This window comes from Coffea arabica, chromosome 9e, assembly GCF_036785885.1.
Source record: "Coffea arabica cultivar ET-39 chromosome 9e, Coffea Arabica ET-39 HiFi, whole genome shotgun sequence".
NCBI lineage: Eukaryota > Viridiplantae > Streptophyta > Magnoliopsida > Gentianales > Rubiaceae > Coffea > Coffea arabica.
Window position 1 is genome coordinate 36,959,921 of NC_092327.1, and position 108,603 is coordinate 37,068,523.

The following is a 108,603-nucleotide window of genomic DNA, read 5'->3' on the forward strand; positions in this document are numbered from 1 at the left end:
CCTTTTTGGACTTTTAATAAATTTGAGTTATTTTTCTTTTGATTTCTCACTTTTCTAACAACTTTTATCTAACCTACTAAATTTGAATTATTAAAATTGATTTTAGTTGTTAAATTAGTAAAATATTAACATTTGTGAAAACTGGGTTCGTGGGAAGACAGATTAATGCCTGTTTCACATTTAATTGAATACAAATATTTCTATTTTACATAAAGCGTCCAAGGTTGAGGAACAGTGAATTCCAATTGATTCTCCCGATTATGGGCATTACATCAACAAATTACTATCTATTTATGGGTATTTTATTCTGAATCATTACATTTATGTAAAATACATAAATATTTATAACTAAAATTGAAAAACTGTTATACTAATATTTTTATGAAAGGAAAATTGGATGTCCTGTATTTAACATAAACTGATTTTTGTGAAAGTAAAAAACATATTGCCCATAACATACCTCCTCTTTATGATTTTTTTGCATTACATCAACAAAATACTAGTTATTTATGGGCATTTTACTATGAATCATTACATTTATGTAAAATACATAAATGTTTGTAACTAAAATTGAAAATGTGTTACACTAATATTTTTATGAAAGGGAAACAAGTAAATTTTGTATTTAACAAATTTTAAATATGTGAAAGGAAAAAAGTTTTGCCCATAACATACCAGCTCTTTATGAGTTTTTTGCATTACATAAACAAAATACTAACTATTTATGGGTATTTTACTCTGAATCATTACATTTATGTAAAATACATAAATGTTTGTAACTAAAATTGAAAAAGTATTATACTTATATTTTTACGAAAGGAAAACTAGTAGATTTTGTATTTAACAAATTTTAAATATGTGAAAGTAAAAAAGATTGCGCCGATAACATACCAGCTTTTTATGAATTTTTTTGCATTACATCAACAAAATACTAGCTATTTATGGGCATTTTACTTTGAATCACTACATTTATGTAAATGTTTGTAACTAAAATTGAAAAAGTTATACACTTATATTTTTACAAAAGAGAAATTGGTAAAATTTGTATTTACCATAAATTAAATATGTTAAAGCAATATTAAAGGTGATTTTATTAGTTACTTAATTTGTTGGTAAGAAACAAGGTTTCTTTTGCAAAATTTGTTCATTGGATTTTTCCAAATAATTAGGATATAAAGGTAAATTTTCACAATCTTTTGTTTAGCAATAGAGCCCAATTTCCTTATTGGCAGTGACGAAGCCAAGATTTTTTCCTTGGAGGGAGGGCCAAAATGATTGACAAATAAAATTATTTTAATATATTATGTTCAAAATAATTTTCATCTATTTAAATATATGGCATCCTAAAATATCAAATATTAACTTTAATTATAAAGGTATGTCTATTTAATAAATATGTAATATAGTCATAACTAAAATTAAGACAAAAAATACCATTTGCTTAAATATCTTATCGGAAAAATACACTTTTCATCCTCAAAGTTTGGGTGGTTGGCCAATTTTATCCTCAGAGTTTCACCCCAAACATATTGCATCCTCAAAATTTCGTAATTTTGGCCAATTAAGGACAATTGACGAGAAATGAAGAATTGATCGTTAGAACCAATGATTTTATCCAACAAAAAATGGGTAAAATCGAATGGAGCCATTTTTAACGGAATAATTGCAACGGACAAAAACCTCAATTCTTCGCCTTCTTCTCTCCGCCTTTCTGCAACCCCAAAATATTTTTGCCAATCTCTAAAGTTTTAACGACCGTTATACAACTTTCAAAACAAATAAATTCATTCTAAATTTTTATTTGGAATTATTTCATAAACCAAATCGTGGTCACTTTCCGTAAAGTATCACTTTTCCATAAAAGACTAACTCTTTATGGCTTTTCTCCATTATAAGAACAGAGTACCCATTTTTTCATAATTAAATTTATTTATCGAATAAAATAAAAACAAATCCGTTTTCTAATAAAAGACCAGCTCTTTATGGCTTTCCTCCATAATAAGAACAGAGTACCCATTTTCTCATAAATAAATTTATTTATTAGATAAAATAAAAATAAATCTATTTTTCAATAAAAGACCAACTCTTTATGATTTTCCTCTATTATAAGAATAGAGTAACCATTTTTTCATAAATAAATTTATTTATCGGATAAAATAAAAATAAACCCGTTTTTTAATAAAAGAAATAAGCTTTTTATAACTTTCCTCCATTTTAAGAACAGAGTACTCATTTTTTCATAAACAAATTTATTTATCAGATAAAATAAAAATAAACCCGTTTTTCAATAAAACACTGGTTCTTTATGACTTTCCTCCATTATAAGAACAGAGTACTCATTTTGAAGGCAAAAAGGAATTTGTTTATCGGATAAAATAAAAATAAACTCATTTTTCAATAAAACACCAGCTCTTTATGGCTTTTCTCCATTATAAGAAAAGAGTACCCATTTTGTTATAAACAAATTTATTTATCGAATAAAATAAAAATATACCCGTTTTTCAATAAAACAACAGTTTTTTATGGCTTTCCTTCATTTTAAGAAAAAAAAAACATGGTTCTATGGGCATACAAGAGAGAAGGTTATTGTGTAAAGTTCTTATAGGAGAGGCTATGGTGCATGAACATACAACAAATGGAGGAGCCGACGGTGCAAGGATTCAGTGATTTGAATTAGCTGCTGCTGGATTAATTTAGATTATCGTTAACAAACTCAATTATTTAGTCCGTCTAACTTAGAGAGAAAATGGGTGACAGTTGGATGGTGTTCCGATAATGATAAGACTGGCGCCAGTGATTCTTGTTGGAGAAGATGCATCACTTGTACCTGTCTGTTCAGTCGGACGCTACTTCCACAGGTATTGAACGGTGTTGCTTCGATGGTGGCCCACCTCTCAATGTGATTTTCAATGGTATAAGATTTGCACAGTACATGTAGAAAATTGTCATGGCCCCTATTCCTTCACATGTGTGTAGGGGCGGTAATTGTCATGGATTGCTTACAACTTATTCCCTCCAAACCTTTTCTTATAATGGAGTTCCTGATTTTATCCAAGTAATAAATTACTTCGGTGAAAAAAGGAAAAATAAAAAATTTATAAAGGAAAGTCACAAAGAGCTGGTGTTTTATTGGAAACCATCGACCCCTTACCAAAGACGATCAAATGCAGCTAAATGATTTTCTTGCAAGAAAGTTGCCGAAAGCAGATTTGTGACTGTAGTTGCTACTTTTTTTCAACCATTTTTTTAGCAAGAGGTATCATTAATGTCAATATTGAGATATAGCAAAATTTGTATACGAAATAACAAACCAATTTGTCATTACAAATACAAAACGAGCAACAATATATTACAACCAATACTATCAACAGTACAAAGCACAAAGATACTCAAATCAAATCCTAATTAGGCTTTAATATGTACAACCAAAATTGCTAGGGATAACAAATGCTAAGATAGACCCTGTGCCGATATACAATGAGTATCATGTTTGCATTAATTGGCAAAGTCCACAATCGAAGTAGCTTGTAAGAGCTTCATAGCCAGGTTTACTACAATCCACCATCAACCTACAGAGTCCAATGGAAAAAAAAATTATTAAACAGAAATTTACATTCGTAGTTAGATAAATTAAACCTGCATTAGCCTACATAAATCAACTAAGACATTAATCCTCATATTGTTGTATGAAAAGAAATGAAAATGAGGGACTTTAAAAGAAATGCTAAGGATCACTTTTATTAACCACAAGTACAAAATATGAACTGAATTTCAAACTACAAGTTGATAGCGTGTACTTAAGATGAATAAATCATTATGACCCCAATTGACATGAAACCAATTGTAAAGTCCAAAGATAATGATGAACCACCACAAACCAGTCCAAAGACAAGCACAATCACCTATACCATCAATCCTAATCACCAACCGGAGTAGAAAATCATCCAAAATTTCAGTTAAGTCACCAAATAAATAAGGCTTAAATCTTAGAACATGTCATAATTAGTGTTTAGCATTCAAAAATTGTGTAAGATACAGGGGGTTTGGAACAACAAAAGGGGACAACTAGGGCTGGGCAACGAGAGGTACAGAGGAATGGGAGCGAGAGTGGTAAAGAGAAAAGATTGAACAATACGACAAAGCAGGGGAAAAATCAAATCGTGGAAGGAAGAATTCTAGTATGAAAATATGTTGGAGATCACCTGAAATCTTAGATCTGAAATTTTGAAGGGCCGTTTTCATTTTGCCTTCCTATAAGACCCCTTTCTCTACTCCAACTGAGATGCCCATTCACTCTAATCCACTGAAGAAGAAGTCTACAATTTCAAAAAGTTTATCTTGTGATTGTTAAATTGACCAAAAATGCAAGAAAAAGGCAATTGACAAAACAGAGATGAAAATAACATATTAAAAAACCTACACCATCGCTTTTCCTTGAAATCTGCCATTGCATCGGAAGGGTCTTTAAAGTGTGTCCATGATTGTATAAATTCAGATCTGGATGCTAGAGAGGAAGAGGGGAACCATATGTCTACGGGAAACTGAAAATTGATAGAAAGGGAAAGAGAGATAGAAGGAGAAAGGTGCAGGGGAGGTTGCGATTGAACTTTCGAGGGCTCTGATCTGAGAACAATATTTGGGAAAGTAGCCTTGCAAGTATGGAAGGCTTGGAATTCATGTGGTGCTAGGCTTGACAAGTGTTGTGCCAGGCTTGACAAGTGCTGTGCCAGGCTTGACAAGTGCTGTGCCGGGAATGGTTAAAAAATTTTCAATGCGTGGCTCTGCTAAAAATTGATAGGGAGCCAAATTTTGAAATTTTTACAAAAAAGCACCCATGATTTCTCACCAATAACATAGAAACTTTGGCTCACTAGAATCAGTATTTGGAGGGAAGCTTTCCCGCGCTCCTTTTGGCGAGAATTTTAAGCGAGAAAAGTCCTTGCCCTCGCAGAGTATATATTGGCTCCAATATTTGGTGAGGCATTGTCCTTTTCCATGCTATAAGCCTCTTAAGAGCGTCAAACTTTCTACTTTTTGCTAAAGTTGTTGTCGCTAATACCCTTTTTTGTTGTAGTGAACGGAGGAAAATCATAAAGAACTGGTATTTTATTGAAAAATATATTTATTTTTTCATGCGATAAATAAATTTATTTATGAAAAATGGGTACTCTGTCTTATAATAGAGGAAAGGGCAAATTATCCAATTGGCCCTTGAACTCTTTGTCTAAGTAAAAATAACCCCCTCATCTATTTTTTGCTGACTTTAAGCCCTCGAACTTGTAAAATTGGGTATCCGTGACCCTTTTAGCCAGTTTCTCCGGTTTTGCAACCGGAAGAGGAATTCACACGAATGGCAGTATGCTTTTAAGAAGGGCATTTTTGTCCGCATATTCTGAGCAAAAAAGGAACAACTCCTCTCTCTTCCCTCCATGGACTACTCCTACGCCTACGACGACCTCATCTTCCTCCTCTACTTCATTGACTTCTCCACCGATGCCGTCTCCCTCTCCTCTCCTCTCTCCTGCAACCTCTCCCTCACCCTCCCATTCGTTTCCTCCCCCATGGACACCATCTCCGAGTCCTCCATGGCTTCAGCCATGGCCTACCTCGGCGAAGTCACAGTGAAGCCCTCCATCTCTGAGATCAAAATCTCCTCGCTCAGCTTCGCCCTTAGCAGCCCATACAGCAGGCACGCGAAGTCACAGTGAAGCCCCTCGTCCCGCGAGATCAGCTCTTTGGAGAAGGTCAAGCCCGGCATCAGCCCCCAATTCTTCACCCAGAATATGGCGCAAAAGCTCCCTGAGAAGAATATCCCCTCCACGCAGGCGAAGGCCACCAGGCGCTCCGCGAAGGACTCGAAGTCGTCGATCCAATGGAGGGCCCACTTGGTGCCATCAGGTTTTCGTCTAGTCTGCACGAGCTGAAGAATGAGAGGTCGGCGAGTACAAATATCCGAACCTCTGGGCAAGAAATCTCTTCTGACTAGTGCCTCCAGAACATTGGATTTTCCACTGCTCTGGCTTCCGACGACCGCCACTTGCGGCAATTCAATTGTAGACTGACTGGAGAGCTACGCGAATATGTCTTGGAGCTTGTTGACGATCGGAATGACCGAGCTCCCCAACGGCACAACACTACTATTGGATTGACTGGCCAGAGACGGAGAAGCAACGGTGTCGTTTACTAGTTCCTCAGCCATAGATGGACTGTCGTCGGCTGAGAATTGAGACCAATCAAATCAACTGTGCGTTAGCTACCGTGTTCTACTGTGTGTGGAAGAGATCGAAAGAGGGGAGTACTGAAACCCTAGCGTCGCGCGAGTTTTGAATCTTTTGACAAAAATGCCATTTTTCAAAGCATACTGCCATTCGTGTGAATTCCACTTCCGGTTGCAAAACCGGAGAAACTGGCTAAAAGGGTCACGGATACCCAATTTTACAAGTTCGAGGGCTTAAAGTCAGCAAAAAATAGATGAGGGGCTTATTTTTACTTAGACAAAGAGTTCAAGGGCCAATTAGATAATTTGCGCTAGAGGAAAACTATAAAGAGCTTGTGTTTTATTGAAAAACTGGTTCATTTTTATTTTATTCGATAAATAATATTTTTTTTAGAAAAATGGGTACTATATTCTTATAATGGAGGAAAGTCATAAAAAACTGGTTTTTTATTGAAAAAAAGTTTATTTTTATTTTATTCGATAAACAAATTTGTTTATGGCAAAATGGATACTCTTTTCTTATAAGGGAGGAGAGCCATAAAGAGCTGATGTTTTATTGAGAAACGGGTTCATTTTTATTTTTTCGATAAATAAATTTGTTTATGGGAAAATGGGTACACGGTTCTTATAATAGAGAAAAGGCATAAAGAGTTAGGATTTTATTGAAAATGAGTTTATTTTTATTTTATCTGATAAATAATTTTTTTTAGGAAAATGGGTATTCTATTCGTATAATAGAGAAAAGTCATAAAGAGTTTATTTTTTTTTATTGAAAAATGGGTTTATTACAATTTTATTCCAGCCAACTGTGACCCATTTTCCCACTAACCTGAGTTAGACGGACTAAATCATTGAGTTTGTTAACCACAGTCAAAATTAACACAGAAGCAGCTGATTCAAATCACTCAATCCTTTATGGCTTATACCAAATGAATACTAGGAAGCTTATTTGAAATAACAATAAAATATTTTATAAATGATTAAAATTTAGTACATTAGTTAGTAAGTACTCGTAACATAATTATATAATGCATGATTATATGTATAATTTAATATTCTTTTGTACTTATATATTTTAAAATATTTTGTGAAAAATATTTTGACCTTTCACATAACCTTAGAAAATAATAAAATTTTATCGTATTATAAAATAATATTTTTATCTTATTATATTCATAGGTGTTAAGTTATAAAAATTGTGATATAGAAACAAGTGATATTCTACATGTAACTAGGAAGATTTGTTGTTATTGTTATCTAAACTTTCAAACTTTTCAAAAATTGAAAATGATTACAAACTTACTTTTCTACAATTAGTATAATTTGTTAATTAGCCAAAATTCTAGCAAAAGGCAAGCAAATGCAACTTGTAATCAATCCATTCTGATGCATGTAAAAATAAGGTAGCATTGTGCAAATAAATAAAAAAAATCCACTTTATATAGTTCGTTGTGACAACCAGGCTTATCCCCACTTTTGTTTGAGTTTTGATTACAATGGATATAACATATTCCCTCCAAACCCCAAATTTTGAATTATAACATTCAACCAAAACATGCTCAAACTCTCAAGCTCGGTCATACAAGGACAACTAATGTGAATATCCGTGCTACGCACGGTATTTACATTATTAAAATAAATTAAAAAATTATACCATTTTAATTTGAAAAAAGTTAAAAAAAATTATACCAACATAATTAAAATTTAAGATTTGTCTAACAATAGTTCAAAGTATGACAAAAACTATAAATCATTCAAGAATTGTGTTTTTGCGGAAGATGGATCTTAAAATAATAATAATAATTTATATTAGAAAATGAATAATATATGGATAGAAATAAATGTAATTGCATGTTTTATTTGATTTTAAAATGAAATACTTACCAACATTATGCATTCGATTTGATAATCTTGTATAAAGGTGTGAACATTTTTTACACCAATCAACTTTTAGTATGAAAACTAATATTGATGGTTTAATTAATTCTATTGAATTTTGAAGAATTCGTACTACAAAAAAAGTTCAGCAAGACCTGTATTTTTTTTTGAAGTGAACTTGCTGAATCTTTTTAAAATATTTCATTGGGATCACTATGGTGTGAGATTCGCTTTGTGATTAGTTATTTTTTTTCTTTGTAATCTTGTAGGTTTGAAATTAAGATACCATTGAAATCAATAATGGAACCAATGAGGGCTAATGGAGGTCATAACCCTTCTCCCCAAGTTTTAAAAATTTTAATTCATATTATATAAATATTTGTGTAAAATAAAACAGGTCCTCCAAATTTATTATAATTTTAGTTTATATTATGAGAATATATATAAGTATATATGTGTGCGTGTGGGCATGAAATAACTACATTTGGGTGGGATCATCATAGTGTAAAATTCATTTTGTGATCAGCTATTTTCTCTTTTGTAATCTTGCAGGTTTGGAACTCTTCAATTTGTTTGGATAGAGTGTTATTTACAATATTATTTGAAATAATTATGATAGTACTTTTTGTGATATGATGTATGTGAGATAAAAAGGTGGGTTGAAAAATGTGTTTATGATGTAAGCAAAATATTATTTGAAAAAATCTGCTATCCAAACACTCCCAAACTAATAGGGGCTAATTGGGGTCATAGGTCCCTTCTTCCCAAAGTTTCAAAAATTTTAATTCATATTGTGTAAATATTTGTGTAAAAAAAAGTTAGCCCTCCTAATTTTTTTATAATTTTAGTTTATATTATGATAATATATATATATATATGGATATATGTATGCGTGTGTGTGTGAATTAACTACCTTTGAATTAATTTTTTATTAAAAAATTATTTATTTTTTAATCCCTTTATAATTTGTGAATGATTTTGAGAGTAAACTATATTATGACAATAAGATACGTTGAATTGTGAAAATTGTAATTTAAACAAGCTACTAAATTTTGGATATTTGACTTTTGTAGTTGCGAATTTCTTAAATTAACGATTAGTTATTACTATCAGTGATATGATAAGTGTCAGTAATAAATGTGAGATTTGAATTAAAATTTGCAGATATCATTTTACAGGGGTGGTTATTATCAGTCAGTTAAAGTTTAGGAGTTTGAATTTCATAGGGTAGTGGAAAAAACGTGAGGGAAATGTGGGAAAAATATGAGCATGATTATAGGATTTGTAGGAGCAGTTATATGATTAGTTAAGAGATAAACATTTTTTAATTCTAAAAATGTAAAATTCTATTAAAATAGCATTCAAACTTTTGACAATTTTGGAAGCTCTTTATCCAAAACCCCCCTCAGCAATACATATAGATATATACTAAACGATAGTTATGGTAGCGAAATAGTTTTACCTAATATAACATGTTGTTGCACTTTTAGCGATCATTTGATTTATTGTTGAACCTATTCACCTAAATAGAATAACACCTAAAATTATGGAAGTAAGTTTCCTATCTAAAATAGTAAGTTAAGCCTAATAAATTAGTAACTTTTATACCTCAAAAGGTAAATTGGAATAAATATTAAACTTAATTTTTAAATAAATAGATTACTACTTTATATCCCAAACTTACTTTTAAAAGAGTAAGTTTAGTTCAAATAACAGTAAGTTTTTATACATAAATAGTAATTCTTACTAATAACATGGTAATAAAAATGATTAAGGATCAAAATTTACCATTTTTTGGAATACATGTACAATTTTTACATTAAAACCTTATCTCAAAGTAGTATTAGGAAGTTTATTTGAAATAAAGATAAGATGTTTTATTAATGATTAAAATTTAGTACCTTAGTTAGTAAGTACTCATAATATACCTGTATAATAAATAACTATGGGTATAATTTAACAAACAAGATTTACGGGTCTTATTTAAAATAAAGGAATAGTTTATTCATTATAAATTTAATGCTTAAATTTATTAAATTTTTCATTTTATATGCTTACAGTGTTTAAGTTCTCTGCCAAGTTTCGCGCCTTTTTTGCTGCTCTTACTTTCACTTACGACTCTCTCACTTTGACAGTTGCTTATTTTAGATACTTCACATTTCACATTTACACTTTGGAATCCCCTCAACTTTTCCTATCCCTTTTCCACTTAACTTCAATGCCCAACAAGTCTTCAGATTTCAGGTCACAAAAGACCTTTATACGTGTCTATCCAACACACTTTCCCTACCATTTGTGGCCACAATCATACCGCAGCAACTTTCCATTCCTCTTCTCTGACTCCTAAACATATCGCAGCAACATCCACATTAGTTCATTCTTGTGCTTCCCTATTTGTTATTGGTGTCATTCTTTATCTTGGCACTTCTGTTTTATTATGTTGCTATCTACGTTTAGTCATTTTGTGGGACATGACTCTTTGACTTGAGCATTTTAATAAATTTGGCTACTAGGTGGAACTTGAGTCATAGGTAGGGGTGAGCAGATTCAGTTCGTACCGAATTCATAATCGATTTCAAATTCAATTCGGTAATTTGAAATCGGGTATTTGGTAATTCGGTATCAATTCGATACATACCGAATTCACCGAATTCTAATATGGTATAAAATAGGTAACGAGATTATGAATTTGGTAATAACTGATTTCGAATTCAAAATTCGGTAATTGAAATCGGGTACCGCATTACCGCATTCGAATACCAAATTGATATATAAAATTATATAATATATAGATAAATGCTATATAGTATTAGTATATACTACTAATACTTTATTATATTATATAGGTAAATGCTATTAATAATAATTAGTAAATGATAATTATCATCATTTAGGTAAAATAATAAGTACCTGGGTTTGGTGAAGCCAAGAAATAATGAGAAAGTAACTAGCTGGTCCACGCACGTTGTTTGTATTGGCGGTAGGGTCGTGCAGTACGGTTTGAGTTTTGGAAATTGTGTATTCGGATGAAAAATTGGTTTTGACTTATTTATTGATATTTTCCCCTACAACTACGGACTACCCCACCATGATGGGCTTTTTTTTTACGCTGAGTCTACGGGCTTAACCACTGGGCCAATGGCTCAGTGGCCACCAGGGAGGGACTTAAGTCCCTCCTTGGGCTGTTGGTGAGGGTTCAAACCTCACCAGCATCGAAAAAAATCTAAGGGTTGTGTCATAGCACTCCCTTGGTTTAGTTGGGTCTGTATACCCACTAGCCCCTACAATAGCCTCCTTAGGCTCCCCCTCCTCCTAGATTAGGATAGAGTATATTATACAAATATATCGTTGCTGACAAAAAAAAAAAAAAAAAGAGTCTACGGGCTTGTTTGGAAGGCCTGTTTTTTACCAAGTTTTTATTATACTAGTTTTTTAACAACTTGTGCTACAGGAACCCCAAAAATTTATCAAAGTTTTTAACCTACACACTTAAAATATCCAAAACACAAAAAAAAAAAAAAAAAAATTCCCTTCCCCTTTTCTTCTTCTTCCTCCCCCACCACAACCTCCATCGCCGGCTCCGGCGCCAATTTCCGGTGCCGGTGCCGGTCTTCTTTTTTTTTTCCCCTTTTTTTCCCTCTCTCCCTTGCCATCCTCCCCTCTTGTCTTTTTTTTTTCTCTCTGCGTCTCCCCCATTTCCTCCCCGAACTCTCTGTGAAAAAAAAATAAAGAAAAGAAAGATGGTGAGAAGTGGGAAGGGGAACAGGGGAGTAACGGGGAAGGGGGAGGGGGAAGAAGAAGAAGAAGAAAAGAAAAAGGAAAGAAAGAAAAAGAAAGAGAAAGAGAAAAAGAAATAAAAAAAAAGGAAAAAAAAGTTTTTCACTTTACAAAACTTCTACAAAATTTTTTCAAAAACTTCTACAATGCACTACAGTAAAGTTTTAGACAAACTCCAAAAAAACTCAGGTTCCAAACAGGCCCTGCGTGTTACAAACGCGTGAGACGAACAATGGAGGACTATTTTCCCTTAAAATGGAGGACCATGAAAGTGACAAGGCTAAACAATTAAACAAATGGTCACATGCCGTAGACCCCAAATAATAATAATTCATTCGTACAATCCAGGAGTGGACCACTTTGTCTTAAAACATGGGACCAGGAGTCTTAGGACAACGAAAGCAGCATCGCTAAACAATAAGACAAATACTTTCATCCCGTGGGCCACAAACAATAATTCATATTTCACACAGCCCAATATGAATAGTCACCTGCATCGTACGGACCCAGACCAATAATCATAAACGTCGCACCAAACCTCTGACTATCAACGTGGCTGAAACTTGAAGAGCTACCATCGCCTTGAGTCTTGTTCAGGCGCAGAGATTTGAAAATGTACATTTCATTTATTTTCATGGACCCGCCAGTGGGCATGAAAGTTGCCATGAAACTTGGATGCTATTCTATTAATTGCCATGGAATGGAAGTTGCTTGGGATTTTGACTTGGGACCTTTCTTAATTCAATGCTTTGCTGAGGCCTACAGACCTGTTTCCGATCTGACTCATAGGGAACTTGGATCAATTGGTGCTGGAACAACTCCAGGACGGGTATACAAGGGAAAGAAAATGCCCAAGAGAAAGATTAGGAAGCTGAAAATTATCATAACTCGAAATCGTTTGGATGGTTGGTGATAGGCTCCAAATATAGATTGGGGGGTGGAAGGAATTCAACCACTGATCTGCCAGTTTTGTTTCCCTTGCTTGCATGAACGAGTATCTAGTCCGTCCGAAAGTTACCTTCAACAAATATTCAAATATTTCTACCCAAAATCTATTTTTGGGCCTGCGGCAATAGAGAAGATTAGCATAGAAATAGGTAGGAATTCATTTTTTGGGGTTAGTAAATAGGTAGGAATTCATTCATGTTTCTACATTTTATTTGTTTAGCACATGTCTATTAGTATTTTGTTTTAAGATTCTAGTTTAAATTGGTACCATGAATAGGTGAGGGTTATTTTCTTTTAGTTTATTGTTTGGATTGTTATTTTTAGAAATTTTTATATTAAAAAAAAGTATATCATAATGATTTGATATATACGAGATAAAAAATGATTGAAAAAAGGCAAAATAACGTGTATGGAACCTAAGTTTTTTGGAAGTTTGTCTAAAACTTTACTGTAGTACACTGTAGAAGTTTTTGAAAAAATTGTAGAAGTTTTTGTAAAGTGAAAAATTTGTTTGTAGAAGTTTTTTTAAGATGAAAAACTTTCTTTCCTTTTTTTTTCTTTCTCTTTCTTTTTCTTTTTCTTTCTTTCCTTTTTCTTTTCTTTTTTCTCTTCTTCTTCTTCCTTCTCCCTCCCCCTTCCCTCCCCCGTTACCTCTGCCTTCCCAGTCCCAGCAGCCATGGCCCTTCCATTTTTTTTCTTTTCTTTTTTTTTCTCTCTCTTTTTCTTTTTCTTTCTTTCTTTCCTTTTTCTTTTCTCTCCTCTCCTCTTCTTCTTCTTCTTCCTTCCTTCCCCCTCCCTCTTCCCTCGCGGTACCAGACGACCAGCAGCCCCTCTCCCCAATTTTTTTTTTTCATTTTTTCTTCCCCTCTTCTCCTTCTCTGCTCCCCTATCCCCCTCTACTCCCCTTCACCATCCCCCTCTCCCTCCCGAAGCAGAGAACCAGCAGCCATGGCAGAATACAATTTTTTTTTTTGCTTTTTCTCTCCCCCTCTCCTCCATCTCCCCCTCCCCCTCTCCTCCCCTCCCCTTCCCCCCTCCCCTTTTGCCCAATTCGATCGTTCGACCAGATCGCATAGCGTGCGACCAGAGAGGAAGCGGAAGCCTTTTGCCCAATTCGGTCTTTCCTGATAGCGTGCGACCAGAGAGGAAGCGGGAGGGTGGCCAGGGAGGGGAGGGGAGGGAAAGAGAGGGGGAGGGGGAGAGGGAGAGGGAGAAGGAAAAAAAAGGGGTAGGCCGGCGCCGGAAACAGCGGTGGAGGTGGTGGTGGCCGGCGGCGGAGGTGTGGTGAATAGGGGTGGGGGAGAAAGAAGAAGAAAATGGAAAGTTTTTTGTGTATTAGATGGGCCTGTTTGGCACCCTAGTTTTTTACCAAGTTTTTTAGCTACTAGTTTTTTAACAACTTTTGCTACAGGAATCCCAAAAAACTTTTCAAAGTTTTTTACCTACACACTTCAAAAATCTATACACAAAAAATTTCTCAAAAACTTTTCTTCCTCCCTCACCCAACCCACCACACCAGACACCGCCTCCACCACCTCTCCCGGCGCCGGTCACTTATTCCGGCGCCGCCGGTAACCTCAAAAAAATATTTTGAATTTTTGAGTCCCTCACCCTCAAAAATTTATTATATATATTATATATTTATATATTTATTTCAACATATTATAAATATTTTATTTTATTTAAAATATATTTTTATATATTTATATAAATATTATATACCATATAAATTAATATTAATATAAATATGTAATTATACATTTATATAAATATTATATATTATATATTTAATATATATAATACATATTATATATATTACACATTTACGTATATATATTTATGTATATTTATATACAATTATATTATGTATTATGTATAATATAATACATTTATACATAATATTAACACACAATATTAATTATACATTTATACATAATACTAATACATTTATACATTTATATTAATTATATTAATACATAATATTATATATTTATATATTTATAATATATTAATTTATATATTTATATAATATTCATTTATAATAATATACAATTATTACATTTGTAAATATATTTATATTATGTATTATATGTAATATAATACATTTATATATTTTTATATACCTATATAAATATATTTATTTATAAATGTATTATAAATGCATAAATATATATAAATATTTAAACAATAAAAATTATAAATTATAAACAATATAAATTATACATTTATACATAATATTAATTATATTAATACAGTTATACATAATCATCATATATATATTTATAAGTTACAATTTATAAATTTATATAATATTTATTTATAATATATACATTTAAATTAATTATACATATATACATTTATAAATATATGTATATTATGTATTATATATAATATAATACATTTATATATTTTTATATAAATATATAAATATATTTATTAATAAATATTTATAAATGCATAAATGCATATAAATATTTAAACAATAAAAATTATAAATTATAAACAATATTAATTATACATTTATACATAATATTAATACATTTATACATTTATATTAATTATATTTATACATTTATACATAATCATCATATACATTTATAATTTATAATTTATACATTTATATAATATTCATTTATAATTTATACATTTATATTAATTATACATTTATAAATATATGTATATTACGTATTACATATAATATAATACATTTATATATTTTTAAATAAATATATAAATATATTTATTTCTAAATATTTATAAATGTATTATAAATGCATAAATGTTTAAAAATATAAAAATTATAAATTATAAAATACTCAAAAATATGTTTTAAAAATACCTCTAAAAATAATCCAAAAAACGTCTACAGTAACATTTCAAAAACTTCTACAAAAAAGTTTTTCACCTTACAAAAACTTCTACAAAATTTTTTCAAAAACTTCTACAGTGCACTACAGTAAAGTTTTAGACAAACTCCCAAAAAACTCAGGTTCCAAACAGGCCCGATATTTTAAAGTGTGTAGGTTAAAAAATTTGATAAGTTTTTTTGGGTTCCTGTAGCTAAAGTTGTTAAAAAACTAGTAGCTAAAAAACTTGGCCAAAAAACTTGGTTCCAAACAGGCCCTATAAGCAAGTATTTGAGGTGGTTTACATGAATGGAAAAATACTGCAAGTCCAAATAACGTGTAGTGTACTTGGTACGTTATACATTTTAAAGTCATAAATCATTTCCTTTTTGACAAGTCTTGTCGAAAATGTCCGTGACAGATAGGATAGGAGGGCCCTCGACATTTTTTAGCAATCATTGAAGGTCCAAGAAGAAAACAATCAAAAGAAAGAGAAACACGTGGTGCTTGTCTTTCTACGAATCTTTTCCAATCTCTTCAGCTTTCCAGTGGACAAGAAAGAAATTCAATTATATAACCATTGGCATTTCTAGTTTCAGCTCATCCTCTTCAACAGAGCAGAGAGCACAGTCCACCTCTCTTTCAGCTACGTTACCAGCAGCATAGCCACATTTATCGTAGCTTCAAAAGATTTGAGAAAGTAGTCTATGGAAACCAACATGAGATATCCCGAGATCATATCAGCTCTTCCCAAAAGAGAAGGCATAGATCCCTCCTTGGACTTCTATGAATACCAAGGTTTTTGGTTCCCTTTAGTCTACTTAGAAGCAACCATCACTCTCCAGGAACATTTCAAGGCTAATCCCGAGGACATCTTTTTGTGCAGCTTTGTCAAAACAGGTACCACATGGCTCAAGGCCTTGGCTTTTTCCATCTTAACGAGAGATCGTTTTATGCAATCCCCAAACCCTCTGCTTAATACCGTTCCGCATGAATGCTTTCCACATATGGAAGTTGATCTTGGCGACGATCCTTCTTACAGAACACCCCAGCTCCCCCTTCTAGCCACCCATATCCCTTATACATCCTTGCCAAAATCTATACTAGAATCAGGATGTAAGATTATTTACATATGTAGGGAACCAAAGGACACGTTCACTTCATATTGGCACATGTTACAAACATTGAAACATCTCTCTACGGGACCAGATGCAAGGGAACCGGCCCCTTCCCTGGAGGAGGAATTAGAGCTGTTCTGCCAGGGCAAGTCTGCATTTGGACCTTACTGGGACCATGTCTTGGGGTTCTGGAGAGCTAGCATTGAAAGGCCCGAGACTATGCTGTTCTTGAAGTATGAAGAGCTGAAGAAAGATGAACTTTTTTACGTGAAGAAATTGGCTGAGTTCATGGGGAAGCCATTTTCCCAGGAGGAAGAGATTGAAGGTGTCCCCGAGAAAATAATAGGAATGTGCAGCTTCAGAAATTTGAGCAATTTGGAGGTGAATAAGAGTGGTTTTTATCAGAAAGGTCGGGTGTATAACAATTCATTTTTCAGGAAAGGAGATGTTGGCGATTGGAAGAATCTTTTAACTGAAGATATGAAAGTGATGATAGATTACACCACAGAACAAAAGCTGCAGTTTTCAGGCTTCACATTTGGTTCATCTTCAGAACAGGAAACCGAAGGCAAAAGCATGGTTCAAGGACTCGGCCGAGACCGAGACTGAGACGACTCGTCGTCACTGGAACGAGCTTCCTGATTCGATACTGGAACGATATGATTTTGATATAATGAATCGCCGAAAACTCGATCAAGACGTTTCCGAAACGGATAGAAATGCCCGACTGGCCTCGAGTCATCTTGAGTCGGGTCAAAATTTTATTATTTTTGCTAATTTTTAAATTTTTTTTTATTTTTAAAATATTAAATATTTCAAAAATTTGTATTTCGTCGAAATCGCGACTGATATGTCGAGATCGATATGAAATAATCTGAGCCGCCACCGCAACCGCGATTACAACTTTGAACCATGGGCAAAAGTGATGGCATGGAATATTGTTCTTGATTTTTATTTCCTATAATAATACTACTTCTTTATATTTGAATATATAAATAGCATCATCATCTTTTTCATTTTGGAACTCATACTCACTGTCACTAAATCTATCATAGTCACCTGACTCCTTGCCATCTTCATCTTGTTCCTCAATCTCTTGATTTCTCCATCCATTTGACCAGTGACTGTACCTAGGGATGGCAACGGGTGTGAATGCTCGCGGGGTCTATTGGGACAGGTTTGGGGCAGGGAAGTATACTCGTTTGGAAAAAAAAGATATATATATAATGATATTATCAATTATACTACTAATTATACATGTCTATTAATAAAAATTATTAATTATTTACACTAAATTTATTAATCCATTTATATTAAATTTCTAACTACGCTTAATACAATAACACTTTTTTCTAAAAAAACACAATAATAATTTAGTATTTGTATTTGTATCAAAAGTAAAAACTTGATTATTTTGGTTATATTTGTTTTATCATATTAGATTGTATTCAAATAACTTTTGTTTAATTATTTTTATGAGTTTCAATTGTGAAGTTACAATGAATAATAATTTGGTAATATGTTAATATTTTAGTACTTGATTATTTGCTCAAATTTAATTATAATGAAATTATATAATAAATTTTTTTTAATCCCACGGGGGAAACGGGGCGGGGCAGGGCAAACGGAGGGCGGGTGACTGGGCGGGGGCAGGAGGAATTAATAGGCAATGGGATGGGGGTGGGGGAGGGATCCCCCGCCCCATTGCCACCCCTAATTGTACCAACAATTGTTCAGTCAAGAGGTCGATGACGGAATTTGATACCATTTAAAAGGATCTTGAGATAGTGTCTTGTTTGAAAAAGAAGTTTTTTGTCAAGTTTATCTGCTACAAGTTTTTTAAAAACTTTAACTATCGTAATCTCAAAAAAAATTTTAAAATTTTTAAACTATAAATTTCAAAATATTAAAAAAAACACATTTCAAAAATTTTTTTAAAAACTTCTACAATAAAATATAGTAAAGTTTTAGACAAACATCCAAAAAATTCACTTGCCAAATGGGGTTCTAGTCTTGTGAATGGAGAAAACAACCTTGAAGAGTTCAAAAGTGCTTGATTCTGGATTAATCATCAAGACATTCAAAGGTTTCCACCCAAAAAAAAAATAAAAGGGAAAAAGTGAGCATCAGACCAAACATCTTGGAACCACGTCAAAGGGACCACAAGGTTGCCCAAAAGTTGCAGGAAAGTTTCCTTCGACAAGAGAGAATGACGTCCTCTATAAATATTAAATACTGGCGGGCGCCGTTTACCCGTTAACTATCGAAGTTTCGTCGCCCGTCGCTTGACCATTTTGTTGTGGCGGCGGCGGTAACGAGCTTCTTTGCTTGCTGAATTCAGTGTTGCCAAGTCCTTTTTAGCGCTCAAGTCCTTCTAGTTTTTTTTTTTTTTTTTGGCTGATGGAAGGCTTCAATTTGTACGTTTTTCATTTAGCTATGCTTTTTCAGCTTACATTCTTCATTCGCCCGTGAGATCTCCAACCTACCAAAATTACCATCTCCTACCGTTTTGTTGAGATCATTAATAGAGCCTTTAAATTGAATAGCACCTTCAACACTTAACAAGAAGGAAAAACACGAGAAAACAGCACTATGACAAAACAAGAGCGTCAAACACAATTCTTTGTATTAATCCAAACAACTAAAACCAAATTTGTATCATATAATCGCCTCAATTTGTACATATTAAAGGAATGTTAAATTTGTTTACACAAGTAGATTCTAAAATATGCAACGCAACAATTTTAAAGTTTTTACTATCTTTTCCATACATATTGCATGCATTTAGACCCCCAATATAATTCGACATACGACCGTGTAATTTTCACAACACAAAATTTTTCTATCACAATGTCCAAATGTCCATGACTTGCGTATGAGAGATGTTTTTGTCACATTTGAATCTCACATCCACTTATTGATGTTAATTTGAGGAAATACATTTTTAACAACAACAAAGTTTCGAATTTAATCAACATGGTGAGATTTTTGTTTTAATCAACATGTTCTAAGGGTGCGTTTGATAAAACTGAAATTTGAAATTTGAATCCATTAAGTTATTCAATCGTTACTGTCGCGCCCCATTTTTAAAAATGAAAAATAACGAGTGTTATAAAAATGAATCTTGATTGATTTTTGAATGAAAATGAGAGTTTGATTTATAGAAAATAAATAAAGAAAATGGGCCTATATGGGACTTAAAAGTGCGACGATTTTGGCCCAAAATATAGTTGAAAAAGGGTTTTTAATAAAAAAATAGAAGTCAACACTTGGTATTGAGTTAAGGTGTACCAAAATCACCTAAAATGAATTTTGAATAAAAAAAAGTAGAAAACCCCTTTTTAAACGACTCCAAGTTTTCGAAAATCAGAGAAAAGTGTTTGGGAGTCACATTTGAAGAAAGGGAAGGCAAGGATAAAATCTAAGGCACCCTTTCAATCTAGTCAAGGCTAGTTGCGTGATTTAGTCAAAAATTTTCTTATTTTTAACCTAAAAAGTTATCACATTTGGACGTACTATATAAATGCAAACCCTAGACCTAATGTATCAGGGTCAACATGTCTCTTCGAATTTTAATTAGTGCAAATCACATTAATTACGATACCCAAAAGTAATTATTTGAAGAGGTCACGAATGTGCAAAAATATGAGACTCTAAGAAAAGAAAAGAAAATAATAATATACAAATATATATGATCTAAAGGAATGCATCATAATGAGAGCGGGGAGTTAAGATTCGTGACTTCAATTTTCCCTTTTATAGAGGGAATACGAGCATGCTAAGGCTAGAAAGCCAAACTTGTCCATATCCCATATTCGAGAGGTATTTTTCCTATCTAATCATGCAAATGTACTAACCTAGTTCTAATTCTTAAATGGAATGCAAGGCTAACGTCATGTCTCACATGTAGGGATAAAAGATATACATATATGGAAAATATGGGATAAGAGATATACATATAGGGGAATAAGGGATAAGGAATGTACATATAAGGGAAATGTCATGCAAAATGATAAAAACCCTAAAAGATAGAAAATATGCATGCAAATGTAGTGATTGTCATACAAACATGATCTAGCACGTGAACGGTCCCTAAGGCTCTAGCGTTGGATTAACCCATATCTATAAGTTCTCACTAGCATTGGACTAGCGAGAAATTTGAAACAAAGAATCACAACTAGCGTTGGACTAGTGTGGAATCGGAAAAGAGGTACCACAACTAGCGTTGGACTAGTGTGGTGACATCATGCATTTATTACAATCAAATAAATCATATAAAACATAAAATAAACAACCCATATTCGACAAATTAAAACAAACAAAGATCCAATTGAAAGAATTAAAGAAATTTAAGTGGTCAAATTATTATTATTACAAATATTAGGGGTCTAAATTAAAATAAAAATGAAATTGAGGGCTTAAGATGAGGCCTACCAAAATCAAATGTTAAACTTCACAAAATGAATGAAAACCCATTTGTTTCAATTAAACAACAAAATACCCAAAATCTCACTAAAAAGTTCAAATCATAAATCTCTCAAAAGCTATTAAAACCTCAAAATTCATCCTAAAATTTACAAGTTGTTTACTCAAAAAATCATATTAAATCATATCAAAGGAGATTAACATTTTAAAGGGACAAAATTGATTAGATTTTTCAATTTACTGGGCTATAGTAGTATTAAGCAAGAATCTGGGGGTCAAAAAGATTTGAGTATAGGATAGGGGTAGCTGTTGCGGTTCAAGTTGACCAGCAGGTAAGGGATCATGTTGTACACCACCAGATCGGCTGATGGTGTTGTTTGCAGACCCATCAGACGATTCAGGATGTGTACTCATGTTTACACTATTTCTCAAAACTTGGCTACGCGATCGTGTAATGATGGGGTTTCTTTGTGTAGCTATGTTTGCAATTATTTGAAAATCTAGGAAAAGTCCTATTTAAATTCTCTTCTTGATTAACTGCTGACAAAATTAAAAGAAAAGGAGACGAGTTAGTAAAAATCAAAGTAATTCGGATGCATGTCCTATTGAGGAGCCCTTTTCTACCAAGGGTTGGCCTAGAATGAGAATGCAATCCTCTAGGATAAGCACTATACAATACCTGACGAACCCGATCAACTTATTGATTTAAATGAAAAGCAATTTGAAAATTTTGACCAATTGAAGTAACAAGAGACATTTATCCTAACAAAATAAGGACAAAGTTCGAATGAATTGATTACTTTGATTGACACATAAAGTGATGTGTGAAAGAGCCTACTATCGAAAGGATTGCAATGTCTCGACTAGTTGGATAAATAAAACGAGAATAACAAAGCTAACAAATAAATCTAAAAACGAATTAAATAAGAAATAAAGCTAAAAAAAATTAAATAAATGAAATTGGTGTTTATAGTTACATCCTAAATCGGATACATTTTGACTGCATACCACATTAAGTGGTAAGTGAATAAATTATCACTTATTTTTAAGAGCAAGTTTTGCCTACGAAATTCAGTGCTATTAATTAATTCAGATGTTCAATTTTTTGGTATCAAATGCGTCTAAACATATTTAGATTTGAATACATTAAGTGCTGAATTGAGTTATTAAACAAAGGTAAAGCCTTAAATTGCTCAAATTTGTCAATTGCAGAAAGCCAATAAAAGTTCATGAAGAATTATTATTATTATTATTAGGCACCGAGTTAGACAAATTCAGCATTTTTTTCTTTAAATTTGTGCTGCTAACGTAACATTTTTAAATTGAATTTTAGCAAATGCTTAATATAACTATTTGGCCACCCAATGAGGACTCACACTTTAAATTTGCAAGACTGACCACGAAGTCAACTTAATTAGGATTTCTTACTTTGGTTCACTTAGCAAAGCATAAAGCTAAGTCCAACTTGTAAATACCCTCGCTAGTTGGATTCAACTACTAACAATTTAACATCGTATTGTTTTCTGTTTCAAGTCAGACAATAACTTCGATCTATAAATACGATCTCTCACTACATTACCTTGCACCACAATTCCTCCACAAGAACTAGCTCAAGTCTAAACCCTTCTTGAGATATCCCAAACGCCAAATTAAGGCATCATGGCACCTATCACTTGTGATTATGAGGTCACCTCCTCTGTCCCTCCTGCAAGGTTGTTCAAGGCCTTCATCCTTGATGACAACCTCATTCCCAAGGTCTTTCCACAGGCCATCAAGAGTGTCGAGATCATTGAAGGAGATGGAGGTGTTGGAACCATTAAATTGATTACTTTTGGTGAAGGTTAGTTAGTTCTACACATGCACTTAATCATTTTCAGGTCATTGAATATTTATCATTCTACGTAATAGTAAATCATTTATGCACATCGTTTTTGTAGTGCATGCATAAAAACTAATGATAAACTTGAAATCTTATCTTTAGGTTGCCATATTAAGAGTGCTAAGCACAGAGTCGATGGACTTGATAAGAACAAATTCACCTACACCTATACTGTAACTGAAAGCGATGCCTTCAGTGCTGAGCTTGAGAAGATCACCTGTGTTATCAAAATCGAAGCCTCCGCTGATGGAGGGTCTATCTGCAAAACCAGCAGCACATACCACATCAAGGATAGCGTCCAGGTTACAGAAGAACAAGCTGAGGCAGGAAAAGAGAAAATTAAGTCAGCAAAAGAGAGGGCCTTGGCCATGTTCAAGGCTGTCGAGACCTACCTCCAGGCAAATCCTGATGCCTACAACTGATTAATGTGCTGCCAACTCCTCCAGAGTCAATCTGATACTTGTATGTTATGGTTTGATGGTGTTGTTTTGTCTGAATGCTTTTTGGAGTCTTGTATGTTTGGTTCAACTATATATTCGCAGTTAAGGCTCAGAATAAAATGCTGCTTGTATTTTCTTGTGAGACTAAATGAATCTTGTTTGAAACTGTTGTTCCATTGTTGTCCCGAAAAGCAATTTTGGTCTCATTTCATCATCCGATCTTGTAATGAAAAGATCTAAATGAATAGTAAAAAAATTATTTACTAAAAACCAGCACCGTCGATTGGAGAATCCATAAAACATCAACGGTAATACAATTAATATAAAAAAAATGTCCTTATAAAACGAAATTAGAGTGACATGTTTACCATTTTTCCATGTCTTGTAAAATTGGTCATCTTAAAAAGCTCGGAGCATATTTATTATTTACTACTCTTTTTCACTTTATTCCTTATCTTTTAGTAAATTACAAAGGACATATTGATCGAAGTTGTATTTTGAAGGGTAAAGTGAAAAGATTAATTAAGCAACTATTACTATCAGCATACGATTCGTAGAAATATAGATATACAAAAATAAAAGGAGAGTGACAACTAAGAGAAATTAGTAAAAAGGGCACATTCGAAGCCTAAATGAATAAGAGAAAGGCTCAATCTCAAAAGAATCTAATACCCATTTGAGAACAGGTACTTTGTAATCTCGAAAGATGCCGGATGTATAGGTCAACATTCTCAAAGCAAACTTTAGGGCACATTGTGTTAGGTTAGCAATTTAGCACCATATAGTTTAAGTTCATCCTCTTCATTAGTGCAAAATACTAGAAAGGTAACTTCTGAGTACTAAGGGCAAGTCTTCGTAATCGATCTCAAAACTAAAAAGCCGGAATAGGTCTTACCTAATTAAAATATGTTTTTATTTAGGATATATTATTTATAACCTCCTATGATTTTATGTAATGTGAAATGACCTCTCTAACGTTTCAAAATAGCCACATAACCTCTCTATGGTTTTATGTAAAGTAGAAAATGTTAAGAATGTACAAGTAGTCACGGCGTTTATACCAAATGCTCTCTAAGAGCATGTGTGACAATTTTAATCTCCATACAAGCTCCTTATGGTTTGTATAAATATCTACTTTATCCCTCTATAATTTTTGCCTTTATTCACATAATTCCCCTACACTTTTATACAAGACAGTTAAGCCATCGATTGATTCAACATTTAAGTAAAGGTACTATTGGTGTTGTAATTAATAATATTGTATTTGCTATTTTTTGTCAAATTTTCACTTTACATAAAACCATAGGGATGAGGTAGATTTTTTTGAAATGTTAAAGGGGGTCATGTGGCAATAGACAAAATCACAGAGAGGTTATATGTAATTTACCCTTTATAAAATAATCCCATTGACGTGACTTTTTTACTTTCAGAGCATCGGAATTTATTATACAAAAAAAGAAAAAATAATAAAGAAATAGAGTCAATAATACGCGGTTCACGTAAAAGTGAAATGTGGGAAACTTCATGCTTATATGGGGAGTATTTTTGGTGCAATCATGATAACTAAAACCAAATTTGTATCATATAATCGCCTCAATTTGTATATATTAAAGGATTGTTAGATTTGTTTACACAAGTAGATTCCAAAATGTGCAACATAACAATTTAAAAGTTTCTACTATCTTTTCCATACATATTGCATGCCCCTAATATAATTCAACACTTACAAGTGGCAGAAAAAATACTAGTTCTACTTCCAAACTCCCATATATGTACATATATACATATATCTACTATCTTTTCCATATATATTGCATGCATTTAGAACCCCTAATATAATTCAACACTTACAAGTGGCAAGAAAAAAGACTAGTTCTACTTTCAAACTCCTATATATGTACATATATACATACACACATATGATTATGTATGTGTGTCTACAAGCTCTTTTTACCTTTTTAGCTAGTATTCAATGTTTTTATTGTTTAATATTTCATAAATTAAAAATATTACTTTAGGCTGTAAGTTGCTTTTAGTATTTCAAATTGAGCATCTTCATTTGGTTTATTGAAATATTGTGAAATAATCCCATTTCACATTCATAAAATTTTCAAAGTTTCATCAATCCAAAGTAAATAGCGTTACGCCTAATTGGAAAACATAATACAAATTTAAAGATATCTGCTTCTCAATTTTCTCCTTATATTTTTCTTACATTTTTAACTACTAGTGTCATTTTATCATCCTTAAAATAGGGACAGAGGGAATCAGCCGACATCAAACCTCTGGAAGAATAAACTAGTATGCAGGAGCTGCCATCGTTAGGGATGGCAATGGGGGCGGGTGCCCGCGGGGGGCTCTCGGGGCGGGGGCGGGGTGGAATTTTTTCCCCCCGTTTAGAAACGGGGCGGGGGGCGGGGGAGTACTCCCCCGCCCCACCACCCGCAAAAAAAATATATATATATATAATTATATATAATATGTAATTTAATTAGTTATAAACTTATGATAATGATATTATTAGTTAGATGTATCATATAATGTATATTAGTGCATGTAATATAATTGATATTATCAATTATATGAATAATTAGACATGTCTACTAATAGAATTTATTAATTAGTTATACTAAATTTACTAATACATTTATACTAAATTTCTAATTACACTTAATAGAATAACACTTTTTTCTCAAAAAAAAAACACAAACACAATAATGAATTAGTGATTGTATTTGTACCAAAAGTGAAAACTTAACTATTTTAGTTGTATTTATTTCATCATGTTGGATTGTATTCAAATAACTTTTGTTTGATTGTTTTTATGAGTTTCAATTGTAAAATTAAAATGAATAATAACTTGATAATGTGTTGATATTTTAGTACTTGATTATTTATTAAAATTGAACTATAATAAAATTTTATTAACCCCGCGGAGAAAATTTTATTAACCCCGCGGGGGAAGCGGGGCGGAGGCGGAGGCGGGGCGGGGGGAGTGGGAGACGGGGGACAGGGCGGGGGCGGGGGGAGTTTGTAGGCAGCGGGGCGGGGGATGGGGGAGGGGTCCCCCGCCCCAACCCCGCCCCGTTGCCATCCCTAGCCATCGTCCTCCTTGTTGATTGATTCAAGGTTTGCAAACAAAGTCTGGTCATTAGAAGGTTGCCAATAGATACCATACCGAAACAACTTCCTAATTCTACAGGCCAATAAATAGTATGCCTATTCCAGTTTGGAATAATTTTCTGATACCACAGTAGAATAGCTTGTTAATAGATCAAGAGTTCATGTCATCGTTAGTGCAAGAAAAGAGATAGCCACGCATCCATTAAATTGTGCAAACTGATGGAACCTGAATGAAAAGCTGGATATCCTATTGGAGCCGCAACCAAAGCATTCAAACATCTTTTTATTGAGATCAAAACGATAGAGTGCACATCCACGATCAAGTCCTGGGAGCCCAAACAACAAGTGGAGAAAACCGTCAACCAAGAAGCTCTGCGTCTCAAACATTAAAGGTGAAAGTAGTTCAGGATCCTTATCTACATCAATCAGCTTTCTCCAGGAAAATCAAAATCAGGTTTTGTTTAAATAAAAAACCTCCTTCTCTATGGCTTCATACCAGAAGCCATGGATGAACAGTACGAAAGATGTAGTTGTCATTTTCCATCCCATTTCCACTCTTTTTTTTTTTGCCCTTTCTTTCCCTCCAACCCCTTTAGTACCTTTGCCACCTCACCCCCATGATCTTTAGTCAGAATTCTCTAGAATAAAAGCCATCTAATGGCTCAAAATTTTTGAAAAAATTCAGCTTATCTGCACCGTTCTTGTTAGGGTTTGGGGGGGTTTTGTTCCATATAAAAGGCTTCAAACGCAGCCTTAGGAAAAAAAAAAGGGTGGAGGTGATGGAAAAGCAAGAAGGAAAGAGAGAGGAAAACAAAAGAGAGAGAAAGAGGGAAAAGAAGAGGAAACTGAAGGAAAGGAAGCTGCAATCAAGCTGAACCATCAGCCTTCTTTCTGAGCATTTTCTGATCATATTTCCAGTCGTTAGAATGGCTTCTTGTTTTCTGCACTTTCCTGGGGTGCAGTAGAGAAACTTTCATTCAGAAACCATTTAGGAAAAACAACTCCAAGTCCGTCGAATTTAGGGCCCCAAGTTGCGAAGTCATCATACCTTTGACGAAATTTTGCAGCAAAAAACTGAGCTTCCACTATGATTTTCACGCATTTAGGTTCATTTATTTTACGGTGTAACGCGTTGTTTTGCCAAAGGTAATATTTTTTCATCTTATTCTATTCAAAAAAAAAAAAGTTAAAATCTTGTTACGGTGCTCGTTGTTAGTTTTCTGCTTCCTTCTATGGTTTTCCCCTTCATTTTGCATGTTGTTAGCTCAGATTTTGTCCCATAATATCATGTTCATATGTTTAGATTTGGTGTTAATGAAGCATGGTGTGCTTTGAAATCATCCGGTGTGATGTTTTGATGAAGCATGCTTCCTGGGTTGCTAAACTACCAAAGCATCAAAATGATGAGAAAATTCTAAAACTATTATGAAAAAAAAAAGTTTTCTATTTGAGGGGTTATTTGTATAGGGGTTTCTAAGAATAGGCTGAGCTCGCATTCGGCAAATGCGATTTATTATTGAATTTCTGATTTTGTAAAAATCTAAAATAAAAAAAATTTTGCTTCAGACCTCGCATTTGACAAATGTAAGGTCAAGTGCGAGGTCAGACAACCTTCGTTAAACTCTAATGAAAAAAGGCTTTGTGGCACAATGGATGCACCATGATTTTTGTTCGATAAACTGATTCGACAAGGGGGAAAAAAAGCTTGGTGGTTGAATGGGGAACAACTATTGGGCATTGGGATGCTTATAGAAATATTTTACGTAGATATAAGGACAGACCTACTAATTAACATATTAAGTGAAATTCACTTGACATATTAAATGGAATCAAATAAGACCCTTATATGTTGACTTGAAAAAACTTTTTTATTGGTTCAAGAATAATTACGATATATGGTTAAAAGTTACTTTGGACCGATATAAAATATCTCGTATTTTTTGTATTGCATCTGTCCGGTGAGTTTAATGAAATCAGTCATGCTGAAATATATTTCATAAATCCTATGTCGACAACCTTAAATTCAGTAGCAGCTGTGTAGTATTCAACCAAAATTCTTACCCAAAGGGAAAATGAACTTGAGACACGAATTGGCTGAAAGGCCAGAGCCAACAGTATGAACTTAAAAGACTACCCAAAAAATTATTTCCCTAAAATACACTAAAGCATTTGACCTCGCATTTGCATTTATACGCTTTTTACAAACTATTCATGTTAAGTGTATGGAAATTTATTGGAAACATGGAAACGTAGATATGTCCAGACCTGGTTCAGAAGTCCAAAGATGGAGGTTTGGATGCCTGACCTCGCATTTATCATTTGGATGCCTGACCTCGCATTTGACACATGCGATGTCTGAAGCAAAATTTTTTTTTTTTTTTAGATTTTTGCAAAATTAGAAATTCAATAATAAATCGCATTTGCCGAATGCGAGCTCAGCGAACATCACTTAGACAGAATGCCAAACTTAAAAAACCCCATTTGTAGAAAAATTTTAAATTTCATCACAAATTTAGAAATTTCTCTTAAAATGATTCGAACCAGATGCATGGAGATTTTGGAAAATTTCATTTTTGACCCCTGACCTTTTAAACAATCTCACTGTGGCCCAAAATCCGAAAAATATGACTCGATTTTACCCCTTTTAAGTTTTAATCCTCTTTTGTATATTTTAAGTATGTTTTTAAGCATTTGATTTCTAGATTTTGGGGCATGAATAAAGCTTAATAATTTTTTTTTGGGGCATGAATAAAGCTTAATAATTTTAGGGCATGAATAAAGCTTAATAATTTTTTTAATACCTTGTTGGGTTAGATTCTTGGGTTAAGGATAATTTTAGTTGGGTTTTTGTTGTTTTTTCTTTGGGTTTTGGCATTGGGTTAGAAAGTTAAAGCCCAACCCTTTTGATTCTTTTTCTTTGCTTGGTAAAAGGCAGGCCAGCCTACACTTGTTCTTGAGGCTTTTCGTTGGGTCAAATGGCTTCTGGCCCAAAAAAATATTGCAAAATGGCCCAAGTGGCCTTTTACATTGCAAATCTGATACGCAATTTGCAATCTGGACCCTATAATTTTTGAGTAATTTCATTGTGACCCTAAATACTTTAGATTTCTTTTAATTAGGTCCCTAAGTTAATTTCAATTTGGTCCCTAAACTTTATTTTTATTTATTTGACCTCTATTTTTGTAATAATTATTAATTTGACCCCAGAAACTTTTTCAATTTTTGCAATTGGGTCCCTACCAGTTTTGATTTCTTAAATATAAGTTGTTTATCTTCTTTAATTGTTAATTATACTTCATTTAAATGCTTTAATTAGTAGATTTCATAGTTATTTGTACTTCTTTATAATTTATTTGTTAATTAAATTGGTACCTTGACCATTTTGCTGATTTTGGAATATAAATAGGGCACATTCTACCCCATTTAACCACTATTTCAAGGGAGGTACCTTCTAATATTACTTTGAATCCTCTTATGTGCTTCTATGTGCCTTTTATATGTGATTGCATGTTTCGTGTGTTTTTTCCTTGTATTTATTCGTTTTATTCTTTTTAAAATTTTATTTATTATATTTAATTTTTGATGATTATTTGAGAGGCATTTAAATGTCAAATTGTAATAGATAGATGTTTAAGACATGTATTTAGTTAGGCTATGTAATAGATAGATTTTAATTTTGTCAAACATGTAATTAGTTAGATAAATGTAATAGTTAGGTTATTATTTTTTAAATTTCCCCCCTTAGATTGTAGTTAGGACCCCAAATGTAATAGTTAGATCCTTATATGCATTTTTTTACTTGTGTGCTTGCATGCTTGTGTACTTATGTGTTTATTCACTTTTTTTAGAACCTTTGCATCTAGATATTATGCTTACGTGTTATGTGCTCTATGTGTTTTACGTGTTTACTTGCTTTAATTATATTTTAAATGATTTATTTGTTTATAATAAATATATAACATCACCACACTAGTTCAATGCTAGTTGTGGTCTTTTTCCCCATTTTCTCACTAGTCCAACGCTAGTGAGAACTTGTAAAAATGGATTAATCCAATTCTAGACCCGTTAGGCAGTTTTCGTGCTAGATTCACATTTTTTGTGTGACATTCATCGTATTTCATATATGTTTTTCATTTTTAGAATATTTTCTCATCTTGTATGATATTTCTTCTATATATTATCTTTCTTATCCCTATGTGAGCAAAACATAGCATTTAGACTTGCATTTCATTTAGGAAATTAGGAATAAATTAATTCATTTGCTTGACTAGGTTAGGAGGGTGACCCTTCAAATATGGGAAATGAACAAGTATGGCTTCTTAGCCTTAATACGCTCTTATCCCTTCTATAAAAGGGAAAATTGAGTCACGAATTTTAGTCTCCCGTACCCGTTATATTGCATTCCCCTACCCCGTTACTTTCTTTTTGAGTCCCATCTTTTACATTTTTCGTGACTTCTTCTAAGAATCATTTTTGGATCTCACAATAAATGTGATTGGCATCAATTAAGTTTTGAAGAGAGATCTTACCCCTTTCGATACTCCTTAGGTCTAGATTTGCATCCATGAAAAAACATCCTAATGTGATAAGTTTATAGGTTGGATTAGGAAAATTTTCGACTAAATCTTGCAACTAACCTTGGTTAGGTTGAAAGGGTGCCTTAGTTTTGAGTCTATCAAATTTTTGCTTTCCCTTTCTTCAACCATGACTCCCAAACCCGTTTTTTTTGTTTTCAAAAATTTGGAGTCGTCTAAAAGGGATTTTATTTATTATTTATATACTTTAAAAATATATTTTGGGTGATTTGGTGCACCTAAACTCGATACCAAGTGGCGGCTTCTATTTTTTTTAAAACCCTTTTTAGATTATTATTTTGGGCCTAAATCGTCGTATATTTTAAGTTCTATTTTAGGCCCTTTTTCTTTATTTATTCTTTAAAATAAAAAACTAATTTCAAATAAAAATTAATCAAAAAAATCATTCTTTCAACACATAAACTTTATTTCAAAAAATGGGGCGCGACATTTGATAGACGATTTTGTTGGAATTCACATATTAATTAGGAATAATTGGTCATTATAATTAATAAATTTAGTTATACACTCATATCCTGTAAATGTTCTCTTAGATAATCTGAAAACTAATCTCCATATCTATTGAAAACTAATTAAATGCATTCAAGCCGAGCAAGCAAAGTTCTGAGGAGAAAATAAAACAAAATCTATATAAACTCAAGCTTGATCTTTTATGTACGATGATATCTAAAATACAGCAATGAATCTTCTATTCCACTTTTTATTATATCATTATTTCTCCTTCATAAACATCATAATTTAAGTTATTTTTTATTTTCTTAATAGCCAATAACTATTGAGTGAGTAAAAAACAACACATAATTTCCTGGCTTTCTTTGTTGCTTAGATGTGATATCATCCTTCTGTTTATAAGTAGGAATAACAACACATAACTTCCTTATGCAATGGGCTTGAAATATTAACAACCATGAATTGCATGAACAAACCTTTAGTTCTTCTCACAGAAAAAAGGCCTAACCCTGCAGTAGTATAAGGTCAGTTGATTCTCTTGTTAATTTGAATTCCATATGTAATTCTTGAATACATAGACATTTGCGATTGCAAGACAGATGATATGCTACATTTTTTTTTTTTTTGGCCTTTTTAAGTTCTATTCTCTTTATTTTTTTTCCTCACTTTTATCCATTCATTTGTACTTTTAAAAGATCAAGAGTTTTTTTTCCCTTTTTCCTGCCATTCTAAAGAATATTAGTAACAAAAATCAACCAATTTGCATCTCCCATTTTCTTGATTTACTTCGAAGTATGATCTATCTAAATCCTTACCTCTATATACCTCTTTTTAGTTGGTTAAAATACCTAAATTGACTATTTTGCCGATACAAGTAAAATAGGCAAAATTGAAAAAAAAAACATTTGTAGCAAGCGGTGGTGGCAAAGGGTGATAGGTGATGGTGGTGATTAGTGTGTTGAAGCCCTAAGACCAAAAGCCCCACGACGCCAAATAAGAATTCAAAAAGAGGCGGTTTAGTCACATTTACCTAGCATGAAAATATCTTAAACGCAAATTTCTTTACAATTTGCATTAAAAAAAAACAGTTTTTGCGCTTAGTATATTGTTTGGTTTCCTTGTTTTTCCTTAAGAATTGATTTATATCAACCTGATTTCATTCACCAATCTGATTTTATTTCATAAGAAAACTTAATGCAATAAAATTCTCCTCTTTTTTTATTTTTTTAATCAGAGGGTTCGAATACGAGATCTTACATTTAGACTCTCCCTAAATAAACCAACCCATCCTTTCCATATTATCACGCAAGTAATATCAAATCATCAAATCCAACCGTCTCATTATTGATATTATGCAAGTACAAGCAAAATCATCAAATCCAATCTTCTCTTTTAATAGGTATTGATTATTTATATTTTTTTTTGAAAGTTTTTGGTTGAAACCATTTTTCTATTATTCAAGATTATGTAGGTCTTAGTTCCCCCGGTTGGATTGTTTCCCTCTCTAACTTAATCGTCTAACAATAATCATCTATATAGTAGATGGGGCTTATTTCCGGTCTAATTTTTTTTTTTTTTTTGTCACTTGTCATTATCTACATCTACACCTATTCCTAGTTCTAATCTAACCTATACTAGGGGGTGACCCAACAGGATCACGGAGAATCTATGAGAACTAAATCACCATCGAACCATATGAGTGCACAGCATCCACGTGGATCTTAAGCAAACTCAAGAGTTGAATCCTTGACCCCATCCACATTACTATTTCCGGTCTATTAGTTATGTTAAAGACTAAGCAGAGCCCAAAAGTCAAAACTATAGCCTTCAAAAGAGGACTCGAAAGTACTGGGAACTGCAATTGTCGACGTGTATGAACAAATCCCTCGTCAGCATCAACCAAACCCGCCCTAAAAGGCTAAAACCCTCCACCGCCTCCTTTTTTTCCAGAGTCAGAAAAAATGGCCACCCTCCCACTCCTGCGCCCCTCCGTCCTCCGCCACCCTATCAATCCCCTCCACCGCAAACTCCATCCACCCCCTCCCCACAGCACCCATCTCAAATTCCCGCAGCCATCAAAACCTGTCACTTCCCCTATGTCCGTCTCCGCATCCTCCAAAACTCCAATCCCCGCCGCAGACCGTCTAATGTCAGCCGCATCCTACTGCTACCCCCTCTTCAATGGGTTCCAATACGGCCGCTTCCTCTTATCCGAGTACCCCATTTTAGCGACTCCCTTTAAACCCATCATCCCTGTCGTGTCTGCCTACCACTCCATCCCCTACGCCTCCTTCATCTCCTTCTTCGCCTTCTACCTGGGCATCGTCCGAAACCCGAACGTCAGCCGGTACGTCCGTTTTAACGCTCTTCAGGCTCTGGTACTCGACGTGGTCCTGGTGGTGCCGATGATGGTGCAGCAGATTTTGTCTCCGGGGCTGAATCTCACCATCTTGGGATACAATTGCCTCTTTGTGTTCTTGGTGGCTTGCTTTGCTTATGCACTTGGGTGTAGCGTGCTTGGGAAGACTCCTTACTTGCCTTTTATTGCTGAGGCTGCCAGCAGACAATTGGATTACTCCTAAGTTTGTCACATATTTCTGATTGCTGTGTAAAAATTTTTGGTTGATTAGGAAACAAAAAATAGTGATGTTTATGCTTGTAACTTGTTGCAAATGTGTTTTTTTTTTTTGTGTTCCCTTTCTTTTTTGTCATTGACTTTGAGAAAGCATACGCAAAAGTGGTTGACAACATATATTGCGAACTTGCATTCTGTTTACACGAAAAACTATCATGTTTATCACTTTATGCATAATTTGCTTGCCCCGTTTGGCAAGTGAATTTTTTTGGTGTTTATCTAAAATTTTATTGTAATTTATTGTAGAAATTTTTTAAAAAAATTTTGAAGTGTGTTTTTTTTTGAATATTTTGAAATGTATAGTTTAAAAATTTTAAAAAGTTTTTTGAACTTACTATAATTAAAGTTTTTAAAAAATTTGTAGCTGACAAACTTGGCAAAAAATTTGTCGCAAAAACAAAGTCATATGACAGGGAAGGTTGCAAGATCTTCAATATTTAGTGATAAATTCATCTATGCATACTTTATAATGTAAGACGGGGGATTGGACATTTTTTCTTGCATGTGTAATTTTTACGTGTGAAACTCATAATACAAATCTTAATTGACGTGAGTAAGCATAATCAACTAATATAATAAAAAGTGAAGAGAAAAAATTTACATAATCACTACTCTCTTTTTTTTTGTTTTGACGAAACGGCAGAATTATGTTGCTTGAGCCAAAAATATTTACAAACGAGCAAAGACTTGATACATAATCACTACTCACTAGTTTAGCTTTTGTGCTTAGAATAGGAGAATATTTTGGTGTTGCAACCAGATGACTAGACAAGGATTAACTTCATTTGTTTCTTGGTGAAAATATATTGTAAGAAAATATATTTTTGGTGAAATTTTTGTAAAAAAGTGTACTATGATAATTTGATATATTTGAGATAAAAAGATGATTGAGAAATGTGTTTAAAAAAAAAGCAAAATTTTTCTAAGTCAAGAAGAGTATTAGGAAATTCTACACATATGTTGGACTACATTTTAAGGTAACAGGTGTAATTCTCCTCCAATCCAAAACCCACTAAAAACCCCACCATTTATTTGTCTTCTGCTCCCAAATCAACAAATGGCCGGTCTCCCAATTCTCCGCCTCTCCGTCCTTCCCCATCCGCTCAAACCCCGCCACCCAAAGCTCCACCCACTCCTCTCCCACCGTCCACCACCCCTCAAAACCCCTTCACCACCCATTTCCTCCTCCTACAGCCCCACCCCCGCCACTGACCGCCTAATCTCTGCCGCATCCTTCTTCTTCCCACTCTTCAACGGCCTCCAATACGGCCGCTTCCTCTTCTCTCAATACCCCATCTTAGCTGCCCCCTTCAAGCCCATCATCCCTCTCCTGTCTCTCTACCACTCGGTCCCTTATGCCTCTTTTGTCTCCTTTTTTGCCCTCTACATCGGCATAGTCCGGAACCCTAGTCTTAGCCGCTACATTAGATTCAATGCTCTCCAAGCCCTTGTTCTTGATGTTCTTCTGGTGGTGCCCATGTTGATTCAGAGGATTTTGTCTCCGGGCCAAACTGGCCTCGGGCTCAAGCTCACCATTTGGGGGTATAATGCTCTGTTTGTGTTTTTGGTAGCTTGCTTTGCTTATGGGCTGGGCTGTAGTGTGCTCGGGAAGACTCCCCACTTGCCTTTTGTTGCTGCAGCGGCTGGCAGACAAATCGATTAAAATCCTCATCATCGCTTAATTGGAATTCCCAGATTCCATGAGGAATGTTTGGTCTCTCCTAACTGATGTTCTAGAGTTTAAATCCTTCTTTTGGTGTAGAAGTCATGTTTGAGGAGTTGACCATGTAAAATGTTGCAAAGAAATGTTCATTGCAGCCTGTTTTTTTGTTGAAAAATGTTATAGTTGCAAGACTAGTGCATTTAGGTCAATTGAGGAATCTAGCTGGAATTTTCTTGTTTGATATTGTATTGCTGTCTGATGCTTATGCCTTCGTTGGTTTTTTATCATGCAAAACACTTTTAAAAGATAGCGTCCAGCTTGAAGTGTCTGCAAAGCTCAATCTAATCTACTCAAACGTTAAGATGGTTAAATTGACTGTCTACTAGTTAATTCTGGCACCTGTGGTTGTTGAGGCAGTATGCTAATTTTTTATCCAAATGTAATTGTTAGCTACACTGGTTTAGATTAGGCAACGTGTTGTAGAATGGTAGAAGTAAGTTTGGATGTATTGTTTTAGCATCTCATCTTAATAGATGAGCCAAAGAAATTAAGCAATGGATAATATATGTTGTACCTATGACAACTTCTGATCCCAATGAAATCTTTTCTTGTACCCTGGTCAGGCATTTTTTCTTGTTATTGAGCGCAGAGAGAGTGAGAAACTCTGTGGTTGTGTGTTACTTTCTTTAGGATCTGGCCGCATGATTCCTGAACATTTGAATATGAGGCCCTATGGATTGGAGTCTAGAAAAGGATAGTCCGTGTAACCAACTACTGGGTCAGATGTGTAAAAAGTGCTCCTGTCATATTTGTTAAGAGGTGAATTGAGCTCAAATCCCCTTGGTAAGTCTGGGTTGGCCAAGAATAGTCGTCCATATGCAGCAAGATCTGCTCCACCTTGGCTTATAACTTTATTTCCGTCGTCTCTATCATATCCGCCAGCAACAATGAATGTTCCTTTGAAGGCTTTTCTCATAGGCAAAAGACTGTTTCTAGTTGTCAACTTATCAAATTGTGTGATCATCCTGGGTTCAATCACATGACAGTAAAGTAGGTTGTACTTGTTCAATGCCTCAGCCATGTAGAGTCCAAGTGATTCAGGGTTTGAGTCTCCTGAGTCATTGTAATTAGCAAATGGTGAGAGCCTAATTCCAACTCTTTGAGCTCCTATCTCATCAGCAACTGCTTCCACCACTTGTAGAGGGAAGCGACATCGATTCTCAAGGCTCCCACCATACTCATCGGTTCTATCATTTACCTGATCCTTCATGAACTGATCCACTAGGTATCCGTTGGCTCCGTGAATCTCAACCCCATCAAAACCTGCAGTATATTAGGACAGAGGGGGCTTTGTTACTGAGAGATTTCAACTACGGATACAAATTTTGTTGGTTTCCAAAGGGACTGATCTGATTAACTCATGGCTGAGACGGATGATGACCTGCTTCAATGGCGTTCTTAGCTGCAATGCTGAAGTCATTGATTACTTGAGAGATCTCTTCAACTGCTAATCGCCTTGGGCATGGGAAAGATGCTCCTCCAGAGCCATCAATATGGAAATCAAATTTAATTGGCTGGTCAGTACAGGAGATTGGGGGACTTCCATTAGGCTGGCAACCTGTATATTGCTATATTGAGTGCTTTTTAAGTAATAGGCACAAGAATGAGGGAGGGAACCAAGAGGAATTCTCATGACTTAACTGTAATTTGAAGCTCTTCCAGCATGCCATAGTTGGCAGAAAAATATTCCTCCTTTCTCATGAACTGCATTCACAATGGGTTTCCATGCTTCTACTTGTTCCTTTGTCCATATTCCAGGAGTATTTGGATAGCTGAACATATATATATACACACGTAAGGAGAAGATGTTAAAAGGAAAAGGAGGTAAAATTTGATTTACATGATGATGACCAAGAAGAAACTGATGATAGAGTTGAAGAAACAGCTTGAACTTCCGAGACCTTGAGGAAGCCTTTATATAAATAAACAACTGCCGTTGGTGATCTGATTTTGTACATAAAATTGATTTCTTAAAGAACATAACCAGGCTGGCTATTTTTGTGGCAAGCAATTTAAAAAGTAATCGAAGTTAACAAGCCAAACTGTAACTTACATACCCTGGAGCAGTCTCTGAGATTCCGGAGGCTTCTCCAATCAAAAAACCACCTGGTGTAGTTCTTTGAGAGTAGTAAAGAATGGCATGGGGTTGTGCAACGAAATTGTAAGATCTGAGTCTTGATTGAGGAGCCAAAACAACCCTTATGACCAAGAAACATCCGGATGAGAGATTAACTACGAAATCTATATGAATGGTACAAGCCACATTGAAATTTTGACTAGTAAATGAAGGCTGATATTAGCCTTGGCTCATGAGTATCTCTACTTGGCTGCAGAATTCATTCAAGAACAATCAACTTTATTACTAACAGCAGCTTGCATTTTAATCATTTGTATCCACTGGAATTCCAAGTTGGGAAAATACATGAGAGCCAGTTTTACACATTCTTTCGCTCTTCTTCGAACCATAAACGAGAGAAACTAGGAAGAAAAATGAAAACAACATACCTGTGGGAAAGATCAAATGTGCCCATCTTGTAAGGCGTTAAGAGAGGAATGGTCTCAGCTTCACTTGTACGATGATTTTCCTTGCTTTGCTCTTCCATGTTCTCTCCTTGCATTTCCTCTGTTCCGTCAAACCTATGGCTTTGTGGAAATCCTAGCACCAAGCAGATTTCTGGTAATGGCATTTTTATACCAAGTAACATCTCTTTCTACTAAGTGCGAATGTTTCGACTTCCTTAGATTTTCTCTGCCAATCAACATCGAGCAGGGCGTGGCTCTGGTAGCAACGTAACGTAACAAAACTGGTTATGTGGTATGTATGTGGGAATTGGGAATGGTCCAACATTAGAAAATTTTGCCAAATGATGCTGGCAGTCAATTAGTGTTTAAATTCCAATCGAAAGTTTCTACGAAAAATAAAGCCTGAAGCATATTGTAAATTCTGGAACAGAAAAGAAATCAGAATACGCCAACCAGCCTGTTGTTATTGGTGATTTGGCATGCCAAACTTGCATGACTAGTAGTACTAAATATTATGACAAATGCGTTCTTCTACTGTCCCGTACCTACAACAAAGGCATAGTTGACATCCGGAACCTGGCGGCCGTATTTGGATTGCATTTTCTAGATTTTTTATAGGAAAATTACTGTAGCAATTTAATATATGTGAGATAAAAAGGTGATTGGGAAATGTGTTTATAGAAAACGTAGCAATTGTTCTTTGGAAAATGGCTGCCCAAACAAGGCAATGCACGATCGAGTAAGAGAAGTGATATTTGCACTCTCCAAATAGCCTCTAGCATTTCTTCCAAATTATATATTTTTAGTGGGAATAATTTCAAAAACCTCTCCTGAGGTTTCTGACCTTCTCTTCAAGTTTTGAAATTTATACTAACCTTCGTTGAGGTTTATTATTTTACAACATCTATATCCAACCAATAATTAAAATGTGATATTAGAAGAGAGAAGATAATATGATTCCACCATTGTTTTTCATCTATTAAATTGTTTAATTAATCTAATATCAACCCAAATATTAAAGAAAACACTAGAATTTGTTGTTTATCATCAAGGATTAAACCACATATGACATGAGAAATAGTGTATCATTTTATATATTTCGCTTAATGTAAGATTCAAATTGCTCTTTTCAGTTACAAATTCATTGTCAAACATAATCAATAACAAATAATCAAGAAAATTTATAGCCAAAATATTATAAAGAGCGAATTTTAATACCATAATAATCTCAATTACTAACCTTAATATGTTGACAAGAATATTTATGACGTTAAAGTTTATTCTCTGTAATATTTTAGATGCAAATATTTTTATTATTTGTTGTTGACCATGTTTAACAATAGATATATAATTAAAAAGAGTAATTTAGATCTTATATTAAGTAAAAAATATAAAATGATTCGCTATTTTTTGATACCAGACGTAATTGATCCCTAATGCTAAATAGCAAATTTTTGGTGTTTTTCTTTAATGTACGGATTGGTATTAAATTAAATTAATTAAATAATCTTCACTAACAATAATATATTCTGGGCCCTGGATTAAGTCTCTTTTTTTTTTGGGTTTTCCTCAAGTAAAAGAAAAGTCCTGCAAATTCCTAATAGGGAGAACTATTTAGAATCCGTTTGGAAGTCTTTGGAGTTTTTGTTTAGAAAAAAAAAAATACTATAACGATATCATGTATGTGAGATAAAATTTCACTGCATTATATAATGATTCCAACTCTAAATATCTGGAAGTGGCCTTGGCTAAGAAACTGACTTCGTATATGTTAAAAGACTGATAATGGATGAAACGCAGAATCCGAAGCAAAAGTATCCTCCTTCAAGAAAAAGCTGAAGTATCCTGCGATCAAGACATTATTGAGATCATAAAGGTTTCTTGCTTCATAATAAAGGTCAAAATAATACTAGTTTTTATTAGTTCCCGCTGTTGAAACAAATAGCTTTGGCTGGATTGTATCAAGTAAATAATTTATCAACGGCTCATTTAACTCTCATCTCTAACTATAATCTCACATCCCAACTAAAACAGCATCAACAAAACAATCCCGCATCTTGCAACATCGCTCTGGTAAGAGCCCTCCTAATCTCTGCTTAACATCTTACAGCCCTCCTGGACGATCTCTATGGTTCAATCACAAACAAAGGCTGCAAACAGAAGTGTAGCTAAATAAGAATGCAGAAAAAAAAATGCTCAAGAAAAAGAAGATAAAAAGTAGAAAATGCATTGTCCTTTCAATTGAAACCAGGATTTGTCAAGAGAACTCACAGTGCCAACACTAACAGACTTGCCATCTTCTGCAACGATCTCAACTATGGTGCCTGATTGATCAGCCTGAGAGACAGAGAGCACCCAGGTCAGATATTAAGTGCAAAATTCGGTACCCAATTTTTTTTTTCCTTTCTTTTTTGGTTCCCCCGCTGTGTGATTGTTGCCCATATGTACATTTCAGGCAGAAAAGCAAGATCAAAAAGTGATGCGGAATAGCACGTACATATACATCAAAATGTATTGGAAGTGAATGTAAAAATAAATCTAACCACCCTTTTGGTTGGAATGTTTTGTACCCCTCAATGGGAAAAAAAGGGTAATCACTCCCATTGATGGTGTTTGGTAGACTACTATCACTCTTCTCATTACCCACTTCTAGGTTTTCAAATACCCACAACTCATTCCCCACCAATTTGGGCACTTTGGCTTTTCAGTCCCCCACACCTTTTAGAACAAAATAAAAATAATCAAAAAATTTGTAAACAAGTTTGAAGTTGGGATTAGTTGATTTGGTTTGTATATTAGATCTTCAATTCACATACAGATGCAGCGGTAGTGAAAGCGCTTGGCAGCGACGTGTTGGCAGTCGACAAAACATGGAGAGGAATTACAAAGAGAAAAAAAAAAGAGGTTAAAAAAATGGAATTGTGCTGGCAGTGGTCTTGAAAAAATGGAAGCAGGAAACAAAACTAAAGTGGCCAAGGGAGGTGGAATTGGCAGTGGCCTTGAAATCAAGGAGCAAGCAACAAAAGAACAAATAATAAAGAGAGGTTGCAGTGGGACGTGGCAGTGAATTGGGAAGAAGATGAACAGAAAGGAAGAAAAGGAAATGGAAATTAAAGAAAGTTAAGGGAATTTTTTATTTTTAAAATGTCATTCCCATTGCACAATGGCAATTCCAAACACCTGATTTCACTACAAAGTATTTTCACAAACCCATTACCATTGAGGGGGTCTTTCACAGTGATTCTCATTGCCATTCCTTAGCAGCAACCAAACGGCTAGTAAGACTGTCCATCACAGTCTCAGAAGTTGGGCAACATAATTTACTCCTTACTGAAGTGACAACTACGATGACAATATGCTGAATTTTTATTTAAAACAGATTCATACATCATAAAGAGAAAGGCAAATGGGAGATTGGAGGACGCAGGAGAAACAAACTAAAACCCTGCTCAAGCTCAAATTTGTAATGGGCAAATCTTCTATTGCATCCCTGCTAAATAAGGCATGCAAGGAGTGAAAATGGCTTTTTATGGAGTGCATTTGACTACGTCTTCTGCTTTTATAAGGTTCAATGAGAAGGATATGCATGGCTTCGGAATTATATGAAAGAAATTTACGATCAGGCATTTTTTTCTACTAAAATGTTATGAACAGACTAAGAAACATACAGAGGAAGGAAAATATAACTATAAAAGCATACACATGCATATAACACACAGATGAGTATAGATTAGTCTTTAAAGAGAGAACTTAGATACATACATCTGTTCCATTTCAATTTCCAATCAAAAGATGTATGGAATTCCCTGTTATCGATGAGCTTAAGTTTCAAAAGGCATTGCATATCAGACACATCAATTAGTTTGCTTATGCCATTAAACTCACATGAAAGGAGCAAAAAATGTCTGTTGACCACTGGTAGGTAACACAAGAAGCAAGAGTTCCTTCCTTCGTAGAACCATCAACCATTTAACAACAACGTTAACAGCCACGCGTGGACTGATTTCCCTCCTAAGCAATAGATTAGATTTTCCCCCTCCAGAACCAAACTTCACCCGTTAAAACCTATCCTCTCATTTTTCTCGAGTACCAGAAGAAAATTCTGGTTCTTCAGATGCTTTCCCACCATGGGTCAGCTGAAAAACTGGTAAGTAATTTTCATGTGCCCTACTTACAAACAACCACCACACGGATAAATTTTCAGAAAAAGCTTTAAGGGCATATACTGTGGAATGTCTATGTACTAAAAACAGTTCAGCCTCAACATAAAAAGGGAATCATAAATTATCACAAACCATGCAACATGATGACTTCAGTTCAAACAGATGATAAAAGCAGACACAATAAAAATGCACAAATAAAATATTAAAAGATATCTGCAGAATTCTCCAATCCCATCATAATAGGAGAGCATAGACCAAAAATTGGAATGCACAAATTGCTAAAATATCAAGTAGTATCAAAAAAGACCCCAAGTGAGTTCAGGCACCCCACCCAAAAACAGAAGAAATTGCTCTTACCTCTATTTCATTCATCAATTTCATGGCCTCAATAATGCAAAGAACTTGGCCCTTCTTCACTTTGTCTCCAATCTACAAAATTGAGCCAACGAGAAACAGAGGCAATGTCGAAGTAAGCACAGAGTGTTAAAATCTGGAAAACAATATTGATACACTTTTGATGTGTTGTAATCAAATCTATACCAATTAAAGAGAAGTATTACCTTCACAAATGCTGGTTCACCAGGTGCTGAACTACGATAGAATGTTCCCGCCATGGGGCATTTAAGTGGAGGGTGAGAAGATTTAGGTGACTGAGCAGCAGGTGAAGCTGCTGGTGCAGTTTTAGGTGCAGGAGCTGGTGCAGCTGCAGGGGCAGGGGCAGGGGCAGGGGCAGCTGGTGCCACAGGTGGTGCAAAATGGGATGGTGCCATCATAATGGGTGCAGTAGACGGAGGTGGAGGCAAAGCCTCTTTCTTGCGGATTAAGAGTTCGCAGTCAAATTGTTTCAATTGTAGCTCCACAATATCCCTGGAATCAACTAGTCTGCATGAGAGAAAAGACTGATGAAAAGACTGATGTTAATTTATCGGGAAAAGCACATAGCAGATGAAAAGGTCTGGAATCAGGCATACTTCACAAGGTCTGAAACTTGGGTCATAAACTGTGACACTGATTCCTCTGAAGCCACAGGCTCATTTGATGACTTCACATCCTTGACTTCTGCCGATTTTGCAGGAGAAGTGGCTGTAGCATTTGAGGATCCATCCACAGCAACCTTGGAGGCAACAGGATCCCGAAGTATCTCCAGAAATTAACAAAAAATTTGGAAAAAGTTCCGCTAATGAAAACGGTTGAAAGAAGTTTACCTCATTCAATTGGGCTTTTGCTACAACAGAGCGGTTCCCAGTGGACTGTAAGCTCTATAACAAGAAAATCAATTCCAACAGACAAAAGTCAATACCCTATGCTTTCTTGTGTTGTATCTGAAAACACAGAACTAAAAACACAACTCCTGTCCCAGAGCTCATAATTAGTTTGACAAACTTTCAAAAACTTTACCTATAAGAGATATAACATTTGCTGCCACTTTTTACAAGAGAAAAGACAAGCTTGCAATGCATCTAATGTGATAAGAATGTCATTTTCTAAACATGTCAAGAGCAGCAAAGAAGGCATGGACCTAAATTAATTGACTAGGATCAGATCAATAATACTTCCCGACAAAGGAAAGCATACTGTTGGCCATGGCAAGAGCTCCTACTAGGACATTGAAATTTAATATCCGATAATTCAACCTTTTAAATCATAAAAATTAGAGAAAGCAAGAGAGGTTCCTATACAAAACAGATATAAATTAAAAGGTTTCCACTAATACCTAAAGACTTCAGAGGATTAAAAGAAATGATGTCAAATTTCAAAAAACTCCCAGTCAAATCAGTCTAACAATTAGTTTTCTTTGAAGAACCAAATGCTTTTCCTGACTAGATACCACGTACCAAGAGTGACCCTAGAGTTCAAATATTTCTACGATTATAACAATTAAACAAAGAACTACATTTTGCAAACTTATTAGAGATTATTTACACAGTTGCACAATCCACACCACTGAAACATTGTTAACAGATATCCCCATAAACATGTTAAGACTGAACCTATTCTGTCATCAAAATTACATTTTTCTTTTAAACACTTGAAAACCTATTGATTTTCACTATTCAAGACCATAACTTTCTTCGCTAAATGAAAATGGCACTTGAGGAGGGAGATATCAAGTAACAACCTATTCTGTCATCAAGACGACATTTTTCTTGAAAACGCTAGAAAATCTATTCATTTTCACTATTCAAAATCATAACTCTCTCCTGTAAATGAAAACGCACAGACATTCTTTTCTCTGCCACCTTTCGTCGCTTCTATTTCCTAAAGTTTTCTTAAATGCCCTGTTACATTATCCTTAAAAAAACGCATACAGAAAAAGGTTTTCCTGTAGCTGCCCAGCTGATTACTAGCCAAAGAGATCCAAATTTACCGTATCCCACTTAGTCTCTCCGAAACTGTTCTTCAAACTCGCTATTCTACCCAAAAATTCAGCTGTATCTGAAAATTAAAAAAACTACATACTATCAAGAAATGCGAAGAAACTCCCGATCTTGCATGGGGGAGAAAGAACATTATGCATGAACACCTCATAAACAGAGACAGGCAAACTAGATCCATCCGTTTCATAAATTTAATCAGATTTAATTGCTCAAAAAAAAGGGAAAATCGAGAAATTCATGTATACATTTAAGGACAGGGGCAGAGAAAGAGAGTACCTTTGAGCAGAATCGGAGCTTAGGCTTGGGAGTGAGGCGGAAGGCGACCTTGGAGTGAGAATGGTGGAAATGGCGGTGGCCCTGCGGCAAAAAAGGCGAGGATTTGGGGGCATTCTTAGCCGCCGCAGCAGCCGAAGCAGAGGCCGTTGCTGTTCCAAACGCCGTCGCCATTCTTCACCGCAAAAAATCTTACAAATTTAAGAGCCAAAACACAAGAAAACAAAATAGAGAGGGGAACAAAAAATATGGTTTTGGGGAGCTGAAATGGATTGCTGGGTTATGATAGTGGAAACTGGGGAAGAGGGAAGTGCGTGTTGTGCGTATTTTTATAGAGGGAAGGGCAGAGAGATGCAGAGGAAGGGGAAGAGGAAGAGAGGGGAAAGGAGTCTTTTGTTTTTGGGCCTTAGGGACGGGGGAGCGGTGTTCTTTGGGGGATCCGTCAGAGATGGGGAGACCAACTATTACTAATTTACTATTAGAGTGTCGATGAAACCAAAGGGGGGATGGGGGCTTGCTGGCTAAAACGGCGGCGTCTTAAAAGTTGCGCGTGAAAATTGAGGAAATCCACTAGAGAAAGCGCAGGAGACGAGTGGAATGAAGTAGGGAGCGAGAAAAGGAGGCCGCTGATCTAATCTGGACAACTGAGCGAGTGGTGGGACTCGCCCTTCTTTGTTGCCTTACAAAATTATTTAATATAAATCCAAAATCCAACCAAGTTATGTTTACTGTACTCATCTAGATGGTGGGACAATGGAATATTTTATATAAGCACCCAAACCAATGAAAATGTTCCATAGGTTAGGGACGTATAAAGATTTCATTTGGTTTAATTCTTTTTGTTTCTTAGCAACGATAGAATTCGTATTGATGAACAAAAGATGTACATTTATATGCGTAAAGCATCGAGTGATTCTATGCAAAAGTGATAGGCATACTGAGAATTGATCCATTCTTCATCTTGAAAGATGCCTAAAGCATAATCACTAATTATTTGGTTTAATTCAAAGCCGACTAAATATGTAAATCAAAAAATGAGGATTTTTTTTTTTGTTTTTGTCTACGTAGAGTTTTTCTTTTGGTTCTCAGTCTCTGACTTGAGATGAAACTACTTTGAACCGAGTTATGTTTAATGTACTTATCTAGATGGACTGGAATGATGGAATATTTTATGTCGGTCCGCAACATTCAAGCCAATAAAAATGTTCCATGTGTATATATAAATATCCCATTTGATTTAATTTAATTTAGGACTCCATTTAATATGTAAATTAGTAAATAAGTTTTTTACATGTCTTCATAGAGTTTTTCTATTGATTCATAAAACTTCTTGTGGGATGATTGATGAGTGATGATGTGGCAAGTTAATGTTGTTGTTGTGTTGAAGAGAGAGTTAATTGGGGGTTGGACTAGCTGGTGTACATGTTGTTGTACGGTTGTACCTATTGTGGTCTTCCCGGCTTGCAACTCCTTTTTGTTTTTGTTCTTTTGATATAATTCACAAGTGTTAGCGTTCATAAACGCAAAGAACATCTTCCTCACCTTTCCCGGTGTGTTCTTACCAAACAACAAGCATTAGATGCAATTAAGAACATTCAGTTCCCTATTTCTCCCATTTATTTATAAGTTGCTCAAAAAATCCATCAAGATGGATCCTCTCATCTACACTGTCTGATTCAATTCGCAGGTAAATTTCGAACTGCATCTGCACTATTCTTCGATATCAAATCACCCAATTCCAATTCAATGTTCCATCCGAATGTTCAAAGTGCGAGGAATTCATCCGCAATTAGGGATTACATAGCAAAAGGGTATGGTGACCCACGTTTTTGTCGGAACGGGGGCCCACGCGACTAATCCTGATTGAATCGAATCAAAATCTTTTTGAGAAAAACTTTATCAACGTTATCTTTTCCCTTCCCAACTCCTTTTGTTTACCAACGTTTTCAAAGTCCATAAGTGGGTAGCTACACTACTGCCCCCATGGATGAATTATAGATGGCACAGTACAAGCTACGAGACTATTAGTACAAGGAGGAATGCAGATGGCGTAGAATTTTACTCTTTATCTTTTCATCTCCTTGGAGTCGTGAGCTGCTGCGGTACTTTTCTTACACGGACCTGGTTCAGATCGATCAACTATGATTCCTGTTCTGAAAAGCTTCAGAAGTCCTCTGGTTATGTTGGAGTCCTCGCGTTCAGATTGGTCGGAACTCCAAAGTCCCCACGGGGCCACAAGCCCTTCGGCTACAGCTACTGCCCTACTGGATCCTGCGGCTCAGACATTAAATACTACTTTTTTAAAAAAAGAATATATTATTTTACTTATATTCTAAATGTGTTTTTTAAATTTTTTTTATCTTACATAAGGTACAATGCACCCTAAATAAAATTTTAAAATAATAATCTTTTTTGTTTTGAATTGATGAAAAAAAATAATGGTCTTACATATACAATTTAGTGTATATATTATTTATATGATATAAAACTATCATGTAGAATTTGGTAAGTGAAATGCATTTAGGACCGTTAATGAAATCGGATCAACTCGAACTTAGTCCGTTTAGCCCCCAAAAAAGTCCATTTAATCTAAGTTTTAATTGAATTGGACAGAGCTTAGACTCGAGTCTGAATTTGTCAAAACTCGAATCAGAAAGCTTAATTGACTACCATTTTACCTATTTTACGTGTTTGGTTTAATAAATTATAGGTAAATCGATATGCACGAATATATGCTCATCCTTATATAAGCTCGCATTCATGAATTCTGATTGTCTTTAGACATTCTTAATTTAATTTCTCAAAAACTAATATTTGTCCTCTCTTAACTTATGCCAATTGGAAATTCCTTAGACAATCTTCTATTAAAGTTTGGTATTACATGCTATACATGATGTGTGGTAAAATGCTTCTTTTTTTTTAAATTTTAACAAGAGCATGCCATCCTCTTTGCAAATTAAACAAATAATATAAAAAATTAAAGAAAAAACTGAGGTTATTAAAGTTTGATTCAAAGAAACAAATATATCTAGCAACCAACGACGACAAGTGTGATCATTCCAATTGCTACCCGTTTGAATTGCTATTTTTTGGAGCTAAGATTGGGCAAAGTTTCTAGTTTGATTAAGCAGTAAAAAGTTTCTAGTTTGATTAAGCAATTTGTTTGGATTGCAATTTTTGTGAAAATTTTTTTATTGAGTTTCTGGAAAATATTCTGTCAACCGCTTACCTTGTTACTTCACACAAATCACATCGTAAGTGTTAACGTTTATTTTTTATTTTTATAAAAACTCCTAACTACTCTCTTAAAAGCATGAGAGGGTAAAATTAAAGATAAGAAGCTTTTATAAAACCCTTGTATTATAGTTTGTAGGGTGTAATGAAAGAAGAGATAATAAAGTGATGACGTAGCAAATGAATTACACTCATCAATAAGATTTTTACAGACAAGCCTTAAGAAGTGCTCATTATTGCGGTGAAGAATAGCTAACCGTAAAGTATAAAACGAAATCCTACTAATCTTAACATAACAATCTTTTGTCTCTCTATCTAATAATTCTTTCAGTCCATGACCCTTCAATGCAATAAGTAATCAGAGGGGAAAAAATCATTATAATTATTTTTTTACGTCTAAAGAAAACTCAAATCTTATAAGGGAAGGAAAAAATTGGGACGGCTTGAAAATCGAACCATGTAACGAGACTAATATCTTTACCCTGCTTTTGATCCGATTTTTTAATCATATCAGAGATTTTTTAATCAAATGAAGCACACTATTAAAACATGTATCAAAATACTTTATTAAGTGAATTGGCAAGAAAAATATGAAATTGTACCTCGCCCCCAAAAGCCCAAGTCCAACACACAATTTTTTGTCTTTTTCTTTAAACGAAAGAAAAAGAAATTTCCAAATTTCTTTACTAACATATACAAGTCAAAGATTTTGTCAAGATACTGCAGTCAATATTTAAGTATTTCCAGTAATTGGGAAAATAAAAAAAATAAAATTTTATACGCCAGCTCTATCTTTCTGCTCAGCCATAACTTCTTTTACCATCGCTTTCCTCCTTTTGGTCCCCATCTTTTTTTTTTCCCCATTTCCACCAAAATTGAATTCTACATTTTCCCTTCTTTTTTCTTGTTTTGAAATTATGGGGTCAAAAGAAAAACAAAAAAAATATGTGAACGCATTTTCCCGGGGGTGATTTTTCATGGTGGACCTCGCACTCTCCCGCTCCTCTGATTATCCTCCCAATGTCCAACGTGTAATGCCAAGGCACGGCTGGCCACAAATATTCCGTCAGATTTACCAAAACCCCCCGGGATATTCTCCAAATTAGAAAAGATCTCGAGGCCAAATCGTCTTTACGTATCCCAAAATTAAATGATCCAGAATCAGCGATTCTCCACCCATCTCCTGATCCTACTTATAACTACCTCCGGCATCCCCTGGTATCTTCCTCCACCGCCCTCTTCCGCCACCACGTTCAACGACCAAATACGTAGATATATATATATATTCTGCCATCGTAAGTTGAATAATGGCTTTGCAAGTTCAGGTATGTAGGACAGCTCCAACAATGGCGGCTCATTATAGCAGTAATTCACTGCTGGGGTCCACCAAGCAGTCCATGGTCTCCGTCGCAGGTGGTCGGGCCGCCTTGGCTAGTGGGAGCTCCAGGAGAGTGCGCTTGAAGGCGAAGGCTAGCTTGGATACGACGGCGACGGCCGCCGTGGGTCAGGTGACCGAAGTGAACAAGGATACCTTCTGGCCCATTGTGAAAGCTGCTGGGGAAAAGGCTGTCGTCGTCGATATGTACACTCAATGGTAAGTTTATCACCTGTCTTACTATTCAGCATCACTGTGGTAGTTATTTAGTACTGAACTTTTGCATTTAATTTTTAGTTCTTGGATTGTTTGGTATTTTAAGAGTATTAGTGTTATTATGCAGCAGTTACTTGTGTGGTTAACGTTGGATGCTCTGCTATAGCAGGAATTTCAAAGGCTAATTTGGAGTTATAAATTGACTATGATTGGACTAACATTTCAACTGTCATATTGAGAGTTAAAAGAGAAATTAGCTTAGTAGTTAAGCTCATTTGTTGATGACGGGTTTGATTCTTGATTTGGAATTAAAGAACTTTATTGGAAGTGGGAGACAAATTTTCAATGTTTAAAGATATTAAGCCTGCAATTCAGGTGTTGCTTTTGTGATAAAGTGACATGCCGTATACTCAAAGAGTTGTAGGGATGGATACCATTCTCTTCCCTGTGCCCTCAATTTTGTCCAGAATTATCACGACGCAAACCTGTATGAAATGCAGTAAGAAAATGTATTAGCCCATTTTAGAGGTTATTGCTGTTTTATTCTCATGAATTAGAGGGGTTTGGGAAGGCTCTATTATCTACATCCAACATGATCTTGGACGCGTAGGATTTCCTGCATTGAATGTATGCTACTTGAAACTGTGAGATGATCAAATATCGCATATCAGCAATCCATTTCCTAATATAACAGTGGCAAATTCAATTTATAGGGCTGAAATTCATCCAAATCAGAGTATAAATAGATCATCCTCCGTTAAGTTTCTTAGAGTACGAAGTTGGCTTGATCGAGTGTTGTAATTTAGTGAGTTTGAGATTGTCAGGATTGTTGCTCAACATTTTTAGCTTTGGCCAGATAAGTGGTTCATGCAAGGCACTGCTGCACTGCCTTGAGGATTGTTTTGGTAGGCCAAACAACAACTCTTCTGTGGAGGGCATTCTTTCTTCTTGAACTTATAGAAGCATATATAGTAGGACTAGTAGTTTTATGTGTTTAGGACTTTCTTTCTTTCTCTATTTTACACCACCTTCTATATCATGCTACATACTTAAGCTTCACAGAGAATTTTGCCTCTGTTGATTTTTCATATCCATCTCTGCACTTTTAGATGTAAAAAAGAAAAAAAAAGAATGCTCACCCATAAATACATGCTAGTCTGGAAATACATGTATCTTCATTCTTGCAATGGTAATATTTTGGACCTCCTTTTGTTAGTTATAATATGTTGTAGACTAGTGCTTTGCCTTTTAGATTCATTGACAAGATAGCAACAGCTCATCTTTGCATTGCCAACCTAATATGATGTTAGATGAAAAAGGTGCTGACTTTCTGCTCCAGTATCATAGCACAGAGTTACATTCTGTGTGCTTTATTTGACAAGATCTGCCACTTGTATGCCATTGCCTCTTATGCATTAGGTAAGATCATACAGATGAGTAATCAACAAGCTTCTAAAATACAGTATTGCGAACATTAGTGCTATGAAAATGCATGTTCACCCCGCTTGGTTTGGTGTTAATGTTTGACCAGTTAACTAACAACATTACATAGCATTACAAAGCATGGAAATAGGACCTCAGGTACCGATGTTTGTTAAGTACCTCAAAGCATGACCCTACGGGGGACAGATAATGCATCTACAACTGCAGCAAATTGAGCAGAAAGTTTTGTATAGGATGTGAGCAAATTGCTGCCTAAATTGACAGTTGGGATGGTGTCTTTGAAGTAAAATTTTTGTGCTGCATGATTTGCATCCACTAAAGAGAATACATTGAAGAATGTCTAAGACATTTATGTTTACCTCCACAAGCAACCAATACTCTACTATTACCTATAAACTTCCATGCTCGCTCTCCCACTTATCTGTTGCATATGTTATATGGGAGGCAGAAAAGAAAAGTTGCCTATCTTTCTACTTGTTTGACTATCATTTCATTATAAATTGTTCATTTGTTTGTCAGGCTTTGGAATTACCTCGCTCATGATTTTTGGATTTTTTTCTTTATTTTCAGGTGTGGTCCCTGCAAGATAATAGCTCCAAAGTTTCAGGAATTGTCTGAGAAGTATCATGACGTTGTCTTTCTAAAGCTGGATTGCAACCAGGACAACAAGGTATCTCTTTTGTTTGATTGATTTAAATCATTGAAGATCTCATCATCATGCATAGGCATGCACAAAAGCACCTGCATTTTCTCATACTTCCATGAGCAGGCAGAACATTGTGAACAGAATTGTTCCATATCTCACTCTTAATTTGACAACTTTGGCAGCCATTGGCAAAGGAGCTAGGCATAAAAGTGGTTCCTACCTTTAAGATTCTCAAGGATAACAAGATTGTCAAAGAAGTCACTGGGGCTAAATTTGATGAATTGGTGGCAGCAGTTGATACTGTCAGATCAAGTTAATATTCTTCCCATCATACAACCTGTTCATATTGTAATGGATAATCTCCCTTAAATCTGAGATCCAGCCAACACTCTGCCATTAATGTCTTAGGGTAACTTATTTATGTTGTATTGGATCATATTGGAGGGTAGAATGATATACTTGTTACATGAACTCCTTGATAGTTAAAGGCTGAATGAGTAAAAGATCTATGTACTTTGCACCTGTCTTATTACAAGACCACAGTGATGGTTGCACATTGGTGTCTTGTCAGCATTTACGGTGGTAGGTTCATGAAGTTTTCAGGCTTTTTGTTTTTTATGTTTATTTGGTATTTGACACAGAACCACTAAACAACGTGACTCTCCAATGAATCTACGGACAGATCTTCTTTTCTTCGTTTTCCTGTTGGTCTTTGATGATTTGACTTCCTTGGTGATTCTGATGGTGATGATAAAGAGGCTTAGGTCCTTGAGGAGGGTTTTCCGTTTTGAGAGGAGGTGGGAGTAGGGCGTCATTTTCCTGATTGAAGTAGGGTAGGGCTGATGAAATGATGCTATCTTTTTCTTTATGCTGAGACAGTCTCCTTTTTTTCTGTGCGCATGTGGGTGGGGGGGGGGGGGAGCTGAGGAGGTTTGCAACAGTTAATAATTGTTCTGATTGGCCTGGCAGATACGGAGCGGTTATACCTTTTTCATTTGAAAGGGAGTGTTTAATGCCATGGCACCTGGGAGTTTTACTATTACCTTTAACATATGTGAAGATAAAATTTCAACAGAACCCATTTGTAATCTGTAAAATATGGAATGGAAGGACTCTGAAAACAATTATCCCCAGGATTGTCGTCTTAAATACAAGTAAAAAATGACTTCATCATGTTATGTTATTCAGTGCTTGCTAATTAAGAGACAAAAATACAAGAAGAAGGGAAAAAGAAGAAGAAGATAAACACATTATCAAGGGCTACAATCCAGAGAAGAAAGACAGTCGGGGACGGAAATATTGATGCGACCACCAAGGAAAAAGAAAGGAACGAATCTAGATTCTAGATTGCAATGCAGGAGTTGGGTGCATGTGCTAAAATCCATTTATGGGTAAGGAACTAAGGAGATGGCTTTTGACAATCCATTATTGTTTCCAGATTCTTAGGTGTGTGTGTGTGTCCGTGTATGTACCAACCACACTTCCAAGTCAGAACATATATCTGATCTAGGGGTGCAAACGAGCCGAGCTCGAGTTAATTTTGTGAAGCTCGAACTCGAGCTCGAGCTCGACGAGCTCAAAATATCAAGCTCGAGCTCGAGCTCGAGTCAAATTCGAGTCGAGCTCGAGCTTAAAAAATAAAAAAAAATAATAATTATTATTTTATTTTTAAAAAATGAAAAATAATTTTTTTTAAAAAATGAATAAAACAATAATTTTTTAACAAATAATAAAATATTAGGGATATATATGTAATTTTACTATTAAAATAAAAATAAAAAATAAAAAAAAATATATAATTGAGTTCACGAGCCGCTCGCGAGCCAACGAGCTTAATGTTTTTGAGCTCGAGATCGACTTAATTAGCTCGAGCTCGACTCGAACTCGATATTGACGAGCTCGAGTCGAGCTCGTATTCGAGCGGCTCGCGATCGGCTCGCGAGCGGCTCGATTCGCGAAACACCCCTAATCTGATCTACGCTGTACTGAAAAAGAGAAAAAAAAAAAACACTCTACTACAGTAGTAGTAGTGTGTATATATATATGTATATCATCTGGTCAATGTCAAATTGGTTTAAAAAAGAAATGACCATTAAAAATCAGAGTTGTGTGTGTCCGTTTACATGTTGTATATCTTTCTAGAAGTGTGGTGGCGGTTTGACTCTTGTATCAAAGCCCTTAATTGCTTTTCTTATTTCTGTAGATTTAGAAAGAACATTTAATTGTTTGATGAAAAGAGAAAATTTGACAAGGTATCTGGGCAAAATTAGTTGTTTTTTTTTTCTTCTAACATTCTCCACGTGAAAGACAAGTTCTTAAACACCCAAAAGAAATCTAACTCCCAAAAAAAAAAAGAGATAAATTGGTTGCTCAAAAATCAAGAGTCTTTTTTTTTCCTCATAAGTTGGAGGGATTGCCGCTTACAATTCCTTCCATCTTACCTTCTAATTTAATCCTCACTCAAGAGTCTTGAAACTTTTCTACAAAATATATGCCACTTAAAGTTGAACTGGAATTCCATTAAAGTTAACATTCATAATATCCTTGGGCAGATTTACGCTTTTCCTAGGATTATGAACCTTTTTCAACTCTAAGCCTAAAGATGTTGGAAGCAAAGGTAATTTAACTTAGTTTCCCCATTAGCCGTGCCAAGCATTTTCTCGCCATTCTTTAACAAAAGAAGTACATATCTCAAGGCTGCCATGACATCAAAAGACTGTCTGATTCAAGGTTGAGCAGAAGAGATGAAGTCACAAGGAATAAGCATGGGAGCTTCAAGAAAATTCCGTCAAGAAAATTGTCTTGTTTAACAAAATTTTTTCACAAGTTTGATGCATGCAATACTAATAATAATCAGGGGTTCCCAGAAGAAAACCAGGAAAGTGGGTTGTCATTGTCGCTTTGGTCGCTGGCCAACACGAGAGAATGTAGCCAGAAAGAATGACACTGACGTGACGAACCCTCTTCCTCTCCTCACCATGACTAAAAAAGTAAAGAAGTGCCTGTAAAAGAGCTAGCTTATAGAAACAGAGAGACATTTTGGATTCGACGCAAAAAGCAGCCAAAACACTCTAGCCCCCTAATATGATTGTTATTCTTCGAACTTGGGATTTAGATAAATTCTGTACATGATAATTAGTTGCAAACAATTATCCCACATATATGAATATTTACTAAAAGTAAGAATGTTTATATTTCCCAAGCATCCAAGTTTTATACAGTACATAAGAACATATATATATATATATATATATATATATATATATATATATATATATATATATATTTAGATAATCTGAAACATGTCCCGACCCAAGCTCTTTAGACCCGAGCCGGCACATTAAAATCGAAGGACAACGCCACGGCCCCATGCAACGTTTGCCATTAATCTGTGGCAGACTTGCCAAAATTGGATGCTTTTGTCTCTCCAAACCCAAGTCACCTAGTAACCAAAACCAGGCCATTAAGAATTAAAGGGACAGACTCTACTTTTCTGGCAAGTTGATGATAGGTACCATAATTGTATGTATGTGACCAAGTTTTACGTTTACAAAGTGTACTGTTTACATGCCAAATGATCCGAAAAGACATATAGTAATGGTTAGCAACACGAAATGTACAAGTATTGCTTTTTGTACACTGTAATGTATAACTTGCAAGAATCAATTAAGGGGCAGAAATTTAACTTGCAAGAAAGGAAAGGCAAAAACGGATGGATCATTATCCAAGACTCATACCATGTTTACCATCAAAATAGATGGAAATTTGTCAAAGAATCAATTCACAGTTAGGAAACATAGATTTTTTTTTTAGTCACGTTCATTATTCACATTTCATTCGGCTTTTTAGACACATAAATGTTCGCCTTATTTAAATCTAATTTATGATTTCATTTATTAGTTGTATGATTTATTTAATAGATAAATGAGTTTTATCATGCAGGTATACATCACTTCTCATCAATGTTCTTGTATCTGATTAAAAGTAATGAGCATCTAACATCTGCTCTAAAATGTTACCCCATCTACAATGGATGGGATCTACAAAGTTTTTTAGAAAGAAGGATTACTAGTGTAGTGGATAACTAGGTAACTTCCCTACTCTTCTAGTCTTCTGCTTGTAAATTTCCAAGAAACAAACAGAAAAGACTTGAGGAAGAAACAGCAATCAGAGAAAGGTCCAAATTTTCACCAAATAAAAAACAAATGATGTCATAGCCGTTGAATTCATCTGATTCACACTTTCACTCGTTGCTTTCTTATAGAAATTGAATTCAACTCCCCATCTTAAGGCTCTTTGGCCCTACATAGTCTTTGCCTCGGCTTTCACCGACCCTTTCGAGGCGAGCCAGCCTTGCCTTTGCATTCTCTTCCACCATTCTCCCTCAAAACTCCCTCCAACATTCTTTTCCTTGGTTTTTTCATCTATCCCTCCTATAAAAATCGATTATTTTGTTCTTTTACCTCTTAAAAATCCATTCTTGGAATTCATTTATCCATATACACCATACTTGTGCATGTCCCTTTTGGTTGTTTTGCTTTTGTGATAAGTAATTGTTGGTTTATTGGTTTTTCATGATGGCTCCGGATCTAAGAAGAAATGGGTCGGTAGTAGCTTTAGCCCTGTTAGTCTCTCTGGTTGTTAATGGTGTTATTTTTTATGTAGAAGGTAACAATAATGTGGTTTTTGAGGTGGAACATAAATTTAAAGGGAGAAGGAATGAGAATGGAGGAAGAGGGTCTTTTTTGACTTCACTCAAGGCTCATGATTCCCACCGCCATGGCAGAATGCTTGCAGCCCTTGACATGCCTTTGGGTGGCAATGGTTCCCCTACAGATGCAGCGTTAGTTCTTCAACTTTTTAATTCCTCATAGTTACGTATGTGTTTGTGAACTTGTTTATGTAATATTTCATTTAATTCTTCAGGATTTTCATGGTTAACTGGTTGTGATTTTGCATGATTGAGATGTGATAATTAAGTTTTATGCTTCTTTTCAGGACATTGTATTTTGTGCTTGACTTAGTTGTCCAGATCCAATCTGACAAAGCCTTTGTCTATAGTCTGTGTGATAATTTTGTGGTCATTGCTGATAAATGTGTCTATTGGTCTGATGAATGTGATTGGTGGTTTTTGTCTTTGCTCTCTACTTTGGGTTTTTGCAGGGAAGGAAAGAGGAATTTGGAAATTTTGGCAATTTTATGACGTCAATTGTCTTGGCATCACCATGGTTGTGATTTTCTGGCCATATCTCACAGTCCCTTTTTCTTTTTATTTGCGGGCTTTACTTAGTGGTCATTCCTGCTAAAGTTTGTCAAGTTTTGCCATTTACTTCAGTTAGTCTTTTGTGGATCATTACCATACTGTACATTGCATATGCATTCATTAGCATGTCTGCAACTCAGATATGCACAGATTTTTTCTTCCACTGGCATCAGATGGCATCCGCTATGAATTTCATTATTCTATCTCTAGTGGCTTTAGTCTTTCTTGGCTATTAAACTTGATGTGTTTCCCTCAACCTTAAAGGGGAAATAGAAGGGAAGAGAAACACAAATTCAATGCAACTTCATGCACATTTGAGTCACCTATTGAACTCCTTAAGTGTGGCTACTTGAAACTTCTGCTACTCCATGTTGTATCATGTTTCTTAATTTGTGAACACCAACAAATCTATTTTAAAGACAGTTTAAGATTTGTCAGTTTCGATGTGGACACATTTACTTCAAAATGCAATCTATTCATGGATAAAGAAATTTGAATTCTAGTTATTCACAGTTTTTGATTTGTTGTACAGGCTCTATTTCACTAAGCTTTCGATTGGGACTCCTCCTCAGGATTATTATGTGCAAGTGGATACAGGAAGTGACATTCTCTGGGTAAACTGTGCTGGCTGTGTCAGATGCCCCAAGAAAAGCAGTCTTGGTGTAAGACATTCTCCTAAATTTTGTAACTCTTAGGATGACTAGTATTTTGGCATCTGATGAATTTACAATGTTGCTGCTATAGCTGCTATTCATTAGGATAGAGCTTTTAGATTCATCATTCTTTCTTCTCGTTTGTAAGTGGCATAGTAAATAGAATTAGTAATAGCATAGCGTCTTTTTCTGTAGATCTTAGGAAAGATGTAATGTGGAAGCAGTTCTTCCCCCATGTGGATTAAAAATACAACAACAGGCTCAAAAACCATTTCTCTGTAAAATCAATGTATTTAGCTTTATACGAAATACAAGTTGCCGCTACATGATAAGTTTAAAAAAAAAGAGTTTGGCATACATGTGGCTTTCATGGTGACATTTCTTTTCCGACTGGAAATTGGAATGCTTTTTTCTTTTTTGTAGATTGACTTGACTCTATATGACATGAAAGCCTCCAGCACTGGGAGACTTGTTAGTTGTGATCAAGACTTTTGCTTGTCTGCATTCAATGCCCCAGCCTCTGATTGCAAGGTTGGTAACCCCTGTGCATATTCTGTTACTTATGGAGACGGGAGCTCAACCGGCGGATATTTTGTCAGAGACTATGCAAAACTTAATCAACTGTCGGGAAATCTTCAAACCATACCCATGAATGGTAGTATAGTGTTTGGGTAAGTTCTATTTCTAATGTTAGAAAGTATCCTTTTCATGATTTTTAAGGAACGAGCCTTGATTGCATTCTGTGTTAGCCTACAACTTATTGACCAGTTATACACCAAGATCTTGGTTCTGCATAAAGGCGTTATGTTCTGAAGTATGATTATCCACCATCCTCAAATTTAAGAAACTTACCTAAGCGGTTGTACTGGAAATTATAACTGTTATTAGATTGAAGCTTGCTTGATCTGCAAGGAAGGCAATCACTACTTGTGTCTTTGTTGGACTAAAATTAAGATCAGGACAGAGACTTTCGGAGAGACTGAAGAACTGCGAGGTTGTCAAAGATAGTAAGCTGTTACTTAATCATCGCTTCTACTTTAATGCATTTCCAACTAATTTTACACTTAATATGTGCATATAGAAAGCAAAATGCCACAAATACAAGGAAAAATTTGAGCTGTGGATTAGTTTCTATAGCTCTGTTAGGTGCTCGAATATGCAGTTCATATCTAATGAAAATTAATGTTAGCGAAAGGAAATGGAGATAAAATGATGCAAAACACTAGGGTAATTTAAACAGAGTCCATATCTATGGCATGTAGAATAGAAAACAAACGCCTCCTTCCCATGGAGTTGCACAGGGATGCTTGGAATTCTGTTTGATACCATTTGCTTACTTTCTTGGATCTGTGAATACTATGTTAAATTGCACCATATCCGTACCTAAATGGCTCCCTCAAGTGGCTACCATAAAATCGATATGGGCTGGATGGTGGATACTACAGCTATATAAATTCTAGGGTCTGCTTATATTCATTTGTCATCTACAAAGTCATTCTAACATCAGATACAGATGGAGTCCAACAAATTTACAATATTTATCATTTAGGTAAATCATAAATGAAGCTCAAGTAATTACAGTTGGTACATGCACCTTAAGGCGCATTAGAATGTCTTGCTGCCAGTAATCGTGATTAGCTTGTATAGTGAATATTGGAATCCTGCAAACTGGGCTCCAATCTTTATGAATTTTTCCTCTTTATTTCTTTTGAGCAGGGTGATATTTTTCTTTGATCCATAGTAAGAAGTATGTTATCGATACATGCTCTTGATGATACCCTAAGTTGTGAGCTAACTATTGCATTTAAATACACTTGGTAGTTCTAACCTTTTTTGTCTATCTAGAAGAAAAGTATGAATTCAGTAGGCTTTTGGTACCTGCCAATCTTTTAATTTTTGGTGTGTTAATAATAAAGTACCTCTAGGCATTATCTTGTTTGGCCGTAAAAGAGTCGATGCCTGAGGTTCTGTACAACAAGTAAATTTTTTAACTATCCTACACTTGTCGGTGTTGAAGCAATGGTTGAGAAGTTTTGGAATGCCCAAGTTTTCTTGTTCATCTCAGTTATATATTTCCTTTTCTGTTCCTGGCTGTTTGTAGTGCAGAATGTTTACATTCCAGTTATGTATTCCTTTATGTCATGGCTGGATAGTGATCCATTTATGGTGTTTCTTTTATGCTGCCTCTGTAACTTACATTCTTTTGATCCAAGATAGGTGTTCATCTCAACAATCTGGAGAGCTAGGGTCATCTACTGAAGCAGTTGATGGCATAATTGGTTTTGGACAAGCAAATTCATCTATTATTTCACAGCTTGCTTCAGCAGGAAAGGTTAAAAAAATATTTTCACATTGCTTGGATGGTATCAATGGAGGAGGCATATTTGCTATTGGACAAGTAGTGCAGCCAAAACTAAAGACAACACCATTGGTCCCAAATGAGTATGTTTACGTTGCGTCTTTCATTTTTGTTGTGGTTTGGATATGCTATGTTTGTTGGTTATCTTCTTCCGGTGTTGAGGCTTGTTGGTTTTGTTGACCGTGCACTTGGTATTTTCTAATTCATGAATTTGATATTCTCTATAATTTTGGAACTAGTTTTTGTCTTGATTATTGTTATATTACACTCTTAGGGCACATTATAATGTTGTTCTGAACGCAATTGAGGTGGGTGGTGACGTTCTAAACCTTCCCTCAGATGTATTAGGAGGTGGATCTGGAAGTGGTACAATAATAGACAGTGGTACAACCTTGGCTTATCTTCCTGATGATGTCTATACTCCACTTATGGAAAAGGTGCATCTAAATTTTTGAGCCTTATTTCAACCAATAAATATTTCGTAACATGATATTCGATTGCATGCTTACACTCATTCAGTTAGTTTTGTAAGCATATTGTTTCTTATCTTTTTGTTTTTGGTTCTCTTGCCTCCAGATTACGGCATCCCAATCCAACTTGAAAATCCATATTGTTGAAAATCAGTTCAAGTGCTTTGTCTATAGTGGAAAGTAAGACTCCTAACTTTACTCTTTGCATGTCATACATGTACGAGGGGGCTGCAGTTTCTTGGAATTGATTATAGCTGAGGGTAGAATATTCTCTTGTCTGGTTTACATCATAGTTTTATATGCTTTGATTTTCTGTTCAAGTAACCATTTGGTACAGTGATTGAGATGGAGGGCCATGGTGGAAATTTTGATGCAAGTTGGTGACTCGTAAATCAGTGATCTGTGGATATTAATTCAGTTCTTCCCTTCCAGGCCCACATCCTTAAAAACAGAAGAAAACATAGACCAAGTGAACAATAAAGACTGAATTTAATAACTGAAATTTCATTTAAACAGCACTAAATGGTAGTCAGAATCAAAATATTCTTTTGTTCTTGTATTTAAAAAAGACCTTGTATTCTGTTCATTTTCTTCTAATATAAGTAGCCTTCATTCGAGCTCTAAACCACCTGTAAATGGCAGCAGTAACTCTAGCCATCCCAAGTATCATAACATTATTTGTTCACTGCTTGTCAACCGAATTGTTAATGATTAGCATATCTTACCATTTGATGCTACATAGTTTTGCTTGTGCATTGATCAGCTTGTGATGACCAGAATAATTTTTTATTCGCAGTGTTGATGATGGATTTCCAGTTGTTACTTTCCACTTTGAGGATTCACTTTCTTTGACAGTTTATCCCCATGAATATCTCTTTGATCTTCATGTAAGTATTTGCTTTTTTGGCCTATGCAAGACCCTGTCTATAAGTGGGAGTTGTGATTTGTACCATTGTTGTTGGAGCCAGCAATTTCTAAACAGCAAACTTCAGTCTTTTCTTGAATGCATTGTTACTTGCTACTAAATTTAGACATACCTTTTTTGTTTTTTCTTCAATCTGAAATCAGCCTTGGATGTCTGCATTTGGTTAAAACTCATGGCAATGTCTGTTCAGCGATTCAATGTGGAGCTACTTAATTTGTTCTCTAATTGCAAGACAATTTGATCTTAATTACTTCTTGTCAAACATTTTTTTGTACCTTATACTCAATGATACTGTCATGCTTGAGTTTCAGAATATTTTTGTGTGCGCTATTTTGTATATGTTATGGTGCTTTCGTGTCATTGTTTAGTTTACGTAGCATAGATGTTGTCTTTTCCTGAATGTAAATTTCCATGCTGAGATTTGGAGTCTGATAAAATTATTACCATTGTGTTAATCTTGTTTCCCCAGTGGGATTACCCCAGAATTATGCCCCTGCATCCAAGAATAAAATAACGATGATCCAAACTGAAATAAGAATGAATATTTGGAGGTGTGGCACCAAACATATTGTTTGATAAAGAGATACAGAGAGTCATGGTTCCAATATAGGAATTTCTAGTTTGACAGTTATCCAATTAGATTGACTAGTGCATAAATGATGTCAAAGTGTCATTCAAATATTTTCTGCGCCCTGCAAAAGATTTGTAATTTGCATCCTACAGAGAAAAATTAAACCCCCCCCCCCCTCGAGGGGGGGTGGTTGGGGTTTATTGGGTGCTTGTAGTGAATAAAGTTTTGTTCTGTTCCTGCAAAAATTGGTCTTAGTTTCTCAAATTAAAGACACATTGACCTCTCTCTTATTCAACTTTGATGTTATAGGATGATCAATGGTGTATTGGTTGGCAGAATAAGGGTATGCAGACAAGAGATGGAAGGGAAGTAACTCTTTTGGGAGGTATTACTAAAATGCTCTTTTGTTTCTTAAGAGAAATAGCTTTATAAATACATAAAAAAAAAGTTGTCTGAAGTATATTTAGATTCTGGTAAATGCAATAGTTTCACATACTTGATGTTTGTCTACGTCTAATTGTCAAAGGATTTTGTCAAATATGTGTCTATTATGACCTATGTTGACAATCTTGGTAAAGGAGAACAGTGCATCATTACCTGTGAGGAAACTGTTTGGTTAATCATTTGGTCAGTTTTGGACTTAAAGTCTGGATTCTATTGTTCACTGGCTAAATAGATGCTTCCGAATATACGTTTGCCAATTATTATGTGTTTATGTTTTTCTGGTATCTGCCTTTTAGCCTGAAACAATTATTAATGCTCAGCATGACTTTCATAAATTAGCGACAGGCTGGAATATTCTGTTGTTATTAATGCAGAACTACTTGTTGCATATTAATTTGGTTGGTCTTTTCTTCGGTTTTCTCCCTTCTAATGCAGATCTTGTACTCGCAAACAAGCTTGTTTCGTATGATCTTGAAAATCAAACCATTGGATGGGCTGAATATAATTGTGAGTACACTTTTTCTTTCAATAATTGTCAGACTACCTGCTTAGATTCATGATTGAATACTCTTCCGATATTTATTCAGCAGAGAATCTTGATGTGGAAAAAAAGTTTTGTATTTGGGCAATGTTATTCTCAGCAAAACTGAAATACTTGATGTGTAGCACGGTTGAATACTAGTTTGCCATTAGCATGTAGCTATTATGTGGATCTTTGTGTTCAGAAGCGCATGGAGTTGTTATTTCTCATTTTCTTTTTCCTTCTTCCTCTTTGGTGGGGCCTTTTCTATTTTATTTTATTCTTTTTGGAGTGTGGTTGTATGTTTGATCTAAAGCTGGTCCAATTTCTTTGATTCCGCTTGTGTACTGGAGCTTCAAGAGACAGTAAGTATTCCTAAATTTTGGTTCTGTTTTTGGTATTTTTACATCATATTCTTTTCTAGAGCAGCATGTACGGTACTTTCCAGATGTGCTGATACCATTACCACTAGTGTGGCTGTGAAAAGCTTTTAAAGTTATTAGATGAGTAGAATGTTTACAAGTCAGTCTGTTGTTCATGAAACCGCTTGCAAACTGTAGGAACTAAACTGCACACTGATGCGTGCAGACATTTATTGTTTAAATGATCATCTGAAGGCCAAAACTAGGGCCCTTTTGGGGACAAAAGTGAGAATATAAGAGAGAAGTACACTTAAATATCTGGAAGGTCTTTACTGATTAGCTGGATTAAATTACATGATTTTGATGGAAGCCCATGGATGAATGCATAACAATCTCTAATAGTACCACAATTCCTAGTCTAAAATAAATTGCATTCAATATTTTTTCCAAAAAGTAACCTGTGAAACTAAGGATAAGTTTAAGAGCTTCGATAGAAACCCCTTTCCCGATTTGCACGTGTCTTGCGCCAATTTATGAAACCACCCATTTGTCTTTGCAAGACATGCTTTTGCGAATTGCATTTTGTTCTGCTTTCAATTTTGTCAGTTCTAGCGAAATTGTAGAATACTGAAATTTAGAGTTCCATTGATGCATGATACTGCTGACAGAATGTAAATCACATGCATAATGCATTAGCAGGATGTTGTCATATACTGCACTGCTTGAAAATGAGCATATACGTGTGAGTGCTCATATGTTCTTTTATTTGCTTTCTTCTATGGCTTAGACTTTTTCTTGGACTATATTTTTGACAAGCTTGGGGCTTTTGCATAATTCTTTTTATTGGTATAATCACAGGCTCTTCGAGCATCAAATTGAGAGACGAGAAGTCAGGAAACGTGTATGCTGTGGGTTCTCATATCATTTCTTCAGCTCGCGGCCTGAATGCTGGAAAAGCTCTAAGGTTCCTATTGTTAATCATCACATCATTGTTGTATGCACTTTTGATCCCATGAACATTTAAAATCATACAAGCTGAGAAGGAGGCATTATGATAGTGTACCATGGTACTCATAGTGATCAGGCGTCTTGCTGATTCTTTGGACCATTATAATTTCTCATGTGTTTAAAGTGAAAGTCAGTTCGTCGAGACATCTTGTGACTCCATAATCTTCTTGATCAAGCTGAACTCTACTCACAAAACCATAGCTAATTCTTTTGATCTCAAAAGAGAAATAGGCTCTGCAAAAGGATTTCGGAGGTTGATGTTGAACATTATTCTTATTTGGATGTTATTGATACCCCAGATGATTAAGGAAAGCCTATAGGAAACAGATGGTGGAAAGGAGTATACATTCTTTCTGACTCTTTGGAACTTCCTAGTGTATACACATATTTCACATGGAATGTATCTTATAATTCATCTGTTCTTTCTGTTTATTGTCAACTTGTTTCAAATGATTGGAGTAGCTGCAATAATCAACTCGGATGGTGGTTCATGCTTAAGGCTCGTCTTGCCTCATTGTTAAGACGTATAGAACTAATTTCGCTTGTGATCAATTGTGAATGTGCTTTCTTGGAAAATCGCTGCAAGCAGTAATATTGTGTAAATTCACTGCGCATGCACTGTTAGGAAAAGAAGAAAAAGTAAATTACCATACACAAAATTGTAGCTTTATCATTTCTTTGTCTTCTGATGCTGGGATCACAAACTGGGCATATCTATTGGCTATTGCTCGTAATTATATGAGGGAAGTAAACGTTCGCTTTACTTGAAAAAAAGTTTGTCGCTCATTTCTTCCGGTTATAAGATAGATTGTAGGATATTCTGATAGCATCTTGTCTGTGTCTATGTGCATGCTGGATCTTGCAGAAGCACTGCAGTTGCCTGGTTCTTCTTTTTAACTCCTAAAGAACAAGTTCAGAATTAATTGACAAAAGATGGTTGTGCTACGGGAAAAAGAAATGCTTGTTGGTGGCTTTTAAGGAATTCTGCGTAAATACACTCGGCAAAAGTTCTTAAAATGGTTCTCTCAGAGTGTGATTCAGAGTTTGACGGATCAAACAAATTACAGTAAATCTTATATACACTGACAGTATATATACTATCACCGTTTGATTCATGACGTGTGCAAAAGTGAAATTTTAAATTCAAATTTTACATAATTATTATTCATTTAATACTGATAGTGTATACACTATTAATGTAGAAAAGATTAATCCAACAAATTACTGTTGAAAGCTTTCTGTATTAACAGTAGAACTCACCAAGCTGTGAACGAGCACATAAGCTAGTTTTACAAGGTTGTTCTCAGGAACTGTACAACGAAATAGAGAACGGCAAGAAACAATGCAAATTGATAGGCATCTCTTTGGAAGCTGTCATCCCTCTGGAAGAACTGAATCATGGAGAAGAAAAGTCCAAAATCATATCAATTCCCAGTAGCATATATATAAAGGCGAAAGAATGATTGCTGAGAAGTAAGTAAATTACAAAGTGGTGACTTACTTTCGTTGGATCACCAGAAGGGTCTGGATACATCTCAACATTCTTGTTCTCTGTTATGCGTCGTCTGTTGAAGTCCTTGACAAAATCTATGACATCTTTTCCAGCCTCTGAAGTAGCATGGAGTCTCCGCGAAGCCCAGAAATACGCTTGAGCAAGGAATGAAGATGCTGATAAATCCCATAATTCTTCATGCTCAATCACTTGCCCACTAATTTGGTTCAAGGTGAATTTGGAGTGTACTTTAACAATCAGTTCTTCTCCAATTAGAGATTTAGGCTTCCCCCTCAGCGTCCATTTTATGCTCAACAAACTGGTGGACAACATGACCATTTCCTGCACACTCTGGAGAAAGAAACAAAGTAGAATTTTGCAAATCAAGGTGAAACATACATTAGCCAAAAAGCAAATCAAAAGCGTGTTAACTGAACAACTTGTTGCTGATAATGTGATCAGGAACCAATATGGAGCAGCAGAAGAGGAGATTTATTTACAAGTACGCTAAGGAAATCATGCTTAAGGTAATTACCACACTAGAATGGTGGGGGAAAATTCAACTTCAGTTGCCAGAAAGCTTACCACTTTGGGGTCCTCTAGCGCTTGAATTGCCCATAGCGGTCTCTTGTACTTCTCTCGACCAGTAAAACTTCTGAATGGATCCTGCAATTAGTTATTAACATTAAAAAAAATGCCACCATTGATCAAAACCAATTCAGAAACTAGCATCTAAAGATAATGTATAAACACCTTATATTTAACAGAAGCAGCAAAGGTCCCGAGGGCACGATTTCCTTGACGAAGCTCTAGGATATCACGCACGAGTTGTCTGGCGGTGGCTTCAACAGAGGGGCTACTGATGCATTCAAATTCATTGCAGAGCTCACCAAAATCCATGCCGTCCACGAGCTTGTCAGCCTCTGATCTTTCAGAGACTGACACTTCTGTTTGATTTGAGTCATTTATGACTGCAATTCATTGGTAGTAGCCACGGTTAAGCAAAGTATAGTCACGCTAACACATTTTCTGCTCCCGGAATCAAGAAAAACAACATTTATACTTCTAGCATGGCCCAAGATTTGAGAATTTCAGCTATCAAACTAACGAGGAGCGGAGAAGGATTGGAGGTTCGAACATTACGAATTGCCAAGGACGCCTAATGATAAAACGCAAGAATTATAGCTTTATGGAGGCTCAAAGTTTCAATTTTTTTTAATAGCTTCGAGCTTATACTCGGAAAAAGAACAGGCAAAAGAAAACAAAGAAATTGCGGCTAGCCCATTATATCTGTACACCATGCAAGTAACAATTCCCTTCATATTTATACGAGGACGGGAAAATAGTGCAAAATACCAGATAAAAGAGAGCTCTAGCTCGAAAGGGGAGGACCTTTAGTTACTGGGATATATATGTTTCTCAATCTAGAATAAGATGAAGATAACAGAATAAGGAAACAATTACCTCGGCTGAGGAATTTGTTGGGTCGATGTTGCGGAAAGGATGCATTGGTAGGGGGCTTCTTGGAGCAGTGGAAGATGAGGTGATGACAGCATTTGGTTGTAGGAGAGGACGAAGTAAAGGTGGAGAAAAGAGCAAGAACAGAAGCAGAGGAAGCAGAGACAGCTGCAGCAGCAACAGAAGCATTCATCTCTTTCTTTCCATTCTGCCTAGCGTCCGGATGGATTGGGATGGTCCCTCTATTTTTTTTTTCCGCTGTTTCAGATTTTGTCAGTCCACTCAGTTTTGTTTGGCTCGATCTTTCTGGTGTGTGTTGGATAAGGTGTGATTTACTTTGTGGTGCAGGAGTGTGCTGCTGTGTCCGTGCGTGCCGTTGCATTTCGTGGGTAACAAGTGGCAACTTACATGGCTTAATCTTCTTCACCAGCTAGTTGGTTCCTAAATCTACTGGTCTGAATGGTCCGACCACTGCAAATACAAAAATTATAGACCCAAAAACCGGTCAAATCAGCGACTCAAGCAATCTCTTAGCTAGTCATAATGTTCATGAACTTGGACTAACTATAGGATTTGATTCATGGTTTTACTTGTGGCTAACTGAAAAAAGGGTCAGTTGATTTAGTGGCAATTTTTTGGTTTCAAGCAATTTTTTGGCATGACAAGAAAAAGAGAAATTCAAACACGACTTGAAGTTAATGAATATTACCAATAGTTGAATATAATTAGATCATTATTAGATCAGCCTGTTAGTAATACGAACAAAAATTGGTTGATCGGCTCAACCTACTGGTAGATATGTTAACTCGATAAAATGCCACCTTAGTAATAATTGAACTCCACATATGCCAGCCATTGTAAGTAATTGCTAAAACTAACAACCACAAATCTCACTTGAAGGTTTTAATTGTAGGTTTTATGCCGTATTGTATATGGCATTATTAGATTAATGTTTTGGTTGGATACTTAACTTTGTGACCTGGTTTACGCTTAGCGGGTTAAGCAACTCGGTTTGGTTCAATTCATTAACAAGTTGGTCAAGATGCGTAATGACACAAACTTTTAGTGGACCAAATCTCAATTGAGATTTTCTGACAAGTACATAATTACATTAGGACATGGTCCATTGCCACCCCTAAACGTGCATAGTTACCCAACTATTTTTTTCTGGTGGGATTCAAATTAGTGTGTGTGAGTAGTGGTCACGTGGAAATGGGATTGATGCAACAAATATTGGAATGACTAAATAACTAAAGTGTTCACCAGCCAGCCCTTGGATGTGGTCACCACCAAGCACTTATGAGCAGTCGTCATGATGAAATGGGATTTGATACAACAAATATTGGAATGACAAGAGCATAAATAGCTAAAGTGTAAAACAACTCAACTTGCCACCAGGCCACCCACCAGGCCAAGGTGGCCTGGTGGTCACACCACCAAGCACTTTGAGTCTTGGCAGTGTTGGAAGGTCAAAGGTTGCCTTCCACAAAATTGCAACCGAATGTGGCTGCTTTCAATGGTTTTTTCTAATATGGAGTTTTTACTTCTATTGGCTCTCTCTACTCTAAATTAAGATAGATTAAATTATAAGAATGTTATCGTTGTGATATCAAAAAAGGTTGAACAACTCAACTTTGTTCATAGAGCAAAAAGCAGATACTCACTAGAAATGCAGAGAGCAGAGACTTCATTCCAATTGAAAAAAATGTCTATAAGAATTGGATTTGTTATCAAATTTATATTGTCTCTTAGCTTTCTAATTATAATGAAATTAGACAACCAACTTGTGAAAGGTAAATTTGGCTTGAAAAAGATTTAAAATCTCTCTCGAATGGAATGGGGGAGGAGAGGGTTGGATGGTATAGGGAGAAAAAGTATAAGTAAGAGATTTGGGTTCGAACCCCTCACTTACATTTCAAAAAAACAAAACTCCCTGGAATTGTAGTTTATAGTTAGAAGATTGAATTCCAGCACTTTAATCAAAATTCAAAGGGTGTGTCATTGCACCTCTCTGATTATTTACACGTGCCTTTCTAACTAATACTTTATATGACCCATTTTAATTACTTTACTAACCCCCAAATTACTAGAGCGTACGATTCCTTACCAAATTAAAAAGGATAAAATATATTTTATCCCCCTGTAGTTTAGCAAATTTTCACATAATCCTCTATGGTTTTAAAAGAAATGCAAAATCCCTTCATGATTTGAATAGAAGTGTTAAAATAATGAAAATGATCCTCTATAATGGAACCCACGAAAATGTCGAGATTACTTTTGTTTAAAAACTAAAATGGTTGTAGTGATCAAAATATATAAATATAATATGCACGATACTTTAAGTTCTTATAATTTTGTATTTTATTACATAACTCCCTATAATTTATAATTTAGTAATTTATCACATAATCTTCTTGTGATTTTCAAAATATTTACATAAACCTCCCTGTGGTTAATAAATAATTTTTAACTTTATATAGGGGTATTTTTGACATTTTAATTGACTCTATTATGGAATGCAAATTTAGTCACATTGACACTTTAGTTCAAATCATCGGGAAGTTATATATAACTTTAAAATAACAAAAGGATTATATAGAAAAGCGCTAAATCATCGGGGGAGTGGTGTGGGGGGTAAAGTGTAATTTACCCAATGAAAAACTTGTGTAGGATATGAGAACAGAGACTTCTTTGCTGCTCAGTATTTTCGTTTCTTTTCTTTTCTTTTTTTCCCCCTAGTTTTCTTTTTGCGATTCATGTGATATTGCTTACCACAATTGACCAATGTACAAATCACAAGCTATCAGCAGCACTATAAGTGGATCCGTTGCTATTTTGTGGAGCCATTGCATCCATTCATCTAAAATGGACTAAAAAACAGATAACTCTTACTTTCTTTACATAACATAACAGTCAATTATCTACGCTCTCGTGTCTTTCGATCTTAGGTAATACTCTGCTCTAGAGGCTCAAATAATGAGGTTAATCAAGGATAGACATTGGATGCTGCATCAATCTTGTAAATCTTAACAAACTTAAAGGATCATTTACTTATTCCCCTTGACAGATACTTAACTTAAATGTTCAGTCAGGTCCTCCTCATCCTGTAATTGTGGTTGAGCATTATTTTGGACACACTTCATTTACTTCCATGTCCTTTTCAGTCAATGCAATTTGCTCATATATTGGCAACTTCTTGGCTTCTTTTTCACATCCTTTCTCTTTGATGCTGGTGTTGTCATTTTCTTTGCATTCTTAAAACCTTACCATATTATATATACACTAGTGTGTCACAGTCTTTCTCAGTGCAAGAAACACATTTATCTTCTTGTTAGCCATGGCGTTCATTAGCTATTTCCTGTTCAGCATGTTAGCCAGTCGCTTGCTTCTGTCATCTAGTCCTGTTGAAGCAGCTCCGAAAGATGCTCTAGTCACAAGCCTCCCTGGATTTAATGGCACTTTCCCTTCGAAACATTACTCGGGGTATGTTTTTTGAACTATGTGTAAATATCTCTCTCATTTCTGGTTTAATTGTTAACATGCATCCTTTTTCTTGATTTATATGACATGCAAATTCAAATGTGTAAAGGTATGTGACAATCGACTCGGCTACTCCGAAGCACCTCTTTTACTACTTTGTTGACTCAGAAAGAAATCCATTGAAAGACCCTCTCGTCTTATGGCTCAATGGTGGACCTGGCTGCTCTAGCTTTGATGGATTTATCTATGAACATGGTAATCTCTTCTTCCTAACATTACCAATTATTTTTCAATCTTATTGATGAAACAAAGATTCAGTGGGGGTGTCTATGGTTTTTCCATGCACTTGCACTTGTACTAAATCAATTTTCCTTCACAAGATATGGTGATCATTCAGAATTAATTCCCTGCAGGACCCTTTAACTTTGAAGCACCAAAGAAACAAGGGGAGTTGCCTATATTGCATCCCAATCCATCTAGTTGGTCTAAGGTGTGGTTTGATTTTAATGATCTGATCGGCTTATAATTTTTCTTTCTGCAATTTGTTCAGTACATGACAATCTTGTAATCCAAAATTTATTTTATACGTAGCCATTACATTTCTGAGCCGCCTTGCAGGTCTCAAACATCATCTATCTAGATTCTCCATCAGGGGTTGGGTTTTCATACCCAAATCTTCCGACTGGAGATCTACAAACGGCCTCTGATACTCATGCTTTTCTCCTCAAGGTGCAATTTGATCATTAAGATTTCATTTCCTTAATACTTCATTATTTACGTGCAAAGATACAAAATTTTCTTCTGACAAATCATTTACTGGTTGTACTTGAATGAAATGATCAGTGGCTTGAGCAATATCCAGAGTTTCAAGCAAATCCATTTTATATCAGTGGAGAGTCTTATGCTGGCATTTACGTGCCAACTCTAGCATCCGAAGTGGACAAAGGTATCCTTATATATATCTAGTAAACAAACGCACGCGTGCGTGCGCGCACACACAACACACATTCTGCATATGCATATTTGCTTTGGATGTCAGCTCCCCCTCCCCTTGAATTAGGTTAGAATAGGTTATATAAATGTCATGTTGCGAAAAAAAAAATTGGCTTTGGGATGTCATCTTGAGACAGTTTTCTTTTCCTTTCTGCAGGAATCAAAGGTGGTATTAAACCGAAAATCAATTTCAAGGTAGGCCAAAATGGCTCAACCTTTTGATGGGCAGTGCTTTAAATATTATCACCATTTGTGTAGAAAATTAATTCCACTGCAACATATGATACAGGGCTACATGGTAGGAAATGGAGTTTGCGAGTCTAAGTTTGATGGAAACAATGCTTATGTTCCATTTGTACATGGGATGGGCCTCATCTCTGAAAGTGTTTTCAAGGCAAGTAATAAAACAAGGTTGACTTAATTAGTATGCCACAATTAATTCCAGCAGCTTTCTTGTCCTTTCTAAACAGTTTCTTGTAAGACATGGATTCTTGTATTAGAACATTTTTTGGGTAAAAAAAAAAAAAAGGGTAAGTATAGAAGAAATCACCTCATTGCTGTGGATTATCAAATCAAGCAAAGGATTATCTGCATAGTCTGAGATGTTAAATTCTCATAGCAATTGCAGGAACCTAATCTTTTTCTTCTTCTTTCTTTTGGTTTAAATCTTGGGTGACAGGAAGCTGAAGCTAATTGTAAGGGGGACTACGATAGCGAAGACCTTCCTTGCCAAGCAATAATCTCACACATCGACGGCGTGAGACGTCTTTCCCTGCTAAATTATATATGAGCACTAAAAAAGATTAAGCTTATACATGAATTAATTAAGGTGAATTAAAAGTTCTTGGCTACCCTAAACATGAATTGATAATTGGTTGTGTGATCATGACCAGCTGGTCAGCGGGTTGAACATATATGATATACTGGAACCATGCTATCACAACAACAAAATCCCAGAAACAACGTCCACAGACAATACAAGCTTACCAAAAAGCTTTCAAGAACTGGGAAAGACTGACAAGCCTCTGCCGGTGAGGAAGAGGATGTTTGGTCGTGCATGGCCTTATCGAGCTCCTGTGAGAGATGGGATTGTTCCATCATGGCCACAATTAACTCAATCACTCCACGCCCGAGGAGTTTCCGTCCCATGCACAGTGAGTTAATTCACACACACACACACAGACATATATATATATAGACACCAAACTCACCTAAAAAATTCCTCCAATATGTATTTTCTTCAAAATGATGTTTAGATTCTATGATGTGAACAAAAAGATTTCTTGGAAAAACGCAGGATGATGAAGTAGCAACTGCATGGCTGAACAATGAAGCTGTGAGGAAGGCAATTCATGCTAGTCCGGTACATATATACAAACATATATACTAGAAAAGATTTTTTGTTTGGTTAATCTTGTAAACTGGGACATGATTAAATCCTGATCAGGAGAGTGGGAGTTGGGGGATATGCAATGGCCTTTCATACAATCATGATGCAGGAAGCATGCTCCCCTACCACAAAAATCTTACATCCGCTGGATATCCTGCTCTCATTTACAGGTAACTTTTTTAGGCAAAAATCACCCTAGTTTTATTGCATTTGATCAATTTCTTCAATAAAAGTCTTGTGCATTGACAAAAACAACACGTAAATTTTTTGACAGTGGGGATCATGACCTGTGCATCCCATTCACTGGAACCCAAGCCTGGACTGCCTCCCTCGGCTATGAAGTTGTGGACCAATGGCGACCTTGGCTATCTAACGACCAAGTTGCTGGGTACGTATACCTTCAATTCTTACCATTTTATTAAAATTAAACCCTCTTTTTTTTTTTTTTAAGGATTAGAGATTTTCTTTATTCCTTCTGATCAAAATAAATTTAATATTTTTTTAAATTATTTTGGTTAGTTTAAGTCTAATTGCCTATATATACAAAAAAGTGACTGTTATCATTAATTTATTTCTTGTGATCTTTCAATTTCTGGTATCTGGTCTTTATGCCACTCCAAAGAGGTCTATAAAACTGAAATAATTTGATGAGAGCATCTAAAACTAACAAAGACATATGTGTTGCCTATTTCAGGTATTTACAAGAATATGCCCATAATCTGACTTTTCTCACAGTAAAGGTATAAATTTGTGGATTTTTATTTTGTTTCTCTTTCATTTAATAAAGCAATAAGTACATTATAATGCTTATTCAAATTCTCCAAATTCATAATTTCAATTAATACCGCGGATTATCAATTCATGCAGGGGTCTGGACACACTGTACCGGAGTACAAGCCAAGGGAGTCATCGGACTTCTACAGCCGTTGGTTGCAAGGACAAAAGATTTGATGTGCCCATCAACAAGTGGTTTTTGGTTATCTGGAAAATCAAGGATCTGGAACATCAATTATTGTTGCAGTAGCCCAAAAAAAAAAGAAGAAAAAGGATGTAGAAAATTCATTTGTGTCCAGAGAAAAAAAAATTGTAGAAATGAAATGTGTACCAAATGAAAAATGAGAAAAGATATCATGATCAAAGAAATCCTTCTTGTTCCATCCATTAATTGTTCTTGGCTTTTTTGTTCCTTCTGCAGTGCATTTCTGACCCCTTGAATACTTTTTTTTTTTGGTAACAATAGCATTGATTACTAAACAAAAAAAAAAAGTGTGAATTGGATAATGAAAGAATGAATAATAAAATGAAAAAAAAAACTCAACATTATGACCACAAGAAATTTGCATAAAAATAATCATGTTTAAGATAAGATTGAACAATAATCAGTGATCCTAATTCAAATTCCCTTTCTCCTTACCGAATCTATCCATTCTTTGCTAAAATTAAAACCAAAGAAATCTTCTTTCTTGACCTATAAACAATGACCGTAAAATCACAACATGTTTAAACGACAAATATAAATATGAATATGCCTAAAATTACTATTTGTTGTATATCGTTTAGAGTAGAACTTTTCTTGTTTTACTTTCACTTTTTCAAGTGACCTGTGAATACTTCATGGTTCTAGAATTTTGTTTCTCCTATGTGAACATTGTAGAGCATTATAGGCCAGTTATTTCAGGCCCGCATTGTTGGGCTAAGAGAACGTTGTAGGAGTTACTGTACAGTTCGGGTTGCCGGACATTACTTGAGTACGGGAAGGCCGTCGACAGGGAGAAAAATTAGGCTCAAGCTCGCTCTGATTGGGCGGCGTGTTCCCTTTTTGTTGTTTCTCTCCAACCACATGTCGTATTCTTAATATTTGGTTTAATTATATATTTGAAGTTATATTCTTAAATTTTGGACAATTTTTATTTTTTTCCTATGATTCATTACCTCTTTATTTATAACAAATTTCAATCGACATATTGATTTCCTACCTTTTTAACAATTAATTTCCTTCCTTTTTCACTTCCTTACTTATGGCAACTTTTAATCAATTTGCTAATTTTTTTCCTTATATACGTTTGTATTAATTATGCCTTACTACATCTTTTCATCAATTGACAAATACTTTTACTTACTTTTAGTTCTCTCCAATCACATTTTGTATTCTTATTATTTGGCTTGATTTATGTTACTTACTATTACTAAATTTGGACAAATTTTTATTTTTCTATAATTGATTACTTCTTTATTTACAACAAATTTCAATCAACATATTGATTTTCTGCTTTATATATGTTTTCCTTGATTTTTTAAATTTATCTAGAAATCCATAGTTTTGAACGCTATCAAATTCTTGTTTTGATAGGTTATTAAGTTGGATGTTTTGATTTTCTACCAAGTAGATTAACTATCTTTTCGCTACCTGGACATATTTCATGTTTTTGTTTCTTGGTAGTTTTTATTCTTTTCCTTTTTTGAAAACAATTAATTTGCTTTCTTATTTATATAGCAACTTTTAATTATTTTATTAGTTTACACCTTATACACATTTATGTTAATTGTGCCTTACTAAATCTTTTTATCAATCAATTTATAGTTTTCCTTTTTTTTTTTGTTATTTCTCTCCAATAACGTTTTATATTCTTAATATTTGACTTGATTACAAATTAGAAGCTACTATTTCTAAAATTTGGACAGTTTTTTTTTCTATAATTTATTACTTCCTTATGCATAACAAAATTCAATCAACATGTTGATTTTCTACTTTTTTTAATTCTTTTTTCTTTTTTGGTAACAATTAATTCCCTTCTTTTTCCACTTACTTACTTATGGCAATTATTAATCAATTCACTAATTTTCACTTTATATACATTTGCGTTTACTATGCCTTACATTCTATAATCATTCTGCATTCCATATTAGTTTTTGAGTTTTTCTAATGAGATGGATGCCAATTAGGCACTCATGTCTCTAAATTTATCTAATCTATTTTGTGTATATATACACTAACAATTATTATCTTTCTTTATATTTATACAATTTCCCTAATTAATCTTACTTTTCAAAAAATCTAATAGGTATAGCTTAATGAGTGCCCATTAGACAGACATTTAAATTTTAGATTATGATCCATTTAATTTGTACAATTAGTTGCACCTTTTTTCTTTTTTTTTTTGAAATTTCTCCATTATTTATTATGTTTTCTCCTTTGGAATCCAATTTATTAAGAACTTATTACAGATAAAAACTCGTTTTGATGTAAGCACAAATTTGGAAAATTTCTTGATTTTATTTTAATAGTTTTTTTCAAATAAATGAAACAATTGCCTCCCAAATTAATTTCCTTTTTTAATTTTTTATTTGAGTAAAATAAAACTTCCTCTATCTATTAGGTTCTTTTTCAATATCTAATTGGAAAATTCAGAATCAATTACCCGTTTTTTACGCTAGTACCCCCTTGCATGTTTTTCAATATCTAATTAGTTTTGTTCTTAAAACCTTGCCATATTATATATACACTGGTGTGTTGTTCTCTTTCTCCGAGCAAAAAACATATTATCTTCTTGTTGGCCATGGCGTTCTCAAGATATTTCCTCTTCAGCATATCAGTCAGCATCTTGCTTCTGTTATCTTGTCATGTTGAAGCAGCTCCGAACGCTGCTCTAGTCACAAGCCTCCCTGGATTTAATGGTGCTTTCCCATCAAAACATTACTCAGGGTTTGTTCTTTGAACTATGTACATATATATATATCTCTAATTTCTGTTTGAATTGCAAACATTTCATATTTCCATTCTAGTGATAATGACGCCCTAAATTGATATGTGTAAAGGTATGTGACCATCGATTCGAATCCTCAGAAGAACCTCTTTTACTACTTTGTAGTATCAGAAGGAAATCCGTCAAAGGACCCTCTTGTCTTATGGCTCAACGGTGGACCTGGTTGCTCTGGCTTTGATGGATTTGTCTACGAACATGGTATTCTTTTTTCTAACCATTACCAAATTTTCAGTCTGACTTGATGAAACAGAGAGACAATGGGGTGTCTGGTTTTTCCATGCACTCGCACTTGTACTAACTAAATCGATTTTCTTTATAAGAGATGATGATCATTTGAGTTAATTCCTTGCAGGACCATTCAATTTTGAAGCACCAAAGAGTCAAGGGGAGTTGCCCATTTTGCATCTCAATCCATATAGTTGGTCTAAGGTGTGATTTGATTTCATCATCCAATCAGGGGCTTTTTTTCTTTCTGGGTAAACTCAAAATCTTGTAACTAAAGTTTTTCTGAGCCCTGCAGGTCTCAAACATCATCTATCTAGATTCTCCATCAGGGGTTGGGTTTTCATACCCAAATCTTACCACTGGAGATTTTCAAACAGCCTCTGATACTCATGCTTTTCTCCTCAAGGTACAGTTTGATCATTAAGATTTCATTTCCTTGAGATTTCATTACTTCAAGTACGAAGATATAAATTTTCTTCCAGCAAATTAATTACTACCTGTACTCGAATGAAATGATCAGTGGCTCGAGCAATATCCAGAGTTTCAAGCAAATCCATTTTATATGAGTGGGGAGTCTTATGCTGGTGTTTATATACCAACTCTTGCAACTGAAGTGGACAAAGGTACCCTCAAATACGTCCATCACACACATAAAACACACTTGTATCTGTGCTTATTGGCTTTGAGAATGTGACACTTTTCCTTTGTGCAGGAATAAAAGCTGGTGTTACACCGAGAATCAATTTCAAGGTAGGCCATATAGGTACACAAAATTTTGATGGGCTGTGCTTTAATTGATCATCATTTGTGTAATAAATTGATTCCATTGCCATCTGATTGCTACAGGGTTATCTGGTAGGAAATGGAGTTTGTGATCCTAAATTTGATGTAAACAATGGTTATGTTGCATTTGTACATGGAATGGGCCTCATCCCTGACAGTCTTTTCAAGGCAAGTAATAAAACTAGGTGGAAATATGAAACTAGAATGACTATTTTAGTGCCAAGATTAATTCCGAAAGTTTTCCTTTCCTTACAATAACATTCAATTTTTTAATATTATTATTATTATTATAAAATAATATTTAGTTCTCTATATGATAAGGTTGATGTGTTTAACGTATCCATATTTTGTCAAGTGAACTATCTTTCTTTTTTTTTTTCACTACATGGACTTCTTTAATATATATATATATATTTTTTTTTTTTGAAAATTTTTTTGGTAATAATTAATTCTCTTCCTTTCTCACTTCCTTATTTATAGTAACTTTCAATCAATTTATTGATTTACACCTTATATATTTTCGTATCAATTATACCTTGCTAAGTTATAGTTTTCCATTTTTAAAATCTTTCAACAAATTATGTGCAATCCCATTCAAATAACAGATTAAATAATTAGTTATTATTATAAGATTACAAATAACCCAAAACTACAAGAGTTTATAACTGATTTAAATTACAACTAACACCCAGATTATCAACGCAGTCCGAGATATTAAATTCTCATAGCAATTGCAGGAAGCTAAATCTTTTTTTTTTCCCTTGGGTACAGGAAGCTGAAGCTGCTTGCAAGGGGGACTACGATCACCAAGACCCTCCTTGCAAAGAAAAAGTATCACAAATCGACAACGTGAGATGTCTTTCCCTACTAATAATCATCTTTTAGATCATCAAAAGGGATTAAGCTAATACATCAACTAATTGGAGTATGATTGATTAATGACAAAAAACTTCCCTAAAGTTAACTATTTATCAAATGATTCATTGATTATATATATAAAAAAAAGGCTATCATTGATTAAATTAACTTGAAGCTCTTGACCACCCTAAACTTGAATTGATTGGTTGTGTGATCATGATCAGCTGGTGAGCGGGTTGAATGTATATGACATACTGGAACCATGCTATCACAAAACAACGTCCACAAAGAACACAAGCTTGCCAAAAAGCTTTCAAGAATTGGGAAAAACTGATAAGCCTCTGCCGGTGAGAAAGAGGATGTTTGGCCGTGCATGGCCTTATCGAGCTCCCGTGAGAGATGGGATTGTTCCATCATGGCCACAATTAACTCAATCTCTTCAAGCCCAAGGAATTTCCGTTCCATGCACGGTTGAGTTTAATTACCTCAAAACCTCCTTGAATGTTCATACATGTCCTTTTGATTATGTTTAGATTACAGTGAAAGAAATTAAGTAGTACATGGGATTTCTTGATCAAAATACAGAATGATGAAGTAGCAACTGCATGGCTGAACGCTGAAGCAGTGAGGAAGGCCATTCATGCTAGTCCGGTACGTACAAATATATGGCTAGCTGCTAGATTACACATGATCAAACTGTCTTTGATATTTTTATTTTGTACAAGTCTCGAGCGGTAAATAGATGGTTTTTGTTATTCTTCTGATGATATACATGATTAAATCCTCAGGAGAGTGGAAGTTGGAGCCTGTGCAATTACCTTGCATATAATCATGATGCAGGAAGCATGATTCCCTACCACAAAAATCTTACATCTGCTGGATACCCTGCTCTCATTTATAGGTAAAAATTTAAAGGCTATTAATTTGCACACATGTTGAACTTAAATGGGCAGTTTATCTTGTCACAAAAAAATTGCAGACCCTTTGATTTGTGTATTTCCGGAAAAAATTGGATTATTTTCCAAGAATAATTAAAGAAAGTAATTTAAGAACTTAGTAAGACCATAAATAAAAATTTGGGCATATAATATCTATGCCCACATTGCCCCAAAAAAGAAAAAAAAAAAAGAAACTATGCCAAACCCTTTTCCAAGCCTTCTTTTTCCATTTCAAAATTTCTAGATTTGAAAGTCTTTTGTACTGACAAAACTTGTATATTATTCACAGTGGGGATCATGATATGTGTATCCCATTCACTGCTACTGAAGCATGGACTGCCTCCCTTGGGTATCCAGTCGTGGACCAATGGAGGCCTTGGCTATCTAACGATCAAGTTGCTGGGTACGCTTCAAAATTCTTACCATTTGTTTATGATTGATTTGGTTTTGAGAGAGAAATATGCTCCTTTCTTTTTTTTTTTGGGGGGGGGGGGGGGGGGGGGAATTAGAAGAATCTAAATATGTTACTAATAAGAATTTGTGAACAGTTGATAGTACGAACCTTTTTGTTTCGACTGATTATCTTCATTCCTTCTCAAGATAAATTGATAACATGTGTTAACTTTCCAAAGATATTTGGTTACTTGATGCTTATACAAAGGACCTTAAAAGCAAATGTAATTTCAACACAAATTATCTCCTAGAGAGGTTCAATCATCAATGTAGGAAATGACATGATTTACTGTGAAGTGATTATGCATTCCAAAATTGGAACAGAGGTAACTATCTAGGATTGTGAAAAATTTCGTGCGAGGTCAATTTTATTGACTGGCAAAACAGGTTTCTGCCATGGTTTGTAACAAAATTTTGCCTTGTCATTTGATGAGGAAAGTAAATTAACAAAGAGGATGTGGTGCCTATTGCAGGTATCTAGTAGAATATGCCCATAATCTGACTTTTCTCACAGTAAAGGTATGAATCTGTGGACTAGTACTTTATGCTTTTCTCTATTATTTACAAAGCAATAAACATAGTAATTCTTGTTCAAATTCGCCATTTTTTGTGTTTTTGTTACCACGGATTATCAATTCATGCAGGGGTCTGGACACACTGTACCAGAGTACAAGCCACAGGAGGCATTGAACTTCTACACCCGTTGGCTGCAAGGACAAAAGATATGATGGGTTATCAACATCAACATGGGGTTTGATTACAGGGAAAATCATGAGTATTGAAATAAAAATAATAAGAAAAAAGGATGTACAAAGAACTCATCTTCCCAGTAGAATTGATTTTCGGGAAGCTGTGACACTTCTTTGTTTCTCCCTTCTGCAATGCATTTCTGACTTCTTAAATATTTTTGTAACTATAGCATTGATTACTAAACCAAAAGAGCCCACCTATAAAGAGCGATTGAAAATCACGACATTTCTAAATATAAATACAAACATGGGAATCCATAATGTCAAGGAAGTGAGCCATCTTTTAGTCTGTTTCTGTCGCTTAAACTCGTATGCCGCTTAGTATAGGATTTTTCAACAAAAAATATGTGATTTTCCGCTAATTGCATTATTAATGGTAAAAGAAGTATAAGATCCTGTTCATCAAGGTGCTTCAAGTAAAAATATTTAGAGTAAATTAATACTGTCCTAATAAAATTTTGGCTACAGATCAAACTTACGAAAATCCATGCAGAAAATACCTGTACATTTTTGTAGACACCAAAGGCTGGTAGAGACTATATCTACTCAGCCCCCATCCTCTCTCTCCTAAATAGACAATTGATGTTGTTAAACAACAAATCATTCAAGATTTATGAATTTGATTTGTTACATCATGCAAGAAAACGCAGACAAATAATCTACTAAACAATTTACTATGCAGAAGATTTTGCATAAAGAAAATACAAAGATGATAGATAGGCATATCAATGGGTAGGGTCTAAATTGATTCATTTTTATCCAAGTTTAGACCCATTAAATTATAGTTGAATTCAGACTTAGACCCAAACCCATATGGGTTTAAAAAAGTAAACCCAAACTTGGACCCTTTTGGGTTTGGATATCTAGAGGGCATCCATGGATATTTTTTGTGAACATATAGTGAAGAACTAAAGTAAAAATATTTTAAAAATATATAGAGTTCAAAAATAACATAAATACCATTCAATTTTTATTTTTAAATAATAAAATTAACATTCAAGATATTGAATTTATTAAGGACTCAAAGAAAAAACTATTATCAACTAAAACTATCTATTTTCAAAACTTCATTTACATCTTTATTCAATTTTTCATTTGTTTGCTCTTACTTTTTCTCCTACTCCTGAATAGGTTTTGTACCAATTACAATGACAATGACATAGAATATTAAATTATTTTATATATATATATACACACACACATACATGGGTTTAGGAGCACTCGATTTAAATCTGAGTTTTGTTCTAGATCATAAAAAATTAGACCCTTCCCAAACTTACGACTCTTTCGCAGTTGGATTTGATTAGGATTTGAGTTTAACAAATTAAACCCAAATCCTATCTAAATATATTGGGTCTGAGTTGGATTTAGGTAAGACTTGACCCATTAACATACATAATGAAAGACCTTTGATGCTAGAGTTAAGTTTATCATTATCATATTTCTTTATCATCTTATTCCGTTAGCTATTTCCACTCCTGATTTATAGATACTTTTTATTTTTATTTAAAATCCAACGGATACAAGTAACATTAGAGGGGGTGTTATATATGTCATCTAACTACTGTCCGATATTGGTTAATAAAATCCCATTATTTCATGAACTAATTAGCATAAAGACGATTTTGTAAACTACATTATTGTGGATATCCTTTGGCTCCTCATTCCTAGCTATCCTTAGTCTTTGTGCTCCTTTATTCTTCTGTATCATGCATGCTTAAATCCTCATTCCTTTGCAATCAGCACAATTGTGTTAATCTCCTCTCTAAGCATTCACTCAAGAATAACATATTCTTATTCATCCGCTCATGGATGTCCCTAAACACTACCTATTCAGCATATTAGTAGTAAGCCTTGTGGTTCTGTTTTCTGATCCTCTTGAAGCAGCACCTAAAGCATCCCTTATCACACATCTGCCTGGATTTAATGGCACTTTCCCTTCAAAACACTATTCAGGGTACATTATCATATCAGTAATTTCTAGCTATTTTGATTTTGAAGTTGTTTTTCTTTTGATTAGTAATAGAACATTAGGTGCCTCCGCATCCAATGCTAGTTGTTGGTATTGATTTCGTAAAAATTTACTTACATGCTTTTCGTTACATGCAAAAATGTTTGAAGGTATGTGAGATTCAAAGGTCAGCGTCATCCAACTCGAAGACACCTCTTTTACTATTTTGTCGAGTCAGAAAGAAATCCATCGAAAGACCCTGTTGTCTTATGGCTTAATGGTGGACCTGGTTGCTCTAGCTTTGATGGATTTGTGTACGAACATGGTACCATATTTCCAACCACAATTACAAACACAAATGCGTGTGTATCTTTCATGCAGTTGTTGTACTGAATTTCCTTCCCATTCATGCGAATTGATCAAGGAATTCCTGGCAGGACCCTTTAACTTTGAAGCACCAAAGAAACAAGGGGAGCATCCAATTTTGCATCTCAACCCCCATAGCTGGTCTAAGGTGAAACTGATTCCAAGTAGTGTAATTTGGAAGTCAAAATCTTGTAAATGTTCTTTTAATTCTCCTATTTTCTGAGCCATGCAGGTCTCAAACATCATCTATTTGGATTCTCCATCTGGGGTTGGCTTTTCATACCCAAGTATTCCAACTGGAGATTTACAAACAGCCTCGGACACTCATACTTTTCTCCGCAAGGTATTGGGAAAATTATTAGCGATTAAGTAGACTGCATTGTAGATGAAGATGGTTGCTCAAATTCTCTTGCAACAATTAATAACACTATCTTTTCTTGGATCAAACCAGTGGTTTAAGCTATATCCAGAATTTCAAGCCAATCCATTTTACATCACTGGGGAGTCTTATGCTGGCATTTATGTACCTACTCTTGTATCTAGAGTGGCCAAAGGTACCCTCATCATCATGACAATTATTTTTCTACAAATTGGGTTCTAGATTTTGACTTTTTTGCTTTACAACTTATGCAGGAATTAGAAAAGGTGCCAAACCAAAAATCAATTTAAAGGTGGCTAACAATTAATGTACAAGAGATTCTTGGTTGGCTGAATTTAAAATGATTTGCAGGTAATCGCTTAATTACATTGTAAATTGATGCAGGGATACATGATCGGAAATGGACTTTGCGATTCGGAATTTGATGGACTGAACTCTTTAATTCAGTTTGTACATGGGATGGGCATTATATCCGATAAGCTTCTCAAGGCAAGTAAACTTGATAAATAATAATTCTAGTGCTGCATTGCTTTTTTTTTTTTTTTTTTTCCCCATGTCTCATTAGTATGACCTTATCTTAAAATAAATAAGATACCAGAAGTTTGTCTAAATTTATTAGAACAACAATCACACTAAAATCTTTATAATCAAACAGTATAACTAACAGAAATCCAATGTGTCCTTTTTCTTTTGACCCTTCTCACCTCCAACTGTCGGAATTAGATTTGAGCATTGAATTTTCCCTAAGAGCCTAAGACCCTAAAACTCTGAATCCAATGTGTCCTCGCCAAAGATTACGTAGTTTATTAAGCAATTCTTTTGAAAAATGTTTTAGTAAAGAAGTAAATCATGCAAATGCAGGAAGCAGAAGTAGCTTGCGATGGGAACTACGAGAGAAATGAAGATAAAACTCAATGTACAACTGCACTCGCAAAAATTGCAGAGGTGAGAAAGAAGCTTTCCTCCACTTACTCTCATATTTTATAGCCATAGCTAATTGATACGTGATTTATCAAACAAATCCCTCTCGAGTTAATTAAGGATCACTTGTTTCATGTACACGAAAAGAAAGGATAGGCTAATCTTTTCTTTGTTGTTTATTGTCAGTTGATTATGGGGTTGAACATGTATGATATATTGGAACCGTGCTATCACAAGAAAAACCCTGAAGCGACGTCCACAAAGAATACAAGCTTACCAAAAAGCTTTCAAGAACTGGGAAAGACTGATAAGCCTCTGCCGGTGAGAAAGAGGATGTTTGGTCGTGCATGGCCTTATCGAGCTCCTGTGAGAGATGGGATTGTTCCAACATGGCCACAATTAACTCAATCACTCCAAGCCCGAGGAGTTTCCGTTCCATGCACAGTAAGTTTAATTATCTCAAAAATTCCTTGAATGTACATGCATTTCCTTTTGATTATGTTTAGATTACAATGAAAGAAATTAAGTACATGGGATTTCTTGATCGAAGTACAGAATGATGAAGTAGCAACCGCATGGCTGAACGATGAAGCTGTGAGGAAGGCCATTCATGCTAGTCCGGTACATCAACCTAGCTCCATCTATGTTCCTGTGTGCCTTCGTTTTTCAGAATAATCAATTTTTGGCAGTAAATATTGCTTCAGTTAATCTTCTCTCTTGATTTTGATGAAATCCTTAGAAAAGTGGAAATTGGAACCTGTGCTTGGCTGGCTTAGAATATAACCATGATGCCGGAAGCATGCTTTCCTACCACCACAATCTTACGTCCAAAGGATATCGTGCTCTCATTTACAGGTAACTTGAAACTCTACTTGCACATATATCTAAAATTTAATGGATTCAAATTTTAACATGTTTAGACGTATTTGACAATAAATGATATAACATCCTAATTAATTAGATGGGTCTGAATTGTCTAAACAAAATTTATTCTAGCAAATAAGTGATAAACTGTTTATTTATCATTTAACGCAGAATGCGTTCAAATGATAGAATTTTAGTACTTAACACTTCAACGACTTAACAGTTTAGAATTCAAATTTTAAGTTTCAATTTTATTAGACGCACCATTAATGTGTATATTATCCACAGTGGGGATCATGACATGTGTGTCCCATTCACCGGAACCGAAGCATGGACCGCCTCCCTCGGCTATAAGGTTGAGGACGAATGGAGGCCTTGGATGACTAATCACCAGATTGCCGGGTACCCTCTAATTAATTTTTACCATTTTCTAATGACCAGATTGGTTACAAAGCTTCATGATAATATTCGTGGGAGGTCAATGTATTCTATTGAAACAGAAATTGTTGTTCACTTTTATGTTAAATTTGCTGTGGATGATGACAAAATAAAACTTTTAATCAAAGAGATATGGTCTCTATTTGCAGGTATTTACAAAAGTATGCCCATAATTTGACTTTTCTCACCGTAAAGGTACAAAATTCTCCATAGAAAGTTTGTTGTTTGTTTCCCTCTTGCTCAAGTTTGCTTATCAAACTATAGATGAAGTTTCTTGATAGAATATGCCCTTAATGTTACTATTAACAATGGCTATGCATGGATATGGTATACGCAGGGGGCTGGACACACGGTACCGGAGTACAAGCCGCGGGAGTCACTGCATTTCTACAGCCGTTGGTTGGAAGGAGAAAGGATATGAACTATTCATCATATCATGAATTCTAGTCAGATTTTGTGGAAAGTTACGGCTGCTAAACAAATAAACATTTATAATGTGGGTGTTTTTGGATAAATTCTTATTTGCAAAAAAATTAATTTGATTTGTTTTTATCTTTCTAACTACTTTTTTTTTATCTCGCATATATCAAATCATAAAAAGTACTACAATATTAATCTACAAAATTATTCTAAATAATCTCCTATCCAAACAGACAGAAACCTCAGAGGAAATTACTCCTTGATTTTTTTTTTCTATTTCTACTAATCATTTTGACGGATAAGAGTAATTAACAAGCACAAATGAGAAAGAAAAAGGGTAATTACCTAAAATTCTAAAACAAGGAAACTTTAAAAGAAGCACTCCCTCCATGGCTCCATCCCATTTTACTAGTCTTGATTTCTATTTTGGGTTGTCCCAAATTATTTGTCATGGTCTTAAAAGGGAAATGAAAAAAGACCAACCTCTTAATTTTACCCTTCATTCAATTTTTAAAAAGAGCATTAAAGTTATGTTTTAACATTAAATGCTCTAACAAACTAGTGTAAAATTCAAAAACAACTAATAAAATTTGAATTTTAGTTAAGGGGTAATCATAAAAAGAGTTATTTGATGGTTGGTCAAACATTAAATTTCTTAAAACTATATGTATGCAAAGTTGACATGGGACGGAGAGAGTATCAATTTTAACAAATTGATGCCACCACTTCATAGTGCAATTTAAATAATTTTTTTTTCGTTTTTGGTCATGGGACGGAAAAATCAGTATCCAAAGCTTCTCTCACAATTTCAGTTTGTTTTGATAGGAGATTATTTGAAATAATTACTATAGCACTTTTTGTGACATGATACATGTGAAATAAAAAAGTGATTAAAAATTGTGTTTATGACGTAAGTATAAAAAATTTTGATTTTTTTTTTTTTTTGGCAAGTGTTGATAACCAAACATCATTGATGGGCCAAATGCTAAGTGTAAAAGGCGCTACATGCTTTTGTTAAATATCGGTGTCGGCCCAGGAGATCCCCTGACTCACTGATTCTGAGACAGGACCACAGGAACGATGCAGCCCATACAATATTACGAAGGCAATCAACTTTGACCCGTTCAAAACCGAAGGAACATTTGAATCTTTTATCACATCACATATTTGGAACCGTTTGATTCAAATTTCACAATCACTACTTATCACACCACTAAGTAATTGATAAATTGGGGGAATAAATAGACCTATAGAATTCCATAAGAGTGTTGGATAGCTTTAAATGACCCAGTTTTTGTTTAAAAATAAAAAATAAAAACAAAGATTACTGAAACCTAACCTATTTTTTAGTAGTTAATCATCATGAAACAATCAGTTTTGTGTACAATGATTACACAAATGATATATATATATATATATATATATATATATATATATAGAGAGAGAGAGAGAGAGCAGCTGCTAACACCCAAATCCACCGACTAAAGATTTTTGTGTACAATGATTTCAAAGGGTAAGAAGAATGTGTGTGTGTGTGCAAGAATTAGGAGAGGAAATTAATAAATATAGCTGGAAATTGTAGAGTCAAAGTGAGTGAAGCTAAAACGAATATCTGTGGCTTAGGATATGAAAATCATGCAACAAAATCATCAAGGGATGCAGACAAATGATCAGACGTCCCCATTGGTTTCTGGCCAAAACTGGGCATATCTTAGAATAGATAGTAGCAAAGGTCCCTCCTCTCTTCTCTTCCACATCTCTTTCCCACATATCACTATAGCACGAGAGGGACTTCAATCCCTTTATGACAATGAAAGTAATCCTAACCACGAGAGGGAGAGAGAGAGAGAGAGAGAGATGACAAGTAAACAAAACTCTGCAACTTGAATTGAATTAAAGCTTCCATTACCACAATTATTCCCAACATGACACTGTAAAAAACATCACACAAACTTTTAAGGAACAGGGAGAGTTGGATTCTACAAAATTCCAATCCTTCCCACACAAGAGAGAGAGAGAGAGAGAAAGGATGACTCCCGAGCTCCCTAATATAGCCGGGTCCACCTCTCCGGTAGAGAACAAATATGAATGGCCCTATTTTTTTTTTCCTTCTTTTCTCTACAAAGAGAAAAGAAACCATAAATGAAACTAAACAGAGAGATCAAAATGAGACAAGTACTGTAAAATGGAAAAAAAATAAATCAATTCAGACTATAGGCTTTTTACCCTTTTGTCATTTCCGCTTCTTCGTCTCTCCTGCAGCTTTCTCATCTTCTTTGCTAGGCACAAACCTTGGCAGGGTCAACAATGTATTCACACGGGACACTCCTTCAAGGGCAGACCACTCTTTTCCCACTTCCTCATATTCTGAGGCTTCCTCTTTGCTTTCTTCTGCAGCTTCTTCCTTGCTTTGTTCTTGAACAAGACTGTTGTCCGCTGCTCTAACCGTGCCAGAACGCATCAATCCAGTTGGGGTATCGACATCTTCTTTCTTGGTGCTTACTTCACCCTGCTCTTTTGATTTTGCAGTGGAAGCAGTAGAGAAATTGTTTATATCTGAATCAAGGAAGAGGCAAACCACAGCACAGTCATCAACTTTTGAAGTCGGGTATTTGGACCTCCAAGCTCGAACTGCTGACTCGACCAACCTACGGGCAGCAGATGAACGTGCAGGGGATGAAGCCACTATATCCACTACTTCTTTGTTTGACAGAACATCCCAAATCTAAGATAGTTCAAACAAAGATGGTTCAAATTTATAAGATGGAGGAATGAGCAGGTGATCACAAAAAGGAAGCAATGAATTGATTTTAAAAATCAATATCTGATTACATACCCCATCAGTTGCCAGGACAATGAACTCATCCTTTTCCGTCAGACGTCTGTATGAGATTTCAGGCACGGAGATTAGACCAAAATCCTTGAGACAGAAGTCTCCAAAAGCACGAGCCATGGCTAGACCAGGAGAATCATTATTAGGCAACCAAACTCTTGCAACGTCGGGTTCATCCTGAAGGGCAAAAACACGTCCTCTACATTTGCGGATCCTCTCAGCTTCAGCTGTTAGGTCAAAGGCAAGGGCTTTTAAGATGTAAACAAAAAGGAACACTTAGATCTATCTAGAGAGATTCTCATCAAAATATCAGGATATAAACTCGTCATACACAGAAAACATTTCTTATGACCACCTATATCTTTCCACACAAATGATCATTCATTTCCATTAGTAAAAGTCTACACAAAGGATTCAGTTATCTGGAGAGGGGGGGAATATCAGCCCTGGTTTTCAAAATAAAATACTTTCTCAATAGCAAATATAGCTAACGGACATCTAGCTAAACTAAAAGATTCCTTCTGCAAGTTCAAGTAAACCAGTATCCTCAAGATTAATGCACACAAATATAATTTTCCTGTATTGATCTTTTACGATTATAAGGTTTTCATATTTCACATTTGGACATTAGCATCATAAATTCCAAACGTAGTTGTTTGTAGACTAAACTAATGCCTTGTGTTTGGGTGCATAAGCTTTAATAAAGGGCTCATCCAATTTCTTACTCGTCCTTGTATTCTATTCTCATGCACATGCACAAACATGCTGCATCTATGAATATATGACTTGGCAGTTTGACAACTACTTTGATTTTTCCATCCTGACATATAACTATGAGAAATTATTATGCATACATGACCAGTACGTCTGCAAGTACATACAAGAACTCATCTCCCTGCAACAACATATTCAATTTTGCAAGCATGACCCTGAAGGCCAACATACAAGATAACACAAAAATCAATTGTCAAAGTTATTGCTACCCTTGTGCCCCAATTCTGCTGATGAAGAATGTTCCAGGATATGTGGAGAACTAAAAAAAAAGATGTCCTAGAAAACACGAATATCCTAATTCTCGAGACTACAAGGTTTTTCAATCCTCCTTATAGTTACTGGGGGAGCTGAAGGAGTAAAGAATGACAAACAGTATACAACAAGGGAATGCTGAACTCTGGTGAAAATGTTCAGAAACTATATTATCGAAGGGATCAACCAAACTATCAAATTAAGAATACTGTGAATTATAATGACTCAGTATTAATGCTAGATCAAAAGAACTAATACAACAGAATAAAGGGTAAGGGAGAATGTTTGAAAGTCAGACCTGGAAGACTGGGTTTAAGATCGACAGTCAACTGCACTGCAATGAGAGAATCATTTCCATCTCTAGTAGCCAGTATGGCTCGAGAATCCCCAACATTTCCAATTACCAGATCGTCACCCTAAAGGAAACAAGGAGCAATTGTGAGAAGGATGAACTTGTGAAATCTTCTAGCAACAGTGCACCTATAGAACAGAGTACCTGTTTCACTAAGGTGACTGCAGTTGTTCCACTGCAGAAGCAATCAATATTCGTATGCATTTTAAGTTCCCTATCCATGACCTTGAAAGCCTTCATGAATGACTCCTTCAATGTCTGAAAGACCTCTGGGTGCTTTTCTGCATCTTCAACACCAATAGATACTCTTGCTTCTTCATCAACAGATACAGAAGAATAGGTCGTATCTTCAGAGTTCATGCTAACTGTCCTATTCTGGCTGATCTCTCGAAGAACATCATCATTCTTAATATTGACTTCCCAATGTGCACTCAGTTTCAAGGGAAGACAATCTCTCACACGTTTGGCAACCATATGACCATAGGGTCCGTGGCCATCAAAAACACCACAAAATACTGTGTCTGTTCTTGAACCAAAATTCTATAATCCAATTTTAGACAGAAATATTAGCAACTTGAACTCTTTAGAGGCCAAGAGAAGATGAACGGTATCTAAACAACTGTCGGAAAAAACACTTAATTATCATATAAGAGAACATGAACAAAATCAATTGTTAACAAAGTATTCAAAAAATGAAAAAGTAGTGCCTATTGTTTTGGTCATTCAGAAAATGAGAACAAGAAAACAAGTGATGAAAAACAGTTTTGAGTACTTAAAACAAAAGGGAAAAAAATGGTTATTTCAAGTATCAAATAGTTCACAATCTACCACTATATGTACCATCGCATCTATGAATCTATGCAAAGCACATAACTACCTCTTCAGCAACCCAAATAGATAACATATCAAGCTATATGTTTTAAGCTTATACTGGACGACCTACTATAATTAAGTACCTACCAATCAAAAAGGAAAGTGCACCAAAACAAAAGTACATGCTAGTAGATTTATGACGTAGAAGAATCAAGTAAGATGCAATCAAGATGAAGTTCCTGAAAAGAACAAAAAGAAGTTAGCATGCATGACAAGAATCTATGAAGTTTAAGAACATAATATGCTCAAATTTAGCTAGAACAAGCATCACTGGGGAAGAACCATCAGCAATAGATAAATATTAAGGAAGACCAACGTTCTTATTGCTCAACCGATGGTTGAGAAAAGACAACTGTTCACAATGCACCAAATTTTGCCACTCTAAAACATGATTTTGTGATGAAACTCAAGATTTGGCCAACCCCAGAAGAAAAATATGGAAACACGTTACAAAATAATTGAGATAAGACACAATGCCATGTAATAGTGAACACCAACAAAGCAAAAGCAAGGTATCTAAACAGAGAAATTTCAAATTGCAATCTCATTCAATCTACAGAAACTATGGATCACATGCCCACATCATCCAAGAACTGATCAAGCTTGAAACTATTACAGATTAATCTTCTGCAAAAGGGACGCTTGGCTGTGGACAACATAAGCCATCACCTAAACAACAATAGACTACTACAATCTAGTAACCGCAATTTCTTGGCAGGGTAACAGCAGAATTAAGTTAAACTTAATCAGGAACAATTACATTGACTGACTAAAATAAAAGAACAATACAGAGTTAATTGATCCAAATAAGAACTAGAATCAACTTTGTGGTAGTCCTATACCGATACACAGATAGCATTAATGATTTGATGATCATGAAGGATCACCAAACTGATGCTCAACAATCTAGCATCCAATTTTTTTGTGACGACCCAAAAGAGTATGATGAGAGTGTGAATATGAAGCATACCTCCCAAACAATCATAGCATCTTGATTGGTTCCTTTCTTGCCTTGCTGAGTAAAGAGTGATGCTACCTCACTTGACCCATTCAAGAACAATCGTCCCGGAATTCTATGCAACATTTCTTCTCTTTTATAATCAAAAGAAGAATTCCGGGACCCTGGTCTCCGTTTCAAGCTGCCCTTCCTCTTCCTACCCACCGATGAGGTTGGAGAACTGGGAAGAGGGCTCCTGCTTTCGGTGGTTAAGCAGGACCCCATCCTGAGGGCCCTGATTATACTCAGCAGGCACTCCAGACCAGCGAGACAGTCACAACCTTCCCTACTTTCCGTAATGGGATCCGTCCCAACTCTTTCAAGAAGTCCCCCTAAATCTAGTCCAATCCAGCAACCACTTCCCAGTTTCACCAGATGTTTAGTCCACACAAACACAATTCACCTTGTTATTCAGCACAATCATCAATAGTCCAATAAGAATGCAATCCACTTTAACCCCAATAAGTAAAAACTCAGAATCTTAATCCAGCAACAAAAGCAGCTGCTTCCAACTCGAAAAAAGGAATCCACCTTTTATAATATCCCTTTAAATTTAAAGGGTTAACAGAATTATACCAGCAATTTGAGGAACAAGAATATCCACTAACTTTTTCTTCCCCTCTCAACAAGCATTAAATAATAAAAGAAAGCTCTTTCTGAGGATAAAGCTAGAAAGGATTTGCACTAACTTTCAAACACCAGCAGATCTATATAAACAAATTCTGCACTTTCTTCATTTTTTTTCAATATTTTACTCTTTTCCCTCCCTTATTGATAACCCCCAAAAGCAGCAGAAATGATTACCAGTGCAGAAAATACTCAAATACAAGCAAATCCAGTACCCGTTATCCACGAATGAATCAGCCAAAATCAGTAGAAAATCAGCCTTCCCTTTTCAGATCAAGTGCAAAACCTTATCGATACATTCATCAAATACATACAAATGAAGACAGCCCAGAAAAATTCTCCGAGCAACAATTACTGATTACACTTGGTAGACAAAAATTAATTATCCAAGTACAGCTCAGCAAAACCAGAGCTTAATTGGTTAAAAAAATATAGAAAACTAGGAGGTATATATAATAGTGTATAACCTATACAAAACCAACCATGAGCAAAATAAACGGTGGGAGAGAACCAAAAACAAAAATTTTTTGGGGAGGTGGGGGGTGTGTGTTGGGGAAGGTGGGAATTTGGATGGAAGTTTCAATATGAATGGAGAGAAAGAATAGCAACGAACCGTAGAGAAAAGAGGGAAGGAGGAGAGAGAATGAAAGAAATAGTAATTAGGATCGCAATAAAAAACGGCCGATGAGACTTTTTTGTGGAGGGAGGGACAAAATAGCGAAGAAGAAAAGAGGGGCCTTTGGCCTTCGGGATGGAGGCTATTCCTTTCTTCTTTCTGGGTTGGGATCACTTTCAAAAGATCTGACATCCAATAGGGACTAGGGAGGGAGGACAGATATCCATGTATATATATAATAGTTAGAGAAACAGAAGAGAGAAGGCAAGAATATAAAGGTAAAAACTTTACAATAAAGACATAAAAATGGCAGATTAGGAGATGATCATAAAACTGCAAAGGATCAGAATGCAAAGAGCTAGGCTGAACAGTTGATAATTTGTAGCGAAATATAACGCTACTACTCCTTACGTATTTACACACAGTCACACACTATATGCATGGAAAAAAGCCAGCACCATCTTCTCTGAAATTATAGGCATGTTGGGCTAATTGAAAATTGGATTTTGGGTAATTGATTTGCCTAGTACTAGTAGTGTATATTTACAAATGTGTATATGTGTATTTTTGTATATTTTTGTATTTTTGATGATGATGATGATGATGAGGGGAAAAGGATAAAAGAAGTGTAATGTTTTTGTGTTGTGTTGTTGGCTAGTAGCTATTGCCTACGGCTATGAATTTGACCAATTGGGAATAATTGTTTTCTTTCTCCTGTTGGAGTTTAGATGCTTTGCTTTGTTTTCTTGATAGCACGACTGGATTTGACAAATGAATTTTTTGAACGTTTGTTTAAAATTTTATTATACTTTACTGTAAAAGTTATAGGAAAATTTTTTAAGTTTGTAAATTTTTAAATATTTTGAAATATATAATTTTAAAAATTTAAGAAATTTTTCGAAATTATTGTAACTAAAGTTGTTAAATCAAAAACTTGTTTGGCAAATAGACCCTCCTATATTCTTTCTCTTATTGGAGTTTAGAAGCTTTGCTTTGTTTGCTTGATAGTATATTGGTTTGCTTTTCAATTTGGTTAACCTTTTTCACTTGACTCAACTATTCTTTTGATTTTAACCACAAAAAGAATGTATTCCTTTTGTTTGCTCTCTTTTTCACTTTTCAATTTCCCTTTTCATCCATTATTCTTCTTTATTATTTTCACTCATGAATGTATTTATTATGGGATTAATCCGTATTTTAAAGCTTTATGATTATTAGGTGTATCCTTTTTTTTGTCTACCTATGTTATCCATATCTCAATCTCCGGTATTCTTGGTCCGCAAGAACAGGAAAACCAAAAATTAGTTGTCTTATTCCCTTGCCCAAATGGATGAATCCATTATCCATTCCTCATTGAGTAATCCTCACAACTCTATAGTGCTTAATAAAATGAAAAGGGTATAAAGGATATTTCGTCAAAAAAAAATACTATAAAGTTTTAAAATGGGGAGAGATTCTTAGGCTAAGAGAAGACAAATACTATACAATTATCTCACACTATATAATGTTTTTAAGGGTAGCTTAAGATAGAGCTTTTTATCAAATTGCAAAGGGGCTTCAAATTATTCTTCCTAATTGCTATCATGTAATCATTTTCAACCCATTGGTTGAACTTCAATAGATGAGTGAATTCGTCTAAAATTTCTATGAACTGGTTCCATAGTTTGCCTAATTGACAGGTTAACAAACTAGAAGTATTGAATGAAGTACCTTTTTTACTGGTATCATAAACATATTTCTTAATATACCTTTTTTATCTCACAATACATCGCATCGTAAAAAAATACTACAATAATTATTTTAATTAATATTCCAAATAATTTTCTATCCAAACAGCCTAAATTTATTTGCTTCCTCTTCTTTTTGCCTTAAACATATGTTTAGGCCAGAAAAGACTTATTTTTCAACGTAATTATGATGTACACAAGTGCTTGGAATTATTTAAACAAAAGCTACACCAATTGGAAGTCAGAAGTTTTTCTCATATGGAGCCATGATGTCTGAATTTTTCTATACGCACATGTGAACACACACATACTTAAGACATACAGTAATACTAATTATTTACAACATAACTGTAGTATAGGTTGTAGTTGTATTATGATTTATGACAAACAAATTATGTTCTCATTATGCAGCTACCTCTTTTGCAACGAATTATTCTAATCACCATTCTTAAACTAAGTAATTATAATCACAAGAAATTACTTTATTGTATTTGTAAATTTGGCTTTTGCATTCAAACACGATGGTGATTTAGAGCTTTTGAAATAATAAAACCATAGAAGCATCTATTATTTGACTGAATCAACGTGAATTTGCCACATGATCAGATTTGTATGACAACGAAAGAAAGATACTAAGGTTGACTTTTAATCTTACATGGAGATTTAAAGAGAACAACATTAATGTGAAGATCCATTAAAGAAAGAGCAAAAAAACCTGGGTACCCTAAACTATCATCGTTTTTCACTTTTTATGCCCTATCTATTTTTTATTTTCGACTGGCCCCGAATAACTAAAAGTGCATAGTTTAAGGACTTCTGATCATTTTAGATATAAGTTCAGAAGAGCATTTTTGTCTAACATTAATCAAAAGCATTTGATTTCATACTTGAGAGGGACATGAAAATTTTGATGAAACTTTGGCCAGTCAAGTATAAAATCAATGTTTTCAGGAATTTTGTAGAGAAATTTGATGAAGAGTTTAAGAAAAATGAAGGGTTTATCTTTTGAGGACTTTTACTCTTGATGCTTTTTATTAAGTTCCTGATGCTTTTGATTATATTTGGACAAAAATGCCCTTCGATTCCGGCTAAACTTATGTTTAAAATAGTCAGAAGTCCTTAAACTATGTACTTTTAATTGTTCAAGAACCAGTTAGAGACAAAATATCGATCAAGGGTCAAAAGTGAACAACGATGATAGTTTAAGGGGCTCCCAAGGTTTTTACTCGAGAAAGAAAAGATTCCAACTGTTAATAGTATTTTACTAAAGATAATGTAGAAGGAAAATCCCCATTACTTGATTTTCCATTAGCACAGCCTAGGAAAGCAATTGGATGAATCATGTCAAGACTTGGGAAGAAAATGGGAATATATCTCCTCTCTTTTGCTATTATTCGTTTTCTTTCTTTTTCAAAAGTATTACTTCTGGTGCACTATAAATTTCGTTTTCTTTCGTTTTCTTACAATTAGGGGTCCTATACTCCTATGAGGTGACAAAGGTGGGATGGACTTGGACTGCATTTGTTGAGGTGATTAGTCAAGACTTGCCTTCAGTGCATACTTCCGATTGAGTGGAAATTCTGTGGGCAAAATTTGACGTCTGATCGCCCTAAATTTTATCGAGCAATAATAGTTGAGACCCTTTTTGACCTGTATTTGTTCTGTCTTGCTAGACAAAACCTTCTAAAATTGATTTTCTATATAACTATGCATGTTAATTAATCCTTGATTAAGGGTCCTATTATAAGCTAATAATGCTTTTCTTTTTTTCCAATCATCAATTTCTACGCCTACTCCTACTTCAACTTATACTCGAAGAGAGTCCAACTGAATCGACGGGGAACTGGACGAAGAAGATCCCACCTCAAGACCAAAAGGGTGCATTACTGCACACCTTTTATACTCTAAAGTATGCAGAGCTAATAATGCATTTGATGAGGTAATTACCCAAGATCGAGTTGCTTCATTCTATAGGCAACTTTTGATGTTTCTTAGCCCTTATCTATAAACGAGCAATATTAACATTTGAGATCTTTTCTGACTTGTACTTATTTGTTACGTCTTCGTTAGACAAATCCTTAATCATAAGTTTGATAAGTGTGTGTTTTAGGACTTGACTAAAGATTTCATGAGCTAATTATGGAGGCGGGATGGATTTGGACGGCATTTGATGAGTGATTAGTCAAGAGTTGCCTTCAATGTATATGCACTTATGATGTTGCCTACTGCTTGACAGTAGCATTAATTTCAACAAAGAACTACCATCTGCAACGAGATCAACATGCTAAGCACTCTTGATTTCCATGCATTTAAGGCCTAAAGGAATCTGATTTCCACACATGCGTTGTCTAATGCTGGTGATTGATTAACGGTCGAGACCCATTTTAAACCCAAAATGGGTCCTGAGTCTCCTGACATTTGACAGATTAACACCAGACAGTTATGAAACATGGGCTATGACATTTGGGTCATATATTATTCTATGGAAAATGTGAAAAAAAAAAAAAAAGAGTACAGAAATGAGGTGTAAAACATGGCCTAGTGTAATTACAAGCTCAGGAAGAGCAATCCCAGATGCAGAGGCATCAATAATTGAGTTGTGGAAGGATAATCGTTCATAGAAAAAAAAACTTCAATTCATGTATCAGCAAAGGCAATGCAATGGATCTAAGAACAGTCGCTTTACAGTATCACATCAAATGAAATGATATCGACGCATTAGAACGTTTAACATATATACTACCTACTAGTTGATAAGTGATGAAGTATACCCCAACTGTACGAGAATTCTATTACTCTACGTTGGTTAGTATATATCAGAACGAAGTGGGCATGCTTGCCAAGCTGTCGAGCTTAGCTTAGCTACTGCGTATAGTCGTATAGAGAGAGAGATGCGTAGTTGATAGTTGATAAGGCCAAACATCCCACCCATGCATGCATGCCTAAAGCTAATAGTATATAGTTTTACAAGTACCAATAACATAGCTGCCGCCTGCAACCTAGATCTATCTATATGCATTCTTCCAATTCCATGTGATTCCAGATTTTCTTGTTCCCTCTTAAAGGGTATTCCAGACTGCCCAACGTCAATCCGATGTGTATACATTACAAGAAACTCTTTTAACAATTTTTCTTGGCCGTCAGTGTATCAATTTTTTACGATAACTAGCATGATGCGTAGATACATGATGTATGTGTTATGTATTCATATGTAGAAAAAGAAAAGTTATCTTTACACTGACGGTATAAGAAAGATTAGTTAATCCTTTATACCTGATGAATTATTTTTTGTATGCTATTTTAGTGTGTTCCATTTTATGTAACATGAAGCAGAATCAATACGCACTATAGAAATTTATGGGGGTGGAGGCTGATGAACTAGAAATAAATTGAAGTACCTGAAACAAATTTGGAACGAAAGGTGCTTGAATAGGTACGGTTAATTAAGACAATTACAGGGCAACCCCTTGTACCTAGAACGATGATGAATTTTGCAAAAGTTATAGAACCAACCAAGTGAAACAATTTTACCTTTTCTATGCTTTGATTTTAGCACTTTTTTTTTTATATCAAACTCTACAAAATTGGCACTAATAACATCATCTTCATCGTCTGTACATCTTTCATTAAGATTCATTTCAAAACTACCCCTTCAGCCAACTTCATAGTTTAGTAACTTTTATTTATTAATTTATTAAAGATGATCAATAGTGATTTTTCATCTACCCTTTTAATGGCTCGAATTCATGATCTGTCGATTACGGGTGAAGCGTTTTGAGTATGTTTACCTGTCAATTAAACGAAAATAATTCAATTGGTGTTCAACAGAATAATCTTATGCAAATGTACCAAAAGCAAAAATCTGATGCAAATGTTCAATCAATGTAATTTTCATCAAGAATACTAATGTAGCCAACCATACGTCTTAGAACGTCCCTCTTTTGTTTTCTGAATGCTAATCATTGAATAAATCCGCCGTCAGTCAAAATCGTAGTCATCCCTACCGACCAAAAATGCTTTGGAGTTCCTTATCATCTTTTTATTACTGCTATGGTAATAGAAGGATAAAAACTCATAAGCAAAAGTTTCCACGTAAGAAATCTGTCTATAATTACTGGGACAAAGAAAGATCATGAAATCCAATAGCAGCTCAAATTTCTGGAATCAGTCCATCTCGTGGTGATGTTGCTTTTGGCCTACCACACATTTGATTTGCCTATAAAGTAGAGGTGGCAATATGGATAAATGGTTCATAATTGGTTTTGACTTAATGGATGGTGGATGAAATTTATCCAATCCATTTAGATCCATTTAATAAATGGATCTAAATGGATGGATCTAAATGGATTAAATAAAAACCAATTATCCATTTATAATCCATTTAAATATTTTTGTTACTTTTTTTTTTGTATTACCATTTCTTGTAAATTCAAGCCACAAAATACCACGGATGTAAATTCAAGCAAAATGAACCTTCATTTCACTAAAAAACTATCTGAAATTATTATTATTATTATTATTATATATATATGTATATATATATTACATATTACAGAGTAGCCATATATTGCAAACTAGCCCAAACAATAGAAGTCCTGCATAGACCGTTTGTAGGGTATCTACAAAAATACCAACACTGGCTTTTATTCGTACTCACACAACACTTGCAATGTCTACTACTAAAGCCACGGATGACTTTTGAGCTCAACATCTAGTAATCAGGTGCATGGGTGTACCAAGCAGGCCATGTTCCCTTTGTCCTGACCTCTTCAAAGCCAATCGGAATCCCACGTACTGTGGAGTTTAGAAGAAGAAACAAAGGAATAATTAATTAGTTCAGCAGTAAACCCCAACATTCAGTTTCAGGGTTGGTTACCATTCACGGGAACGGCTTTTTCACACCCCAACAGCAATTTTAGGATGGCTCCTTTTTTAGTCATTTCCTTTCCCTCTCTTTTATTTGGTTTTTGAGTAAATGGATATATATGGTTTTTGTGGATAATCCATATAAATCCATTTAATTTAATGGTTTTACTTTGATCAACCATTTAAAACCAATACTATAAATGGATAATCCATTATCCATTTAATTATGGATTATATGGATAGATAAATGGATCTCAATCCAAATTGCCACTTCTACTATAAAGTATGAAAAATGGGTAGTCTTGTCTCAGTTACATGTAAACATATTGACCATAGTACCTAAGCATGTTTCGGATTTTATGGGAAGTTTCGGTAATTAAAGAAATAAAATCTTTTGGGGACATAGAGTTGAAGATTGTGTGCACTTTTTTTTTTGGCATATTCTGATAAAATTCAATGCATTGAATAAATTTCAAACTTCACATTTTTCGTATAATTATGAGATTTTTAATTCGTGAAGTTATAAAGATAAAAACAAACCCTTATTGTGTCTTATTATTCCAAATCTACATCATTATGTATGTTGGTTACAAATCTTTATTTACAAGCTAGATGAACTACAATTTTCATCATTGAACCAAAAAAAAAAAATTAAAGGCTTAGATGTGAAGCCTATAAGCATTAAGGCTCCTTATGGAAATTAAGTATAATTTTATCTAACAACAATTTTCTTCTAACAACAACTTTGAATTAAGTTACATTAACTTTTAGAGGCCACTCACTACAACTTTCTGCATTTCTACTAAGTTAAAGGTCATTTCCTATGAAATTTTTAAATTTTTATTTATTATCCTCTCACACCCTGTCCATCTCACGGGAAAAACTGTCGTACAAGCAAGGGTTATTTGATTGGATTGTAGTTTTCTAAAAAAAAATTTACATTTCTTGTGAACACATTTTCTAATTACTTTTTTATTTTATACATATCAAATGATTATAATAGATTTTTCTATAAAAACTCTAAAAAATAACAGTCTAAACGAGACCATAGTTTTAGTCAGCCCTGTAAAGAAAAAAAAGGTACATAACTAGTAAAACATGGTGCTGTTCTACCACTAAAAAATTAGTCCGTTTCTCTTAATTAACCATCTTATAGGGAGAAAAAAAAAGTGAGGATTTATTGCTTCAAAAACCCGTATAATTCTCGTCCCTAATGAAGGCTAATGTGTGAATAATTGCATCATGGTGGTGTCAATTCCTCATCATTGCTAAAAACAAAATAAATACAATGATTTTGTCAGTATAGGAGGTGAAAATTTTTTTACTTTTACTTTATCCTTTTCTTTTTATCACTTATTTTCTCACTACCAATAGCAATAGAGTTACTTGACCATCAAAACAAGACTATCTACTTTCACGAGGTTCATGTCTATCGTTGGAGTTTTCGGTCGCTCTCTTGAATGAGGGTTTCATTATCACTTCTGCCTTGGTCAATTTGCATCAAAAATTTAAACAGTTTCTCTAGCCATTGTTTATTCATGATGTTTATTGGCTGGTCAAGTGAATTGATTGTGTCCACCAAAATCATGTGTTGCAAGAGCCTTTCATGGTCGTTGTATTGTATCTTTCACCTCTTCAAAATTATCTATTATGTATATTTTATTGGATGCTGATATTTTTCATTTATTTATGAAGATCATAAACAAAAAAAAATCTGAAAGATATTTCAGTGCATTTAGTAACTAATTTGGCATTTATTATGATGGGATCTCGTGATGGATCTTTCTAACTTTTCTTCTGATTCATCTTGCAGTTTGTTTTTCTGATCATGTATGTGAACAGTTTTTTTTTTTTTTTTTTTTTAAACTATCTCTCTCTTTCCTTTGATTTTCTGGTACGAACTTTTCCTGTTTGGACTGCAATTTTTAGAAATTTTTATAGAAAATTATACTATACCAATTTGATATATGTAAGGTAAAAAGGTAAATGGAAGATGTGTTTACAGAAAACGTAAAATTTTTCTGTAGAAAATCGCAATCCAAATAATACAGCTAGGTAGATGTTGAGCTGAAGTTCTGAGGAAATTAATCCATATTTAATTTACTCCTAAGTTGTTGAAAGATTGGGGGGGGGGGGGGGGGGGAAAGAGCATTTCAACTGAACCCATATAAAAGATAACAGTCTTAAATTCTTAGTTCAATAGATTAGGAGGATCTAAACTCATTTGCAAATAGTTGAAAATCTAGGATTTTCAGCATGCAAAAACAAAGAATGACTAGAAAGCAACATACAGATAAATCTCCCCAGGCCAGAAGGGATGCAATTTTTTCTGGAAAGATCTGAGACATTGATGGTTGTATAATTATAAATGCAAGTCCTCTGTAAAATCTTAAAGCAGCCTAGCTATAATTGATTTCTGTTGTTTTTCTGTGGACGTAGCAGAATGATTTCGGTGAAGGACCAAGCACGAAAATCATCAGTAGTTTCTTCGTCAAATCATATAGTTACTGGCAAGGAAACCCTTTTATTATTCTTGCAAAAGCAGCACAGATTTGCAAGTATGGGGTATCAATAGCAACGCGATTTTTCAAGCTTTACCAAGAAAATTTTTCTTGCTAAAAGTTCGAATAAATTGGTGACTACTGGCTTTCCTTGTTAAAGTTAAATCTTTTTTAGCGAGGAAGTGGATCCAATCGTCCTCGCTACATACAATAAGGGATGAGCCTCTAGCAATCATGGGGCGAGAGGCCTCATTTCCTTGCTAAAAAGTTTTGGCGAGGAAGTTTGATTCATTGGCGACCTAATTTTTGTCCTAGCTATTTATTTATTTTTGACAGTGTAATGACAATCGATGTTAGTAGAATTAACGAGATAAAGGATGTTACCAAGTAATGAAAATGTATCGTTTTGTTCTATTTGTAATCTTTTGGCTCCTTTTGATCGTTTTTAGCACATCTTCGTTGATTTGTATGGCCCCGATTACTAATATTTTTAACAATATTAACAAAATAAAAGACGGTGCAAATTGATAACAATAATATATCGTTTTGTTTTAGATGTGATATCTTGACTCCTTTTGATCACTTTCAGCAAATCATCACTGATTTCTGTAGTCCTCTAGGCGATTAATTGGGCCAACATTGCTATCGATCGTATTAAAATGAGAAAGATTTGAGAGTTTAGGATGAAAACTATCCAAAAATAAGAATTTAGAACGCAAACTATCTAAAGTTGAAGTTTATGATACAGGCAAAAAAAAAAAAAATGATACAAGCTTGAAGGTACAACAAAGCGAAATTAGTCCTATAAATAAATAAGTCACAACTGATTGATGCAATCAGGGTGTGATTCATGCGTACGTCCAGAACTTCTTTTTTTTTTTTTCCCCTCTCTATTGTCTGAAGGCTAATTATTAATTAATAAATCCGCCATCAGTCTTTGATTGGGACTCCTCTTATTTCCATGAATAAATAAATAAATAGCTCTGCCATCAGTCAAAATCATAGAGCCGTCTCCTCCAACCAAAAAAATCAAAAATGGCCAATGGAGTTCCTAACTTCCTGTCTTTTTCTTCCTGTTATATAAGCGGAAAGTTAGAAACATTTCGAATTTTTATGCTAACGCCCAAAAGTTTTTTCTGTAATTGCCGGGACAAAGAAAGATTATGAAATCCTTCAGCAGCTGATCAAATTTCTGGAGTCAGTCCATCTTGGTGTGACATTTGATTATTGCTGTAGAAAGTACGGCTTTTGTCTATGTTTAACTTTAACATAAAAAAATGAGTATTGTTACGCAACGGATACTACAACTTCTAAATTATGAAATTTCAACTATAGTCACTAAATCAAGACCTGCTTGGAAATGTTGCTAAGTTAATAACCAGTACCCTTACCAACTCTATTTATCTCCTCTATTAATACTCCTTATGCCATCTCTTAAGAAAATGTGTCATAAAAGGGTTACTATTTTTTTAAAGATTTTTTTAACAGCTGCTCAATGGGCACTCGTTAGCGTACCTAAATTACATACATTAATTTATCATATGAATACATGCAATCATAATTATTGCACTCTCTAAGTTTAGTCACTTTTCTAAGAGACTAACACTTGAAACCTCTCTTAACGAACCGATCTTTCAATTATATAGTCATAACTGACAAACAAAGGAAAATTATGTGGTAGGTATTAGAAACAAACAGGGGTCCAAGGAGAGCCATGGTAATGTTTGAGCGCTGGAAAGTTGGTGCCTTTATCATAGGGTTAATCACATTTTATCCCCTTAAAGAATACCCCATTTCTCAGTTTACCCCCTAACCTTTAATTTTGCTCACTTAACCCCTTTTAGGACAAAATTGCCCTTGAATTATTTTGACTTTTCATTTACCTTGTTTTCCTTTCTTTTATTTCTTTTTCTCTTTCTTCTTTATTTAATTCTTTCTCTTTCCCACAAAAATCTTCACCTTAATGATTGAAATTAAAAAAGAGGAATTGCAGAGATCTATCTTCTCCTTAAATGATTAAAAAAATATTCAAATCACTTTCCTAAAATACAATTTTTTTAGCCTTTCAATTCTTTTAATTTTGGGTTTTCCTCTTTCCTTTCTAGTTTCTCATTTTATTCTCAAGAAAATATCATAAGATGAAATTGTTTTCCTTTCTTTTATTTCTTTTTCTCTTTCTTCTCTCTTTCATCCTTCCCAATAGAAATTCCATTTCAATGAAAATTTTTATTTTGAGTTTGTAATTGCATATTTCTGGGTGAAGGTTTAAAAGGTATCAAAAACTAATTTTGATTTTTTGTATGATGCCACATGTCACAAATTTCAATTGATGATTATTAATCAGGTCACAATTTCAACTTAAGATATTTTCTTGGGAATAAAATGAGAAACTAGAAAGGAAAGAGGAAAACCCAAAGTTAAAAGAATTGAAAGGGTATCAAAAACTAATTTTGACTTTTTGTATGATGCCACGTGTCACAAATTTCAATTGATGATTATTAATCAGGTCACAATTTCATCTTAAGATATTTTCTTGGGAATAAAATGAGAAACTAGAAAGGAAAGAGGAAAATCCAAAGTTAAAAGAATTGAAAGGCTAAAAAAATTGTATTTTAGGAAAGTGATTTGAATATTTTTTAATCATTTAAGGAGAGGATAGATCTCTGCAATTCCTCTTTTTTAATTTCAATCATTAAGGTGAAGATTTTTGTGGGAAAGAGGAAGAATTAAATAAAGAAGAAAGAGAAAAAGAAATAAAAGAAAGGAAAATAAGGTAAATGAAAAGTCAAAATAATGCAAGGGTAATTTTGTCCTAAAGGGGGTTAAGTGAGCAAAATTAAAGGTTAGGGGGTAAACTGAGAAATGGGGTATTCTTTAAGGGGATAAAATGTTATTAACCCTTTATCATAACCATCTTTCCCAAAGGAAAAAAAGTGAAAAGGTGTTATTTCAAAAAGTTTACAAGTTTCACGATTCCTAAGCATCTTATCATTTATGTATAAAAAAAAACAAAAGTTACTTATTTATGTATATGATTGATTGATTTGCCAGTGCATAAATGGAACAAGCAGAAAAAAGAAAAATAGGATTAGGATAAAGCTTTCTCAAGATACTACGATTAAAGTTCTACTAATATATATAAAACAAATGGCTAGAAAAATTCAACACGTTTAAAATGATAGGAATCAACTGTAATGATAACGCTCGAGAAGGTTTGAAATATAATCACATCATTCGATGAGAAAAGCACAACTTTGAAAGAAACTTTAACGTTAATTGAAAGTTTCTACTAGCTACTATAGTGGCCTCACTTCTTCATCGTTGTTGACAAAAAGAAAATTGAATAAAGAGATTCCATGATCTTGTCAGATAGCAAAGACCATTTTCGTCTTTCACCAAAAAGAAAAAAAAAATTTTTGCTTGTTACTTTTCCACTACGAAAAGGTCACTTGATAATCAAAGAAGGGACCCTCTACTTTCACGAGGTTCACGTTTATAATCGGAATTTTCAGCTGCTTTCCAAAAAAGAAAAAAAAAATCTATGTCTACATTGGTCAATTTTACGACAAAAAAGTATAATAAAAGAGCTTTTCTATCCATTGTTTATTTGTGATTTATTGGTTGGTCAAGGGAGTTGATTATGTCCACGAAAATCATAATTTAGTTTCAAGGACCTTTCATAGTCGTTTGCAATTTCACATCTTCAATTGTATATTTTATGGTGGGAGATGTTGACATCATTTATTTGTCATATTAAGAGTCGAAGAACAAACATCATGTTAGTAAAGGAGAAATGAGGGGAACAAAAAGGTAAAGTACGAAAATTTTTTTGTTTAAAATTATAAGAATTATAACAAACATCATGTTAAAAAAGATGACTAGTCTGTTTTGTTGAATCTTGTGATCATTAGCATAGTTTTGTTGCTTATTTGTGTTGTTTAATTTATTCAATGTGAACTTTTTAAGTGGCAAAATATATGTATTAATTGTTTCTAATTTTTAATTATTTTTATTCTTTTGCTAATAGAACTTATATGCATGCATAAGAGGGGTATTTGTGAAATAAAAGTTTCATCTCTCTCCTTAAAGTACTTTTTTTAATTGAACTAATTTTGTTATCAAAACCTTAACCTTAGAGGAAGTTTGTGTAATTCTGTAAACTTCAAGGAAGGCTAATGAAACCAAAATCCAGTTGCATCATTTTCCAGGTTAGCTTTTCTTTCTTCATTCCTCCCCAAAACTCTATCTTACCCTTCTTGTAAGATCTCCAAGCCCCCTCGCCAATGTTCGTTTGTTCTTTTTGTTGAATTTTTGCTTAGATTTGGTTTGTAGGTTTTCTTTGAAACTGATTAATCTAACCCAAAAAAAAAAAGCTAAAAACTTCGTTCCAAGGATATGTTAGAAAGAGGGGAAGTAGGCATAAAAAGCATGAAAATGGAGGAGAACGTAGAAGGTAGCGTTGAAATGATCTACTGGGATTGAGGGGTCGGGCTTCTGAAAAGTCCCAATGGTATGATAATCTGTTAGAGAAATGAACAGGCGGGCGTGGGTCTTAACAGTTAGAAAGCATTCTAAATTAAAAACTTCACTAAACAACATGGCATAAATTAGACCACTCGGTCTACGGCGAATTTCTATAAATAATGTTACTAAGAGAAAAAGTCGAACAAGTAGTGTTGTTTTAGGATTCGTGATGGTAGAAGCATCACTGCATTCGTGATAGTAGTACATGCGGCAATGACCCAAAATTTTTCTAAAATTTTTTTAACAAAACCCTAAACCCTAATTTATAAATGATGTGATCCAAAATTATTTCGAAAGTCAACTGTTAGTGGTCATTGCTGTTCGACACCTGAATACATGTGTGCTTTTTTCACAAAAGTTAAAATTTTTCATATATTGTGTGTGCATCTCAAGGACGCTCTAAACTGCCAATTACACAGTAGGGAAGTATTGTAGGACCGACACCTAACATACCAGGTCGTTGGTTTACTTTCCCTTATTTTGTACTCCCTACTAAACTTGATTAATCACAGTTTAACAACTTACTGCACATGTTTCTTTGTTTCAAACACCATGCCCAATCTTAATACCTTTGTATACTCATCGGCGGCTAAATGCAGCGACTGTCATTTTTTTTTTTAATTTGCATTCTTCTTTTAAATTGCTATGTCAATTTAAAAAATCGTAAATAAATTAACTTTCTCTCCACTCATTTGCGGCGATCCCTACTAGAGTACAAATTTGTCGATAACACCAAATTAGTCATGATTTCTTATTTTCGTAATATTTACAGAAATTTGCCCTCGGTCTACTGTTAGGGCTCATAGTCCAGTCTACTCAAGTTTTTGTCGTAAATATAAGTCATATGTCTCTTGCAAAA

General features: G+C 34.7%; 13 protein-coding genes and 1 long non-coding RNA gene across 16 annotated transcripts; 9 read left to right on the plus strand and 5 right to left on the minus strand.

Moving 5' to 3' along the window:
- Positions 1-3,262: 3,262 nt before the first annotated feature.
- Positions 3,263-4,710, minus strand: LOC113709506 (uncharacterized). The gene is made up of 3 exons (XR_003452723.2): positions 4,421-4,710; positions 4,203-4,316; positions 3,263-3,569 (listed from the first exon to the last, which is right to left on the minus strand). It is a non-coding gene; the product is annotated as an uncharacterized lncRNA (long non-coding RNA).
- An 11,517-nt stretch (positions 4,711-16,227) lies between these two features.
- LOC113723428 (flavonol sulfotransferase-like) lies at positions 16,228-17,800 on the plus strand. Its single transcript, XM_027246511.2, has one exon. The coding sequence runs from the start codon at positions 16,374-16,376 to the stop codon at positions 17,391-17,393; it is 1,020 nt and encodes a 339-aa protein (XP_027102312.1). The 5' UTR covers positions 16,228-16,373; the 3' UTR covers positions 17,394-17,800.
- A 5,009-nt stretch (positions 17,801-22,809) lies between these two features.
- LOC113723426 (major allergen Pru ar 1-like) lies at positions 22,810-23,677 on the plus strand. The gene is made up of 2 exons (XM_027246510.2): positions 22,810-23,049; positions 23,191-23,677. Exons 1-2 carry the CDS (start codon positions 22,869-22,871, stop codon positions 23,508-23,510), a joined length of 501 nt encoding a protein of 166 aa, XP_027102311.1. The 5' UTR covers positions 22,810-22,868; the 3' UTR covers positions 23,511-23,677.
- A 9,845-nt stretch (positions 23,678-33,522) lies between these two features.
- Positions 33,523-34,381, plus strand: LOC113723425 (protein TIC 20-II, chloroplastic-like). The gene has a single exon (XM_027246509.2). The coding sequence runs from the start codon at positions 33,658-33,660 to the stop codon at positions 34,276-34,278; it is 621 nt and encodes a 206-aa protein (XP_027102310.2). The 5' UTR covers positions 33,523-33,657; the 3' UTR covers positions 34,279-34,381.
- A 917-nt stretch (positions 34,382-35,298) lies between these two features.
- On the plus strand, positions 35,299-36,235 carry LOC113709443 (protein TIC 20-II, chloroplastic-like). Its single transcript, XM_027232206.2, has one exon. The coding sequence runs from the start codon at positions 35,389-35,391 to the stop codon at positions 35,992-35,994; it is 606 nt and encodes a 201-aa protein (XP_027088007.2). The 5' UTR covers positions 35,299-35,388; the 3' UTR covers positions 35,995-36,235.
- Positions 36,236-36,578: 343 nt separating this feature from the next.
- Positions 36,579-38,778, minus strand: LOC113709442 (putative 12-oxophytodienoate reductase 11). Its single transcript, XM_027232205.2, has 5 exons — positions 38,560-38,778; positions 38,112-38,252; positions 37,696-37,826; positions 37,436-37,612; positions 36,579-37,317 (listed from the first exon to the last, which is right to left on the minus strand). The coding sequence occupies exons 1-5, from the start codon at positions 38,757-38,759 to the stop codon at positions 36,725-36,727; spliced, it is 1,242 nt and encodes a 413-aa protein (XP_027088006.2). The 5' UTR covers positions 38,760-38,778; the 3' UTR covers positions 36,579-36,724.
- A 1,691-nt stretch (positions 38,779-40,469) lies between these two features.
- On the minus strand, positions 40,470-45,882 carry LOC113710507 (biotin carboxyl carrier protein of acetyl-CoA carboxylase 1, chloroplastic-like). Its single transcript, XM_027233555.2, has 7 exons — positions 45,395-45,882; positions 43,946-43,999; positions 43,712-43,854; positions 43,301-43,622; positions 43,098-43,169; positions 40,849-40,914; positions 40,470-40,727 (listed from the first exon to the last, which is right to left on the minus strand). Exons 1-7 carry the CDS (start codon positions 45,563-45,565, stop codon positions 40,704-40,706), a joined length of 852 nt encoding a protein of 283 aa, XP_027089356.1. The 5' UTR covers positions 45,566-45,882; the 3' UTR covers positions 40,470-40,703.
- A 3,754-nt stretch (positions 45,883-49,636) lies between these two features.
- LOC140014771 (thioredoxin F-type, chloroplastic-like) lies at positions 49,637-52,878 on the plus strand. Its single transcript, XM_072066151.1, has 3 exons — positions 49,637-50,219; positions 52,230-52,329; positions 52,488-52,878. Exons 1-3 carry the CDS (start codon positions 49,933-49,935, stop codon positions 52,620-52,622), a joined length of 522 nt encoding a protein of 173 aa, XP_071922252.1. The 5' UTR covers positions 49,637-49,932; the 3' UTR covers positions 52,623-52,878.
- A 3,590-nt stretch (positions 52,879-56,468) lies between these two features.
- LOC113709601 (aspartic proteinase 36-like) lies at positions 56,469-65,312 on the plus strand. The gene is made up of 10 exons (XM_027232400.2): positions 56,469-57,148; positions 58,101-58,230; positions 58,645-58,892; positions 60,439-60,663; positions 60,855-61,017; positions 61,157-61,230; positions 61,847-61,937; positions 62,856-62,931; positions 63,426-63,497; positions 64,731-65,312. Exons 1-10 carry the CDS (start codon positions 56,880-56,882, stop codon positions 64,886-64,888), a joined length of 1,506 nt encoding a protein of 501 aa, XP_027088201.2. The 5' UTR covers positions 56,469-56,879; the 3' UTR covers positions 64,889-65,312.
- Positions 65,313-65,501: 189 nt separating this feature from the next.
- LOC113709602 (uncharacterized) lies at positions 65,502-68,126 on the minus strand. The gene is made up of 6 exons (XM_027232403.2): positions 67,837-68,126; positions 67,126-67,343; positions 66,958-67,038; positions 66,382-66,723; positions 66,141-66,271; positions 65,502-65,780 (listed from the first exon to the last, which is right to left on the minus strand). Exons 1-5 carry the CDS (start codon positions 68,021-68,023, stop codon positions 66,170-66,172), a joined length of 930 nt encoding a protein of 309 aa, XP_027088204.2. The 5' UTR covers positions 68,024-68,126; the 3' UTR covers positions 65,502-65,780; positions 66,141-66,169.
- A 3,000-nt stretch (positions 68,127-71,126) lies between these two features.
- Positions 71,127-74,850, plus strand: LOC113710665 (serine carboxypeptidase-like 20). Of its 2 annotated transcripts, none has more exons than XM_027233786.2 (14): positions 71,127-71,313; positions 71,420-71,565; positions 71,724-71,800; positions 71,929-72,039; positions 72,154-72,256; positions 72,461-72,498; positions 72,593-72,697; positions 72,983-73,060; positions 73,197-73,457; positions 73,601-73,666; positions 73,751-73,863; positions 73,968-74,081; positions 74,388-74,433; positions 74,561-74,850. In XM_027233786.2, the coding sequence occupies exons 1-14, from the start codon at positions 71,168-71,170 to the stop codon at positions 74,642-74,644; spliced, it is 1,488 nt and encodes a 495-aa protein (XP_027089587.1). In that variant the 5' UTR covers positions 71,127-71,167; the 3' UTR covers positions 74,645-74,850. The 2 variants fall into 2 exon arrangements, with proteins under 2 accessions (XP_027089587.1, XP_071921662.1); XM_072065561.1 differs by having other exon boundaries at positions 71,128-71,313; positions 72,593-72,701; positions 72,987-73,060.
- Positions 74,851-77,250: 2,400 nt separating this feature from the next.
- LOC113709286 (serine carboxypeptidase-like 20) lies at positions 77,251-81,616 on the plus strand. Its single transcript, XM_027232014.2, has 14 exons — positions 77,251-77,396; positions 77,510-77,655; positions 77,810-77,886; positions 77,978-78,088; positions 78,203-78,305; positions 78,395-78,432; positions 78,529-78,633; positions 79,237-79,314; positions 79,548-79,793; positions 79,909-79,974; positions 80,112-80,224; positions 80,551-80,664; positions 81,188-81,233; positions 81,359-81,616. The coding sequence occupies exons 1-14, from the start codon at positions 77,251-77,253 to the stop codon at positions 81,440-81,442; spliced, it is 1,473 nt and encodes a 490-aa protein (XP_027087815.1). The 3' UTR covers positions 81,443-81,616.
- A 1,640-nt stretch (positions 81,617-83,256) lies between these two features.
- Positions 83,257-86,943, plus strand: LOC113710685 (serine carboxypeptidase-like 21). Its single transcript, XM_027233806.2, has 14 exons — positions 83,257-83,420; positions 83,585-83,739; positions 83,852-83,928; positions 84,013-84,123; positions 84,232-84,334; positions 84,414-84,451; positions 84,544-84,648; positions 85,021-85,104; positions 85,267-85,524; positions 85,636-85,701; positions 85,820-85,935; positions 86,233-86,346; positions 86,532-86,577; positions 86,720-86,943. The coding sequence occupies exons 1-14, from the start codon at positions 83,272-83,274 to the stop codon at positions 86,801-86,803; spliced, it is 1,506 nt and encodes a 501-aa protein (XP_027089607.2). The 5' UTR covers positions 83,257-83,271; the 3' UTR covers positions 86,804-86,943.
- Positions 86,944-88,667: 1,724 nt separating this feature from the next.
- On the minus strand, positions 88,668-94,630 carry LOC113709777 (probable protein phosphatase 2C 33). Of its 2 annotated transcripts, XM_027232635.2 has the most exons (6): positions 92,857-94,630; positions 91,158-91,553; positions 90,960-91,077; positions 89,639-89,862; positions 89,029-89,527; positions 88,668-88,920 (listed from the first exon to the last, which is right to left on the minus strand). In XM_027232635.2, exons 1-5 carry the CDS (start codon positions 93,106-93,108, stop codon positions 89,036-89,038), a joined length of 1,482 nt encoding a protein of 493 aa, XP_027088436.2. In that variant the 5' UTR covers positions 93,109-94,630; the 3' UTR covers positions 88,668-88,920; positions 89,029-89,035. The 2 variants fall into 2 exon arrangements, with proteins under 2 accessions (XP_027088436.2, XP_027088435.2); XM_027232634.2 differs by having other exon boundaries at positions 88,668-89,527; positions 92,857-94,629.
- Between the last annotated feature and the right edge of the window lie 13,973 nt (positions 94,631-108,603).

Excerpts from the sequence above, each read along its gene's own strand:
- LOC113709601 (XM_027232400.2), top strand. The coding sequence starts at position 56,880 with ATGATGGCTCCGGATCTAAGAAGAAATGGGTCGGTAGTAGCTTTAGCC. Across the intron at positions 61,231-61,846 it reads TGCTTTGTCTATAGTGGAAA|TGTTGATGATGGATTTCCAG; the intron begins GTAAGACTCCTA and ends TTTTATTCGCAG. Across the intron at positions 62,932-63,425 it reads GGAAGTAACTCTTTTGGGAG|ATCTTGTACTCGCAAACAAG; the intron begins GTATTACTAAAA and ends CTTCTAATGCAG.
- LOC113709286 (XM_027232014.2), top strand. The coding sequence starts at position 77,251 with ATGGCGTTCTCAAGATATTTCCTCTTCAGCATATCAGTCAGCATCTTG. Across the intron at positions 77,397-77,509 it reads CCATCAAAACATTACTCAGG|GTATGTGACCATCGATTCGA; the intron begins GTTTGTTCTTTG and ends ATATGTGTAAAG. Across the intron at positions 78,089-78,202 it reads CTCATGCTTTTCTCCTCAAG|TGGCTCGAGCAATATCCAGA; the intron begins GTACAGTTTGAT and ends TGAAATGATCAG.
- LOC113709777 (XM_027232635.2), bottom strand. The coding sequence starts at position 93,108 with ATGGGGTCCTGCTTAACCACCGAAAGCAGGAGCCCTCTTCCCAGTTCT. Across the intron at positions 89,863-90,959 it reads TCTTAAACCCAGTCTTCCAG|CTGAAGCTGAGAGGATCCGC; the intron begins GTCTGACTTTCA and ends TTGACCTAACAG. Across the intron at positions 89,528-89,638 it reads TTGTCCTGGCAACTGATGGG|ATTTGGGATGTTCTGTCAAA; the intron begins GTATGTAATCAG and ends GAACTATCTTAG.
- LOC113710665 (XM_027233786.2), top strand. The coding sequence starts at position 71,168 with ATGGCGTTCATTAGCTATTTCCTGTTCAGCATGTTAGCCAGTCGCTTG. Across the intron at positions 71,566-71,723 it reads TGGATTTATCTATGAACATG|GACCCTTTAACTTTGAAGCA; the intron begins GTAATCTCTTCT and ends AATTCCCTGCAG. Across the intron at positions 72,257-72,460 it reads AGCATCCGAAGTGGACAAAG|GAATCAAAGGTGGTATTAAA; the intron begins GTATCCTTATAT and ends TCCTTTCTGCAG.
- LOC140014771 (XM_072066151.1), top strand. The coding sequence starts at position 49,933 with ATGGCTTTGCAAGTTCAGGTATGTAGGACAGCTCCAACAATGGCGGCT. Across the intron at positions 50,220-52,229 it reads GTCGATATGTACACTCAATG|GTGTGGTCCCTGCAAGATAA; the intron begins GTAAGTTTATCA and ends CTTTATTTTCAG. Across the intron at positions 52,330-52,487 it reads ATTGCAACCAGGACAACAAG|CCATTGGCAAAGGAGCTAGG; the intron begins GTATCTCTTTTG and ends CAACTTTGGCAG.
- LOC113723425 (XM_027246509.2), top strand. The coding sequence starts at position 33,658 with ATGGCCACCCTCCCACTCCTGCGCCCCTCCGTCCTCCGCCACCCTATC.
- LOC113723428 (XM_027246511.2), top strand. The coding sequence starts at position 16,374 with ATGGAAACCAACATGAGATATCCCGAGATCATATCAGCTCTTCCCAAA.
- LOC113709442 (XM_027232205.2), bottom strand. The coding sequence starts at position 38,759 with ATGTTACTTGGTATAAAAATGCCATTACCAGAAATCTGCTTGGTGCTA. Across the intron at positions 37,613-37,695 it reads TGGAAGAGCTTCAAATTACA|GTTGCCAGCCTAATGGAAGT; the intron begins GTTAAGTCATGA and ends AGCAATATACAG. Across the intron at positions 37,318-37,435 it reads TAAGAACGCCATTGAAGCAG|GTTTTGATGGGGTTGAGATT; the intron begins GTCATCATCCGT and ends AATATACTGCAG.
- LOC113723426 (XM_027246510.2), top strand. The coding sequence starts at position 22,869 with ATGGCACCTATCACTTGTGATTATGAGGTCACCTCCTCTGTCCCTCCT. Across the intron at positions 23,050-23,190 it reads ATTGATTACTTTTGGTGAAG|GTTGCCATATTAAGAGTGCT; the intron begins GTTAGTTAGTTC and ends TCTTATCTTTAG.
- LOC113709602 (XM_027232403.2), bottom strand. The coding sequence starts at position 68,023 with ATGAATGCTTCTGTTGCTGCTGCAGCTGTCTCTGCTTCCTCTGCTTCT. Across the intron at positions 67,039-67,125 it reads CTGCTTCTGTTAAATATAAG|GATCCATTCAGAAGTTTTAC; the intron begins GTGTTTATACAT and ends AACTAATTGCAG. Across the intron at positions 66,272-66,381 it reads CTTCTGGTGATCCAACGAAA|TTCTTCCAGAGGGATGACAG; the intron begins GTAAGTCACCAC and ends TCCATGATTCAG.
- LOC113710685 (XM_027233806.2), top strand. The coding sequence starts at position 83,272 with ATGGATGTCCCTAAACACTACCTATTCAGCATATTAGTAGTAAGCCTT. Across the intron at positions 83,421-83,584 it reads CCTTCAAAACACTATTCAGG|GTATGTGAGATTCAAAGGTC; the intron begins GTACATTATCAT and ends AAATGTTTGAAG. Across the intron at positions 86,347-86,531 it reads ACTAATCACCAGATTGCCGG|GTATTTACAAAAGTATGCCC; the intron begins GTACCCTCTAAT and ends CTCTATTTGCAG.
- LOC113710507 (XM_027233555.2), bottom strand. The coding sequence starts at position 45,565 with ATGGCGACGGCGTTTGGAACAGCAACGGCCTCTGCTTCGGCTGCTGCG. Across the intron at positions 43,170-43,300 it reads GTGAACCAGCATTTGTGAAG|ATTGGAGACAAAGTGAAGAA; the intron begins GTAATACTTCTC and ends TCAATTTTGTAG. Across the intron at positions 40,728-40,848 it reads AGTCTGTTAGTGTTGGCACT|CCTTTGTTTGTGATTGAACC; the intron begins GTGAGTTCTCTT and ends TTCTGTTTGCAG.
- LOC113709443 (XM_027232206.2), top strand. The coding sequence starts at position 35,389 with ATGGCCGGTCTCCCAATTCTCCGCCTCTCCGTCCTTCCCCATCCGCTC.